We start from the raw sequence: 144,179 nt of genomic DNA on the forward strand, positions 1-144,179 counted from the left end.
ACAGCCCAGGAAGGCCAGGCTCACCCAGCAGCCCTGCAGGGCCAACAACACACCAGCCCAGCGAGGGCACAGCCAACACACCAGAACAGACATTTGTACCGAGGCAGTCCACCAGGGAAAGAAAGGCTCCCGACCGCCTCACCTTGTAAATAGTTTTCACTTTGACCTTGTGGGTGTAGTGATGTTGTGTATCTGTAAAGCATGCACTCCCATATTCCGCCACCAGGGAGCTCATCCCCTGAAGTCCCAAGGGATCCCAGCATCCCTTGGGAACACTGCATATAAACCAGCCCCTAAGGCCTGTTCCTCACTCTGGAGTGTCTTATTAAAGACTGAGGTCGCTCTTGCTTTAACCTCCCTGTGTGCAGTCTCGTCTGTGTTAGGAATGCAATACATGGTATTGGGGTCAATGTACTGACCGTGGATAGAGAACTGGTTGGCAGACAGGAAGCAGAGAGTAGGAATAAATGGGTCCTTTTCAGAATGGCAGGCAGTGACTAGTGGGGTGCCGCAGGGCTCAGTGCTGGGACCCCAGCTATTTACAATATACATTAATGATGTAGATGAAGGAATTGAGTGTAATATCTCCAAGTTTACAGATGACACTAAGCTGGGTGGCGGGGTGAGCTGTGAGGAGGACGCCACGAGGCTGCAGGGTGACTTGGACAGGTTAGGTGAGTGGGCAAACGCATGGCAGGCACAGTGTAATGTGGATAAATGTGAGGTTATCCACTTTGGGGGCAAAAACACGAAGGCAGAATATTATCTGAATGGCAACAGATTAGGAAAAGGGGAGGTGCAACGAGACCTGGATGTCATGGTACACCAGTCATTGAAAGTTGGCATGCAGGTACAGCAGGCAGTGAAGAAGGCAAATGGTATTTTGGCCTTCATAGCTAGGGGATTTGAGTATAGGAGCAGGGAGGTCTTACTGCAGTTGTACAGGGCCTTGGTGAGGCCTCACCTGGAATATTGTGTTCAGTTTTGATCTGCTAATCTGAAGAAGGACATTCTTGCTATTGAGGGAGTGCAGCGAAGGTTCACCAGACTGATTCCCGGGATGGCAGGACCGACATATGAGGAGAGACTGGATCAACTGCACCTGTATTCACTGGAGTTTAGAAGGATGAAAGGGGATCTCATAGAAACATATAAAATTCTGATGGGACTGGACAGGTTAGATGCAGGAAGAATGTTCCAGATGTTGGGGAAGTCGAGAACCAGGGGACATAGTCTAAGGATAAGGGGTAAGCCATTTAGAACTGAGATGAGGAGAAACTTCTTCACTCAGAGAGTTGTTAACCTGTGGAATTCCCTACCGCAGAGAGTTGTTGATGCCAGTTCATTAGATATATTCAAGAGAGAGTTAAATATGGCCCTTACGGCTAAAGGGATCAAGGGGAGAAAGCAGGAAAGGGGTACTGAGGTGAATGATCAGCCATGATCTTATTGAATGGTGGTGCAGGCTCAAAGGGCCGAATAACCTATTTCTGCACCTATTTTCTATGTTTCTATGCTCTTCCGGCTGGAAGTGCACGTGCGGCTGCTGCCTGCCATTTTGAGACCTTAGGTGTCCGCGCAGCTCCTGAAAAACTGGCACTGCACGATGCGATTTCTAGACCAATGTGTCCAAACTGGGGCAGATTTTACACTGAGCAATTGTATTTCATTTTCAAAACTTTAAATTTTCTAAAGTCAATTTATAGACAAAAATGGGTCGGTCTTGGTCAGGCACAGAAGGGTAGGTGAATGTATTGCCCTGCTGAAAGTCCACCTTAAGAGGAACAACAATACTAGTATCTCAACAAAAAAATGACAGTGACACCCCCTCCCCGCCCGCACAACACAGAGCTGAGAAGTAAAGTGATAATAAGGGAATAAAAAAGGAAATACTACTACAAAATAACATTATATTAAACAATGTTCCTTCATCGCAAAGAGATGGAGAAAGAAAGTAGTTGAAAAACTGGGACCTCAGCACCAGACTTATTATAGACTGACCCTAGTACAGCTTGTTCTTGTGCTCAGAAGGACAGTAGACTGCAGAATACACATGCAGATATTTCAGTGTAAATTCTTCCATAGTAACATCTCCTAAAAAGAACAAAAACATTTGTTTGAAAGATTGCTCATGAAACACTCAGAGTAATGACTTTCTGAAATAATACAGATGAAGTATGTATCTAATGTTACAATATTAATTTTTTATGTCTGGATTTATTAAATTATTAATATAAAAAAATTCAGAATTTAAGGGGAAGCTGAATAGAAGGTTAAGCTGATAGGGTGAGATGAAATAGGATGTTGGGGCCTCATGTGGAGCATTAACACTGGCATAGACCAGTTGGATGGAATGGCCTGTTCTGTGCTGTAAAAATCTATGTAATTCTATGTGATTTAATACTTTTGGAAGTCATTAAAAATCTGTTGTGTATGAGAACAGCATGAGTGCAAGGAGGTTTAATTTGTGGATACAATTTACACTGTATCTGACCAGCAGGTTGTTTTTAATTTAAAATGTATTATTGTTGTATATATTGGTACAGTGTACGGTATATTTGGATGCTTATGCCTGATGGGGTTATATACTGGACGGCTGGGATGTTGTGCTGCACTGGTAGCTTTGGAGAAGGAGGGTAGTAATTGGGTGGGAGTGTTCAGTGTTCACCCTATCATTTTTCGGGGTGATGTTTGATTGGATTATGGATTATAGCATCTGTGCCCCATTATGAAATCGCTGTTAACCGCTGTTACCATCTTCTCATTTTCAAGGTTAAAGGCAAAAATGCGTTGTTTTTTATGGATTTGTTCTACACTTCTTCTTCTTTCGTATGGTAGTAGCAAAGCAAATCAAACGTCAATATCCAAGTTGGATATCCAGGCCAAAGCTTCCGGTGTAACAGCGTGGATACCTTGTAGGCTGCCTGCAACTATGGAGAAGGTGGCAGCATCTACCATGACCAGTTCTGAGGCGGTTGATGGTTGTCCACTGTTTGCGAGGAAGGTTTGATCCTTCAGGTTGTACTGTGGGGTCTTCTATAAGGAATCCATTCCGTATGTTGCAGTTCTTCCAAGCATTTCACCGTTGGTCATCAAGGCCGTATGTGGTGGTGCGATGTTTGCATGCACGGGGAGCCAAGGTGTGGTGTCGATAAAAGCGTACCGGTGATAATTTTCATAGTAGAGTTCAGCAGGACATCAACAGATTTGACATGTGGACTTGATAGCCATGCCGGAGAGCAGTACTCCGCTGTAGAGTACACCAGGGCGAGTGCTACTGTATGGAGGGTTTGAGTTTCTGTCCTCCATGTGGATCCGGCGAGTTTCTGGATCAAGTTGACCCTACTCTTTGGTTTCTTCCCAAGGTTCTGGCGATGTTGTCTATATGACAGAGTGCGATCAAGCGCCACTCTTAAATAGGAGGGGTTTATGGCATGATTCTACACTGATTAGTGCCATGCAGCAAATGAATGCACAGTTTAACATAGATTTGTATTTTCTGTCATAGGTTTAAAATGCAGATAGTTCAAACTAGAAGTTAAGACAATTGTCAGGGAGGGGAGCAAGCCAGCCCAGTACGCTGCTGCCAATTATGTGTCATATGGATGGACAATTATATGCTGCACGCAAACATCTGCTAATTGTTATGGCACTGTTGGAAAGTCAAGGCAATGAAATGGTTGAGGTACTTATATACTGATACATGTGTGGGAATCAGATACCAGGATAAATGTGGAGCAAATATATAGTGAAGCATAACATTTTTCCAGAGAAACGAGTGGCAAATCTGATTGAAGGTTGTCGTTGCTTCCCATGAAGGTGAGGAGCCACCATTCTAAAGGGTCCACAATGCAAGATCAGCGCATTTAGATATTTTAGTGGCACTCCCAGCTCTCAGTGCATGATGCACCAGGGATGAAAGACTGAAATGTCAGATGCTAGTAACCAGCGGCTGCTGCTGTCCATGGAATGCAAGTTTTATTTTAAAACTGGTACAATTTTAAAGGGGGTGCAGAAACAGAAAGATCTGGGGATGTACGTACACAAATCTTTGAAGGTGGCAGGACAAGGTGGGAGTGTTGTTAAAAAAGCACACGGGATCCATGTATTTATAAACAGATGCATCGAGTACAAAAGCAAGAAAGTTATGCTAAATTTTTATAAGTCACTGTTTAGGCCCCAACTAGAGTATTGTGACCAATTCTGGGCACCACGCTTTAGGAAGGCTATAAAGATTTACTAGAATGGTACCAGGAATATGGGACTTCAGTTACATGGAGACACTAGAGAAGCTGGGTTTGTTCTTCTTAGAACAAGGAAGGGTAAGAGGAGATTTGATAGAATGTTCAAAATCATGAATGGTTTTGACAGAGTAAATAAGGAGAAACTGTTTCCAGTGGTAGAAGGGTCAGAAACCAAAGAATGCACATTTAAAGTAATTGGCAAAAGAGACGACATGAGCCAGCTGTTTTGGGCCTGGAGTTTCCACTTGGCTGCGCTGTCTTTTTCAGTGCAATTCACCTGAAATTGGCGTAACCTGTGCAAAAGATTGTGAAATTTTAAACACAAATTATGCTCAGCACAACTCGAGTTTCTATGAACTTTTGCACTAGTTTAAAAAAACATTGTGCTAGAAGCCAAACCCTCCCACTAAACTATCACGCCCCCAGGATGAATTAATCACCACTGGGAATTTCCTTTAATTATGTTCATTTGCAGGCCTTCGAGGTGGCTCTAAAAATTAAGCTGGTTCTTTTGGGTGCAGGGACACTAATAGCCGTGTTTTAAAAGCTATTGGGGTTGAAATTCGATTGCGCCTCTGTTGCGCATTAACCTGGGCGGAGCAGTAAATTTTGCGCCGGGAAATGGTTTGCGTCTCCAGTTGCAACATTCACCAGCTGGGTCCTGAGTGTGGAGCGGAGCGCTAAGGGAGGCATCCCACACCTTTTTTAGGGCACTAGGCCAGCTGAGCAAATGAAAATCCAGAGGTAAACAGCCGGCCTCCGAGTGTCCAAAGTGAGGCTTCCGTGAAAAAAAAATCCTGACGCCTCATCCACCTGAAAATTAAAAACAATCATACTTACATTCGACATTCTTTCCCTCACTGTGGCCGCTGCAGCTGGAACCGCCAGCTTTCACAGGCGGTCCCACTAGGGCACGCTGCAGGGCGCTACGAATTAGGCGAGTATCGCAACCAGAGGTGTTGCATACCGGCTCGCCTCTCCCGGGCGGTACTACTCCCCGCCCCCGCAAACCCAGCACCGAATGTCCCTGCAGGGCACTGGAAGCTGGCTGCCCGCTCGGAAATGTTCTCTGTCGCGATTACCGCCCCTCCGCCGTGAAAACAGAGGCGGCAACAGACCGAAAATCCAGCTCTTTAAATTTAATTTACTCAGAAACTGACTACTGTACCCCAATTTCACTCGGAAATGGTTCTGTATTTTTCTTTAATATAATTTTCAGTCATTGAAAATTCGATTACTCACAGATGCTGGATTGACACGGTGATTAAAATGCTTTTTTTGTGATTAATCCCATTTTCAGCTGTATTAATCAAAATGCAACCAGTTACCACACTTAAATGTATCAGGGAAGATTTCTTAAAGCAAAATTTTTGAACGCTTCCCAATTGCGCTGGTTCATGGCAGATTTTGCATTTGACGATATGCAGATGTGTTTGAGCGGAAACTCAACAAAAGCTGACTACATCGAGACATGTGCAATTTTGGGCACAATTTGTGCCCAGACCACCAATTACACCAAAGCAGACTCTACCCCAGGATTTGGTTTGCACTACCTGAAATAGTGGTGGAAATAGATTCAGTAATAATTTTCAAAAGGGAATAGGATAGATATTTGAGAAAAGTTTTGCAGGGCTGTGGTGAAAGGACAGGGGGAATGGGACTAATTGGCTCGATCTTTCAAAGGGACACAATGGGCTGAATGGCCTCCTTCTGTGTTGTATCATTCTACGATTCTGTGATTCTACGGTGAGGCTCAAAATCCCTGTTAAGAATAGGCTGGTGGAGGCCAGACAAAAGTGTGAGCAATGTAAGAGTGGCTCTATATAAAGGAAGGGTCTCCCTGGATGTAAACATTTCCTTTCCCCCATTGATATCCCTGAACAGCTCATTCCAAATAGCTGCTTAGCGGCTAGGGTGCTATATAATAGAAAGGCTCCCTAATTTGAAAATTTTCTAGCGTTCTTGTGTGCGGGCTCCTAGCACTCCAGTCACAAGCCAGCTGCACTGGAGCTAGCCAAGTGTATCAGTCATCCTGCTGGGACCAGGCCTCCACACCTGGTATGAAATGCATCAGGCATCAAAATATCATCCATATGGTTTCCCTTTTATTAAGGCACTTACATTACATTTCTCCTAAAGGATATACTTGCATTGGAAGCAGTTGAGGGAAGGTTCATTAGGTTGATTCCTGAGATGAAGGGGTTGACTTATGAGGTTAGGTTGAGCAGGTTGGGCCTATAAACATTGGTGTTGAGAAGAATGAGAGGTGATCTTATTGAAACATGTAAGATAATGAGGGGGCTCGACAAGGTGGATGCAGAGAGGATGTTTCCACTGATAGGGGAACCTAAAACTAGGGGACATAGTCTTAGAATAAGGGGCCGCCCATTTAAAACTGAGATGAGGAGAAATTTCTTCTCTCAGAGGGTGTTAAATAACCCCAGAGAGCTGTGGAGGCTGCATAATTGAATATATTTAAGGCGGAGGTGGACAGATTTTTGAGCGATAAGGGAGTAAAGGGTTATGGGGAGCGGGCAGGGAAGTGGAGCCGAGTCCATGATCAGATCAGCCATGATCTTATTGAATGGCAGAGCAGGTTCGAGGGGCCAAAGGGCCTACTCCTGCTCCTATTTCTTATGTTCTTATGTAAATGTCTCAAAGTACTTCACATAATGAATTACCTTGAAGGCAGTAATTGTTGTTATGTAGCCAAAAATGACAGCGACTTTGTGCACAGCTATATCCCACAGATAGAAATGAGTAACCATTTTGGTGGTGGTTAAGGGGGGGAATGTTGGATAGGCCACCAGCAGAACTCCCTGTTCTCCCTTGAAATAGTGCCACACCATCTTTAACGACCACCTAAGCCATCGGAAGAGGCAGACAAGGCTTCTGTTTATTATCCCATCTGAAGAATGGCATCTCCGACAGTTCAACATTCTCTCAGTATTGCACTGGAGCATCAGCCTAGCTATATAGGCAAACCCTGACGTGGAACCTGAACTCATGGCCTTCAATCATTGAAGACTGGGTTCCCTGGCACTTTGTAATGCTCTGGAGAAGGAAAACACATGCAAGTTGCCGCCAGTTGAATAAGCAGGATTGGGCATAGGAGGCACAACATGGGACAACTCTGCCATGCTGGCCTGCATTCAGTGAAGACATATCCGTTTGAAGTGTGATTTGGAGTGCAATGGTGCTAGGTAGAGAGCAAGGAGGATGGGATGGTTAAGCATGATGCTACATGGCCACGCGTGCTTTGGAGCACTGCAGTATGCTCTGGAAACAATGTTGCTACAGGGACACAACTGAGATGGAAACAAATAGGCGAACTTCAAGTGTAGGGACCACAAGTGAGGATGGCACATTTACAACCATGGGAGCAGCACTCCTAGAGAAGAACTCATTCAAGGGTGAGGGTGCCCCACAACAAACACATGGCTAAATAATCTGTGGGATATATCCCGATCAGTACAAGTGATGGTTGGCTCCCACCTGGAACTGTGAAAGTTTGTGTTTCAAAACACTTCCTGGACACTCAGTGTACATAATTCCTTCCCCGCAAAGATAAAGAAAGAACTTGCATTGATACAGTGCCTTATATCTTCACATCCAAATAATTACTTTCAAAATGTAGGAACTATTATGTTCCTGTGGTCATTTAAGTCATTGCTGTTATGCGCAAATTGGCTGCTGTGTTTCTACGTTACAGCAGTAACTATACTTCATTGGCTGTAAAGCGCTTTGGAACATCCTGAGGTTGTGAAAGGCACTATAGAAATGCAAATTCTTTCTTTCATGTAAGCAAACGAGGAAACTAAGTTGCGCACAGCAAGATCCCACAAACAGCAAATTAGATAAATGCTCTTTCTATGGTTTTGATTGAGGGAGGAATGTTGAAGAGGACACTGCGACAACTCCCTGCTGTTCCTCAAATAGTGCCATAGATTCTTTTATGACCACCTGAGCAAGCAAATGGAGCCTAGTCCTTCATCCAAAAGGCAGAAGTTCTGACAATGGAGCACTCCCTTGGTACTGAACTGAAGCGTCAAGATTATGGGCTCAATGTTCACCAGTGATTTGCGCCATTTTTTTGGCACACGCCGCTTTTTTTGGCCTAAATTTCAAAATCCAAGTTTCCCCAAAGATTGTGCGCCAGCGTAAGTCAGTTAGTTACGATATTTTTAGGTTAGTTTTTTTTTGCATCAGAAGGAGTGTAACCTGATGTCTGCGCCAGTTTTTCACAATTATGCAAGATTGGCCAACTTACATTTCTCCAAGGATGGTGTATGTGACTACTCCCAAAAAACCTTCTGGGCACTTAAGAAAAACCAGCGCACATCAAAAAATCAGCGCAGAAAGACGCCATTGTTTTTAGTCGAAGTTTTGGAGGGAGTCAAGAACACATAAAAATGCATCATCAAGCTTAAATTTTTAAACTTAAAATGCAGAAAATGGAAGTTTCATGGAATTCTTTAAGTTTTGATTTTTTTAAAGTGCCACGCCACCACCGAACGTCTCCAAACCGGACTCGAGAGTCGGAGTGTCGGCCGGCAGAATCGATCCCTCGCCCGGACATAGCGACTTGGGGCTCAGCTTGAAAAGAAGCCCAGGGGGGCTGTGGGAAGGTGTAGAAGGCAAAGTGAAGGCATGAGAAGCCTTATGCATCAAATTACATTACAGCAAAATTCTAAAGGGGCAAAGAGTGTTAGAAAGACAAGCCTGAAGGCTCTGTGCCTCAATGCGAGGAGTATTCAGAATAAGGTGGACGAATTAACTGCGCAGATAGCAGTTAATGGGTATGATGTAATTGGCATCACGGAGACATGGCTCCAGGGTGACCAAGGCTGGGAACTCAACATCCAGGGGTATTCAACATTTAGGAAGGATAGACAGAAAGGAAAAGGAGGCGGGGTGGCGTTGCTGGTTAAAGAGGACATTAATGCAATAATAAGGAAGGACATTGGCTTGGATGATGTGGAATCTGTATGGGTGGAGCTACGGAATACCAAAGGGCAGAAAACGCTGGTGGGAGTTGTGTACAGGTCACCAAACAGTAGTAGTGAGGTTGGGGACAGCAGCAAACAAGAAATAAGGAATGTGTGCAATAAAGGTACGGCAGTTATCATGGGCAACTTTAATTTACATATAGATTGGGCTAACCAAACTGGTAGCAATGCGGTGGAGGAGGATTCCTGGAGTGCATTAGGGATGGTTTTCTTGACCAATATGTCGAGGAACCAACTAGAGAGCTGGCCATCCTAGACTGGGTGATGTGTAATGAGAAGGGACTAATTAGCAATCTTGTTGTGCGAGGCCACTTGGGGAAGAGTGACCATAATATGGTAGAATTCTTTATTAAGATGGAGAGTGACACAGTTAAATCAGAAACTAGAGTCCTGAACTTAAGGAAAGCTAACTTCGACAGCATGAGGCGTGAATTGGCTAGAATAGACTGGCGAGTGATACTTAAAGGGTTGACGGTAGATAGGCAATGGCAAACATTTATAGATCACATGGATGAACTTCAACAATTGTACATCCCTGTCTGGAGTAAAAATAAAACAGGGAAGATGGCTCAACCGTGGCTAACAAGGGAAATTAAGGATAGTGTTAGATCCAAGGAAGAGGCATATAAATTGGCCAGAAAAAGCAGCAAACCAGAGGACTGGGAGAAATTTAGAATTCAGCAGAGGAGGACAAAGGGTTTAATTAAGAGGGGGAAAATAGAGTACAAGAGGAAGCTTGCTGGGAACATAAAAACTGACAGCAAAAGCTTTTATAGATATGTGAAGAGAAAAAGAGTAATGAAGACAAACATAGGTCCCTTGCAGTCAGACTCGGGTGAATTTATAATGGGGAACAAAGAAATGGCAGACCAATTTAACAAATACTTTGGTTCTGTCTTCACGAAGGAAGACACAAATAACCTTCCGGATATACTAGGGGACCGAGGGTCTCATGGGAAGGAGGAATTGAAGGATATCCAAATTAGGCGGGAAATTGTGTTGGGGAAATTGATGGGATTGAAGGCCGATAAATCCCCGGGGCCTGATTGTCTGCATCCCAGAGTACTTAAGGAAGTGGCCCTAGGAATAGTGGATGCATTGGTGATCATTTTCCAACAGTGTATCGACTCTGGATCAGTTCCTATGGACTGGAGGGTAGCTAATGTAACACCATTTTTTAAAAAAGGAGGGAGAGAGAAAACGGGTAATTACAGACCGGTTAGCCTGACATCAGTAGTGGGGAAAATGTTGGAATCAATCATTAAGGATGAAATAGCAGCGCATTTGGAAAGCAGTGACAGGATCGGTCCAAGTCAGCATGGGTTTATGAAAGGGAAATCATGCTTGACGAGTCTTCTGGAATTTTTTGAGGATGTAACTAGCAGAGTGGACAAGGGAGAATCAGTGGATGTGGTGTATTTGCACTTTCAAAGGGCTTTTGACAAGGTCCCGCACAAGAGATTGGTGTGCAAAATCAAAGCGCATGGTACTGGGGGTAATGTACTGACGTGGATAGAGAACTGGTTGGCAGATAGTAAGCAGAGAGTCGGGATAAACGGGTCCTTTTCAGAATGGCAGATAGTGACTAGTGGAGTGCCGCAGGGTTCAGTGCTGGGATCCCAGCTCTTTACAATATACATTAACGATTTAGATGAAGGAATTGAGTGTAATATCTCCAAGTTTGCAGACGGCACTACACTGGGTGGCGGTGTGAGCGGTGAGGAGGACGCTAAGAGGCTTCAGGGTGACTTGGACAGGTTAGGTGAGTGGGCAAATGCATGGCAGATGCAGTATAATGTGGATAAAGGTTATCCATTTTGGGGGCAAAAACACGAAGGCAGAATATTATCTGAATGGCGGCAGATTAGGAAAAGGGGAGGTGCAATGAGACCTGGGTATCATGGTTCATCAGTCATTGAATGTTGGCATGCAGGTGCAGCAGGCGGTGAAGAAGGCAAATGGTATGTTGGCCTTCATAGCTAGGGGATTTGAGTATAGGAGCAGGGAGGTCTTACTGCAGTTGTACAGGGCCTTAGTGAGGCCTCACCTGGAATATTGTGTTCAGGTTTGGTCTCCTAATCTGAGGAAGGACGTTCTTGCTATTGAGGGAGTGCAGCGAAGGTTCACCAGACTGATTCCAGGGATGGCTGGACTGACATATGAGGAGAGACTGGATTAACTGGGCCTTTATTCACTGGAGTTTAGAAGGATGAGAGGGATCTCATAGAAACATATAAGATTCTGACAGGACTGGACAGGTTAGATGCGGGAAGAATGTTCCCGATGTTGGGGAAGTCCAGAACCAGAGGACATAGCCTTAGGATAAGAGGTAGGCCATTTAGGACTGAGATGAGGAGAAACTTCTTCACTCAGAGAGTTGTTAAGCTGGGGAATTCCCTGCCACAGAGTGTTGTTGATACCAGTTCATTGGATATATTCAAGATGGAGTTAGATATGGCCCTTACGGCTAAGGAGATCAAGGGGTATGGAGAGAAAGCAGGAACGGGGTACTGTGGGACTGATCAGCCATGATCTTATTGAATGGCGATGCAGGCTCGAGGGACCAAATGGCCTACAACTGCACCTATTTTCTATGTTTCTATGTTGCAGCTCCGATTTTTCTAATGAGAATTAAAGTTCTCACATGCACAACTGGATCTTTAAAAATGGCCGAATGCAGACCGGGAGCTGTACTGGGCATGCGCGTCCATAGCAGTCACGTCAAAAACCTCCATTTTTTTTTACATACTTGCGCAGAAGGGGTTGGCATTGTTTTTTCAGAGCAGACATTAGGCTCCACCCTCCTGAAGCTACAGAACAGGCTGCGCAGTGCCAAATTCAAAAAATAGAACGGGAAATTTGCTACTTATTTTTTTGGAGTAGTTGCGGTCAAAACAAACGGGCATAACTCTGGCAATACGCCAAAAAACGGCACTGGAGAAAATTGAGCCCAAATTATTTAAGTCTTAGGCTGAGGCTTAAACTCACTTCGTTCTGACTCAGAGTCAAGAGTGCTACCACCTGAGCCAATAACCCAAATCACCTAAATGACCTACGAGGAAGAGAAAGTACAACAATAGAGCAGGGGAATTAAGTCAAAAACAATTGAAGCCAGGCAAAGATATCTTGAGGCTTTTTGGTTTTGTACTTGTATATTCTAGTTATAAGATTGTATTCCAAATTAAATAGCCTGCTTCCACCTGCAGGGCAGTAGTGATACCCGCCCTCCTATATGGCTCAGAAAGGTGGACCATATACAGCAGGCATCTCAAAGCACTGGAGAAGTACCACCAATGCTGCCTCCGCAAAATCTTGCAAGTCTACTGGGAAGATAGACGCACCAACGTCAGTGTTTTCATTCAGGCCAACAGCCCCAGCACTGAAGCACTGACCACGCTTGACCAGCTCCGTTGGACAGGCCATATTGTCCGCATGCCCAACATGAGACTCCCTAAGCAGGCGCTCTACTCAGAACTCCGACACGGCAAGCGAGCACCAGGTGGGCAGAGGAATCGTTTCAAGGACACCCTCAAAGCCTCCTTGATAAAGTGCAACATCCCGTCTGACACCTGGGAATCCCTAGCCCAAGACCGCCCAAATTGGAGGAAGAGCATTCGGGAGGGCGCTAAGCACCTCGAGTCTCGTTGCCAAGAGCATGCAGAAATCAAGCGCAGACAGTGGAAGGTGTGTCCGTCAAACCAGACTCCCCACCCACCCTTTCCTTCAACGACTGTCTGTTCCACCTGTGACAGAGACTGTAATTCCTGCATTGGACTGTTCAGTCACCTGAGAACTCACTTTTAGAGTGGAAGCAAGTCTTCCTCGATTCCAAGGGACTGCCTATGATGACGATGATGATGATATTATCTAGGCCTCTCAGCCCTGAGTCCTGTTCCCTCTCACTCTTTTCTCCAGTGAAAACTAGTTCAGCTCTTGGCAGTATTGATCTCAGTGTCAGTATTTACAAAGCCAGCATTGCTGCCAGTACTTAGTGCAGTTCTTTATAAGTCTGTATTTACCAGCATTGAACTCATTGACATTTACAGTGTTTGTATTTACCAGCAGTATTGATCTCAGACCATGTATTCACTATAGATACATGCAATAAAAGATATTGGCAATTTGTTGCATTACATCAATAACAACCCTTCTCAGTGCAGTGGTAAGTGTTTGTGACGAGTAACTCCAGACACTACCTAGTAAAACCAATTGCGTAAAAAAAAAAGACTTTGCTGTGTGAAATTATAGCAAGATCACACTTTTCTCGTGTGATTTGCCACAGAAGTTTCAAATCTCAGCCAGGTTGTCAGCAAAAGAGTTTTCCACATGAAAGCAGAGAGGGCTGAAGGCCACCGTAAACCTGGGGCACTTTTCTGCATTTGCTGACCAGTCTCATGTTCACACAGGTTCGGAAGCAAGTCACCTGTTGGGAGTACCTAATCTGTAAGTGGCATTTCCTTTTTCCTCATCCGAGGATTCCCCTCTGCCGTAGTTAACATGGCCCTCGACTGTGTCTGTTCTGTTTCCCGCACTTCTGCTCTCACCCCTTCCCCCCCCCCCTCTCAGAACCATGACAGGGTTCCCCTTGTCCCCATCTTTCACCCCACCAGCCTGCATGTTCAATGGATCATCCTCTGCCATTTCCGTCACCTCCAGCGTGATCCCAGGACCAATCACATCTTCCCCTCCCCTCCCCTCTCAGCATTCCGAAAGGATCGCTCCCTCTGCGGCACCCTGGTCCATTCTGCAGTCACCCCCAGCAGCACCTCCCCTTCCCACGGCACCTTTCCATGCAAGCGCAGGAGATGCAACACCTGCTTTTTTACCTCCTCCCTTCCCACTATCATTCCAGGCAAACAGTGATTTACTTGTACTTCTTTCAATTAATTACACTGTATTCGCTGCTCACTATGTGATCTCCTCTACACTGGGGAGACCAAACGCAGATTGGGTGACCACTTTGCAGAACACCTTCGTTCAATCCGCAAATGTGTCCCTGAGCTTCCGGTAGCCTGTCACGTTCATTCTCCACTCCACTCCCACTCTGACCTCTCTGTCCTTGGTCTCCTACACTGTTCCAATGAAGCTCAACGCAAGCTCAAGGAACACCACCTCATCTTTCATTTAGGCACTCTACAGCCTTCCGGACTCAACATCGAGTTCAACAATTTCAGACCATAACCTCTGCCTATATTTTGTGACCTTTCCTCCCATTTTTTTTACAAACCCCCACCCCCCCTTTTTTATTTTTATTTTTTTCTGTTTTTCATGGCAGCTGGTAATTATTCTACCATTCACACCCTATCTAGACTCATCTTTTGTTCCTAATTTGTGTCATTACCATCTCAATTTGGCTCATCGTCCCTTTTGTATCTCAAATCTCTCCTGCCATCCACCTTACCACAGACCTTCCATTTTGTTCTTCCTCCCCTCTCCCTTTCAGTGTTCCAGCACTTCCTTAAGAATCTGTTCAAAATTTGCCAGTTCTGACGAAGGGTCATTGACCTGAAACGTTAACTCTGTTTCTCTCCACGGATGCTGCCTGACACACTGAGTGTTCCAGCTTTTTCTGTTTTATTTCAGATTCCAGCATCCACAGTATTTTGCTTTTATGTCAATTTTATTGGCAGCTTCTGCTTTTTCCAACGACAGCACCACTGAGCTAACGGTGGCAGCGGGAGGGAGAGGGAAAATGAACTGAAAAATAAAGAAATGCTCAAATACAAATTTCAAGATTCAATATCCAAAGCATTGTGATTCCTGCAACTCCCCAAGTATGTTGTGTATGCAATAACTCAATAGACTGAATACTGTAAACTCCAAACAGGTACAAACCTGGCTCTACTTTATTAGGGCCCAAAGTGATTACATTACAAGATGGTTGGCCTTTTATATTTGGGCCGCACACATGTGCAACAGCCCAATGACCTCTGACAGTGGCGCCACCTGGTGGCTAATAAACTCAAGCATACATACATGACAATATCCCCCTTTAAGATATTAGTAACGGTCTTTTTACAAATTGAGATGGTCTGGGGTTTTCCACTCCCGAGTTGAATGACTCAGTTCAACTCCAGCCTTGGGCAAGTATTCTGAATCTGTTATGACTGGGGGCTGGGTAGCCGATCTGATGGGAGTAGCAATGACCACGTCAGGGATTGAAAGTCCAGATTCATTGACCATGTTAGTGATTGAAAGTCCAGATTCATTGATGACAGCGGAGTCCTCTGATGACTGAGGGTAGGTTGGTTGGTCACTGATTGTGTCTTCCTCAGACTGTTCTGGTTCATCCGTGTGACGCAGCTTTATCTGATTGATATGTTTCCTGCATGTCTGCCCACTCTTGAGCTTAACGATAAACATTCTGTTACCCTCCTTGGCCGTAACAGTACCGGCAATCCATTTGGGTTCTTGACCATAATTCAGTACATACACAGGATCGTTGATAGAAATGTCGCATGACACAGTAGTGTGATCATGATACCACTGCTGACTTTGACGTCTGTATTCGACATGATTATTCAAGTCAGGGTGGACAAGAGAGAGCCTGGTCTTGAGACCTTTCTTCATCAATAGTTCAGCAGGGGCAATCACGGTAAGCATACGGGGTCTTATCCTGTAACTAAGCAATATGCATGACAAGCGAGTTTGCAGTGAACCTTGAGTTACTCATTTCATACTCTGCTTGATGGTTTGGACCGCACGCTCTGCTTGTCCATTGGATGCAGGTTTGAATGTTGCTGACCTCACATGTTTGATACCACTGAGTTTGAACTCTTGAAACTCCATACTGGCAAAGCAGGATCCGTTGTCGCTTACAATGATGTCAGGCAGACCATGGGTAGCAAACGTGACACGAAGGCTCTCAATGGTAGCTGTCGATGTGCTGGATGACATGATTGTACACTCTATCTGCTTGGAATAAGCATCCACCACAACTAAGAGCATCTTTCCCAGGAAGGGACCTGCAAAGTCGATGTGGATCCTGGACCATGGTTTAGATGGCCACGACCACAGACTCAGCGACGATTCCGCTGGTGCTTTACTAAGCTGCATGCAAGTGTTGCACTGATGCACACATGATTCCAGATCAGAGTCAATGCCAGGCCACCATACATGAGACCTGGCAATGGCTTTCATCATGACAATACCGGGTTGCGTGCTATGTAGATCATGCACAAATTTCTCTCTGCCTTTCTTGGCCATAACAACATGATTACCCCATAGTATATAATCTGATTGAATGGATAGCTCGCCTTTGCGAAGGATGTAAGGTTTGGTCTCCTCGCACATTTGCTTGGGTATGGCAGACCAATTACCACTAAGGATACAACGTTTCACAACCGATAATATTGGGTCCTGGCTGATCCAGGTCTTAACTTGTTGGGGTTCAGGGGTTCCTTCACTTTCAAAAGTATCCATGTCGAACAGTAGGTCTTCAGGTTGTAGTGTTTCCACCTCCGGTGTAGGCAACGGCAGATGGCTCAATGCATCGGCACAATTCTCAGTGCCAGGTCTATGGCGAATGACATAATCATAGGCAGATAATATCAGTGCCCATCTCTGGATGTGGGACGATGCATTGGTATTGATAATTTTGTTTTCCGAAAACAATGAAATGAGTGGCATTTGATCTGTTTCCAGTTCAAACCGAAGACCAAACAGGTACTAATGCATCTTTTTAACCCCATACACACAGGCTAGTGCTTCTTTCTCTACCATGCTGTCGGCTCTTTCCGCCTTTGACAAACTTTTTGAAGCATATGCAACAGGTTGTAATTTGCCCGACTCATTTGCTTGTTGGAACACGCAACCAACACCATATGACGAAGTATCACAGGCCAATACTCGACGCTTACACGGATCATGATGTACCAGCAGCTTGTTAGAGCAAAGCAGATTAGTAGCTTTCTCAAAAGCTCTATCTTGAGACGCACCCCAAACCCAGTTGTCACCTTTTCTTAGCAGCATGTGCAGTGGCTCTAATCGGGTGCTCAATCTAGGTAAGAAATTTCCTAAGTAGTTGAGTAGACCAAGGAACGAACGCAGCTCCGTCACATTCTGAGGCTTGGATGCATTTTTGATGGCCTTGGTTTTCGAGTCCGTAGGTCTGATACCGTCAGCAGCAATTTTTCTCCCCAGGAATTCAACTTCCGATGCCATGAAGACGTACTTTGAGCGTTTCAGTCTGAGTCCCACTTTGTCCAAAAGATGTAGAACCTCTTCCAGGTTGTTCAGATGTTCGGCGGAGTCATGACTTGTGGCCAGTATGTCATCTTGTAACATGACGGTTCTGGGGACGGACTTTAGTCGACTCTCCATGTTCCTCTGAAATATGGCTGCAGCCGAGTGAATTCCAAAAGGGCATCTGTTATAGATAAACAGTCTTTTATGAGTGTTGATGCATGTAAGTTTCTTCGATGTGTCATGTGGGCTGATGTCAGATCCAGTTTTGTGAACAACTTCCCCCCCGGCTAGCGTTGCAAACAGGCCATCAGCCTTCGATAACGGGTATTGATCCTGTTTCGAAACTCGGTTGATCATAACCTTGTAGTCTCCACAAATCCTGACAGTGCCATCACTTTTCAACACGGGAACAATGGGGCTAGCCCATTTGTTAAATTCGACCGGTGATATGATCCCTTCACGCTGGAGTCTGTCCAGTTCGATTCCGACCTTCTCCCTCATCATGTACGGAACTGCCCGAGCTTTATGATGGACGTGTCTTGCATCCGAGTCCATGTGGATCTGCACCTTGGCTCCCGTGAAATTGCCGATGACTAGTTCAAACAGCGAGGGGAACTTGCTCAGCAATTGAGCACATGGAGTATCCTCCTCCGACGGCATCGCTTTGATCTCGTTCTAATTCCATTTGATTTTTTCTAACCAGTTCCTGTCGAACAGCGTTGGATCATTGCCTAGAACAATCCATAACGGTAAATTGCACCATCATACGACACCTTGATTACTGCACTGCCAATCACCATTATGAGTTCTTTAGTGTACATACATAACTTGGCATTGACTGGACTCAGATTAGGCCTCACAGCCTTAGTATCCCACAAGCTGTCGAATGTCCTCTGGCTCATTATTGATTGACTCGCACCCGTGTCCAATTCCATCGATACTGGCATACCATTAAGTTTTACATTAATCATTATCAGTTGGCTCTTTGTTAGGAACGAATACAGTCCATACACTTCCTCCTCTGGTATCTTGGATTGCATATCCGGATCCACGCTAGACTGGTCACCATCCGCCAAGTGGTGTGTCGCAGCACGCTTGCTCAGTTGCGGACACGTGTGCTGGAGATGCCCCACTCTCGAACAGCCTTTACAAATATATTGTTTAAACCAACACTGATGATGCCGATGATTTCCCCCACAACGCCAACATGGTGATATCAGATTCATTCCCGTTGGCGGACTTTAAGCAGCCACAGGTTTCGCGTATGCAGTCGGGTAGGCCCTTCCATATGCAACTCTGCCATGATACTATCTTGTTTACAGTACTTGCCGAGTTCAGATTTTTCAATGATATCTGCTTTAAGCTTTTGTCCATCATCATGCATATTTGGGCAATCGTGATGGCCTTGCTCAAATCCAGCGTCTCTGCCGCCAGTAGCTTATGCAGGATCACCTCGTGGTTGATGCCGATTACAAAGAAGTCCCGCAGCATGTCTGCCAACGCAGTTTTGAACTTACACGGTCCAGCTAGACGTCTTAGGTCGGCAACGAATTCCGGTACATCCTGGCTCTCAGAATGAATGTGCATATAGAATCGATATCTTGAGATGATGATGCCTTCATCTGGTTTGAGATGGTCACGTACCAGAGCACACAATGTTTCATAGTCCTTGTCGATTGGACTTAAGGGCGAGAGGAGATTCTATAGGAGTCATAGAAACATAGAAACATAGAAAATAGGTGCAGGAGTAGGCCATTCAGCCCTTCGAGCCTGCACCGCCATTCAATGAGTTCATGGCTGAACATGCAACTTCAGTTTCCCATTCCTGCTTTCTCACCATATCCCTTGATCCCCCTAGTAGTAAGGACTACATCTAACTCCTTTTTGAATATATTTAGTGAATTGGCCTCAACAACTTTCTGTGGTAGAGAATTCCACAGGTTCACCACTCTCTGGGTGAAGATGTTTCTCCTCATCTCGGTCCTAAATGGCTTACCCCTTATCCTTAGACTGTGACCCCTGGTTCTGGACTTCCCCAACATTGGGAACATTCTTCCTGCATCTAACCTGTCTAAACCCATCAGAATTTTAAATGTATCTATGAGATCCCCTCTCATTCTTCTGAACTCCAGTGAATACAAGCCCAGTTGATCCAGTCTTTCTTGATATGTCAGTCCTGCCATCCCAGGAATCAGTCTGGTGAACCTTTGCTGCACTCCCTCAATAGCAAGAATGTCCTTCCTCAAGTTAGGAGACCAAAACTGTACACAATACTCCAGGTGTGGCCTCACCAAGGCCCTGTACAACTGTAGTAACACCTCCCTGCCCCTGTACTCAAATCCCCTTGCTATGAAGGCCAACATGCCATTTGCTTTCTTAACCACCTGCTGTACCTGCATGCTAACCTTCAATGACTGATGTACCATGACACCCAGGTCTCATTGCACCTCCCCTTTTCCTAATCTGTCACCATTCAGATAATAGTCTGTCTCTCTGTTTTTACCACCAAAGTGGATAACCTCACATTTATCCACATTATACTTCATCTGCCATGCATTTGCCCACTCACCTAACGTATCCAAGTCACTCTGCAGCCTCATAGCATCCTCCTCGCAGCTCACACTGCCACCCAACTTTGTGTCATCCGCAAATTTGGAGATACTACATTTAATCCCCTCGTCTAAATCATTAATGTACAATGCAAACAGCTGGGGCCCCAACACAGAACCTTGTGGTACCCCACTAGTCACTGCCTGCCATTCTGAAAAGTACCCATTTACTCCTACTCTTTGCTTCCTGTCTGCCAACCAGTTCTCAATCCATGTCAGCACACTACCCCCAATCCCATGTGCTTTAACTTTGCACATTAATCTCTTGTGTGGGACCTTGTCGAAAGCCTTCTGAAAGACTTTCGGACCGCAATGGATGATTTTAACCTCCATATTGATTGGACAAATCAAATTGGTCAGGGTAGCCTTGAGGAGGAGTTCATAAAGTGCATAAGGGATGGGTTCCCAGCATGTAACAGAACCAACCGGGTGATAGGCTTTCTTAGATCTGGTCCTGTGTAATGAGACAGGATTAATAAACAATCTCCTAGTAAAGGATCCCCTTAGAATGAGTGATCATAGCATGATTAAATTTCAAATTCAGATGGAAGGTGAGAAAGTTGGATCTCTAAACAGCGTACTAAGCTTAAATAAAGGAGACTATGAAGGTATGAGGACAGATTGGGTAAAGTGGACTGGGAAAATAGATTAAAGTGTGGGACAGTTGATGAACAGTGGTGTACAATTAAGGAGATATTTCACAACTCTCAAGAAGAAATATATTCCAGTGAGGAGGAAATGGTGTAAGAGAAAAAATAGCAATCCGTGACTAACTAAAGAAATAAAGGACGGTATCCAATTAAAAACAAGTGCATACAAAGTGGCCAAAACTAGTGGGAGGACAGAAGACTGGGAAGCTTTTAAAAGCCAGCAAGGAACGAGTAAAAAAATGATTAAGAAAGGGAAGATAGACTATGAAAGTAAACTAGCATGAAATATAAAAACAGATAGCAAGAGTTTCTATAGGTATATAAAAAGGAAAAGAGTGGCTAAAGTAAATATTGGTCCCTTAGAGGACGAGACCGGGGAATTAGTAATGGGGAACATGGAGATGGCAGAATCTCTGAACAAATATTTTGTATCAGTCTTTACAGTAGAGGACACTAACAATATTTCAACAGTGGATAGTCAAGGGGCTATAGGGGGGGAGGAACTTAACACAATCATAATCACTAAGAAGGTGGTACTCAGTAAGATAATGGGACTAAAGGCAGATAAATCCCCTGGACCTGATGGCTTGCATCCTCGGGTCATAAGAGAAGTAGCAGCAGGGACAGTGGATGCATTGGTTGTAATTTACCAAAATTCCCTGGATTCTGGGGAGGTCGTAGCAGATTGGAAAATTGCAAATGTGACGCCCCTATTTAAAAAAGGAGACAGACAAAAAACAGGAATCTATAGACTAGTTCGCCTAAAATCTGTGGTTGGGAAAATGTTGGAGTCCATTATTAAAGAAGCAGTAGCAGGACATTTGGATAAGCAAAATTCGGTCAGGCAGAGTCAGCATGGATTTATGAAGGGGAAGTCATGTTTGACAAATTTGCTGGAGTTCTTTGAGGGTGTAACGAACAGGGTGGATAAAGGGGAACCAGTGGATATGGTATATTTGGACTTCCAGAAGGCATTTCACAAGGTGCCACATAAAAGGTTACTGCACAAGATAAAAGTTCATGGGGTTGGGGGTAATATATTAGCATGGATAGAGGATTGGCTAACTAACAAAGTACAGAGAGTTGGGATAAATGGTTCATTCTCTGGTTGGCAACCAGTAACTAGTGGGGTGTCGCAGAGATTAGTGCTGGGACCCCAACTAGTTACTATCTATATTAACGACTTGGAAGAAGGGACTGAGTGTAACATAGCCAAGTTTGCTGACGATACAAAGATGGGAGGAAAAGCAATGTGTGAGGAGGACACAAAAAATCTTCAAAAGGACATAGACAGGCTAAGTGAGTGGGCAAATTTTTGCAGATGGAGTATAATGTCAGAAAGTGTGAGGTCATGCACTTGGGCAGAAAAAAATCAAAGAGCAAGTTATTATTTAAATGGAGAAAGATTGCAAAGTAGTACAGCGGGACCTGGGGGTACATGTGCATGAAATGCAAAAGGATAGTATGCAGGTACAGCAAGTGATTAGGAAGGCCAATGGAATCTTGGCTTTTATTGCAAAGGGGATGGAGTATAAAAGCAGGGAAGTCTTGCTACAGCTATACAAGGTATTGGTGAGGCCACACCTGGAATACTGCGTGCAGTTTTGGTTTTCATATTTACGAAAGGATATACTTACTTTGTAAGTTCAAAGAAGGTTCACTAGGTTGATTCCAGGGATGAGGGGGTTGACTTATGAGGAAAGATTGAGTAGATTGAGCCTCTACTCATTGAAATTCAGAAGAATGAGAGGCGATCTTAACAAAATGTATAAGATTATGAGGGGGCTTGACAAGATGGATGCAGAGAGGATGTTTCCACTGATGGGGGAGACTAGAACTAGAGGGCATGATCTTAGACTAAGGGGCCACCCATTTAAAACTGAGATGAGGAGGAATTTCTTCTCTCAGAGGGTTGTAAATCTGTGGAATTTGCTGCCTCAGAGAGCTGTGGAAGCTGGGACATTGAATAAATTTAAGACAGAAATTGACAGTTTCTTGAACGATAGGGGGATAAGAGGTTATGGGGAGCGGGCAGGGAAGTGTAGCTGAATCCATGATCAGATCAGCCATGATCTTATTGAATGGCGGAGCAGGCTCGAGGGGCCGTATGGACTACTCCTGATCCTATTTCTTATGTTCTTAAACCGTGAGGATGACCACCCGGTACCGAACTGCATCTGCTTCTTCCTCCATTTTGTTGGCCACGAAGTACTGGTTCAAGCGGGCTACAAAGTCTGCCCAATGTTCTCCCTCCACGAATCGCTCCAATATTCCAATTGTGCTCATTTTTGCATGCAAAGGTTCTTGTTAACTCGTCGCAAAATGTTGTGTATGCAATAACTCAATAGACTGAATACTGTAAACTCCGAACAGGTACAAACCAGGCTCTACTTTATTCGAGCCCAAAGTGATTACATTACAAGATGGCTGGCCTTTTATACCTAGGCTGCACACACATGCGCACAGCCCAATGATCTCCGACAGTGGCGCCACCTGGTGTCTAGTAAACCCAAGCATACATACATGACACTATAAATAAAGGGAATGTAATCGATGTGGTAAATATGGATTTTCAGAAGATGTTTAATACGGTGCCACTTGCATTTAACTCACATCTTATGTTCTTCTCGGGCATTCCAAAGCAATCCACAACAAAAGAATTGCTTTTGAAGTGCAGTTCCTGTTGTTATGCAGGTAAACATAGCTTCCACTTTGCACACAGCAAAGTCCCATAAACAGCAAATTAGATGAATAACCAGTCAATCTGCTTTTGGTGGAGTTGATCAAATGAAGAACGTTGACCAGGACACTGGGAGAACTCTCTGCTCTCCCTTAAAAAAAATGCAATGGAATCTTTTACACTCATTGGCAGGGCCTTGGCTTAACGTCTCATCCAAAAGAGTTCATGTCCAACAATGCAGCACTCCATATCATATGAAAATTAACGTTCATGATATCAAGGGGATTGTAGCCGGATAGATAGAGAGATAAGAGTGAATGGATGTTTTTATTGGAATGGCAGGATGTGGATAGTGATATACCCTAGGCTTGTATGTTGGGTCCTCTTTTGCTTATCATTTACATAAATGAATTTGGAATGATATTGAAGTTTGCTACTGAAATCAAATTAGTGGGCATAGCAAACTGTGAGGAAAAATGCAGTACATTGAAAGGTTCGCAGAATGGGCAGACCAGTAGCAGATGCAGTTCATATTAAGTACAAGTTGGGGGGGTGGGTGAGATACTAAAAGGAAGCAAACCCCAAATAACTCTTCCACTGAAGTTACAATGGAGAAGTGAGAGAATTCCTGTGAAAATTCACCCCATAAGACTCTTAAAGGTAGAAAAGCAGAGAGAAAAGTCCAGTAAAAAGCAAATGGAATTTGGGGGTTTATGTGTGGAGGCATTGAGGGCGAAATTGCCCTGCGCCCCGTTTGGAGGGGGTAATCTTCCGGGGCCAGGACATTTATCACCTAGCCCAGAAGTTCCGCCCCGGCATTCAGCCCTTCAACGGAGGCAGAGCGCTATCGGAGGCACTCCGTGTCCGTGGATGGGAGTGTCAGTGCGGTAGAGCGGTGCTGAAACCAGAGCCCAGAGCCCCGGCAATACCAACACTATGCGGATGCTCCGCTCCCTTCAATTAAAGGGGAGGGCTGCTGTGCGCTCAGCATTCACTTTGGCGGCCACCACTGGGCCATCAGGGATGCCCTCGACCAGGTCAATAGCCCGGTACCCATAATGGAGTGTCGGGCTGCAGGATGGCGGCCCGGTCGATGTGTGGGCCACCATTGTCAGGCCGACAGAAGAGTCGGCCGACAGAAGAGTCGGCCGACAGAAAAATATGGCGGCCCACCGCGCAAACATCTTCCCCTTTAAGGGGCGCCCTGGCGGTGGATGTCCACCAGCTTCACGACCCGTGATGATAGCGGTGGCATTGGGTGGCGCCATCCTTGACGACGGCGGGGCAATTTCCCCAGTGGGGTGCAAAGGCATCAGCGCGGGGCGGTGAGGGGTCAGTGCGGGGTCAGAGGTCGGCGTGGGGAGGTGAGGGGTCGGCGCGGGGAGGTGAGGGGTCGGTGAGGGGTTGGCGTGGGGTGGTGAGGGATCGGTGGGGGTCGGCGCGGGACAGTGAGGGGTTGGTGAGGGGTCACCGTGGGGCAGTGAGGGGTCGGCGCGGGTCGGTGGGGTCGGCGCGGGGCGGTGAGGGGTCGTCGCGGGGCGGTGAGGGGTCGGCGTAGGGTGGTGAGGGGTCGGTGAGGGGTCGGTGGGGGTCGGCGCAGGGCGGTGAGGGGTCGGTGAGTGGTCGTCGCGGGGCGGTGAGGGGTCGGCGCGGGGCCGGTGAGGGGTCGGCGCGGGGTGGTGAGGGGTCGGTGAGGGGTCGGTGGGTGGGGTCGGCGCGGGGTGGTGAGGGGTCAGCGCGGGGCGGTGAGGGGTCGGTGAGGGGTCGGCGCGGGGTGGTGAGGGGGCGGCGAGGGGTTGGCGCGGGGTGGTGAGGGGTCGGTGAGGGGGTGGTGAGGGGGCGGTGAGGGGTCGGTGAGGGGGCGGTGAGGGGTCGGCGCAGGGTGGTGAGGGGGCGGTGAGGGGTCGGTGAGGGGTCGGTGAGGGGTCAGCGTGGGGTGGTGAGGGGTCGGTGAGGGGCGGCGAGGGATCGGTGAGGGGCGGCGAGAGGTCGGTGAGGGGTTGGCGCGGGGCGGTGAGGGCCGGTGAGGGGTCGGTGAGGGGTTGGCGCGGGGCAGTGAGGGTTCGGCACGCACCAGCCTGGGGTGCAAATCGTGGGGCGCGCCGCTAATAACACAATGCCCGCCAAACCTCCAGGGCAATTTGCCCCTTCCCCTGGGTGATAACCTCGTTGCTTCCCCCAGAGGCGCTAATGGGGCTATTAAAAAAGGAAATTTTGTCCCCATTGAATACAGAATCAAGAAAATGATGTTGAATTTTTCGGTTACAGTTGGAGAATTGCATGCTGTTCTGGGCACCACATTATAAGAAGACATTTAGATCTATGGAAGTGGCACAGCGAAGATTCACTAAAATGACACCAGGAATGAAAGGCTACACTTATGGTGAAAGGCTCAAAAAAAACTGGGCAAAAGAAAGTTATAGGAAGAACCTAATAAAGAGTTTTAAAATTCTATTAAGATTTTAAGGAGGTAAACAATGAAAGGTTGTTTCCATCTCACAAATCAGTAACAAGAGAGTTTAAATTCAGGATCAAATTAGAAGAATGAAAAGGGAAATTGGAAGGAATCTTTTCATACGGAGGGTTATTAGAACATGGGATGCTTTACCACAAGTAGCTATTGAGGCAGAGACTATGGGTAGAAGTTTAATCTGCAGGCACACGTCGGTTTGGGTGCGGGTTAAAACCAACGAAATTGACAACGTGTTGGGAAGCCGGCTTCAACCCGCCAACTTCTGCATTTTACTCGAGCGCGTTAGGCTGCGGCACGCAATCCCCTCGGGAGAGGCGGATTGCCAATTTACATATGTTGATTGCTCAATTAAAGTGATATCAACACACATGTTTGTGTTTAATGTCGGGTCCATTAGTTTCTCGGCTTCCAGAAACTTGCCAGTGAGTACACAGCAGTATTTGAGGGGCTGAAGCAATCTCAGGGAAATATATCTATAAATACTCAGTGCTCACAACTGCTTTCTTACATGCTGTGGGAATGGGTTTGTTCACAGTACTTTTGCTGAGAGGTTGCTTTCTACCTTTTGGAGGTTTGCTCTATCACATCAGGCTGGGTGCCGATAATGCTGTCTTAGATTAGACCTCCGATGAGGATCAACATGAGCAGCAACAGTGCCAGAGAGAGTGCACAGGAGAGAGGCGACCACAGAGAGGGGACCAGCAGAGAGGAGACCGGCAGAGAGGGGACCGGCAGAGAGGGGACCGGCAGAAAGGGGAACAACAGAGAGAGGACCAGCCGAGAGGGGACCAACAGAGAGGGGACCGGCAGAGAGGGGACCAGCCGAGAGGTGCAGCTCGCAGGAGGCACTACCCAAACAACAGGTTTATAGGCAGAGGCTGACTTTCCTTGACATGTCTGATCATCAGTGTCTCAGGAGGCTCAAGAAGTCACACCAGGTGGTGGCAGACATCTGCAGCCCCCTTGAAGAAGACTTGCTGCCAGCTGGATCTGGTGGTCACACGTTACCACTGGCTGTCAAAGTTACCACCACCCTCAACTTCTTTTGTCTCCGGGTCCTTCCAGGGCTCTGCCGCAAATATAGCCAGTCGGCTGTCCACAAATGCATTAGGCAGTCACTGATGGCTTGTTTACCAGGGCCAGCAGTTATGGCAGCTTTGCCTGCGATGTGGCCAGTCAGAATAAGTGGGCGGTCAGCTTTGCAGCTCTGGCTGACATCTTTCAGGTGTAGGGCACCATCAACTGCACACACATGGCAATCCGGGCACCCCCCCGAATAACCAGAGTATTCGTCAACTGCAAGGACTTCCACTCCGTCGATGTGCAGCTGGTGTGCAACCACAAAAAGATGTTTATGCAGGTGTGCGCAAGATTCCTGGGCAGCTGCCATGATGCTTCCATCCTGGGGCAGTCCAAACTCCCTGAACTCTTTGGACCGGGAAGCAGATTGAAGGGATGTCTGCCAGGTGACAAGCGATACCCACTGCAAACGTGGCTCGTGACACCATCAGAAATCCCAACAGGTCCCCATCAATTCATATCTTTACATTCATCATCAAACAAGTTAAAAGGCTACTTACCACCCACCACCCAAGAATGGACAAGAAGGGAAAATGGTGAAAAAGAATAACATTTATGTGAGCTAAAAAAAAATAGGAACTTGTCAAAATAAAATTTCTCAGACACCCATGAGCATACCCTTGTGCAATTAAAAGCCTTACTGTTCCTTTTTCTGCTACTCCTACGAGGTACAACCCCTGTGGCTTCAGCAGAGGCAGGCTGCTCACATCCCTGCTCCGACAGTTGAGATGCTCGTGACCAACATCCTCTGGGATTTTGAGGCCTGTAATGACCCCGCAATAGACTGCTCCACCTGCATTTATTCAGGGGCAGACTTGGCCATTGGGAGATGAGGCAACATGTGGGCCACTGACTTAGAGCTGGGCAGTGGGTGAGAAGTGGAAGCGCTTTTAGTGGAGTCCCCACTTCCATGACCCCTTTCACTATCATCCCTCTCATAGCCCTGCCGAACTTCACTGCTACCACTGTGCTGGTGAACACTTTGGTGCAGATCAGTGTGGCCCTGTAAGGCCAAGGCTAAGGTATCTGTCAACCTATTTAAGGTAGGAGACATATTGGTATGTGGAGTTTGCATGGTGGTTTTGAAGGCATGCATAGTTTCATTTGATTGGAGCGTTTGATGGTCCATGGCACTGGCCACTCTATTCATGGAAGATGACATCATCTCAATGGCCTGTGACTTCAGCCCTCATGCTTGAGGTGGACTCCTCCAATCTCTCTGCAATCGTGATGAGTATAATTTGAAGGGCTGTCAGTGCATCACACATTGTCTGCTGCTGCTCAATGGTTCTTCCCTTCATCGATGGCCCCTGGGGTACAGCAACCGTGTCCAGCTGATCAGAGCTTTGAGAGGGCTGAGCACTTTGATACAGACTCTCCACAGTTGGCCCTATCTCTACCATCTGCTCTTGCTCACTTGTGAAGTGTGAGTGACCAGGTGAACTATCTGTCTTCCTGGTCCCACTGAAGTACGAGTGTTTGAGCTAGCACATGATCTGTATGAGTCCTGTGAGGGTCGCCCATCATGTCCACCGACTCCCTTGGGGGATCAAGGGGTATGGCGAGAAAGCAGGAAGTGGGTACTGAAGTTGCATGTTCAGCCATGAACTCATTGAATGGCGGTGCAGGCTAGAAGGGCCGAATGGCCTACTCCTGCACCTATTTTCTATGTTTCTATGTTTCTATGCTGCACATGTGAAGGCCCTGTGGGAGATAAAAGACATGAATTAGTCATGGCAAGGTAAGAATGTTGTAAGTTATCATTACGAAAATCATCATATTTCGCTCACTGTTGAAACCAAGTCAACAGTGGCGTATGACATGTTGGTGGCTTTTATTTAATTATGTCATCAGGTAGCTGGGAGTTCCCCTCTCCCCATTTCCCTCAGCTAGGGATGCCAAAACTCCACTGATTTCCAGCACTTCCTCCTCTTCAGTTGTGAGCTGCGTGAACTGTGGAGGGCCACCTCTGGTTCTCTTTCACTCCCTGTTGTTCTAAGATCTCTTCCCCTTGAAGGAGGGAAAGAATAGATTTATGAGTGACTGTAATGGCATGTGCCCACCCAATGGATGGTGTGCATTTGGTGAGGGCGACTATGAGGGAGAGGCATGACATTGCATAAGGATGAGGGTGAGTGGCAGTGATGGATAGATAGGTGGGGATGTGAGGAAGTGCATTGAAACATATCCTGGTAGTGTGAAACAAAAAAAACACAGCACAGCACACAACACTGGCCTGTCTGAACAGGCCCCTATCGCAAAGTACCCACGACTAAACCACCCCTGCTTGGCTCAACAGGGCACCGCCAAATCTGTCCAACAGAATGTGTGTACGCCTATGATCTGCGCAGAAACCTCCCCACTAAACCCCTAAGGCTTGGTTGGGACACACGACACCCCTTCACACTATGCGGTGGTCTTAAGGATATGTGGGCTGGGATAATGCTCACCCGTTACCTCTCTGGGTTACTCACTGCTTCTCCCGATGAGCGAGGCTCTCTTTGCTCGTAGATGGTTGTTTCTTCTTTCCATCCGAGACGGAGTGCTCAGTCCTTGAGTGCATTGAACGAAGCAAGCAAGCGTAGAAGAGGAGAGAGAGGGAGATGGCTGCAACTGCCATTCTCTTATATCTGAAAAATGCTTCAAGTCTTCGTGCCAAAAGCCAGCCCTTTGCCTGAGGCAGTCCAACTAAAGAGCAATGACACATCTTCGGCCTGTGCCTTTGTTACTGGGCTGTTCCTGGGGATAAAGGCTCCGAGTCTGGGTGGTCAATAGCTTTCTTTGTCCTGAGGTTCCTGTGCTCCAGGGCTCTCAGTCATTTCGATGGCTTGAGCACTGACCAATTTACCTGATCTCTCATTGATGGGTTCCCATTACATGACAAAGGGTCTTCCAACAGCCATCTTCCTGCGATTTCAGCCATTGACCCATCCCCGCCCACCCGATGTGTATTCCTGTGGAATATATCTGGATCTGTCCCAAATCATGCTGTTTGCTCTTCTGCAGTAACAGAAAATATGGAAAAGCAATAGTCCAAAACTTAAAGTCCAAAAAGTTTACGCTGGTGCTGTTGATGTTTTCGCTGATTCTTACATCCAGGAGCATGGCACCCAACGTTCCCGCTCTGTGTAGCAACCTGGAAGTGCTCCGCAGACCATTTACCAGTTTGTGAATAGGAGATTTCACACATGCACAAAATTTTGAATGGGGCGCGCAATCCACTAAAAAAAATTAGGGGGAACATTGGTGGCACCAGGCTCTTGCTGCTGACTTCCTCTGCAACCTCCAACCGTTCCTTTTTGGTCTCAGCTACAGGCTTCTTCCTCCCATTGCCAGGGAAGAGTTTCTCTCTATAACTCCTCACAGCCCCTAGCAGCACATCGAGGGAGGCATCAGTGAAATGGGGTTCAGCCTTTGCCATCTGGACTCTATTCTAACACATGCTTCTCTCTTCTTTTCAACTCCAAACTCCTTCATCGTGCATTTTTGGATTGTCCCTTTAAATTCTGGAGCTAAGATTGCGTCATGCAGGTCCACGTCATGCCCGCTGCTGCTGATTGGATGGGAAACCTGGAAGTAAAATGATAATGAGGTGGCTGAGTTAAAAAGCCACTGAAAGACGCGCTGAACTTACTTCCGGGTTTCCCGCACGTGATCGGACCCCGCCCTCCCCCCACCCCGCTTCCAGAGCTTCACAAACCTCTCGGGTCAACATCATTTGAAATTGAGTATCGCGAAAAGGAAGAATATAAAAAGACAGGAGGTAAGGGCAGGGAAATAGAATTAGAGTGGGCAGTATAACAATTCCACCTGCCGCTTTGAACTTGCCATGGCCCTATGCCATATCCCGGGGATGGGGTTATTTAAATAATAGTCATAGGCACCCACATCTGTAGTGGCACAATGGGGACACCTGATCCATGAAGTCAGCGAAATCTTGGAAGGTTACCCTGCTTCTTCTTCCCTCCCCCACCCGCACATGCGTTCCAACTGCAGTTTGAGTCTTGCTGTCGGACGCACGTGCGGGTGGGAAGAAGAAACAAAATCCCACCCTGACTGGAATTTATTGTCCAGGGCCATGAAACTCTTCAGAGCCGCCCCTGCTCCTATACTTCCCGGACGTGTGGCGGAAACCCAATGAATTTCCCTGCCAAGGTCAAAAAGGTGTGGAAATAAAGCAGGCGGCCCATTTTTCTGCCCTCTGGTGGAATTCTGCCAGAATTCTGTGATATACATTGCACAATATCTGTAGCTCCAGTTGAACAGTTTGCACTTCTGTGATTTCTAAGATATCTAGCGGAATTTACCCAGTTAGGATCAGTTGGATGTAAATACAGGACAGGTACTGTGATAAGTAATTCTTGAAACCTTGCCAATCCAATATAACTGATTACTTGGGACATTTTACTATGTTGAAGCAGCTATATAAATGCTAATTGTTGTTGTTGATGAAATATAAATTTAGGTAAAACTAATTTCATTGGAAGTATCTGTAGTTGCTTTTGTAGAATAGCTTTCATGGCAACCATCAGTGTGTTGCATTAATAGTGACATTATACAGGGCACATCCTGTTAGTGCCAACTCATATTACTGCATGCAGAAAAAGGTTCTGTATTTGAAGATTAGCACTGTAACACTATTAAACTAACGCACTGTTGTGACAAAAAAACTCTTGAACTCCTGCACAATGTCTTGTTCTGGCAGGACTTTTGCACGGAGCCATGTGGAAAACAATCTCCAGAGGATCGTCATAACAGTATGTGGTGTAGGCATGTAAACATCAGACATTAGTACCAGGAAATCTCAGCATATTAATAACAGCTATATAAAAACACACACACATTTGCTTCATTTCAAATCTAAAAGGACAGCTATCTAAATATGAACGATGGCCTTCATTCCTATTAATTATATCACAGACTATTTCTTTTCTTGACTGACCAAAACTGAAAACTCTGTTTTGAAATAAGCAGTCCATTTTATCAATAGGATTGGGGCTCACTGTAACAACACTTTACTGTTCATATTTATAAAAGAGCATTATTAAAGGGATGCTATCACTTCAGTGGGATGCTCTCAGATACAGTCAATTCCAAGATATGCCTAAATTGAAAGTAAAACTAACATCAACAGATGACTAGAGAGGGACTTTGTTCTCCTTGTGTGCACTATGATCATAAATCCAAATGACAATGGCATGAAATCGGTTTGCAATTTGTACCCATTTTGATGGTTATTCTGGAAAGTATTTATAGGAGGAATAGTTGCAGGGAATGCCCAAGTTGCAAAGTGGCACTTCCTTCAGCCTTGTCACTTTTCAGCCTCGAACACAGAGTGTTCTGCTTTTTTAAAATAGAAACTATATATGTGTGTTTCTAAACTCGGTGTCTCAATAGGGATTGGAGTTCTTTTATGAAATTCAGAAAAAAAAGCTTTCCTTTTTAAAAATAAAATGTCAGCATTAGTGGAAAGACTTGCACAGATAAGACCTATTTTTGTGTGCCTTATCTGCACTTCCTTTTTTGTGGGTTTGCATCAAACTTGCACTTGTACCATTCTCCCAGCCTAAATGTGACTGATATGCCCTTTCTCATGCTGCAATATGGCATTGGAGTGTGGGGCTCAGGCAGAAAGCCATTTTTAGTGTTTATGTTGTATTGCAGGTTCTGGAAATATTAAGGGAGGGAGCCAGGCTTTGTTAATATTGAGAGGCGTCGACTGTATATGGTCCACGGCTCTGAGCCATACAGGAGGGTGGATATCACTACAGCCCTGACACCCTCAAAGCCTCCTTGATAAAATGCAACATCCCCACCGACACCTGGGAGTTCCTGGCCAAAGTCCGCCCTAAGTGGAGGAAGAGCATCTGCGAGGGCGCTGAGCACCTTGAGTCTCGTCGCTCAGAGAATGCAGAAAGCAAGCGCAGGCAGCGGAAGGTGTGTGCGGCAAACCAGTCTTCCCACCCACCTCTTCCTTCAACCACTGTCTGTCCCACCTGTGACAGAGACTGTAATTCCCGTATTGGACTGTTCAAGAACCCAAGAACTCACTTTTAGAGTAAAAGCAAGTCTTCCTCGATTTCGAGGGACTGCCTATGATGAGTATTGAGAGGAAGGTGACACATGAAAACATAAGAACATAAACATAAGAACATAAGAATTAGGAACAGGAGTAGGCCATCTAGCCCCTCGAGCCTGCTCCGCCATTCAACAAGATCATGGCTGATCTGGCCGTGGACTCAGCTCCACTTACCCGCCCGCTCCCCGTAACCCTTAATTCCCTTATTGGTTAAAAATCTATCTATCTGTGACTTGAATACATTCAATGAGCTAGCCTCAACTGCTTCCTTGGGCAGAGAATTCCACAGATTCACAACCCTCTGGGAGAAGAAATTCCTTCTCAACTCGGTTTTAAATTGGCTCCCCCGTATTTTGAGGCTATGCTCCCTAGTTCTAGTCTCCCCGACCAGTGGAAACAACCTCTCTGCCTCTATCTTGTCTATCCCTTTCATTATTTTAAATGTTTCTATAAGATCACCCCTCATCCTTCTGAACTCCTACGAGTAAAGAACCAGTCGACTCAATCTATCATCATAAGGTAACCCCCTCATCTCCGGAATCAGCCTAGTGAATCGTCTCTGTACCCCCTCCAAAGCTAGTATATCCTTCCTTAAGTAAGGTGACCAAAACTGCATGCAGTACTCCAGGTGCGGCCTCACCAATACCCTATACAATTGCGGAAGGACCTCCCTGCTTTTGTACTCCATCCCTCTCGTAATGAAGGCCAACATTCCATTCGCCTTCCTGATTACCTGCTGCACCTGCAAACTAACTTTTTTTGGGATTCATGCACAAGGACCCCCAGGTCTCTCTGCCAAAAAGAGTTTCATGCACAAGGACCCCCAGGTCTCTCTGCACCACAGCATGTTGTAATTTCTCCCCATTCAAATAATATTCCCTGTTACTGTTTTTTTTTCCCCAAGGTGGATGACCTCACACTTTCTGACATTATATTCCATCTGCCAAACCTTAGCCCATTCGCTTAACCTATCTAAATCTTTGCAGCCTCTCTGTGTCCTCTACACAACCTGCTTTCCCACTAATCTTTGTGTCATCTGCAAATTTTGTTACACTACAGTCTGTCCCCTCTTCCAGGTCATCTATGTATATTGTAAACAGTTGTGGTCCCAGCACCGATCCCTGTGGCACACCACTAACCACCGATTTCCAACCCGAAAAGGACCCATTTATCCCGACTCTCTGTTTTCTGTTAGCCAGCCAATTCTCTATCCATGCTAATACATTTCCTCTGACTCCGCATACCTTTATCTTCTGCAGTAACCTTTTGTGTGGCATCTTATTGAATGCCTTTTGGAAATCTAAATACACCACATCCATCGGTACACCTCTATTCACCATGCTCGTTATATCCTCAAAGAATTCCAGTAAATTAGTTAAACATGATTTCCCCTTCATGAATCCATGCTGCGTCTGCTTGATTGCACTATTCCTATCTAGATGTCCCGCTATTTCTTCCTTAATGATAGTTTCAAGCATTTTCCCCACTACAGATGTTAAACTAACCGGCCTATAGTTACCTGCCTTTTGTCTGCCCCCTTTTTTAAACAGAGGCGTTACATTTGCTGCTTTCCAATCCGCTGGTACCTCCCCAGAGTCCAGAGAATTTTGGTAGATTATAACGAATGCATCTGCTATAACTTCCGCCATCTCTTTTAATACCCTGGGATGCATTTCATCAGGACCAGGGGACTTGTCTACCTTGAGTCCCATTAGCCTGTCCAGCACTACCCCCCTAGTGATAGTGATTGTCTCAAGGTCCTCCCTTCCCACATTCCTGTGACCAGCAATTTTTGGCATGGTTTTTGTGTCTTCCACTGTGAAGACCAAAGCAAAATAATTGTTTAAGGTCTCAGCCATTTCCACATTTCCCATTATTAAATCTCCCTTCTCATCTTCTAAGGGACCAACATTTACTTTAGTCACTCTTTTCCATTTTATATATCTGTAAAAGCTTTTACTATCTGTTTTTATGTTTTGCGCAAGTTTACCTTCGTAATCTATCTTTCCTTTCTTTATTGCTTTCTTAGTCATTCTTTGCTGTCGTTTAAAATTTTCCCAATCTTCTATTTTCCCACTAACCTTGGCCACCTTATACGCATTGGTTTTTAATTTGATACTCTCCTTTATTTCCTTGGTTATCCACGGCAGGTTGTCCCTTCTCTTACCGCCCTTCTTTTTCACTGGAATATATTTTTGTTGAGCACTATGAAAGAGCTCCTTAAAAGTCCTCCACTGTTCCTCAATTGTGCCACTGTTTAGTCTGTGTTTCCAGTCTACTTTAGCCAACTCTGCCCTCATCCCACTATAGTCCCCTTTGTTTAAGCATAGTACGTTCGCTTGAGATACTACTTCCTCACCCTCAATCTGTAGTACAAATTCAACCATACTGTGATCACTCATTCCGAGAGGATCTTTTACTCGGAGATCGTTTGTTATTCCTGTCTCATTACACAGGACAGGGATTCAACCTCCCCCTGGTCTCTTTAGCATTGCCTCCCTAAACCGTGGTGTTTGGGAATCAACAATCTCCCTCTTGTCAATTTCCCAGCCCCTGCATCCCTGACCATCCCATAGACTGAGAAGTGGACCCCTCTCTTTGTTCCTGACCATCAGTCCAGAAGCCGCTTTAAGTGACTTGAAATTGCTCACCTCAGCCTTTTGTGTTTTTGTTGATTGTATACAGTAGCTGGCCAGCAACTCAGCAGTGATTTTGGGCCATGGAAGGTTGGAAGAACCTTGACAATTGGCAACATGAGAAAGGGTGACTGGGAATTTGCTGATGGTTGTACAGGGGAATGCCCAAAGGGGATAGGGACCGAGGGATGGCTGAAATCTTGGTGGCAGCAAGGGCTAGGAACTCTGCAGGGGCAGAAAATGGTGATTCTCAGGCAGTGTTTTAATTAACTTACTGGCCAGGATGTGGCAGGAGACCAGCTGGGTAGCAGGGAAAAGCAGCAGCAGATTGTGTCAGGTGAGAGACCTGATGTTCAAAGACTCAAATTGGCAGCCAGGTGGTGCACAGGTGGAGTAAATTATGCAGAAAGAATGACCACAGGTAAGTGCAAGAGATAAGATTATATACAGCAAGCTTAAATGTGTCAGTAAAGCATTATGGACAAGCGTGATAGAAATAGCATGACAGAAATTGTTGACAGGAAAAGCGTAAAAGGTATGAGTTACAGGCGGACCGCTGATAGGAAATAAGTCTTTGCAATTATGCTAATATATATTATAATAGCAACAACATCAGCTTGCATTTATATAGCATGTTTAATGAGGTAAAATATCCCAAGGTGCTTCGCAGGAGTGTAATCATATAAAGATTGACACTGAGCCATAGAAGGACACTGAGACAAATATTAGGACAAGTGACCAAAAGCTTGGTCAAAGAGGCCATTAAGGAGCATCTTAATGGAGGAGACAAAGGTAGAGAGGCAGAGAGGTTTAGACAGAGAATTCCAGAGCTTAGAGCCTTGGCAGCTGAAGGCACAGCCACCAATAGTGGGGTGAAGAATTCGATAGATAGTCAGATAAATAAATCGTTCCTACTTGCTCTATATATTAATTCTTAGATTGAACTAAAACAGCCAGCCATGTCTGACTGTGTGGTCAAAGAGCCTTATTCCAAGTCCTTCCAATAACACAGCAACCATTTGGTTAAAGGTGTGTTTAAGCTATCTAATCCCTGGAGTTCTAGTTGAGATTTGGAACTTGCTAAGTGCGGAATCTCATCTGAATCCAAGCTGCCGGTCTTGAGAGAATCTTTGACTTTAGAATGAAATAAAGATAATTCTGGCCATCTAGAATAAGATATTAACCTTGCACACAAAATCAGACAGTCTTTCTGTTCAAGACACATCTGCAACTACCTATATATATATATATATATATATATATATACTGTAGCAATTCCAGAAACTACTGCAGCTGGGCTCTTGCGGTTAGATGATCTAGGCACTGATAGTACTGCACAGTGTCAACACATAAATATGTGACTATTGATAAAGTATAATAATGCTTTACTTCAGTTCCATCAGTAACAATGCAATCACAAAGTGATAGCTTAGTAATTATTAATGCAGTAGAATACAGAGATCAATTTGGCCAACAGCTCGCATGATCATTATAACCAGCTGATTCCCATGTGTATTACATTGTTCAGTGGTGCTGGACACTTTTTAAATAGCGGATCAATCAATTGTTTTCCTGCTCCTCCCATTTAGAACCACTCATTTAATCCCAGAGTGACACTCTTAAGCACGACTCAGGTGTTTAAATTGCTGGAAAAGCAGCATTACGTTTAATGTGCTGGTTGTGGGACTAAATGAATTTGACTGGATGAGGTGAGGCGGGAAACAGCTGAATAATAAACTGTTTAAAGCGCCGGGCAGCACTGAGCCACAGTGAAGATCACTGCAGAGGCCCAGCACGACCAACAGATCAATACCACCGAAGGAAAGCTTGTACGTAAGGCTCAAGTTGAATGTGGCAATCAGGATTGGAGCCATATATCTGCACGATCACTACAAGGAGTGAAGACTACAAGCTAATTCTATTTTATTTGATAATGGGGCAGAACTTCCTCTGGGGGTCTTCCCGCAGGCAATTGCCTCCTCGCTGGATATTTTTTACGAAAGTACCTGGTGGTCTAGGAGGCGCCCTGAATTATTTTTACACTGTTACACTAGAACTCCATTGATAAGCAGCGTGATTACTTGTGAATAATTTCTAATGACAATTTAATATGTGCAGGATGCTCCAACTCAATGGGTTCAATTTTCCCCAGTTATCTGTGCCGTTATTTTTGGCGCACGCGCTTTTTTTGGCCTAAATTAAAATATCCAAGTTTCCCCAAAGTTTCTGCGCCAGCGTAACTCAATTAGTTATAATTTTTTTAAGCTAGTTTTTTTTTTGCGTTATGGGGGTGTAACCTGATGTCTACACCATTTTTTCAGATTTATGCAAGTTTGGTCAACTTACATTAAGAAAAACCAACACACATTAAAAAATCGGCGCAGAAAGACACCATTGTTTTTATGTGAAGTTTTGGAGGGAATCAAAGAGACATAGAAACATAGGAAAACATAGAAAAATAGGTGCAGGAGTAGGCCATTCGGCCCTTCGAGCATGCATCACCATTCATGGCCGATCATGGCCGATCATTCCCTCAGTACCCCTTTCCTGCTTTCTCTCCATACCCCTTGATCCCTTTAGCCGTAAGGGCCATATCTAACTCCCTCTTGAATATATCCAATGAACTGGCATCAACAACTCTCTGCGGCAGGGAATTCCACAGGTTAACAACTCTGAGTGAAGAAGTTTCTCCTCATCTCAGTCGTAAATGGCCTACCCCTTTTCCTAAGACTGTGTCCCCTGGTTCTGGACTTCCCCGACATCGGGAACATTCTTCCTGCATCTAACCTGTCCAGTCCCATCAGAATCTTGTATGTTTCTATGAGATTCCCTCTCATCCTTCTAAACTCCAATGTATAAAGGCCCAGTTGATCCAGTCTCTCCTCATATGTCAGTCCAGCCATCCCGGGAATCAGTCTGGTGAACCTTCGCTGCACTCACTCAATAGCAAGAACGTCCTTCCTCAGATTAGGAGACCAAAACTGAACACAATATTCCAGGTCCTGTACAACTGCAGTAAGACCTCCCTGCTCCTATACTCAAATGCCCTAGCTATGAAGGCCAACATACCATTTGCCTTCTTTACCGCCTGCTTAACCTGTATGCTTTCAATGACTGATGAACCATGACACCCAGGTCTCATTGCACCTCCCCTTTTCCTAATCTGCCACCATTCAGATAATATTCTGTCTTCGCGTTTTTGCCCCCAAAGTGGATACCTCACATTTATCCACATTATACTGCATCTGCCATGCATTTGCCTACTCACCTAACCTGTCTAAGGCACCCTACAGCTCACACCGCCACCCAGTTTAGTGTCATCTGCAAACTTGAAGATATTACACTCAATTCCTTCATCCAAATCATTGATGTATATTGTAAAGAGCTGGGGTCCCAGCACTGAGCCCTGCGGCACTCCACTAGTCACTGCCTGCCATTCTGTAAAGGACCCATTTATCCCGACTCTCTGCTTCCTGTCTGCCAACCAGTTCTCTATCCACGTCAGTATATTACACCCAATACCATGTGCTTCGATTTTGCGCATCAATCTCTTGTGCGGGACCTTGTCCAAAGCCCTTTGAAAGTGCAAATACACCACATCCATTGATTCTCCCTTGTCCACTCTGCTAGTTACATCCTCAAAAAATTCCAGAAGACTCGTCAAGCATGATTTCCCTTTCATAAACCCATGCTGACTTGGACCGATCCTGTCACTGCTTTCCAAATGCACTGCTATTTTATCCTTAATGATTGATTCCAACATTTTCACCACTACTGATGTCAGGCTAACCGGTCTATAATTACCCGTTTTCTCTCTCCCTCCTTTTTTAAAAAGTGGTGTTACATTAGCTACCCTCCAGTCGATAGGAACTGATCCAGAGTCGATAGACTGTTGGAAAATGATCACCAATGCATCCACTATTTCTAGGGCCACTTCCTTAAGTACTCTGGGATGCAGACTATCAGGCCCCGGGGATTTATCGGCCTTCAATCCCATCAATCTCCCTAACACAATTTTGTGCCTAATAAGGATATCCTTCAGTTCCTCCTTCTCACTAGACCCTCGGTCCCCTAGTACATCCGGAAGGTTATTTGTGTCTTCCTTCGTGAAGACAGAACCAAAGTATTTGTTCAATTGGCCTGCCATTTCTTTGATCCCCATTATAAATGCACCAGAATCTGACTGCAAGGGACCTACGTTTGTCTTCACTAATCTTTTTCTCTTTACATATGTATAGAAGCTTTGGCAGTCAGTTTTTATGTTCCCGGCAAGCTTCTTCTCGTACTCTATTTTCCCCCTCTTAATTAAACGCTTTGTGCTCCTCTGCTGAATTCTACATTTCTCCCAGTCCTCAGGTTTGCTGCTTTTTCTGGCCAATTTATATGCCTCTTCCTTGAATCTAACACTATCCCTAATTTCCCTTGTTCGCCACGGTTGAGCTACAATCCCTGTTTTATTTTTACTCCAGACAGGGATGTACAATTGCTGAAGTTCATCCATGTGATCTTTAAATGTTTGCCATTTCCTATCCACCGTTAACCCTTTAAGTGTCATTTGCCAGTCTATTCTAGCCAATTCACGCCTCAAACCAGTGAAGTTACCTTTCCTTAAGTTCAGGACCCTAGTTTCTGAATTAACTGTGTCACTCCATCTTAATAAAGAATTCTACCATGTTATGGTCACTCTTCCCCAAGGGGCTTCGCACAACAAGATTGCTAATTAGTCCTTTCTCATTACACATCACCCAGTCTAGGATGACCAGCTTTCTAGTTGGTTCCTCGACATATTGGTCTAGAAAACCAACACTAATACACTCCAGGAAGTCCTCCTCCACCGCATTGCTACCAGTTTGGTTAGCCCAATCAATATGTAGATTAAAGTCACCCATGATAACTGCTGTACCTTTATTGCATGCATCCCTAATTTCTTGTTTGATGTTGTCCCCAACCTTACTACTACTGTTTGGTGGCCTGTACACAACTCCCACTAGTGTTTTCTGCCCCTTGGTATTCTGCAGCTCCACTCATACCGATTCCACATCATCCAAGCTAATGTCCTTTCCTACTATTAAATATGCATCATGAAACTTCATTTTTGCAAACTTAAAATGGAGAAAATGGAAGTCTAATGCTATTCTTTAATTTTGGAATGTTTTCAAAGTACCACATCACCACCAAATGTCTCCTCACCGGGCTCAAGAGTCGCAGCGTCAGCCGGCAGAATTGCTCCCTTGCCCAGACACAGGGGCTCGGGGCTCGGCTTCAAAGGAAGCCTGGGTGGGTTGGGGGGCCAGAGGAGGTGGAAGCCTAACTGAAGGCATAAGAAGCCTTACACTATGTAACAGCTTCAAAAGAATCCCGGGGAAGAGGGGGTGGGAGGGTGATGGGTGTTTGCAAAGCCCGTGTCTGGGTGAGGGAGCGATTCTGCCGACCGACTCGAGCCCGGTGAGGAGATGTTCGGTCGGTCGTGGGGTGGTACTTTGAAAAATATCTAAAATTAAAGAATTGCATTCGACTTCGTTGCCCCAAATGTCCTTATTATATGCCTAGCTTCCTGTTCTAAGAAAGCCTATTGCATATGCGCTTGCGCATGTGGTCAATGCTAGGGCATCGACCTTGGGGGAAGAGAGAGGAGAGAAGTTTTAACTTTGTCCTGCTGTTTTGAGCTTCTTGCAATGGTACAATTTGATTATGGGGTCAATATTGACATTGCCAAATCTCGTGCAAGCATTCTGCATGATGATGCTGCGGAGGAGATGATTGATTCAATGTCATTGCATGAGGAACCTCAGAGCACGTAGGATGATGGGCAGGAGGCCTTACCCATGTCGGGTATATTGAGACAGGCACCTGAGTGATGCAGACTGCGTCAGAAGGCTGCATTTCCGCAAAGTAGTTGCAACTGAGATCTGTGACTTAGTAAAAGCAGATTTGCAACCTAGAAGTGTCAGCAGGACTGCTTTGTCAGTTGAAGTGAAGGTTACAGCTGCACTTGCATTTTATTCATCTGGATCATTCCAGGCCACAACTGGGGATGTGTGCACCATTTCTCAACATGCAACACATATCTGCATTCGGCAGGTGACTGCTGCACTGCATGCCCCGAGGAATGGCTACATAAAGTTCCTCATGACTGCCCAGGCAATGCAGAAAGGGCTGTGGGCTTCTCCAGGATTGCTGGCTTCCCAAAGGTACAGGGCTGCATTGATTGTACCCACATCGCCTTGCGAGCACCTTTGGAGGATTCCGAGATATACAGGAACAGAAAAGGCTTCCACTTCGTTAATGTGCAACTCGTGTGTGCCGACATGCATTGCATCATGTCAGTTGATGCGAGATACCCTGGGAGCACCCATGATGCATTCATCCTATGCGAGAGCGCTGTATCTGCCATGTTTCAGCAGCAGCCAGAAGGGGAGAGCTGATTGCTGGGAGACAAAAGGTACGGCCTTGCCACAATGTTCATGATGCCCATACGCATAACCCAGACGGTAGCTGATCGGGAATATAACATGTCGCACATTGCGACTCGCAGTATAATAGAGTGGACCATTGGCATCTTGAAACAGCATTTCCGATGCCTGGACCATTCCGGAGGCTACTTGCAATACTCCCCTGAGATTGTCGGTCAGTTCACTGTTGTGTGCTGCATGCTGCATAACTTGGCCATCATGACGCAGCAGTAGCTGGTAGTAGGATACCCACCTGAGGTGATAGTGGCTGATAGAAACATAGAAATTTACAGCGCAGAAGGAGGCCATTTCAGCCGATCGTGTCCATGCCAGCTGACAAAGACGGAAAGGCAAAGAGCACCCAGCCCAAAACAGTCCACCCCACACAACTGCAACACCCCTTATACTGAAACATTCTACACTCCACCCCAACCGGAGCCATGTGATCTCCTGGGAGAGAAAAAAAAACAGATAAAATCCCAGGCCAATTTAGGGAGAAAAAAATTTGGGAAAATTCCTCTCCGACCCATCCAGGCGATTGAAACTAGTCCAGGAGATCACCCCGTATTCTATTCCCTGCAGTACTTACCATTATATCTGCGCTGTCCAACAAAAGGACATCGAGTCGAATCCCAATTACCAGTTCTAGGTCTGTAACCCTGCAGGTTACTGCACTTTAAGTGCCCATTCAACCATCTCTCAAAAATGGTGAGGGTTTCTGCATCCACCACTCTTCCAGGCAGCGAATTCCAGGTCCTCACAACTCTCTGCGTAAAGAAGATCCCCTCAAATCCCCTCTAAATCTTCCACCAACCACCTTAAAATTATGTCCCCTCATAATAGACCCCTCCACCAATGGAAATAGGCCTTTACTATCCACTATGTCCAGGCCCCTCAATATTTTGTACACCTCAATAAGGTCTCCTCTCAACCTCCTCTCTTCCCATAAGAACAAACCCAGCCTATCCAATCTGTCCTCATAACTAAGGTTCTCCATTCCAGGCAGCATCTTAGTAAATCTCCTCTGCACCCTCTCTAGTGCAATCATGTCCTTCCTATAATACGGCGACCAGAACTGCATGCAGTACTCTAGCTGTGACCTAAGCAAAGTATTATACCATTTAAGCATAACCTCCCTGCTCTTATATTCTATGCATTGATCAATAAAGGCAAGCATTCTGTATGCCTTCTTAACCACCTTATCTACCTGGCCTGCTACTTTCAGGGATCTGTGGACAAGCACTCCAAGGTCCCTTTGTTCATCTACACTATCAAGTGGCTGCCTGCTTAATGTATATACCCTTTCCTTATTAGCCCTCCCAAAGTGCATCACCTCACACTTCTCTGAATTAAATTCCATTTGCCACTGCTCGGCCCACCTGACCAGTAGATTGATATCCTCCTGCAGCCCATGACTTTCCTCTTCATTATCAACCACACAGCCAAGTTTAGTGTCATCTGCAAACTTTTTAATCATACCCCCTATACTCAAATTTAAATCATTGATATATACCGCCCAGTACTGAGCCCTGCGGAACCCCACTGGAAACATCCTTCCGGTCACAAAAACATCCATCAATCATTACCCTTTCCTTCCTCCCTCCAAGCCAATTTTGGATCCAACTTGCCACTTTTCCCTGGACCCCATGGGCTTTAACCTTCATAACCAGTCGACCATGTGAGACCTTATCAAAAGCCTTGCTAAAGTCCATATATATTACATTGTACACACTACCCTCATCGACCTTCTTGGTTACCTCCTCAAAAAATTCAATTAGGTTACTCAAACACGATCTTCCATTATCAAATCCATGCTGACTGTCCCTAAATAATCCTTGCCTTTCCAAATGTAGATTTATCCTATCTTTCAGGATTTTTTCCAATAATTTTCCCACCACTGAGGTTAGGCTGACAGGCCTGTAATTACTCGGCCTATCCCTTTCTCCCTTTTTAAACAAGGGTACTACATTAGCAGTCCTCCAATCCTCCAGCAACATGTCCAGATCCAAAAAGGACTGGAAAATAATGGTCAAGGCCTGTACCATTTCCTCTTTTACTTTGCTCATTTCATCTGGGCCTGGGGACTTATCTACTTTCAAAGCTGCTAAACCCCTTAATACTTCCTCTCTCACGATATTTATTTCATCCAGAATATCACACTCCTTCTCGATAGCAGTATTTGCATTGCCCCTTTCCTTGTTGATGAGGAGGAAGATGCAGATGACGAGGGGAGGAGGAGGAGGACGAGGAAGCCATGCAACTACCTGAACCCAGAGCACGATGGCAGAGGAGGGTGGGCTTTCGTGCCACTTTAATGATTGCTTGAGCCTTGCGCCAGCAGCTCATCCGTGAATGCTTTGCTGCCTGAGGGCTCAGCGGCAACTATTCCACATGGATCATGTTTACTGTTTGGACCTGTTCCATAATGTTGTGTTGTATTAATGGAACAAATAATGGAAATGATTCTTCTTTAGTTCAAAAAGTTGTGTTAATAATGGAACAAATAATAGAAATGATTCAGTTATAATTTAAAATATATTTTATTCAAAAGTTTGTTTGTACTTAGCTTAACTTTAATAGAAATATTCTTGTCTCAAACTTTAAAGTTTCCAGTTAAGATCACTTACAAACTTTAAGATCACTTACAAACTTTTAAATTTGTAAATTTACATAACTTACAAAAAACTTTTAATTTGAGAATAGGTACAACAGTAACAACAATAATAATAACAACAACAGCAGCAAAGAAAGGCTGCACCCATCTCTCCTCCACCTTATTCTAAGACCGCCTGCTAAGCTTGGTCTTGTTGATGCCACCCCTGCCCACAGATGGTGGTGCAGCATTTTTCGGATTGGGAGCAAGCTTATTCTTTCGAACATCTCGGGTAATGTGCACTTCTTGATGGGGGGTGTGGGCAGGTGGTAATGTGGAAGGCCCGGCTTGGGCCTCTTCAGAGGCTGATCTGGAGATTGGAGTGGGAGTGGCAGTTGATTCTGTCATTGGCCACGGGATCTGGGCGTGTTCCCTTATACAGCAGCTAACTCCGACATTCCCTCCCTCATGTGCCCTGACAGTGTCTCAACTACCTGCAACGTTCCCTCCCTCATGTTCGCCGACAGTGTATTAGCTACCTGCGACATTCCCTCCCTCATGTTCACCAACAGTGTGTCAACTATCTGCAGCATTCCCTCCCTCATGTGCACCGATATTGTATCAGCTGCCTGCGACATTCCCTCCCTCTTGTGCCCGGACAGTCTTCCCATTTCTCGTGAGAATGTTGTTACTTCTCCTGACAGTCCCAATACCTCATCACCCACCCCACTGATGGTGTCCAGGAGTGATCGCGTTAGGTCAGTGCTCTCTGCACTCATTGCCATCATCTGAACCACATCTGTTAGATCCTGCACCTCAGGAGAGCGCTGTCTAGCTCTCCTTCCCCTCCTCACCCTGAGTGTGGCTCACTGCATCCCAATGGGACCCGCAGCCTCGGACGGTGGGGCCCTGGTTGTGCCTCGCTGCATCCCACTGGGACCCGCAGCCTTGGATGTTGGGCCCTGGATGTGCCTCGCTGCAGCTCACTGGAATCTCCAGAGTCGGACTGTGAGAAATCATGGAATGTCCCAACACTCGTACCACTCGGGGAAGGGCCTGGCACCTCAATGGGCGGCATCTTCACCTCCTCCAGAGTAAGTACGAGAGTGGGGGCTTCATCCATTCCCTCCCCCTGCTCCTCCCCCAGCACTCCCATGCTCTTAGAAACATAGAAACATAGAAAATAGGTGCAGGAGCAGGTCATTCGGCCCTTCGAGCCTGCACCACCATTCAATTTGATCATGGCTGATCATGCAACCTCAGTACTCCACCCCTGCCTTCTCTCCATACCCCCTGATCCCTTTAGCCATAAGAACCACATCTAACTCCCTTTTGAATATGTCCAATGAACTGGACTCAACAACTTTCTGTGGCAGAGAATTCCACAGGTTCACAATTCTCTGGGTGAAGAAGTTTCTCCTCATCTAGGTCCTATATGGCTTACCCCTTATCCTGAGACTGTGTCCCCTGGTTCTGGACTTCCCTAGTATCAGGAACATTCTACCTGCATCAAACCTGTCCAGTGCCGTCAGAATTTTAAAAGTTTCTATGAGATCCCCTCTCATTCTTCTAAATTCCAGTGCGTATAAGCCTAGCTGATCCATATGTCAGTCCTGCCATCCCTGGAATCAGTCTGGTGAACCTTCGCTGCACTCCCTCAATAGTAAGCACGTCCTTCCTCAGATTAGGAGAACAAAACTGCACACAATACTCAAGGTGTGGGCTCACCTAGGCCCTGTACAACTGCAGTAAGACCTCCCTGCTCCTATACTCAAATCCCCTCGCTATGAAGGCCAGCATGCCATTTGCTTTCTTTACTGCCGGCTGTACCTGCATGCCTACCTTCAATGATTAATATACCATGACACCCAGGTCTCTTTGCACCTCCCCTTTTATTAATCTGTCACCATTCAGATAATAATCTGCTTTCTGTTTTTGCTACCAAAGTGGATAACCTCACATTTATCCACATTATATTGCATCTGCCAGGTATTTGCCCATTCACCTAACCTGTCCAAGTCCCCCTGCAGCCTCTTAGCATCCTCCTTGCAGCTCGTACTGCAACTCAGCTTAGTGTCATCTGCAAACTTGGAGATATTACCTTCAATTCCTTCGTCTAAATCATTGTAAATAGCTGGGGTCCCGGCACTGAACCCTGCGGCACCCCACAAGGCACTGCCTGCCATTCTGAAAAGGACCCGTTTATTCCTACTCCTTGCTTCCTGTCTGTCAACCAGTTCTCTATCCACGTCAATACATTACCCCCAATCCCATGTGCCTTAATTTTGCACACTAATCTCTTGTGTGGGACCTTGTCAAAAGCCTTTTGAAAGTCCAAATACACCACATCCACTGGTTCTCCCTTATCCACTCTACTAGTTACATCCTCAAAAAACTCTAGAAGATTTGTCAAGCATGATTTCCCTTTCATAAATCCATGCTGACTTGGACCTATTTTGTCACTGCTTTCCATATGCGCTGCTATTACATCTTTAATAATTGATTCCAGCATTTTCTCCACAACTGATGTCTGGCTAACTGGTCTATAATTCCCTGTTTCTTCTCTCCATCCTTTTTTAAAAAGTGGGGTTACATTAGCTGCTCTCCAATCCATAGGAACTGATCCAGAGTCCATGGAATGTTGGAAAATGATCACCAATGCATCTACTATTTCTAGGGCCACTTCCTTAAGTACTCTGGGATGCAGACTATCAAGCCCTGGGGATTTATCGGCCTTCAGTCCCTTCAATTTCCCTAACACCATTTCCTGACTGATAAGGATTTCTCTCAGTTCCCCCTTCTCGTTAGACCCGCGGTCCCTTAGTATTTTCGGGAGGTTATTTGTGTCTTCCTTCGTGAAGACAGAACCAAAGTATTTGTTCAATTTGTCTGCCATTTTCTTGTACCCCATTATGAATTCACCTGATTCAGGATGGTGTGTGACTTGGAGGGGAACTTGGAGGTGATGGTATTCCCATGCACCTGCTGTTCTTCTAGGTTGTAGAGATTTGGGGTATGCTGTCGAAGAAGCCTTGGCAAGTTGCTACAGTGCATCTTGTAGATGGTGCGCACTGCAACCATGTTGCTTCTGTGATGAAGGGAGTGAATGTTTAAGGTGGTGGATGAGGTGCCAATCAAACGGGCTGCTTTGTCCTGGATGGTGTCGAGCTTCTTTAGTGTTGTTGGAGTGGCACTCATCCAGGCAAGTGGAGAGTATTCCATCACACTCCTGACTTGTGCCTTATAGGTGGTGGAAAGGCTTCAGGGAGTCAGGAGGTAAGTTGTTCACAGCAGAATACCCAATCTCCAACCTGCTATTGCAGCCACAGTATTTATGTGGCTGGTCTAGTTAAGTTTCTGGTCAATTGTGACCCCCAGGATGTTGATGGTGGGAGATTCGGCGATGATAATTATTGTATATGTAGGCACTCTGTTAATGACTCCATGAGGCAGGGGTATGGTATTTAAACTGTGAAGACTGTAGTCCTTTATTGCAGCTCCTAGAGTGAGGACACCAAGAGGTGAGCTCCCTTTTATATTGGGTTACTTGCATTGTGACCCTTAGGTCTCCAGTAGCAACACCCTCTGGTGTGCAGGTAAAGTGTGTACAGGGTGAAGGTACATTCAGTATTATAGTACATCATAACATTGTAGGCATGCATACATAACAACACTCCCCCCCCCCCCCCCTAAACATTTTTCAAGTCCTTATTGCCATGACCTGGGGAGGTGATCAGTAGTGGGCTGTGGGAGGTTGTGGTGAGAGTTGCGTGGGTGCCAGGTGTGATCCCTGTGCTTGAGGCTGGCCTCATACATTTCCACCCCCCCTGCCTCACACACAGACCATGTGGGTGTCACGGTTCTGGGATCCCTCAGGGGGAGAGCTAGTGCAGTGGGTAGGGTACATACACTGTAGAGTGGGTAAGTGGTGGTGTGTGGTGGTGGGCAGGGCCACAGGACTGTGTGGGCTCCTTGTCCTCCATTTGTGATGAAAGTCTGGTCATTCCAGGTTCTGCCAGGAAAGCTGGAGGGTACTGGCCTCTCGCTCCCGGTGCTGGCCCTAGTGGCCAGGGGGTGTAAGGCCGATCTGGGGCAGGTTGTCAGTAGTGGTGGCTGTGCTGCCCATTGACCGCTGTTCCTGCAGTGGGTCTGCTCCCACTTGGTGTGTGTATGGGCCCTTCCTGGGGCATCACATTTGTCCCACAAGTCCAGGCTACATGGTCAGGTAGCCCGCTGGACCTGGGGGTCTCCCACGGGGGGGATTCCTCTGGCATTTACATTGTCCCTGTTGAACCCAGTGTCCTTTGTCTACTTCCTGCATATATGACACATTGGCTCCGATCATACATAATTGAATCTACACTGTTATCTCTCTTTACATTGTTACTTACAGCATTTACATCACTTTCTTATATGTCGGTCTCTCCATACATGGTTACATTTGTCGTTTTAAAATTTCTATCATCATCATCATTACACATTACAAACTTGTTCTTAACATCACTTACACAAGCATTCATTACATTTTTTATCATCAGTTACTCTGGCATCACAATTCAACATTACATTATCATACCTGCATTCGCTAACTACATTTTTAACTTTAAAGTCTTTGTCATCTTTAGAGTGAAACTGTCCCTTTAAATTCTTTGGGTTCCCCGTCTCCTTTAAGGGGGCCTTCCAATCCGATTCGCCGCTCGGTGCCACGTGTCGCTCCTCCAACGCTGCCCCTCGTGGTCTGGTCGCGGCCATTTTGATTTTAGGTTCTTCGTCTCGTGGTGCGGCCGCCATCTTCTGGCTCTCCTCCAGGTAGGCTGTGGTGATATTTTCCTTCTCGGGTTCAACCACAAACGTTGGGAATCCACTTTTTTCGCCGATATCCTTCCCTTGGAGTCCTGCCATGGCCCGGAAGGTGAAGTCTGGACGTTTGGTTTTGGTGATCTCGCCACAGTGTTGTGAAGTTGTCGCCGCGCAGTCGAGCTGGACAGTAGAATTTCTAGGTGCCACGATGGATCCAAGTTTGGGACTGTGTGGGATGTCGATTGCTGGAGCCCCGAGGCCATCGTCACTTCGACCGACTTGGACCTGCTTCATCCAACTTCTTCCCAGCAGTGTTGGACCATCACCGGCAACAATCCATAGGGGGAGTTTGTTCATCACGCTGCCCTGGGAGAGCTGGACGTCCGCGCTGCCAATGACTGGGATTTTGCCTTTGGTGTAGGTGAGCAGCTTCGCCTGGACAAGAGACAGTTTTGGTCGTTTGGCAGGATTGATCCAAAGTTTTTCAAAGGTCGTCTGGCTTATCAAAGACTGGCTCGCCCTGTGTCAATCTCCATCGAAACTGGAACTCTGTTGATGTCTACTTCCATCTTCCACAGGAAACTCTCAGTGGAGCAGGTATATTCTTCTTCCAGGGGTTGAGCAGCTTCGTCTTCATCTGTGTCGGAGCCCAGGTGATCAGCCAACTCTTCAGCGACGCGATGAGTAAAGCTTTTTCTGCACATTCTCTGAAGGTGACCTTTCGCATTGCAGCCTTTGCAGGTATAGTCTTTGTAGTGGCACTGGTGGACCCTGTGGTTTCCTCCACAGCGTCAGCACAGGGCTAGCCAGTTGGCCCCACGTGGCGGACTCAGGGTTGTGGGACTCGGGGCAGCATTTCTGCCTTTAGAAGTCGGCATTCGTTTCTCTGCGTTCGTTAGTTTAGAGTCCTGGGTGTGGGTTATCATTCGCTTGGAGTCGCTGACCGAAATCATGTAGACCTGGCTCACTTTAATTGCCTTCTGCAGGGTGACTGTGATGTCTGCAGAGAGCAGTTTGTGGAATTGGCCCTCGTGGCCGATTCCGATAACAAATATGTCCCTTAGTGCTTCGGTAAGGTGGTCACCAAAATCACACGGTGAAGCCAATCTTCTTAAATCTGCAGCGTACTTCGCAATTTCTTGGCCTTCGGGTCGCCGGTGAGTGTAAAACCGGTGCCTGGCTGTGAGGATGCTTTCTTTGGGTTTTAGTTGCTCTTGTATTAAGGTTACAAGTTCCCCATAGCTCTTGGTTGTGGTCTTCGCTGGGGCTAGCAAGTCCCTGATGAGGCCATGGATAGTGGGCCCACAATTACTAAGCAGGATGGCCCTGCACTTGTTCGGTATGTCCCCATCCAGGTCGTTGGCTATGAAGAAGTGTTCCAACCTTTCCATGAAAGCGTCCCAATCTTCCCCATTGGTGAATTGTTGGAAGTTGCTGAGACTCGACATGTTGTGCGTGTTGTTCGTGACCTTGTCGCCAGTTATTGTATATGTAGGCACTCTGTTAATGACTCTAAGAGGCAGGGGTATGGTATTTAAACTGTGAAGACTGTAGTCTTTTATTGCAGCTCCTAGAGTGAGGACACCAAGAGGTGAGCTCCCTTTTCTTCTGGGTTACCTGCAGTGTGCAGGTGACCCTTGGGTCTCCAGCAGTAGCACCCTCTGGTGTACAGGTAAGGTGTGTACAGGGTGAAGGTACATTCAGTGTTACAGTACATCATAACATTGTAGGCTTGCATACATAACAGTAATGCCATTTCAATACCAAGGGGCGGTGGTTAGACTCTCACTTGTTGGAGATATTCATTGCCTGGCATTTGTGTGGCGCGAATGTTACTTGCCATTATTCAGCCCAAGCCTGAATGTCGTCCAGGTCTTGCTGCATGTGGCACGGCTGCTCCATTATCTGTGGAGTTGCGAATGGAACTAAGCACTGTGCAATCATCAGTGAACATCCCCACTTCTGATGAAGTAGCTGAAGATGGTTGGGCCTAGGACACTGCCCTGAGGAACTCTTGCAGCAATGTCCTGGGCCTGGAATGATTGACCTCCAACAACCACAATCATCTTCCTTTGTGTTTGGTATGACTCCAGCCAGTGAAGAGTTTTACCCCCGATCTCCATTGACTTCAATTTTACTGGGGCTCCTTGTTGCCACACTCAGTCAAATGTTGCCTTGATGTTAAGGGCAGTCATTCTCACCTCACCCTCTGGCCCCAGAATGTCTGCTACCAGGGTTCCACAGTAGATGACACTGGAGTTGCCACATGCTCCATTTCAGCTTGTGAACTCCTCCATGCTTCTAGCCAGATTATGGATTTCTGAGGCTGGATTTTTCTCTGCCATCCCATCTGAAATGGGAAAACAGGGCAAAAATTGGGAGGTGAATCCTACCCCTACCGCTGCCTCCCCATCCCAACCTTAATCTCCCTCAACTCCCCACTTCTCCCCATCCACTGCTGGGACTGCATCTGGCTGCCCATCCTTGTCTGCCACATGCCAATATTGGAGTGTAGGCAGGGCTCGGGATCCAGAGGAAGCTCTGGAGGAAATGGATGTGCCGTAATAGTTGGGTGTAAGTCCTACAGTTTTCCTTTCTGTCCCATTATCTCCACCAAAGCAACCATTACCTACAATCTTGAGGCACAAAACTCCTCTCGTGTCACAGCTATGAAATCAGTGGTAAAGCTTTGTAATTCTAATGGCTAACAATAATATAAAAAGTGGTGCTGGTAACAGAAGGCAGGATTTCAAACACCAAATTAGAAACATGAAAATTCAGAAATTGATTTTTTTTTCTTGGAAGTGTATATAGACTATGCAAAATAAGAAATGACTACCAGAATTTTATAGGCTGCAACACAATCTTAGTGTTCAGATAACTATAAACTGCACGAGCTTGGCACTTACCATTTATAGAGTTACCTAAACTCCTTGAGGGTATTGAAGCCACTTAATACAATCACAGACATAGAAACATAGAAATATAGAAATTTACAGAGCAGAAGGAGGCCATTTTGGCCCATTGTGTCCGCGTCGGCCAACAAAGAGCCACACACACGGCTCTTGGTCATCAGCTCTAAAGGTTACATATAAACCTATGAACAATGACGGAAAGGCAAAGTGCACCCTGCCCAACCAATCCGCCTCACCACAACTGCGACACCCCTTATACTGAAACATTCTACACTCCACCCCAACCGGAGCCATGTGATCTCCTGGGAGAGACAAAAACCAGATTAAAAACCCAGGCCAATTTAGGGAGAAAAAAATCTGGGAAAATTCCTCTCCAACCCATCCAGGCCTTCGAAACTAGTCCAGGAGATCACCCTGGCCGTATTCTATTCCCTGCAGTACTTACCATTATATCTGCTCTGTCCATCAAAAGGTCATTCAGTCTAATCCCAATTACCAGCTCTCGGTCCGTAACCCTGCAGGTTACTGCACTTTAAGTGCCGATCCAACCATCTCTTAAAAATGGTGAGCGTTTCTGCATCCACCACTCTTCCAGGCAACGAGTTCCAGATCCCCAGAACCCTCTGCGTAATGAAGCCACCCATCAAATCCCCTCTAAACCTTCCAGTAACCACCTTAAAACTATGACCCTCGTAATAGACCCCTCCACCAATGGAAGTAGACCGTTGCTATCCACTATGTCCAGGCCCTCAATATTTTGTACACCTTAATGAGGTCTCCTCTCAACCTCCTCTGTTCCAATGAGAACAAACCCAACCGATCCAATCTGTCCTCATAACTAAGATTCTCCATTCCAGGCAGCATCCTAGTAAATCTCCTCTGCACCCTCTCTAGTGCAATCACATCCTTCCTATGACACGGCAACCAGAACTGCACGCAATACTCGAGCTGTGGCCTGTCTGCAGTTCTCTTGTGTTTTTGCAGATAGCTGGAAAACAGCACTACAATAAAGGTGGACGTAGACACCCTGAATGCAGTTTTCTGATTGACTACTCATCAATAATCCAGTAAATGACTTCCAAATCCTTCCTCTCTCCAGCTCCGTGTAGAATACAGCTGCAAATTTGCATTTTAGTGATTTACGCAGAGAATGTTCAGGTGTAACCAGTGCAGAGTTATTTGCTGTGATTGTAGTTCAGGATTAGATCTCCCAGTGCTTGTTACTGGATTTGAACTCAGCTGTGAAACAGAAATGCCACTGCTATCATTTGATGAACTGTTTGTAATGATGCACACCTGATGCAAATCTCCTACCATTTTCTTCAAAGAGGAAAATCACTGAGGGTGTTTATTTTGTTAGCACAATGAGAGCGTGTTAAATGAGAGTTTATTTTCACTCCGTTTTTTACGTACTAGTAGGTCTGTGCAACTTTACTTGTGCACTTTCTGCCAGGTTGAATGGGTTACAATGAACGCACAACTCAGAAGTCAGTCAGAACACATCTGCAGTAATGCCACTGAGCCAATTGTTAAACTGCTAACCATGCACTTAATGAGCTCAAGCTGCAAAAGCTGGCTAATTCTCCTGTGTTGTGAACATTCCTTTAATACTTTCGTATCAGTGTCAGCCCGCTTTATTTGGAAGCACTCTTCTCTCTGAATTAGAGGGTTGTATGTTTAAGGCTCACTCCATGACATGAGCATATAATCCAGGTGGAGACTCCAGCGCAGTACTGAGGGAGTGTTGCACTGTCAAAGGATGAGATGTTAATCCGAGATTTTGTTTAGTTGGATGTAGATTCCATGGCACCATTTTGCAAAACCTCTGTAGATCAAGACTCGCAAAGACATATTAACCGAACATTCATCTTATTGCTGTTTGTGGATCCTGCTGTGTACATTTGCCTGCATCACAACAGTAAATGCACTTTAGAAGTGATTTATTGTATGTGAAGTGCCCTGGGATATTCCTGATTGATATGATGAGGTGCTTGTCATGTATCTTACATTATTATATATAACTGTATCCTAACATGATATACATGACTGTAATAAGATATGACCTGTAACCACCAGCATACCTTACCACCAGGGGTGCACTTGCAAGAGACATGTATATAAGGACCAGTCTCAGGCAAGTGCAGCATTCCAGAGCTGTGAAATAAAGGTGCAGGTCCAGAGTGACCTTGACTTCACTACATGCCTCGTGTGAATCTGTACTGAGGGGACAGGACTTTACAGTGCTATATAAATGCAAGTCTTTTTTTTTCTTCAGACGAGTTCAAATAAAAGTATGAAAGCCTATATAACCAGAACATTCTGCACTTGAAGCTGTTATAGCAACCAGACTGTTGCCATGTTTCAAATAGTTTTTTGACCATTTTCTAAAGAGAGAATTTGGAAAAAAGTGTTACTTTTAATGTTAAAGTAAAGTGTATTCTCATTTTTAAAAAAAACACCTCAAACCCATTGTGTTGAAAAGTCCTGTGATCCCTCTCTGTCTGTGAACAGATGGGGAATAAAAAGAGAAACAGGATTTTTTTTTCTTGAGATGGAAGGCTGCAAAGGCAGCCAGGTATAATAAAGAAAAATGTGTGAGGGCTTTCGCTTGAGTAAAGGGTCTGAATTTGCAGTCTGAGGCATATCTCTGGACTACCCCTCCGACTCGCAAGACACCTCCAGGCTGCGGAGAGTTGGGGTCTCTGGCCTCCAGCCACTGTGTAAAGGCCCACGGATCCCAGCGACGCAGGCAGTTCAGAAGTGTCCCGGGATCACGTGGACCCGGTCCTCCAATGAGAAAAGAGGATTCCATTGCAGTCATTTCTGAACAGAATTCCCTAATGACATGCAATGGAATCCCCAAATAATTAAACAATTTAGTCAACTCTAATAAATATAAATGTTCCGATTTTCAAATTTAATTAAAAGTCCCTTCATTACACCAAACACAATAAAAATGTAATTTTAATTTTTTTTTAAACATTTTAATCTAAGCCATATTTGCATAAACTAATGTTAAGTGTTTGTGGATCATTTTTTATTTAAAATTTTAATTTAAGATTCATAATAGCTACCAACCGTAAGAGTTCCGTGGGCAATTTCTGGGCAGTAGTTATAGGAACAGAACAAGAGTAGGCTTTTCAGCCGCTTGAGCCTGCTCCTCCATTCAATCAGATCAATCTCCATTTACAGAAAGCTATCAATCTCCGATTTAAAATTAACAATTGATCTCTCATCAATTGCCATTTGCGGAAGAGAGTTCTAAATGTCTACCACTCTTTGGGCCCAAGTTTCCACAAGAAAAAAAACGGCGCCTAAAAAAATCCTCGGTATTCTCCACCTACTTACAGGTCCTGTGGCACTCGGCGCAGCCGGCACGAGCTGTGGGGGGGGCGGAGCCAGGTCCCGGCGCTGAAAACCATGCCGGGACCTCTGCACATGCGCGCTACAGTCGGCACGCAAGTGCAGTAGCTCCAGGCGCTGAACTGTGTGGGAGGGGCCCGAAGCACGCAGCCCCTAGCCCTGGCTGAATGGCCTCGCTGGGGCTGCGTGAATGAGGCTCCTCTCACGGCCAGCTCCTGCTCCCCCCCCACCCCCGACCAAACCCGACACTCGTTCCCCGCCCCGCTGACCAGACCCGACCCGACACCCGCTTCCCCCCCTCCCCCCGCCCCGACCCGACACCCCCCTCCCCCCGCCCCGACCCGAGGCCCGCTTCCCCCCCCCGACCCGAGACCCTACCTGAGACCCGAGACCCGCTCCCCGACCCGAGACCCTACCCGAGATCCGAGACCCGCTCCCCCCCCCCGACCCGAGACCCGCTCCCCCCCCCCCCCGACCCGAGACCCGCTCCCCCCCCCGACCCGAGACCCGCTCCCCCCCCCCCCGACCCGAGACCCGCTCCCCCCCACCGACCCGAGACCCGCGCCCCCCCCCCGACCCGAGACCCGCTCCCGACCCGACCCGAGACCCGCTCCCCCCCGACCCGAGGCCCGCTCCCCCCGCCCCGACCCGACACTAACTCCTGTTCCCCGACCCCCCCCTCTCTCTTCCCCCCCCCTTTCCCCCCCCCTCTCCCCCTCTCTCCTCTCCCCCCACCCCTCTCTCTTCCCCCCCTCTCTCTCTCTCTCTCTTCCCCCCCCTCTCTCTCTCTCTCTCCCCCCCTCTCTCTCTCTCCCCCCTCCCCTCCCCTCCCCTCTCTCCCCCTCCCCTCCCTCTCCCGCCTTCTCTCCCTCTCTCTCTCTTCCCCCTCCCGCTCAGCGGCACGAACGGCTGCAGAATTCTCCCTGGTTGAAGCACTTTCACACAGGTAGGAAGATGGTTTATTTAATCTTTTCTTGGCTTATAAATGTTTATTCAGGTTGGATTTATTTGTATAATATTTGTAGAAGTATAAATAAGGATTTATTGTCGAATTTAATGAAATCCCTTCCCCCCCACCTCGTTCTGGACGCCTAATTTGTAACCTGCGCCTGATTTTTTAATGTGTAGAACAGGTTTTTTTAGTTCTACAAAAATCTTCACTGGCTCCATTCTACTTTAGTTTGGAGTACATTTTCACTGTGGAAACTTTCAAATCAGGCGTCAGTGGCCGGACACGCCCCCTTTTGAAGAAAAAATTCTGTTCTAAACTAGAACTGTTCTACCTGACTAGAACTGCAGAAAAAAAAATGTGGAGAATTGCGATTTCTAAAATAGTCCGTTCTCCACCAGTTGCTCCTAAAAAATCAGGCGCAAATCATGTGGAAACTTGGGCCCAACGTGTGCAGAAGTGTTTCCTAATTTCACTCTGGAAAGGTCTGGCTCTAATTTTTGGACTATACCCACGAGTTCGAGAATCGCCAACCAGTGGAAATAGTTTCTCTCCATCTACCCTATCTGTTCCCCTTAATTAATGAAAGCAAATAGCCCAACTCTGCGCCAGCGAAAGTGATTTTCCAGTCAGTTCGTATGATCTGTCACAGCGTATCTTGACAGATTGCAAGTTCCTGGTTTTCACACATGCGCAGTGCATGCGGAAACCATGAACTTGTGGGCCTTTCTGAAGGATTAGGACGGCATATGCTAAGCGTACGCTATTGAAGACACTGTAAATTCTGGCCCATTTTAAACGCTGGAGGGAAATTAGAAGCCAACTTCTTTAGGTCAAGTAAGATAACCCGTTGATGTGGTACAGTGTGACATGCGCTTTATTTTGTATAATTACATAGAGATCAGCTGTATGGGTTGAATTAACTGAGTCCGTTCATAACAGCTGTTCTGTATATTCAGTAGCTTAGCAAGTTTTATCTGGCCTCGTTTCACCATATTTTTGCTTGGCCTGCCTTCAGAGAGATTGAAGACGTACACGTGTAAAAGAATATTTGGTTCAGGTCACAAGGGGGTACTATTGTTGCACCTAAGGGTCAAGCTATTGTACAGGCAGATATTGGGCAGTGTGAGTCCCACAAAAGACACTCGGACCACTTACGGGAGCAACTGAATCCACTGTACCCGAGAAGGTATCTACAGAAGGCCTGAATTTGTAGCATTTGCATTAAAATAATTATTTTTGGGAGTGCATCTTGCTGTCCTTTTTATATGGCTTATCACCAGCTAAACAATACCTTTGCACCAATTCATTCATTTAAATCAAAACTCTAAGCAATGACATCATACAAAGCTCCCTCAACATCAGGCAGGTGTTAGGAGTGGAAAACAACTTGCATGATTATATGCAGGAATTACAATGAGGCAAAAGGAAAAAGTCTGTTACGCAGGTTACTGAAGATCGAGATCTTTGCTAGTTTTGGCAGGAGGTGGGAACTTGCACAGATCCCTTTGAAGGGCCTGAAGTGTTACAGGCAGGAATTTCTGCTCACTGTTATGCATTGTCAGTGACCCCCATCCTGAGTCCTGACGACAGGGTGGGCACCTGCGCCAGTCATGGTACAGCAGAGGTACCCACTCCGCTCAGTAGGTGAATATGGAGTGGTAGCCTGCAACTCTGAAAGAGAGCGCCAGAAGCCTGAGGGGCTGAAGAGGAGAGGAGCACATTTAAAAAAAAAAAAAATCTTCTTGCCCGATCTTTTGGCTGTCTCTTAGACGGTAATCCACGCCTGTGCTCTCAGCAGACGTAAGTGCAACTGGGTCTATCTGGGGATAACCAGACATGTGCTTTATTTTGTATAGTTAACGTATGGGTTGCATCATCTGTATGGGTTGAATTAAGTGAGTTTGTTCATAACAGCTGTTCTGTATATTCATCTTACTGTGAAATAAAGTAGCAAAAATATGGTGAAAAGGGGCCAGATACAACTTGCTGAAACACCCGAACAATTGATATACTGTGGACAGGCCTAAGAAGCGAATGCCGTCCTGAAGTGCAATTTAGAAGAGAAGATGTGAGGGACAGGACTCTGGTGGTTCTGGCGTCCACCCCAAATTGCAGGTCCCCTGCTGAGATTGTGCCACAGTGCCTCCCTTCACCCTAGTACTCAGCCCAACTGTTCTGTGCTGGTGTTTATGCTCTACACAAGCCTGCTCCCACCCTACTTCATCTAACACTATCTGCATAACCTTCTATTTCTTTTTCCCTCATCTAGCTTCCCCTTAAATGCATCTATACTATTTGCCTCAACAAGAGTTCGCAATTTTGGTGAGACCGATCTGCAAACCCTTCTTGTCGAGATTGACCAGAAGAGAAGGAGAGTTCCGGCTCTCCATGAAAGGAAATGACAAAATGCTTCCAGTACCATGTGGAGGGAGGTAGCACTGGCACTAAATGTCCACTCTCTCAGCCCAGAACACACAGCAGTGCCACCACAAGTTCAATCATCTGACCAGGACAGGCAAGTTAGCACACCAGCCAATCTCCCTATTCTGCCTTGGGCATCAGCACACAGCACATTCTTCACCCTATAAAGAGCTGTACAACTAACACTACACTGCACTCTGGTTAAGGAGGGGCACCAATTCAGGATTCTATAGTAGGGCTACCCATCTCCCCTGGTAGCACTTAATTGCATGCAGATCCTGAAAACTCCTTCCTTCACTTCAAAGTGAAATTACCAAATCTCTGACATCACCTGCCCAACGCCACTGTGGAGACAGCCCTCAATTACTATCCTTCACTTAATTCACTCAGTCTTGTTTCAAGAGAAACTTCTGCACAATGTCCACGAGATGCGTGGGATTGGATGGGGCATCCTTGACATTAAGAAGCTCAGCCCCTATGAACAGCATGCCTTGGAGCTTCTGGGGAAGCTCTCTACCAGGGTAGTGGATGCATATCGATTCAGTCACCATGGGATTCCTATGATGAAGCACAAAATCACAAGCTTCTACACCCTTCTCTGTCTCCTTAATCCCAAAGGGGGAATGGGATTAACTGGATTGCTCTTTGAAAGAGCCGGCGCAGACTCGATGGCTGAACGACCTCCTTCTGTACTATACATTTGATGATTCTATGATTCAATCTTTTCTCTTTGACATGCTGATTCTGTATTTCTAACTTTTTTTGGTCTTTCTTTCAAATTTCTGCCAATTGCACTTTTTCTTTTTATTTCTACCTTGATGGAAGAACAGTAGACGTAAAAACATAGAAATTAATTTCAACTTCTTACTGACATTCCCTCAATATCACAGTGGGTTTTTCCAGTGAATAGCTGAACTGTACAGACCAGAAAGATCACTGACTCAATCCCCAGTCAGTATTGAGTTAGTTGGTTTAAGCTGGGTTATTGCTGGAGGGATGTTGGGTTGCACTGTGGTGAACTGATGCATTTCTTGCTGTTAAAAGTGAGAATCAATGAATCAAAGATTTACAGCACAAAAGGAGGCCATTCAGCCCCTCGTGTCTGTGCCGTAAATAATAAGCGCTGCAATTCGAACCCAGGCCCCCGAATAAACTGGAGCCTTAATCCGGTGCCTGAGACCACTCAACCACGATATTCCAAACCGTACAAACTGTTTTCACAATAGGCCGAGGGCAAATAAAACATGCAAGTGAAGCACTTTTACCACGAAACCTCCACTGCCTAAATGTCTGCAAAAGGTGCTAATGCACCAGGATAATTAGATGCCAGATATCATCATCATAGGCAGTCCCTCGGAATCGAGGAAGTCTTGTTTCTACTCTTAGCAAGAGTTCTTAGGTGGTTGTACAGTCCAATATGAGAACCACAGTCTCTGTCACAGGTGGGACAGAGAGTGGCTGAAGGAAAGGGTGGGTGGGGAGTCTAGTTTGCCGCACGCTCCTTCTGCTGCCTGCGCTTGATTTCTGCATGCTCTCGGCGACGAGACACGAGGTGCTCAACGGCCTCCCGGATGCACTTCCACCACTTAGGGTGGTCTTTGGCCAGGGACTCCCAGGTGTCAGTGGGGATGTCGCACTTTATCAGGGCGTCTTTGAGGGTGTCCTTGTAACGTTTCCGCTGCCCACCTTTGGCTCGTTTGCCATGGACGAGTTCTGAGTAGAGCGCTTGCTTTGGGAGTCTTGTGTCTGGCATGCGAACTATGTGGCCTGGCCAGCGGAGCTGATCAAGTGTGGTCAGTGCTTCAATGCTGGGGATGTTGGCCTGGATGAGGACACTAATGTTGGTGCGTCTGTTCTCCCAGGGGATTTGTTGGACCTTGTGGAGACATCGTTGGTGGCGTTTCTCCAGCGACTTGAGGTGTCTACTGTACATGGTCCATGTCTCTGAGCCATACAGGAGGGTGGAATTACTACGGCCCTGTAGACCATGAGCTTGGTGACAGCTTTGAGGGCTTGGTCTTCAAACACTCTTTTCCTCAGCGGCCGAAGATTGCACTGGCGCACTGGAGGCAGTGTTGGATCTCGTCGTCAATGCCTGCTCTTGTTGATAGGAGACTCCCGAGATAAGGGAAGTGGTCCACGTTGTCCAGGGCCGCGCCTTGGATCTTGATACCTGGGGGGCAGTGCTGTGCGACGGGGACAGGCTGGTGGAGGACCTTTGTCTTCCTGGTGTTTAGTGCCAGATATACAGTCAAATGATACAACAGATCTGTACGAAGTTATCTTTCACAATGTAATTACTGAGATTATGTTAAATTGCTGGAGTATATTTAAAGATGCACTGTAAATATTTTCAAGCCACTTCAAATATAGCATAAACAAGATGCAATGAAACATGGGGGCTGAAATTGGACCTCGTTGCAGCCATTTTCCAGGCAGAAAATGGGGGGAAAGAGGTTCAATTTAGCAGGCGAACCTTTAACGCCATTCCAGAATTTGCTGTCAATTTAACTGCTAATGGCGCTCACCGTTATTTATGGATAAATGGTACAGCAACTTCAGGCGAGGAACAGATGTGCGGTTAAATGTGAATATCCAAAAGTTGCTGGCTAAGTTGAGCCACTCCCTTAGCATCGTGGAAATGGCATTTTGCCCTTAGTTTCACTTTTTTTAGGAACTTGCTGGATTTGCTCATTAATTGCCCATTAAACGCGCCACAGAAATTTAAGTCCTGTCACAAGCATAAGTACCCTTATAACGATGTGATAAGTGTTAATGACTGCCAATAAACCTCTCTGGCACCGACAATTAACTACTACTGAGGCTGGATTTTCGGTTGGAGGACTCTTAGGGCGCTAATGGCGGCTGGTCGGTAAATTTTGCACCGAGAAATGGTTTGCGACTTCAGTCAACAAATTCGGTTGCTGTGACCTGGGAGTGGAGTGGAGCGGAGCGCTAAGGGAGGCGTTCCACACCTCTCTTAGGGCACTAGGCCGGGTGAGCAACTGAAAATCCGTTGCGAAAGTGCCAGCTTCGCAGCGCCCTATGGGAGGCCTGACTGGGGAAAAAAAATCAACACAAAAAACATTGCTTATCCCAAATAAAGATAAATCGCAAAAATAAAACAAAAAAAACCAATCACGCTTATCTCATGCAGTCATTCCTTCCCTCACCGCCGCTGGTATAGCTCTGACCGCCAGCTACCTCTGACAGGTTGGCTACGGGGCGCTACTGGGTCAGCCTGAAACAAATTTTGAGAAATGGATGATAATGGGGTTGTTGCACACCGGCGCGATCGCCCCGGGTGGTACTGCCCAGTGCCACCGCAAAACCAGCACCAAATTTCCCGTCGGGGTGCTGGAAGCTGACTACCCGGGTGGTAATTATTTCCAGACCTATTACCACCCCTCCGGGGTGCTAACAGAAGCGCAATACAAATGAAAATCCAGCCCCAAGTGTTTTGAATTTTTTTGGATAGATTAAAAAAATTCCAAATTTTACATTTATTTTTTTCTTCTTACTTTTCCTTTGTCTTTTTTTCTCTCTCTTTATCTGATTTTCCATTCCCTCTCTTTTATTTCTCTTTCTGTACCTGATTTGAAATTGAATTCATCCACTCTAATTGACACTTCCTACTCAGGCCTTCCACTTTTTATTTCCCAATCCTTAAATCTCATTGGTTAAAGAGATACACAGTTGCTTTCCCTGTTCACTCAGGTCCCAGATGCCTTGTTTTGCTCTCTGCACCGTTATCAGCTTGCACTTTCAGCAACTTTGTGGACAAAATGTTTTCGAGCTGAAGGGGCAGAGGCAAGTCTAACTAACGGCAGATTCCATTAGGTGCCCTGCTCCAGCAAATTCTGGCCGATTGGTTCGGGTTGTCAAGAGACAACCTTAGCATGAGTTTAAGACAGGCGTCAGGCCACTTGATTATGCTAATAAGGGGCCTAATGCCTATTTTAGTACATCTTTACAAAATTGGTCAAAAACTAGGTGGAGCTAGCCCTATACATGGAGTTGAATCTGGATAAAGTTAGCCAGGGCCTACAAATATCCAGGGTCTCTAACTAAAAGCATAAGGGATGGGGGAACAACTGGAATGTGTCCAATATTTTGTTCTTTTGGTCACTGCCCCGATACTATTTGTCTGCTGGGCTGCGGTAGACTTTGGCAAGTTTCATCTGTGGTGCTACTCAAATATATTAAAGTATCTAAGAACCACAATGCAAGTATCTTGACCCAATAAAGTACGTAAAATCTGTTCAACTCACTGACTTAAAATATACAAACAAATGCAGGGTATGCAAATGTTAGTTCTATATCATAGGCAGTCCTTCGAAATTGAGGAAGATTTGCTTCCACTCCAAAAATGAGTTCTCAGGTGACTGTACAGTCCAATACGGGAATTACTGTCTGTGTCACAGGTGGGACAGACAGTGGTTGAAGGAAAGGGTGGGTGGGGAGTCTGGTTTGCCATACGCTCCTTCCGCTGTCTGCGCTTGTTCTCCGCATGCTCTTGGCGACGAGACTCGAGGTGCTCAGCGCCCTCCCGGATGCTCTTCCTCCACTTAGGGTGGTCTTGGGCCAGGGATTCCCAGGTGCCGGTGGGGATGTTGCATGTTATCAAGGAGGTTTTGAAGGTGTCCTTGAAATATTTCCTCTGTCGACCTGGGGCTCGCCTGCCGTGTAGGAGTTCTGAATAGAGCGCTTGCTTTGGGGGTCTCGTGTCGGGCATGTGGACGATGTGGCCCGCCCAATGGAATGAGTCGAGTGTGGTCAGTTCTTCGTTGCTGGGGATGTTGGCCTGATCGAGAACACTGACGTTAGTGCGTCTATTCTCCCAATGGATTTGCAGGATCTTGCGGAGGCAGCGTAGACTTTGAGGTGTCTACTGTATATGGTCCACGTCTCTGAGCCATATAGGAGGGCAGGTATCACTACAGCCCTGTAGACCATAAGCTTGGTGTCAGATTTGAGGTCCTGGTCTTCGAACACTCTCTTTCTCAAGCGACCGAAGAGAAGGCTGCGCTGGCGCAGTGGAGGCGGTGTTGGATCTCGTCGTCTATGTCTGCTTTTGCTGATAGTAGGCTCCCGAGGTATGGAAAATGGTCCACGCTGTCCAAGGCCACGCCATGGATTTTGATGACTGGGGGGGGTGGGGGGCAGTACTGTGTGGTGGGGTCAGGTTGATGGAGAACCTTTGTATTACGGATGTTTAGCATAAGGCCCATGCTTTTGTACGCCTCAGTGAAGGTGTTGACGATGGCTTTGAGTTCAACCTCTGTGCGCAGACGCAAGCGCATCCGCGTACTGTAGTTCGATGACAGAGGATAGGACGACCTTGGATCTAGCCTGGAGGCAACGAAGGTTGAACAGGTTCCCATTGGTTTTATAGTTTAATTCCACTCCAGCGGGGAGCATCTTGAGTGTGAGATGGAGCATTGCAGCAAGGAAGATTGAGAAGTGCGTTGGCGTGATGACGCGCCCCTGCTTGACCAGGTCCAGACGTGGACCTTTTTCCTCAACATAGCATTCCTCTCTGCCATGGTTAACATGGCCCTCGACCGTGTCTGTTCTATTTTCTGGAACTCTGCTCTCACCCCTTCCCCTCCCTCTCAGAACCATGACAGGGTTCCCCTTGTCCTCACCTTTCACCCACCAGCCTCCACATTCAATGCATCCTCCGCCACATCCAGTGTGATCCCATCACCAATCGCATCTTTCCCCCCCCCCCCTCTCTCAGCATTCCGAAGGAACCACTCCCTCCACGGCACCCTGGTCCATTTCGCAGTCACCCCCAGCATCCCCTCCCCTTGCCAAGGCACCTTCCCGTGCAAGCGTAGGAAATGCAACACCTGCCCTTTTACTCCTCCCTTCCCACTATCCAGGGCCCCAAATACTCCTTCCAGGTGAAACAGTGATTTACTTGTACTTCTTTCAATGTAGTATACTGTATTCGCTGCTCACGATGTGGTCTCCTCTACATTGGGGAGACCAAGCGTAAATTGGATGACCGCTTTGCTGAACACCTCCGTTCAGTCTGCAAGTGTGACCCTGAGCTTCTGGTCGCCTGTCACTTTAATTCTCCATTCCATTCCCACTCTGACCTCTCTGTCCTCCGCCTCCTACACTGTTCCAATGAAGCTCAATGTAAGCTTGAGGAACAGCACCTCATCTTTCGTTTAAGCACTTTACAGCCTTCTGGACTCAACATCGAGTTCAACAATTTCAGAGCGTAACTGCTACCAATCTTTAGCTCCCTTTCCCCCCACTCCTCCGCCCCCCTCAGAGCCTGTTTCTTTCTTTTTTTCTCCCTGACTCTAATGGCAATTGGCCATTATCCCATCATTCATACCCTAGCTTGACTAATGTTTTTCTAACTCCTGGCATTACCATTTGAATTTGGGCCATCATCCCTTTTGTCCCTCTAATCTCTCCTGTATTCCACCCTATCACAGACCTTCTCTTTTGTTCTTTCTTCCCCTCCCCCTTTCAGTGCTTGTTAAGAATCTGTTCTTTTTGAACACTCTCCAGTTCTGACGAAGGGTCATCGACCCTAAACGTTAACTCTGCTTCCTCTCCACAGATGCTGCCTGACCTGCTGAGGTTTCCAGCATTTTCTGCTTTTATTCCAGATTCCAGCATCCGCAGTATTTTGCTTTTGTAAGGGTTGGTGCTGTTCCCTGCACTTCTCCTGTAGTTGTTGCACAGTGAAGATCATGTCCGCTGTACCTCTCAGTGGACGGAATCCATATTGTGACTCTGGGAGGAGCTCTTCAGACACAGGGAGGAGACGGTTGAGGAGGATTCTTGCGATGACTTTTCTAGAGGCCGACAGCAGGGAGATTCTTCTGTAGTTGCTGCAGTGGGACATGTCTCCTTTTTTAAAGATGGCCATGCTTATGATATCTCTGAGATCTACTGGCATGTTCTCCTCCCTCCAGATAAGAGAGATGAGGTCATGCATTCGTGCCAATAATGCTTCTCCGCCATACTTTAGTGCCTCAGCGGGGATTCCATTTGCTCCCAAGACCTTGTTGTTCTTGAGCTGACGGATGGCCTTTTCTACCTCGTGCAGGGCTGGGGTTTTGCTGAGATGGTGGCGGGTAGCATGCTGCAGGATAGAGCTGAGGACACTCGTGTCAAAGGCAGAGTATCGATTAAGGAGATCTTAGAAGTGCTCCTTCCAGCGGGCCCTGACTGCCTCAGTGTCCTTGATGAGTGTCTCCCCATTTTTTGCCAGCAGTGGGGTGGAGCCAAGGGTGCTTGGGCCATAGGTGGATTTGACTGCGGTGAAGAATCCTCGCACGTCATGGCTGTTGGCCAGCTGCTGGATCTCCATTGCTTTCTCCACCCACCATCTATTCTTTAGGTCGTGGTTTTTTTGTTCGATCTCAGTCTTCAGCCATCTGTAGAGCTGCTTTGCTGCTCTTGAGTTGGGTTGCTGCTTCAAATTCAGAAATACCCTGCTTTTGCGGTTTATTAGCGCCTGGATCTCCTGGTCATTCTCATCAAACCAGTCCTGGTGTTTCCTGGTTGAGTGACTGAGCGTCCCTTCGCAGGCACTGGTTATGGTGGCCATGAGAGCAGACCAGGCACTGTGGGCACTCTGCATCACGGGGTCATCGAGGGTCGCCAGATTGACAGTGAGGCGCTGACTGTATAGGGCTTTCTTAACTGGGTCTTTGAATGCCCCGGCATTGAGTGGAATGTCGCCGGAGGGATGAAGGCCAGGACGTCATCGAAGGAGGAAGTCCCGTGCATGAGGGCGGAGAGACAGGTAGAGCCCAAACTTGGGGTCGGAGCTGGTCGGAGGCTCACTGGATGCCGTCGAGTGCAGCAGCTGAGTTGGCCACGTCCAGTGGGGAGCGAAAAGCAAAGATCCAGTTGGAAGATCTTGGCAGCAGGGAGGTCGATCTGGAAGGTAAGTCTTGATTGGGGGATGGGCAGTGGGCCCAGATAGCTGCCTGTGCAGCATGTGTTTTAGGGGTAAGGGATATACTTTGGTTGGGAGGGAGATTGAGGAAGGATGGCAGCAGATGGCTGGGGGAAGCTTGTTCGGGAAGAGCTCCCTAGGGATCTGCCATCCCTTCCGCCATCTTGGACTCCTATATCTTTCTCTGTGACAGTATGACATCAACCGTTGAGGTTGAAGTTCTCAGTATTTAATATTTGAGAATTCTAATACATACAAGAGCAGCAAGCAAAGATTGATACTTGAAACGCGCACCAAGGATTTCCAGGGGATTAAGCAATTTCTAAACAATGTGTTGAGAACTGTTGTTAAAATCTGTGAAACAACAATGAGGCCCCTGCTTTACTGGTTTCGTTCCAGTTGTAATCTTTTTGTATAATACACTAGTAATTGGCACATTATGAAGCGTATGTTAATTTAGTAACCGTCACTTGTTCTACAGATTTTGTTTTAAATACAGATTTCATTGTACTAGATGGAAAATGTTCAGTATTGACTCAGGAACTGGTTTTGTAGCAGCGAATGCTGTTAAGCATATTTATATTGAGACCTGTGTTTATTATGGCAGCTTTTGGGAAAAACCATAGAATCATGGAATCTTAGAATTACAGCACAGAAGGCGGCCATTTAGGCGGCCGAGCCCTTGCCAACTCTCAGCTAATCCCACTCCCCTGCCCTTTCCCCGTAGCCCTGCAATTTTTTTTCCTTCAGATACTTATCCAACTCTCTTTTGAAAGATAAGATTGAGTCTGCCTCCACCACCCTTTCAGGCAGTGCATTCCAGATCATAATCACTCACTGCGTTAACAAGTTTTTTCTTAAATCACCTTTGGTTCTTTTGCCAATCACCTTAAATCTGTGCCCTTTGGTTCTCGACCCTCGGCCAATGGGAACAGTTTCTCTCTCTCTACTCTGTCCAGACCCCTCATGATTTTGAACACTTCTATCAAATCTGCTCTCAATCTTCTCTGCTCCAAGGAGAACAACCCCAGCTTCTCCAGTCTATCAATATAACTGAAGTCCCTCATTCCTGGAATCATTCTCGTAAATGTTTTCTACACCTTCTCTAAGTCCTTCATATCCTTCCTAAAGTGTGGTGCCCAGAATTGGACACAGTACTCCAGTTGGGGCCGAACCAGTGTTTTATACAGGTTCATCATAATTTCCACACTTTCGTACTCTATATCTTTATTTATGAAGCCCAGGATCCCGTAAGCCTTTTTAACTGCTTTCTCAACCTGTCCTGCCACCTTCAATGATTTGTGCACATATACCCCCAGATCTCTGTTTGTGCACCCCCTTTAGGATTGTACCATTTAGTTTATATATCCTCTCCTCATTCTTTCCACCAAAATGTATCACTTCACACTTTACTGCGTTAAATCTCATCTACCACGTACCCATGCATTTCACCAGCCTGTCTATGTCTTCCTGAAGTCGATCACTCTCCTCCTCACTGTTCGCTATACTTCCAAGTTTTGTGTCATCTGCAAATGTTGAAATTGTGCCCTGTACACCCACACCCAAGTCATTAATATATATCAAAAAAACCAGTGGTCCTAGAACTGACCCCTGGGGAACACCACCTCCCTCCAGTCCGAAAAACAACCGTTCACCACTACTCCCTGTTTCCTGTCACTTAGCCAATTTTGTATCCATGCTGCCACTGTCCCTTTTATTCCATGGGCTTCAATTTTGCTGGAAAGCCTATTATGTGGCACTTTGTTGAACACCATTTAGAAATCCATGCACACTACGTCAACCGCATTGCCCTCATCAACCCTTTCTATTACCTCATCAAAAAACTCACTCAAGTTAGTTAAACATAATTTGCCTTCAACAAATCCATGCTGGCTTTCCTTAATTAATCCACATCTATCCAAGTGACTGTTAATTTTGTCCCTGATTACTGTTTCTAAAAGCTTCCCCACCACCGAGGTTGATCTGACTGGTCTGTAGTTGCTGGGTTTATCTTTACACCTTTTTTTGAACAAGGGTGTAACACTTGCAATTTTTCAATCCTCTGGCACCAGCCTCTTATCTATGGAGGATTGGAATATTATTGACATAACCTCCGCGATTTCCGCCTTCAATTCCCTAAGCATCCCAGGATGCATCCCATCCACTCCTGGTGGTTTATTTACTTTAAGTACAGTCAGCCTTTCTAATATCTCTTCTTTATCAATTTTTATCCTATCAAGTGTCTCCACTACCTCTTCCTTCATTATGTCTATGGCAGCATCCTCTTCCTTGGTGAAGACAGATGCAAAGTTCTCGTTTAGTACCTCAGCCATACCCTCTGCCTCCATGCATAGGTCTTTTTGGTCCCAAATTGCTACCCCCCTCCTCTTACTACCCTTTTACTATTTATATGCTATAGAAGACTTTTGGATTATCTTTTATGTTGGCTGCCATTCTATTCTCATACCCTCTCTTTACCCCTCTTATTTTCTTTTTCACTTCTCCTCTAAACTTTCTACAGATAGCATGATTCTCAGATATATTTGCAATCTGTCATACGCGCTCTTATTCTGCTTCATCATATTCTCTCTCTGTTTCTTTAGCCAGGGAGCCCTGACTTCAGTTGTTGCCCTGCCGTTCCCCTTAGTGGGAATGTACCTCAACTGTACCTGAAATATTTCCTCTTTAAAGGCAGCCTATTGTTCCACTATGGTTTAGCCTGCCAATCTTTGATTCCAGTTTACCCGAGCCAGATCCGTTTTCATCCCACTGAAATTGGCAGTCCCCCAGTTAAACATTTTTACTCTAAGATTGCTCTTTGTCCTTTTCCATAGCTAATCTAAAGCTTATGATACTATGATCACTGCTCTCTAAAAGTTCACCTCCTGAGACTTGCTCCATTTGACCTATCTCATTCCCTACAACCAGATCCAGCAAGGCCTCCTCCCATGTCGGGCCGGAAACATACTGATCAAGAAAGTTCTCCTGATCACACTTCAGAAATGATTTCCCTTCTCTGCCCTTTACACTATTACAATCCCAGTCTATGGGCTCAATTTTGGCCGAGCCCGCATTTCAGCGCACTTATCAGAATTGCGGCACTTATGTCCGTTCGGAGATGCGCTGGAAAAAAATGTTGCAACTTTGGCCGCTGTCTGGCCTCTTCACTGCAGTCGCGCAGCATGGCCAATTGACTCAGGGGTGGAGCCTGCGTTCTGCGCTGAAAAATGTGTCGGGACTTCTGCGCATGCGCAGTGGAGAATGGTGATGGCTGCACATGCGCACCCACAAGTGTCAGGTGGTCAAATAATGGAGGAGGCAAGATTTTGAGATGAGTGCTGGGCCTCAAAGAATCAAGGAAGCTGGAATGGACACATGGGAACTAGACCTTGATCAAAGTAGGTTTCAACCGTGGGATTGTGTGTGTGCGTGTGTGCACGTGTGTGTGCGTGTGTGCGTGTGTGCGTGGGTAGATTGGAGAAAGACGATAAATGAACATCATACAAACCATACACTCCCAGTACCTCTGTCTGCTTTCACCTTTGGAAAGCAGAATCAGGTCTAATGTGTTTTTGTTGTTACTTTGTTTCCTGGAGAGTTTTGTAAAAACCTGGGATTTTTTTTTTAATGCACTGCATTACTCAGCTCAGCTGAGACTGCTTGTTGGCTGGATTTTGAAGAAGACTGTTTTCTTATACAAGACAGTTTGTGGCATCATTCTCCCAGACTAATTCTAACCTCCTAACTGAACAGTTGTTGAGTGATTCACTCTGTGCGTTAAATGTTCCTTTGTCAGCCTCTCCGTTGATTGGCTTGCAGCCTCTCCGTTGAATCCCGATGGTGGCCAGTTCGCTCCCTCCCGCCCCTAGCCCAGGCCGAGTGGCCTCCCGGTACATTGTCCTGCCCCTGGCCCAGGCCGAGTGGCCTCCCGTTGCGTTGTCCTGCCCCTAGCCCAGGCCGAGTGGCCTCCCGGTGCGTTGTCCTGCCTCTGGGCCAGGCCAAGTGGCCTCCCGGTGCGTTGTCCTGCCCCTAGCCCAGGCCGAGTGGCCTCCAGGTACGTTGTCCTGCCCCTAGCCCAGGCCGAGTGGCCTCCCGGTGCATTGTCCTGCCCCTGGCCCAGGCCAAGTGGCCTCCCGGTGCGTTGTCCTTCCCCTAGCCCAGGCCGAGTGGCCTCCCGGTACGTTGTCCTGGCCCAGGCCAAGTGGCCTCCCGGTGCATTGTCCTGCCCCTAGTCCAGGCCAAGTGACCTCCCGGTGCGTTGTCCCGCCCCAGCCCAAGCCGAGTGGCCTCCCGGTGCATTGTCCCGCCCCTAGCCCAGGCCAAGTGGCCTCCCGGTGCGTTGTCCTTCCTCTAGCCCAGGTCGCGTGGCCTCCCGGTGCATTGTCCCGCCCCTAGCCCAGGTCGAGTGGCCTCCCGGTGCATTGTCCCGCCCCTAGCCCAGGTCGAGTGACCTCCCGGTGCGTTGTCCTTCCCCTAGCCCAGGCCGAGTGGCCTCCCGGTACGTTGTCCTGGCCCAGGCCAAGTGGCCTCCCGGTGCGTTGTCCCGCCCCTAGCCCAGGCCAAGTGGCCTCCCGGTGCGTTGTCCTTCCCCTAGCCCAGGCCGAGTGGCCTCCCGGTACGTTGTCCTGGCCCAGGCCAAGTGGCCTCCCGGTGCATTGTCCTGCCCCTAGTCCAGGCCAAGTGACCTCCCGGTGCGTTGTCCCGCCCCAGCCCAAGCCGAGTGGCCTCCCGGTGCATTGTCCCGCCCCTAGCCCAGGCCAAGTGGCCTCCCGGTGCATTGTCCCGCCCCTAGCCCAGGTCGAGTGGCCTCCCGGTGCGTTGTCCTTTCCCGAGCCCAGGCCGAGTGGCCTCCCGGTACGTTGTCCTGGCCCAGGCCAAGTGGCCTCCCGGTGCATTGTCCTGCCCCTAGTCCAGGCCAAGTGACCTCCCGGTGCGTTGTCCCGCCCCAGCCCAAGCCGAGTGGCCTCCCGGTGCGTTGTCCTTCCTCTAGCCCAGGTCGAGTGGCCTCCCGGTGCATTGTCCCGCTCCTAGCCCAGGCCAAGTGGCCTCCCGGTGCGTTGTCCTTCCCCTAGCCCAGGCCGAGTGGCCTCCCGGTACGTTGTCCTGGCCCAGGCCAAGTGGCCTCCCGGTGCGTTGTCCCGCCCCTAGCCCAGGCCAAGTGGCCTCCCGGTGCGTTGTCCTTCCCCTAGCCCAGGCCGAGTGGCCTCCCGGTACGTTGTCCTGGCCCAGGCCAAGTGGCCTCCCAGTGCGTTGTCCCGCCCCTAGCCCAGGCCAAGTGGCCTCCCGGTGCGTTGTCCTTCCCCTAGCCCAGGCCGAGTGGCCTCCCGGTACGTTGTCCTGGCCCAGGCCAAGTGGCCTCCCAGTGCGTTGTCCCGCCCCAGCCCAGGCCGAGTGGCCTCCCGGTGCATTGTCCCGCCCCTGGCCCAGGCCAAGTGGCCTCCCGGTGCGTTGTCCTGCCCCTAGCCCAGGTCGAGTGGCCTCCCGGTGCATTGTCCCGCCCCGAGCCCAGGCCGAGTGACCTCCCGGTGCGTTGTCCTGCCCCTAGCCCAGGCCGAGTGGCCTCCCGGTGCGTTGTCCCGCCCCTAGCCCAGGCCGAGTGACCTCCCGGTGCATTGTCCCGCCCCTAGCCCAGGCCAAGTGGCCTCCCGGTGCGTTGTCCCGCCCCTAGCCCAGGCCAAGTGGCCTCCCGGTACGTTGTCCCGCCCCTAGCCCAGGCCAAGTGGCCTCCCGGTACGTTGTCCCGCCCCTAGCCCAGGCCAAGTGGCCTCCCGGTGCGTTGTCCTTCCCCTAGCCCAGGCCGAGTGGCCTCCCGCACCGGCCCGCTGCCGCTCGAGCTCCTCCAGCTGATGACACCTCCTGCACATGTGGTTGTCCAGGACATGGGAAGCGTCCTGAAGTTCCCACATGGCACAGGATGTGTATTCCATGGGACTGAGCGGTCCTTGCCATGCATCTATTCAATAGACTATGAACTAACTTAGCAGGAATAAATTCAAAACTTAAAAAAACACTCAGCAGCTACTGACCAATCAACTTCTTCCCTTGTACCGATGTCATTTTAGGTTTTTTACTCTGACATCACTCTTTCAAATTCTGCCTGTGTTGAGTTGCTCAGCTCTCACTCTGCTCCTGCTCATACGTGTTTAGAAGTTTACATCTTCTCATAAACAACAGGGTGGAAGTGATCTTAAAAGGTTATTGAAGGAACTGAACTCGCCTGACCAGGGGTTGTGTTTATGCCGGTATAAATCATCAAAATTATAGCACAGAGGATGCCATTTGGTCGGTCGCACCTGGTCAAGTCATAACTCTTGAACTAGAGCTTTCGGGGCCGAAATTCAGGTCACCAAAAAGGCCCAGTGGCGGAGCTCAGCGGCTGCAGACTTACGGTACAATGGCCGCCGCCAGCTAAATTTAGCTTGGCCATTTTTGCAGCGGTGTTCACTTCCGCCCCGCTCTCCCCCCACTTTTGCCGTGGTACGGTGTTTGCAGCCGTAATGACGCAATCCGAGAGCGCACAGCTGCCGCTCCGCCCCGGAACCCATATTCACCATAACAATACCTACCCACTTCCTGACAGTGCCCCCAGCAACTTTTTGTGTCGGAGCACTTTGCTGGGCTGCTCGAGACCGCTAGAGGAGGAGAAAGGAGTTTTGGTGGGATCGGGATATTTGTGCACTATAATTTTGTGGCGTTCTAACAAATTGTTGGGAGTTTCAAAAACTGTTGCAGACTTGTGAGAACTTTTGGCGACTTTTGAAAAGTTTTTTTTACTGGTTGTGGTTACTAGTGGCCTGGGGGCCTCAATCTGTACTCCACAGTGGGCTCCGAGTGAGGGTTGCATCTGGAGACGCAGTGGCCTCAATGTTAGCAGGGTAACACATGGTCCACATCCTGAGAGACAGGGAGGCAGGCAGGAGAAGGCGGCACTGTCAGCAACGGATCCAGAGGCAGCGGGCAAGGGAGGCAGCAGCCATGGCTGCCCAACATGGAGAAGGGCCTGGCGATGACCACAGACCTCAAGGCAAAGAGGTTGGTCAGGGAGGAGCTGACATCAGGAGGAGGGTCTGGTACGCTGACCCCCCGCACCAGATCGTGGGCGATGAGGCAGGTGCTTGCCAGCAGCAGCCTGCAGAAGCTGAGGAACATCAACAGGATGAGGGAGCAGGCAATCAGCCTGCTGCCAATGGAGGGGCCCAGCACAGAACTGGGGAAAGGGTGTACCAACATCAGTTTTCCTTCCTGGGGTTAAGCAATGAGCAATATCTGCGAAGGCTCCGATTCAGGAAGGACATCCTCAGGGAGCTGTGCAATCTCCTATGGCCAGATTTGCAGCCTCAGACAAGACATAGTGCTGAACTTCTACGCAACTGGATCTTTCCAGTCTTCAACTGCAGACATTTCTAAATATCTCACAGTTCTCCGCCCATCGCTCCATCCGTCAAGTGACCGATGCTCTCGATAAGAGAAAAGTCCAATACATATCGGCTATGAAATTCCGGTCGGAGACTTCTTCCGGATGAACGCCTCCGACCGGAGAATTTTTATGAAAGTACCTAATGGTCCCGGAGACGCCTGCGATTGCGGTGGGGAGGCTTTCTCTTCCCGCGTTGCGGAGCGCGCTCCCATCCTCCAGTTTCGGATGCAGAAGGTGCAGTCATGTGTGACTGCACAACCAATCAGGTACAGTATTCCACAGCATTCTTATTGATAGCACTGGGAACTCCGTATCAACGAGTTCTCATTGCTATTAATTAGAAAAAAAACTAACACACTAAACACCATAATAAAAAATAAAAAACACACCTCACATAATTAAAATTAATTGAAAGTAAAGTTAATAAATGCCTTAGAAAAATATTTTTTCACGATTTTTAATAGTGTTTTCAATTATGATTTAAAATAAACTTACTGCAGTGGGCAGGGTTTTTAACAATAAAATGTGTTTTTAAATTTAATTTAATTATGTTTTTGTGTGATTTAAAACTCTTACACCTGTAAAAGTAGGCTATGCAGCTGCTTTTATCAGGCACACGAGTTTTGAGGACATTTGCTAGGCAACATATGGGTAAATCCCGCAATCTTGCCCTTGCAAATGTCCTCGCTCCCGAGATGCGGAGGCTCTGTCAAGCTCCAGTTCAGAAAAGCCGGTTTTCAGCACATGCACATTGTGCGCTGAAAACCGGCTTTTGTGATGACTTCCCAGGTCCGTACACACTCCATACGGATCCGGCGAGGCCAGGATTTCCAGGCCATTATTCCTGATGACCAGGAAGAAGCAGGTGGAGCGGCAGGCCGGATTTGTGTGGATTGTAGGGTTCCCCAGGGTGCAGGGGGCCATCGACTGCACACATGTCGGTCTGAGGGCACCACAAACCCATGCTGAGATTTTTATTTCCACTCCCTGAATGTCCAGCTGGTTTGTGACCACCAGCGCAGGATCATAGCAGTTGATGCCTGATATCTGCGCCAGAGCAGGGTGCCCGCTGTGTTCTTGGGCCCAAACCAAGATTATGGATAGCTGCTTGGGGACAAGGGATATCCCCTGTCCACTTGACTGTTCACTTCCCTTTGGAACCCAAGGACTGCTAGCGAACATGCCTACAATGACTCTCATTCCGTCACCAGGTGCATAATTGAGCACTGCATCGGGATCCTCAAACACAGGCTCTGATGCCTGGATCGCTCTGGAGGTGTGCTGCAGTACTCGCCTGAACATGCCTCCCTATTCATGGTCGTCTGCTGCCTGCTTCGCAACCTGGCAATCATGAGGGGCCAGCTGCTGGAGGTCGATCCAGCAGTAGCACCTCAGGAGGAGGAGGAAGAGGACCAGGATGCACATCGCCAGCCACCCAGGAGGCGTCATCGCCATCCCAAATGTCATGTATCCTACATGGTTCCTGCTTGTACTATTACAAGGTGTGCTACCAGGAGGTACCTCAGTGGGAGACTTGTAGGTTACCTGTACAGGTGTGCCTGGCCTAGTATAAAAGGCAGGCACACCAGGTGTGATCCTCTCTCTGGAGTTATCAATAAAGGACTATGGTCACTTCAGTTCAAGTACAACACATTGCCTCATGGATTCATTATCAGAGCATCCAAAGACATAATAATTGGCGACGAGATTATGGATCTTCACATGAAAATGGCTAACCTTAGTATGTTGCAGCAGTTCACCGATGGTGATGATTGGGATGTCTTTGTGGAGAGGCTCGACCATTTCTTCACAGCAAACGACCTGGCAGGCGACAATCTGGCCATGCTGGCTGATGAGCGCAGAGCTATCCTGCTAACCAGTTGTGGGCCCACTGTCTATGGGCTCATCAGGGACTTGCTGGCACCAGCGAAGACAACGATCAAGACGTACGAGGAGCTTATAACGCTGAACCAAGAACAACTCAAGAGCATCCTCACCCACAGCCAGACACTGGTTTTACACCCACCGACGGCCCGAAGGCCAGGAAATCGCGAAATATGCTGCAGACCTCAGGAGGCTGGCGGCACCGTGTGATTTCGGCAACCACCTCACCGAATCGCTGCAGGATATCTTTGTCATCGGAATCGGCCATGAGGGCCTTTTTCATAAGCTACTGTCTGCAGATATCACAGCCACACTGCAGCAGGCCATCTCCGAGAGCCAGGCATCATGACCTCGACCTGTGGCTCTAGGCAGATGACTCATCCTCAGGACTCAAACCCGGCAAGTACTGTGCACAAAGTAGTGCCTTTTAGAGGCTGGACTGTAGAACGTGAACCTTCTCAGGAAAGAGAGAACAGGCCCCTGAGTCCCTTAACTCAGAGTCCGCTGAGGGGGGCTAACCGAATAGCTCCATGCTGGCATTGCAGAGGGAATCACAGGGCTCACCAGTGCTGCTTTAAAGACAATGTGTGTAAAGGCTGCAGCACAAAGAGCCACCTCCAGTGAATGTGTAAAAGAAATATGACTCACTGTATTGATGAAGAGTCTGCAGGTGGCCATGAATCCAGCGCGGATTATGAAACGATAGTCAGAGAGGCAGCTCAGCCCCACGATGAGGTATATAGCATGTTTACCTGCACCACCGAGTGTTCCCCGTTGAGGATGGAAGTCAAGATAAATGGCGTTCCCGTCTTCATGGAAGTGGACACGGGGGCGAGCCAGTCAGTAATGAATCAAGAAGCCTTTGAGAGGCTATGGGACAATCAAGCTGAACGACCCTAAGTTGGTCCCAGTTCAGGCAAAGCTGCGCACCTACACTGATGAACATATCCCAGTTGTTGGTATTGCCAAAGTAAAGGTACTCCATGATGGCGCAGTGCACAAGTTACCTCTGTGGATTGTTGCAGGTGATGGACCAATGCTACTCGGAAGAAGGTGGATGGAGAAGTTCCATTGGAGTTGGGAAGATTTCATCCATCCAGCGATCAATATCCTCCATGCTCAGAGGCAAAGCAAGCTCTCACCTGAGAGTGGACCCAGCAACAGAGAGCAGACCTGCACAGCACCCGAGGCACAGACCGCTCAGCACGACTCGTGGAGATGATCCAGCTGAGACAACCCGAACGCACCTTCCAGGCTCCAGTGGCAGGACTCCGGAGGAAGAAAATCAGATCCAAAGGCAACTTCCCAGCTTCAGTGGCAGAACCCGGGGAGAAGAGGATCACCGCAGTCAACAGCATGGATGGAGGAAAGATGGCGTTCAAACCACGAGGTGATGTGCTGAAGAAAAAGATGGCAGTGGCCAGACCACGAGGTGCAGCGCTGATGGAGCAACACGTGATACCAAACGAAGAAGAGGATTGGGGTAAAGATAGCAAGGCTCTCTTAAAGGAGGCCTGCAACTCGCCACACTTAAAGGGACAGTTCCACACTCTCAATCAATGCAAGAACAACTGTGTTATATGTAAAAATGTGCAATTGATGATCAGAGCTGTGTGCATGCAATAAGCAATGAAAAGTTGCGCAATCACGATCGGAGCTACAGGTTATTTGTAATGAAACGTTGTGCGATGTAGGATTTCAACTGCGTACAGTCAATGCAGCAGGCAGACACCCATTGTAAGCACACAGGTCCAGCGAGCTACCCAGTGTAGTAGCCTGCGTCCCTGGGACCAGAGTTATGCACCATGGCCACAAGCAGCCGATACATACAAGCCGCAGAGCAAGCGATCTCAGGAGGGCAATGGCACCGGTACCGATACGCTGCCCCTGATCGGCTCCACCTCTCAGGCACGCGATGGCACCAACCGCCACGAGTCTGAAAGAGCAAACCGTGCCAAGGCGCAGCCCCAGACCCTATCGCCACCAAGGCTACACCCGGGAATGAAGCGTCACCCACAACGGTTCTCCCAAATGGGACCGGGACCAGCCAGGATCCCAAACCAAATAACGGCCAGGCAAGCACTGCCAGACGACTGCTCCTCAGGGAGGAGGAGAGACCCGGGGCACAAGGAAAGGACAGGGAGGTCACAGGCATCTGTGAACCTGCCCGATGCTAGGAGCAACGGCAAAGGCCCCGAGAGCAGGCAACTTGAACCAACCGGGTTCCCACTGCCAGCACTGGGCACCACGCCACCACCAGACTACCTGGACACCATCCAGTAGTTCTGGTACTAATTTGTCCTCACACACCAGTATTGATTCCAAGTAGATATCAAGTATGTACCTCACCAGTCAAATGTACTTGCCTCACAACTGTATCTCAAATGTAATGATGTAAATGCAAATTTTTTTTTCTGGACTTGAATGTATATGACTGTAATGAGCCACCGGCATAATCTATGGGGTCAAGTTTCGGCCTGAGTTGCTCCAATTTTTTTGGAGCAACTGGCTTAGAATGGAGTATCTTAGAAATTGCAATTCTCAGCATTTAGTTTGCTCCAGTTCTAGTCAGTTAGAACAGTTTCATTTTGGAACAGATTTTATTTTTCAAAAGGGGGCGTGTCCGGCCCCTTACGCCTGTTTTGAAAGTTTAGGCAGTGAAAACTTACTCCAAACTAACTTAGAATGGAGTAAGTGTAGATTTTTGTATGCTCAGAAAAACCTTGCCTACACTTTAGAAATCAGGCGTAGGTTACAAATCAGGTGTAGGGAACGAGGGGGGTGGGAGAGAGAGGGGAAGGGAGTAATTAAATTTTACAAGCATTCAACAGTCTTACTTACACAAATAAAGAGCCATCCTGAATAAAAAATTATAAACAAAGCATATACAAGATATTGAATATTCCTACCTGTGTGAAGCAGCAGCAGCCTTCAAGCTGCAGTGCTTCAGGCAGGCCTTCCATGTTGGAGACAGGGGTGGTGCCAGTGACTTGACAGCAGCCCAACAACAACGGCAGCAAGCAGCCTTCGAGCTTCAGGCAAGACTTCCTTCCATGTAGGAGAGACAGTGGCGGCGTCAGTGGCTCGACGGCAGCCGAAGACACAGCAAGCAGCCTTCGAGCTGCGAGGGAAGCTGAGGCCATTCGGCCACGGGATAGGGGTGGCGGCAGTGGCTGACGGTGACCAAAGCTGCGAGGGAGGCTGAGGCCATTCGGCCAGGGTCAGAGAGAGGCAACCAGATAGCCAGTTTGAAACTTAAATTTGTAATTGCAGAATGGGTGCTGCATTGTCAACACCACGGATTACGCACTGGTTCGTCAGCAATTCACTGCATAGGAGAGAATTGATTAGAGCTCACCGCACCAGGAACGTCATAGTCCGTACGCTGACGGGCAGAAGATCTTACCCACGTCAGCAATATCGAGCCAGGTGCTCGTACCTGGACATGAGCGAGGCTGATTGTGTCAAAAGGCTGCGTTTCCGCAGAGAAGTTGTCGTTGAGATCTGTGATATGCTGAGAGCAGATTTGCAGCCCAGAAGCAGAACGCCAACTGCCTTGTCTGTTGAAGTGAAGGTAACAGCTGCACTTGCCTTCTATGCCTCGGGATCGTTTCAGGCTACAACTGGAGATGTGTGCGCCATCTCTCAATGTGCAATACATGCCTGCATTTACCAGGTCACAGCTGCACTGTATACACGGAGGAATGACTTCATCAAGTTCCCAATGACCGTACAAGCGATCCATGAGAGGGCTGTGAGCTTCTTCAGGATTGCTGGCTTCCCAAAGGTACAGGGCTGCATTGATTGTACCCACATAGCCTTGCGAGCACCTGTGGAGGATTCCGAGCAGTACAGGAATAGAAAAAGTTTCCACTCCATCAATATGCAGCTCGTGTGTGACGACAAGCAGCGCATCATGTCAGTCGATGCGAGATACCCTGGCAGCGCCCATGATGCGTTCATCATACGCGACAGCGTTATATCTGACATGTTTGAGCAGCAGCCAGAAGGGCAGAGCTGGCTACTGGGAGACAAATGGTACAGCCTGACCACCTGGCTCATGACGTCCCTACACGTGACACGGACAGAAGCTGACCGTCAATACAACATGGCGCACATTGCGACGCGCAGCATCATTGAGAGTACCATTGGCATCTTGAAACAGTGTTTCTGATGCCTGGACCATTCCGGAGGCCACTTGCAATACTCTCCTCTGATTGTTGGTCACTTCACTGTTGTGTGCTGCATGCTGCATAACTTAGCCATCATGAGGCAGCAGGAGCTGGTAGTGGAACTAGAAAACCCACATGAGGGTCCAGTGCCTGATGATAGTATTTTGGAAGAGCAGGATGAGGATGATGACGACGATCAGGAAAGCATGCAAGTGCCTGATGCCGGAGCACGAGGTCGGAGAGAGCTGTCCATCGTGCTCCTTTAACGATTGCTCGAGCCCTGCGCCAGCAGCTCATTATTGAACACTTCAATTACTGATGCCTGAGGGCTCTGTGACCACTGTTGCGCATGGACATGTTTATTCTTTGCAGTTGTTCCTACGTTGTGTTGTGTTAATGGAAGATGATTCAGTTTTAATGAAAAAATATTTTATTGAAAAGTTAACGTCACTGTAATAAAATATTTGTTGTATCAAATTTTACTTTTTAATATGACTCTTGAAGATCACTGTAAAACTTTAAGATCACTTATAAACTTGTAAAGTTGCAGAACAATTTCAATGTGAAAAATCTTACACTTTTAAGATCACTTGAACTTCAAGATCACTTTTAGGTGTAAAATTAAATAAGTTACAAAATGTGAGAGCATTTACACTATAAGATCACTTAAAAACCCTAAGATCACTTTATTAGTTAAGTTACAAAATTTACAAAACAATTTCAATTTGAAAAACGCTACTACATCTACATCAAGAACAAGAACAAAAGGCTGCAACCATGTCTCATCCACATCTCAGTGAATGTTCACTTCTTCATGGGGGTGTCATTTGATTGGCTGGGCTGTGTGCCCTTATTGCAGCAGCTATCTCCATGAGGGCCTGTGCTGTCGCTTGCATGCCCTCCCTGACGGTCTGTGCCGTCGATTGCACTCCCTCGGACATTCCCTCCTGAAGTTCCCATGTCATTACTGCTATTTCTCCCATCAGGACTGTCACCTCTTCACCCACTGCACTGACGCTACCTGTCATGTATTCAACCAGCATTGTAACCCATGTATAAACTGACCTAAGTTGTACACCGTGAGAACACTGACCACTAAGTGGGAGACACTCCTAACCTGGACCTTCAGGTATAAAAGGGGAAGCTCCACCCACCTTCATCACTTGAGTGCTAAGGAATAAAGGACAGGTCACAGACTGACCTTCTCTCAAGCATGGGCCTCGTGTGCATTTATACTTTGTAGTAAGGACGTATCAATGGCGACAAGAAACTGGGATTTAAATCACGCGAGCATGGCCACTAGCAGAACAGACGAGAGGTACTGTGTTAAGGAATGGTTGGGACAGAGATTCAACATTGTTAAAGCAGCACACAGTTCTCCAGGCAGACAAGGGCAGTCAGGCATGCCCCAACATGTAGTCGAACCCAGAGGGGGAGTTCGACAGAGACAATGGCAAGCTGAACAGCGATTCACGCCATTGCAAGGGACAATGCGGCCAGTAATGGGGCCATCAACACCTGTTAATGGTGCACTCAAGGACAATAACAGGGGCAGTCAGGGACGATCGACTGGCAAGGGACCTTTTGTTTCAAACTGCAACTCATGCTGGAGGCGTGGAGGCATACATTCAGCCGGAGTTTGCAGAGATGAGCAAAATACCTGCAGAAATTGCAGAAATGGACACTGGGGGAAATCGCTGGAAGCTAAAGTTCAGCGAGTTCATGTGGAGCACGTATACAGTTCATACACCAGGACGCCACCTCAATGGCATCCCAGTATCAATGGAGTTGGACACAGGGGCCAGCCAGTCCCTGATGGGTATCAAACAGTTCGACAAGTTGTGGGCATCCAAGGCCAGGAGGCCAAAATTATCGGCGATTGACGCACAGCTACGGACTTACACAAAGCAGATCATTCCGGTGCTAGGCAGCGCCACGGAAGTCGTGACCCACAAAGATTCGGAGAACAGGTTGCCACTCTGGATTGTCCCAGGGGACGGTCCCGCACTACTGGGGAGGAGTTGGCTTGCTGTCATGAACTGGAAATGGGACGATGTCAATGCAATTTCCTCTGTGGAGCGAGTATCATGCTCACAGGTCCTGGACAAATTTGACTCATTATTTCAACCCGGCATTGGCACTTTCATGGGGGCCAAGGTAGTGATTCACATAAACCCGGATGCCAGACCAGTACACCACAAGGCCAGAGCGGTGCCGTACGTGATGCGGGAAAAGATAGAAGACGAATTGGACCGCCTGTTGAGGGAAGGCATCATCTCGCCAGTCGAATTCAGTGACTGGGCGAGCCCGATTGTGCCGGTGCTCAAGGCGGATGGGTCGGTCAGGATATGTGGCGATTACAAGGCCACTATCAATCGGGTGTCACTCCAAGACCAGTACCCGCTACCGAGAGCGGAGGACCTCTTTGCGACGCTATCTGGTGGCAAACCTTTTTCAAAATTGGACCTGACCTCAGTTTACCTGACCCAGGAGCTGGCGAGTGAGTCGAAGAAGCTGACCACCATCACGACACACAAGGGGTTGTTTGAGTATAACAGATGTCCGTTCGGGATTCGCTCGGCCGCCGCGATCTTCCAACGAAATATGGAAAGCCTCCTCAAGTTGATTCCAGGGACGGTGGTTTTTCAGGACGACATCCTTATTACGGGTTACGATACTGAAGAACACCTCCACAACCTGGAGGAGGTGCTACACAGACTGCGACTGAAAAAGGCGAAGTGCGTCTTCCTAGCTCCAGAGGTAGAATTCCTGGGGATGAGGGTAGCAGCAGACGGGATCAGCCCTACTGCATCCAAGACAGAAGCGATCCAGAGAGCACCCAGACCCTGTAACACGACGGAGCTTCGTTCGTTTCTGAACTATTTTGGTAACTTCCTTCCCAAATTGAGCACGCTGCTAGAGCCGCTACACGTGCTCCTACGCAAAGGTCGCGAATGGGTCTGTGGGTACAGCCAGTAAAGGGCTTTTAATAGAGCACGCAATTTGTTATGTTCCAACAATCTGTTAACGCTATATGACCCATGTAAGAAACTTGTGTTAACGTGCGATGCGTCGTCCTATGGTGTCGGGTGTGTGTTGCAGCATGTCGATGCCAAGGGTCAGTTACAGCCGGTAGCTTATGCCTCCAGGAGTCTGTCCCAGGCAGAAAGGGGCTACGGGATGGTAGAAAAGGAGGCGCTCGCATGTGTATATGCGGTAAAGAAAATGCACCAGTACCTGTTTGGCAGGAAATTTGAGCTGGAGACAGATCACAAACCCCGAACGTCCCTTTTGGCCGACAACAATGCCATAAATGCAAACGCATCGGCCTGCATACAGAGGTGGGCACTCACGTTAGCTGCCTATAACTACACAATTCGGCACAAACCGGGCACCAAAAACTGCGCCGATGAACTCAGCAGGCTCCCACTAGCCACCACTGAGGGAGCTACCGAGCATGGTGTTGAGATGGTCATGGTTGTTGAAGCTTTCGGAAGCGAAGGCTCACCCGTGACAGCCCGTCAGATTAAAGTCTGGACAAATAGAGACCCACTATTGTCTCTAGTCAAGAAATGTGTCCTGAATGGCGACTGGGCAGCCACGTACAGGGCATGCCCTGAGAAATTTAAACCATTTCACAGGCGCAAGGATGAACTCTCGATTCAGGCCGATTGCCTACTGTGGGGAAACCGCGTAGTCATGCCCCAGATGGGCAGAGAGGTGTTCATCAGAGAACTCCACAATGGGCACCCGGGCATTGTCACGATGAAGGCAATTGCTAGGTCACACGTTTGGTGGCCAGGGATAGACGCAGATCTGGAACTTTGTGTTCGCAGGTGCAACACGTGTGCCCAGCTGGGCCATGCGCCCAGGGAAGCCCCCCTTAGCCCCTGGCCATGGCCCGCCAAGCCTTGGTCACGCATCCATGTGGACTACGCAGGTCCTTTCATGTGGAAAATGTTTTTGGTTGTAGTGGACGCCTACTCCAAATGGATCGAGTGTGACATTTTAAATTCAAGCACATCCTCTGCCACGGTAGAAAGTCGACGGGCAATGTTCGCCGCCCATGGTCTACCGGACATCTTGGTCAGCGACAATGGCAGGCAATGGAATTAACCATGTTAGAACAGCACCGTTCAAGCCGGCCTCAAACGGCCAGGCAGAACGAGCAGTGCAGATAATCAAACAGGGGATGCTCAGATTCCAAGGGGGTTCCCTACAAACCCGCTTATCATGCCTCCTGTTGGCCTACAGATCCCGACCACACTCGCTCACAGGGGTTCCACCCGCAGAGCTACTAATGAAAAGGACACTCAAAACCCGATTATCCCTTATACACCCCACCATGAAAGAAATTGTCGAGAGCAGGCGCCAGTCACAATATCACTATCATGACAGGAATGCGAGGGCACGATGTATTGATGTAAATGATCCTGTTTTTGTCCTCAACTACGCTGCAGGGCCCAAATGGTTCGCAGGCACTGTGGTTGCCAAAGAGGGAAATAGGATTCTGGTAGTTAAACTTACCAATGGACAAATCTGCCGCAAACATGTGGATCAAACAAAAAGGAGGTTCAGCAACCCCATAGAAGAAGCAGAGGAAGAACACGATATAGAGTTCACTCCACCACAGGTGGCCGAACACCGGAACCAAAGGGAGGAGAGCCCAGTCACTGTGGGCAATCCGGACAGGCCTGAGGCACTGCAAACAGCAGACACTCAGGCCAGCGCCCAACAACCGGAGCCCCAACTCAGGCGCTCTACAAGGGAGCGTAAACCACCAGAGAGACTCAACCTGTGATCTCAATAAGACTTTGGGGGGGGAGGTGATGTCATATATTCAACCAGCATTGTAACCCATGTATAAACTGACCTAAGTTGTACACCGTGAGAACACTGACCACTAGGTGGGAGACACTTCTAACCTGGACCTTCAGGTATAAAAGGGGAAGCTCCACCCACCTTCATCACTTGAGTGCTAAGGAATAAAGGACAGGTCACAGACTGACCTTCTCTCAAGCATGGGCCTCGTGTGCATTTATACTGTGTAGTAAGGACGTATCAATGGCGACAAGAAACTGGGATTTAAATCACGCGAGCATGGCGACTAGCAGAACAGACGAGAGGTACTGTGTTAAGGAATGGTTGGGACAGAGGTTCAACATTGTTAAAGCAGCACACAGTTCTCCAGGCAGACAAGGGCAGTCAGGCATGCCCCAACATGTAGTCGAACCCAGAGGGGGAGTTCGACAGAGACAATGGCAAGCTGAACAGCGATTCACGCCATTGCAAGGGACAATGCGGCCAGTAATGGGGCCATCAACACCTGTTAATGGTGCACTCAAGGACAATAACAGGGGCAGTCAGGGATGATCGACTGGCAAGGGACCTTTTGTTTCAAACCGCAACTCATGCTGGAGGCGTGGAGGCATACATTCAGCCGGAGTTTGCAGAGATGAGCAAAATACCTGCAGAAATTGCAGAAATGGACACTGGGGGAAATCACTGGAAGCTAAAGTTCAGCGAGTTCATGTGGAGCACGTATACAGTTCATACACCAGGACGCCACCTCAATGGCATCCCAGTATCAATGGAGTTGGACACAGGGGCCAGCCAGTCCCTGATGGGTATCAAACAGTTCGACAAGTTGTGGGCATCCAAGGCCAGGAGGCCAAAATTATCGGCGATTGACGCACAGCTACGGACTTACACAAAGCAGATCAAGCATAGGCCTCGTGTGCATTTATACTGTATAGTAAGGACGTATCACTACCGATGAGTGATCGGGTAAGCTCATTGGTCTCCATACCCAATGCCACAACCTGAGCCGCATCTGTTGCACGCTGCATCTCAGGAGAACGTGTCTCCAATCTCCTCCTCCTATGCCTGGGTCTGCCTCGCGGCACCACTGCACTGGGAAGCGCAGGCAGGGACGGTGGGACGCTTGGTGTTCCAAATGGCACCACTACACAGGGAGGCATGGGCTGGGATGGTGGGACGCTTGGTGTTCCAAACGGCACCACTACACAGTGAGGCGTGGGCTGGGATGGTGGGACGCTTGGTGTTCCAAACGGCACCACTACACAGTGAGGCGTGGGCTGGGATGGTGGGACGCTTGGTGTTCCAAACGGCACCACTACACAGTGAGGCGTGGGCTGGGATGGTGGGACGCTTGGTGTTCCAAACGGCACCACTACACAGGGAGGCATGGGCTGGGATGGTGGGACGCTTGGTGTTCCAAACGGCACCACTACACAGGGAGGCGCGGGCTGGGATGGCGGGACGCTCAGTGTTGCAGACGGCAGTACTTGAGAGAGAGGCACGGGCTGGGATGGTGGGGCGCTCGATGTTCCAGACGACAGCACTCAAGTGCGAGCCATGGGCTGGGATGGTGGGTGAATGGGTGTAAACTGCTCCATTATATCACCAGCACCACTGGGACCCGCAACGTCGGAATCAAAACCGTGGAAGGTGGAACCACAACCTATGCGAGTGGGAGGCGCAGGCTCGGACGGTGGTGCACTGGCTGTAAACTGCTGCATTACACCAGCATCACCACTTGGAACCGCAACATCGGAATCAAAACCATGGAAGGTGGAACCAGAGCCTATGCAAGGGGTTGAAACTCTGATGCCCCTTAATGGAGGCTCATAAACATTAATTTGGAAGCTCTCCCCTGTAGACATTTCAGTCATCGCCGCCATCATCCAGTCTGGATCGTCCACATCTGGTTGTACTGGTTCTTGTTCTGTATCTTCAGGATCCTCAGGGTTGGCTGCATCATCATTATCATGTTCTGCAAAATACATCAGAACAGTCAAATGTTTAACAGCAAGGGAGGGGGCAGGATGGGTGGCATGAGTACTCACACATAGCAGGCCAGGCAGCAGGTTGATTTGAAGGGCCACGATGCATTTTCAGGACTTGCCCTCTTCCTCGCATGCGGGCCCAGCTTGTGCTGTACTGATTGCTTTTCTCCATGTACGACTCATCATAGCAGCTATCCTCTGTTCCAAGGGTGTCAGTGGATGCAGATTGGGCATGCCTCCTCCTGTTCAAGTTGCTTCCCTTTTGTTGTGGGCCAATTTCTTCTGCAAAGAGTAAAATATAACTTTTTACAGAGTGCGTCTTTCTGCAGGGTGGGACATACAGATAGTCACATGACCATTACGATTACATTAAAAAATGAAAATATTACTTACACTAACTACTTGACCAAGGTCGTGCCATTTCTTTTTACACTGGTTTCCAGATCTCATGGTATGCACCACTGCGCAGTAATCTTCTGCAACTTGGTTCCAACTTGGTTTCTTAATTTCTTTAGGTGGCACTTTTATGCAATCTCTGTTGCTGGTATCTAGCTCCTGCCATCTCTGCTCAATGACATTGACATATCTCCACTTCCTCATGCAAGAAATTCTTTGTTCTTGGTGCACGTTGTTCCATTGCTGTATTGAGTTAACACTCTTATTTTTCAAAACACAGTCCTTATTTTGCATGCACCTATGCAGCACCTGTTCTGGAAGTTTAGCAGTGAAAAGCTGCACTCACTGATTTCAGCAGGTGATTTATTCAACAGTGCTGCTAAAAGCACTCCTTCAGACACCAAAAAATCAACAAAATTCAATCCCAAGCCTTTCCAGAGGTCCACAAGACAAATCAGCACTTTTCTTTAAGTTCCTTTAAAAATGGCCGAGTGCCAATGTTTCTGGGCAACTGTGCGTGCACGGTGCTCCAACCGTGCTGATTTGTCTCGTGGACCTCTGGAAAGGCTTGGGATTTAATTTTGGTGATTTTTTTGGTAACTGAAGGAGTGCTTTTAGCAGCACTGTTGAATAAATCACCTGCTGAAATCAGTGAGTGCAGCTTTTCACTGCTAAACTTCCAGAACAGGTGCTGCATAGGTGGATGCAAATTAAGGACTGTGTGTTTTGAAAAATAAGAGTGTCAATTCAATACAGCAATGGAACAACGTCCATCAAGAACAAAGAATCGGCGCGACTCTGTGGCTCCGCCCCCCGCTGCTGTCTGCGCGCCGCATCGAGCTCCCAGGACCAGCAAGGAGCCCGAGAATTACGTGGTAGATTTTTGTCGCACTTTTAGGCATGAAAAATGGGCGTCCATGTCGGGCCTGCGCTGTTCTAGGTGCAGCCCGAAACTTGACCCCTATATGTGGTCATGGACGCACAAACAGAAACCACCAGCACCTCCACTGCCAACGAAACACCACCTACTCACCCAAGATGAAAACTGTTATGTATGTAAACTTGTATATACCTTGTACAGCCACCAGAGGGCTCATCCCCTGGAGTCCCAAGGAATCCCACAATCCCATGGGAGCACACGTACTTAAGGAGTCCTCACAGGCTGGAGAGGCACTCTGGAGACCTTCAATAAAAGACAAAGTCACACTTTACTTTGAGCTCACAGTATCCAATCTGACTCTCTATTCACATACAACAACTGGCGATGAGATACAGATGACGAACCCAATGATGCTGAGAACAGTGGGCATCTTGGAGAAATTTTCAGAGGGAGATGATTGGGAAACCTTCGTGGAGTGACTCGACCAATACTTCGTGGCCAACGAGCTGGAAGGAGAAGCGAACGCTGCCAAACGAAGGGCAATTCTCCTCACCGTCTGCAGGGCACCAACGTATGGCCTCATGAAAAATCTGCTTGCTCCAGCAAAACCCACAGAGAAATCATACGATGATTCGTGCACACTGGTCGGGGAGCATCTGAACTTGAGGGAAAGCGTTCTGATGGCGAGGTACCGATTCTACACCTACAAAAGGTCTGAAGGCCAGAAAGTGGTGAGTTATGTCGCCGAGCTAAGACGCCTTGCAGGAGATTGCGAATTTGAAGGACATTTGGAGCACATGCTCAGAAACATTTTCGTACTTGGCATTGGCCATGAAGTGATACTTTGCAAACTTTTGACTGTAGAGACCCCAACTTTGAGTAAGGCCGTAGCGATAGCCCAGGCGCTCATTGCCACCAGTGACAATACTAAGCAAATCTCTCAGCACACGAGTGCTGCTACAAGTACCGTGAACAAAGTGATGTTGTTTTCAAATCACAACGTACAGGGCAGGCCCCACATGCCTGCAGCTGCAAGTCTGCAGATGTCTCAGAGTCCACCATCAAGGGTGATGAATGCAAGGCCATTAACACCTTGTTGGCGCTGCGGGGGTGATCATCGTTTCCATTCATGCCGCTTTAAAGGGTACATTTGGAAGGGCAGTGGAACAATGGGACACCTCCAACGTATGTGCAGGTGAGCTGCAAACCACCATGTTGCAGAGGAGGACAGATCCACGGCGGGTCACGACGAACCAGAACCTCAGACCGAGGAGGCAGAGGTATATGGGGTGCACACATTTACCACAAAGTGTCCCGCTATAATGCTGAAGGTTGAAATAAATGGACCCTCGGTGTCAATGGAGCTGGACACGGGCGCGAGCCAGTCCATTATGAGCAAAAAGACTTTCGATGAGTTGTGGTGCAGCAAGGCCTCAAGGCCAGTCTCGACTCCCATTCGCAAGAAACATAGAAACATAGAAAATAGGTGCAGGAGTAGGCCATTCGGCCCTTCTAGCCTGCACCACCATTCAATGAGTTCATGGCTGAACATGCAACTTCAGTACCCCATTCCTGCTTTCTCGCCATACCCCTTGATCCCCCTAGTAGTAAGGACTTCATCTAACTCCTTTTTGAATATATTTAGTGAATTGGCCTCAACAACTTTCTGTGGTAGAGAATTCCACAGGTTCACCACTCTCTGGGTGAAGAAGTTTCTCCTCATCTCGGTCCTAAATGGCTTACCCCTTATCCTTAGACTGTGACCTCTGGTTCTGGACTTCCCCAACATTGGGAACATTCTTCCTGCATCTAACCTGTCTGAACCCATCAGAATTTTGAACGTTTCTATGAGGTCCCCTCTCATTCTTCTGAACTCCAGTGAATACAAGCCCAGTTGATCCAGTCTTTCTTGATATGTCAATCCCGCCATCCCGGGAATCAATCTGGTGAACCTTCGCTGCACTCCCTCAATAGCAAGAATGTCCTTCCTCAAGTTAGGAGACCAAAACTGTACATAATACCCCAGGTGTGGCATCACCAAGGCCCTGTACAAATGTAGCAACACCTCCCTGCCCCTGTACTCAAATCCCCTCGCTATGAAGGCCAACATGCCATTTGCTTTCTTAACCGCCTGCTGTACCTGCATGCCAACCTTCAATGACTGATGTACCATGACACCCAGGTCTCGTTGCACCTCCCCTTTTCCTAATCTGTCACCATTCAGATAATAGTCTGTCTCTCTGTTTTTACCACCAAAGTGGATAACCTCACATTTATCCACATTATACTTCATCTGCCATGCATTTGCCCACTCACCTAACCTATCCAAGTCACTCTGCAGCCTCATAGCATCCTTCTCGCAGCTCACACTGCCACCCAACTTAGTGTCATCTGCAAATTTGGAGATACTACATTTAATCCCCTCGTCTAAATCATTAATGTACAGTGTAATCAGCTGGGGCCCCAGCACAGAACCTTGCGGCACCCCACTAGTCACTGCCTGCCATTCTGAAAAGTACCCATTTACTCCTACTCTTTGCTTCCTGTCTGACAACCAATTCTCAATCCATGTCAGCACACTACCCCCAATCCCATGTGCTTTAACTTTGCACATTAATCTCTTGTGTGGGACCTTGTTGAAAGCCTTCTGAAAGTCCAAATATACCACATCAACTGGTTCTCCCTTGTCCACTCTACTGGAAACATCCTCAAAAAACTGAGAACTTACACAAAGAAACTGATTCCCATAATCGGCAGTGCTACTGTAAAGGTCTCATACGATGGAGCGGTGCACGAGTTACCACTCTGGGTAGTACTGGGCAATGGTCCCAAGCTGCTCAGCAGGAGTTGGCTGGGAAAGATACGCTGGAAGTGCTCTCGTCCGTCGACGACACTTCATGTACCCAGGTCCTAAACAAGTTCCCTTCGCTGTTCGAACCAGGCATCGGGAAGTTCCAAGGAGCAAAAGTGCAGATCTACCTGATTCTGGGGGCGCGACCCATCCATCACAAGGCGAGAGCAGTACTGTACATGATGAGAGAAAGGGTGGAGATCGAGCTGGACAGGCTGCAACGAAAGGACATCATTTCGCCGATGGAATTCAATGAGTGGGCCAGTCCGATTGTTCCAGTCCTCAAGGGAGATGGCACCGTCAGAATCTGCGGTGATTACAAAGTAACTATCAATCGTTTCTCCCTGCAGGATCAATACCCACTACCAAAACCTGACGACCTTTTTGCTACGCTAGCGGGAGGAAAGATATTCACAAAGCTGGACTTGTCCTCGGTCTACCTGACGCAGGAGCTGGAGGAATCATCGAAGGGCCTCACCTGAATCAACACGCACAAAGGTTTCTTCATTTCTAACAGATGCCCATTTAGAATTCGATCAGCTGCGGCGATATTCCACAAAAACATTGAAACCTGACTGAAGTCGGTCTCGCGCACGGTGGACTTCCAGTACGACATCTTGGTTATAGGTCGGGACACAGTCGAGCATCTGCAGAACCTGGAGGAGGTTCTTAGTTGACTCAACCGCGTGGACTCAGGTTGAAACGCTTGAAGTGCGCTTTCCTGGCACCTGAAGTGGAGTTCCTGGGGAGAAGAATCATGGTGGACGGCATCAGGCCCACTGATTCAAAGACGGAGGCAATCGAGAATGCACCCAGGCCACAGAACGTGACGGAGCTGCGGTTGTTTCTAGGATTCCTGAACTACTTTGGTAACTTCTTACCGGGTCTCAGCACACTGTTAGAACCACTGCATGACTTACTGCGTAAAGAAGATGAATGGGTATGGGGTAAAAGCCAAGAAAATGCCTTTGTAATAGCTCAAAAATTGTTATGCTCAAACAAATTGCTTGTGTTGTATGATCCATGTAAGCGTTTGGTACTAGCATGTGATGCGTCATCGTATGGCGTTGGGTGTGTCTTGCAACAAGCTAATGAATCTGGGAAATTGCAACCGGTTGCTTATGCATCCAGAAGTCTGTCTAATGCTGAGAGAGCCTACACCATGATTGAAAAAGAAGCATTAGCGTATGTCTATGAGGTAAAGAAAATACATCAATATCTGTTTGGGCTAAAATTTGAATTGGAAACGGACCATAAGGCATTAATATCCCTGTTTTCCGAGAGTAAGGGGATAAATATGAATGCATCATCCCGCATCCAGAGATGGGCGTTCACGTTGTCCACATATAACTACGCCATCCGCCACAGGCCAGGCACAGAATACTGTGCTGATGCTCTCAATAGGCTGCCATTGCCCACCACGGGGGTGGAAATGGCGCAGCCCGCAGATTTAGTCATGGTTATGGAAGCATTTGAGAGTGAGCAATCACCCGTCACAGCCTGACAGATTAAAACCTGGATGAGCCAGGACCCCCTACTGTCCTTAGTAAAAAAGTTGTGTGCTTCATGGGAGCTGGTCCAGTGTTCCAGTGGAAATGCAGGAAGAGATAAAGCCGTACCAGTGGCGCAAAGACGAAATGTGTATACAGGCAGACTGCCTTCTGTGGGGCAATCAGGTAGTGGTCCCCAAGAAGGGTCGAGACACTTTCATCAGTGACCTCCACAGTACTCATCCAAGCATTGTAATGATGAAAGCGCTAGCCAGATCCCACGTGTGGTGGCCCGCTATCGATGCGGACTTAGAGTCCTGCGTGCACAGATGTAACACATGCTCGCAGTTAAGCAATGCACCCAGGGAGAAACCACCAAGTTTATGGTCTTGGCCCTCCAAACCGTGGTCCAGGATCCATGTCGACTATGCAGGCCCGTTTTTGGGTAAAATGTTCCTGGTGGTTGTAGATGTGTAATCCAAATGGATTGAATGTGAGATAATGTCGGCAAGCACGTCCGCTGCCATCACTGAAAGCCTGCGAGCCATGTTTGCCATGCACGGACTACCTGATGTCCTTGTGAGTGACAACGAACCATGTTTTACCATTGCCAAGTTCAAAGAGGTCATGACCCGTAATGGGATCAAACATGTTACATCTGCCCCGTTCAAACCAGCATCCAATGGTCAGGCAGAGAGAGCAGTGCAAACTATCAAGCAGGGCTTGAAGAGGGTAACTGAAGGCTCACTGCAGACTCGCCTATCCTGAGTTCTGCTTAGCTACCGCACGAGACCCCACTCGCTCACTGGGATTCCACCTGCGGAACTACTCATGAAAAGGGCACTTAAGACAAGGCTCTCGTTAGATCACTCTGATCTACATGAACAGGTGGCTTCAACAAAGTACATATCATGATAGCACTAATGTGTCACGCGAAATTGAAATCAATAATCCTGTATTTGTATTGAATTATTGTCAAGGTCCCAAGTGGCTTCCTGGCACTATTGTGGCCAAAGAGGGAAGCAGGGTGTTTTGGGTCAAACGTTCAAATGGACTCACTCACAGGAAACACTTGGACCAAATCAAACTCAGCTTCACGGACTATCCTGAGCAACCCACTTTGGACCCTACCTTCTTTGACCCCCAACACACACACCAGTGGCAACCGACACTGCGGTTGGCCACGAAGCAGAACCCATCACTCGCAGCAGCCCAGCAGGACTCAACAGACGAGGCAGCCCAGCAAGGCCAGCTGTACAGCAGCCCAGCGAGGGCCCAACAAACGATTCACCAAAACCAGCATTTGCACCGAGACAATCAACCAGGGAAAGAAAGGCCCCAGATCGACTCACCTTGTAAATAGTTACACTGTTGACTTTGGGGGGAGTGTTGTTATATATGTAAACTTGTATATACCTTGTACAGCCACCAGAGAGCTCATCCACTGGAATCCCAAGGGATCCCACAATCCCTTGGGAGCACCTGTACTTAAGAAGGCCTCACAGGCTAGAGAGGCACTTTGGAGACCTGCAATAAAAGACTAAGGTTGCACTTTACTTTGAGTTCACAGTGTCCAGTCAGACTCTTTATTCATATACAACAGAAACGACCCTCCAAGGGTCAACCAGATAGAGTTAAGCCCAGAGCACAGTCAATGCATGAAGGCGATTTGCACTAAAGACTTGGGGGAGATTGATGTCATGTATCCTACATGGTTACTGCTTGTACTATTACAAGGTGTGCCACCAGGTGGCACCTCAGTGGGAGACTTGTTGGTTACCTGTACAGGTGTGCCAGGCCTAGTATAAAAGGCAGGCCACCAGATGTGATCCTCACTCTGGAGTTATCAATAAAGGACTAAGGTCACTGCAGTTCAAGTACAACACATTCCCTCTTGGAGTCAATATCAGAGCATCCAAAGATATAACACCAACCCTGCAAGGGAAGTACAAACCCGCCTCATCAATGCTCATTTCCGCTGAGTTAAAGCCCACATCACCCTTCAGCTTCGCTTTTCCATGGCCATCCCAATGAGTCCTGTCATACATCATTGCCCACCGTCAAATGATACACCTGCCCAGATATAGGAACACAAAATGAAGATTTATTACATCATAAAAAATGGTGCAAAAAGCTAACACAGCATCATTTCTCACCCTTGTGCATTTCCTTATAACCCCTCTTACGCGTGCCTATCTTGCTACTACTACGCGACTGTGTCTCCCCTGTGGCTGCCTCATGGGACTGGGAAGGCTGCAGTGTTTCCTGTGTGGAATCTACAGATGTCCTTCTAGGACGCCCTCGACCAGCTCTGGCCCTGGAAAGGCCGGCTGGAGACTGGTGAGCACCCTCCTTGCAGGGTTCAGTTGGCCTTGGCCCGGGTGAGACCATGGTTGGATGCAATGGCGGAGTGTCAGGTCTGGGGTCAGGGATGTTGTGATCCGGAGAGAGCACATCATCAGGATCCTGGTTCGAGGAGCCTGCGTCACTCCCCGGGGGCGACACATGACGACCACCACTAATCTGAGGGAGGTCAGGTCGGTGCTGCGGTGCCACACCAGAAGGTGCCCCGTGGCCTGTGGTGGACCCAGCCGCGATGGCAACACTGAGGTGTCGGGTGGTATCGAGCTGAGACTGCATGAGAGCAGCCAGAGTCTCAAAGTCACCAAAGATAACAGCAATAAAGCGCTCTGTGGCCTGTTACCCAGAGTGTATAAGAGCATTCTGAGCTTCCAGGGCCATGGCCATCCTTTCCAAAGCAGCACCGATACGCTCATTCACTTGCGCCTGTGCTGTAATGGCAGCTGCCACATCACCAACTAGTCGCAAAATCACAGCTGGATCCGCACGGTTTCTCTGGGAGTCCACCATTGCCTGAACACTGGCAATGATAGGCTCCATGGAGTGCGCAAAGCTGTCCACAATGCGGGAGGCGGACTCCTCCATGCTCCTGGCCACTTCCGACAGCCTGTCTGGTACCCTTGCTACTGCCCCCAACACCTGGGAATGCAAGGCCTCCACCCTTCTTTCATAAGCCCCAACATCCTCTTCAGCAGAACTCTCGTGCACACCCGCACCACTGGAGAGATGGCACCCGAGGTTCCCTCTGCCCCTCACCATGCTGCAGCCCACTAGACCCCAGTGCAACACTCAATGCAGGCCCCTCTGCTATCTCTACTAGATCCGACCGCATACTCCCAGTATCTGAGCTGGCGCGTGTGACTGTAGGAAGCAGTGACACGCTGCTGCCAGCACTGTGACCCTCTTCCTCTTCCTCATCAATGGATGGAGGGGGCTCCAGCATGTCATCTAGGCTCGAGACCCCAATGTTCTCTCGGGTGTCAGGATCCCCCTGGCTTTCATTGCCCTCAAGGCTGTCGTCCTGTCTTGTGCTCCCACCAGCACTAGGACCCTCACCTTGGCTCTCTCTCGACCTCTCATCTACAAGCATAAATGGCACAAGGACTGCCGTGAGGGGAGGTAAGGGATTGACACATGAAGGCTGCAACTAGCACACTTTCAGAAGGAAAGGCACAGTAGGTGCTGCCGCTTTCAGGGAGAGATAGCATTAAAGGAGAGCCTCACTTACCCGTGCTGCCCGCAGGGGGATCGTCATTGCCAGTACCGGTGGCCACAAGGAAGGAAGTATGTCCGCCCACTAGCACCTCTACCCTCTCCTACAAGGGTGTGAGGATTTGAAGCTGGGGCTCACCATCACCAGTCCTCCTCTGTTCTAAGCAGTTATGCACAACCTTGGCCTGCAAAACAAAGAATGGTTGCTGAGTAGTAGTGAGGCCTCAGAAATGAGTGCACAAGTGTGTGTCCCTGACATGCAGCTGGAACCGTGACATGAAAGGGAGCCTCCATTGCGAGAACACACACATATAAATACAGGCCTCAACAATGAAATGCTGCTTCAGGGGTTATATAGTGAAGGTGAGAAATGAGAGAAGGATGGCTCACAAATGGAAGGTCAGCAGTTGGTGGAACAGGTACTCACTTTCATCAGACGGATTATGTCGTTCATCCTTTTTCTGCACTGGGTGGCAGTCCGGCCATGGATGGATGTCCCTGAGACCTCCACAGCGATCTCTCTCCAGGCATTGGTAAAAACCTCCCGAGTCGGTCTGCTTGCATAGGGGTACAGCACTTGCCTCCTTCCCTCCACAGCCTGCATCGGCGTCTCCAGCTCAGCATCTTAGAAACGGGTTGCCCTCCTTGTCCGGCAGGTCCAGCAGGTCCAGCAGCCATGTCCTCCAGTTAAACCCCTTCCCTCCTCAAGGCCTAGCTGCAACCTCTTACCTTTACGGAGGCCAGGGAGCAGCTGGCTCGTTAAGAGCTCATCATCAGAAGATAAATTTCCCCGTGGAAACTCCGCTCCCCGCTCCCCACTACCGCTGAAAAATCCCGATTCCTGCCAGCCAATACTGCTGGGCGCCATTTTTTTCCAAAAATCCCTGAACTTAGGTCGTTTCCCGACTCAAACATTGCGGTGGTAATGGACGCCAAACAGCGGTAGGTGCGCTCCGTTTCAGGTGAACATGAATTCCGGCCCCAACTACTCTAATTCTGTTACCTTGCCCTTTAATTCTGTTCCCCTGCCCTTTTCTCCGTGCTGTTTCACATTCTTCCTTATCCAATTCCCTTCTAAATGAGATGATAATCTCTGCCTTGACAGTCACTTGTGGTTCATGTTCTAATAGTCCCCTGTGTGAAAAAATTGCTCCTGATTTTGTTTTTTTCTATCCCATCCCCCACCTGCTGTCCTTGTCCGCTGAGCTTCAGGACTGTACCGCAGAACACTGCTGGCTGCTCAGCTGTACTCTGTTGCTGTGTTGGGGCCGGGACAGAAATCTGCTTTCTCCTCAGGCAAACTCCACTTCTTCATTGGCACCTGGGCTTTACTGTGACCTCCACCTTTCTACTGAGTCTGCGTTCGCTGCTGGATAGCTTCTGTGGTCTCGACTCTCTGCTCCTCTGCTGGGACATACCATTCTATGCTGAGTTCACTATGATCTCCCCTCCTGCCCTGGACTCTGCTCTCAAACTGCAGAACGATCTCTGCTTTGCTGTAATTTACTTTCTCCCCATGGCCACTGACTCCACTCATCCATCAAAACTCCTCCAACACGCTTAGCTGGACTGGGTTTGACCCGCTTCTCAAGCACATGCTGCTGCTCCCAATCTTACGTGCTCCTCGCCTTCCAAAATCTGTCCCTTAGCAGCACTCCCATGGATTAACCTACCTTCTCCTGGATTAACCTTTCACCCTCTCTTAGATTAACTTTTCACCCTTTTCTGGATCTACCTTGCACCCTCTCCTGGATTAACCTTTCATCCTCTCCAGGATTAACCTTTCACCCTCTCCTGGTTCCCTGGACTTCACTGCTCTTGGTCATCGGGTTTCATTCCTCCCGCTCCTCTGCTGGTATAACGGAACTGCTGGGGCACACTGCTGACACCTGAAGCCACTACACACCTCTGTTGGACACTTGTAACAACCTTTGCTGGCTCATGGTCTTCTCTCCACTCCATCTCGGCCCTCTAATTCCACTGGACAACCTCCAGCATCATAGGTAGTCCCTCGGAATCGAGGAAGACTTGCTTCCACTCCTGAAGTGAGTTCTTTGGTGGCTGAACAGTCCAATACGAGAGCCACAGACTCTGTCACAGGTGGGACAGACATTCGCCGAGGGAAGGGTTGGGTGGGACTGATTTGCCGCATGCTCTTTCCGCTGCCTGCGCTTGACCTCTTCACGCTCTCGGCATTGAGATTTGAAGAGCTCAACACCCACCCGGATGCCCTTTCTCCACCTAGGGCGGTCTTCGACCAGCGACCCCCACGTGTCAGTGGTGATGTTGCACTTTACCAGGGAGGCTTTGAGGGTGTCCTTGTAATGTTTCTGCTGTCCACCTTTGGCTCGTTTGTCATGAAGGAGCTCCGCATAGAGCATTTGCTTATGGAGTCTCGTGTCTGGCATGCGAACCATGTGGCCTGCCCAGCGAAGCTGATCGAGTGTGGTCAGTGCTTCAAGGCTGGGGATGTTAGCCTAGTCGAGGACACTGATGTTGGTGCATCTGTCCTCTTAGGGGATTTGCAGGATCTTGTGGAGACATCGTTGGTGATATATCTCCAGCGATTTGAGGTGTCTTCTATACATCGTCCATGCCTCTGATCCATTTAGGAGGGCGGGTATTACTACAGCCCTGTAGACCATGAGCTTGGTAGTAGATTTGAGGGTATGGTCTTCGAACATTCTTTTCCTCAGGCGGCCGAAGGCTGCACTGGCACACTGGTGCACTGGAGGCGGTGTTGAACCTCCGCATCAATGTCTGCTTTTGTTGACAAGAAGCCCCCGAGGTATGGGAAATGGTCCACGTTGTCGAGGGCCGCGCCGTGAATCTTAATGACTTGTGGGGCAGTGCTGTGCGGCGGTGACAGGCTGGTGAAGGACCTTTGTCTTACGGATGTTAAGCATAAGGCCCATGCTTTCATATGCGTCGGTGAATACATCGACTATGTCTGGAGTGCGGCCTCTGAATGTGCGCAGACGCAGGCGTCGTCCGTGTACTGCAGCTCAACAACAGAGGTTGGGGTGATCTTGGACCTGGCCTGGAGATGCCGAAGGTTAAACAGCTTCCCACTGGTTCTGCAGTTTAGTTCCACTCTAGCGGGGAGCTTGTTGACTGTGAGGTGGAGCATGGCAGCGAGGAAGATTGAGAAGAGGGTTGGAGCTATGATGTAGCCCTGTTTGACCCCGGTCAGGACGTGAATTGGGTCTGTGATGGATCCATTGGTAAGGATCACGGCCTGCATGTCATCGTGGAGCAGGTGAAGGATGTTGACAAATTTTTGAGGGCATCTGAAACGGAGGAGGACGCTCCATAAGCCCTCATGGTTGGCAGTGTCAAAGGCCTTAATAAGATCGAAAAAGGCCATGTATAAGGGCTGGTGCTGCTCCCTGCATTTTTCCTGCAGCTGCCGCGCTGCAAAGATCATGTCTGTTGTGTCCCATAGGGGACGAAATCCGCACTGTGACTCCGGGAGGAACTCCTCAGCCACAGAGAGAAGACGGTTGAGGATAACTCTAGCGACAACTTTCCCAGTGGCTGATAGCAGGGAGATTCCCCTGTAGTTGCCGCAGTCGGACTTGTCCCCTTTTTTAAAGATGGTCACGATCACTGCATCTCTCAGATCTCCCAGCATGCTCTCCGCCCTCCAGATGAGAGAGATGAGGTCATGTATCTGCGCCAACAGCGCCTCTCCACCATACTTTAGCACCTCAACAGGGATTCCATCCGCACCCGTAGCCTTGTTATTCTTGAACTGTTTTATGGCTTTGTCTACCTCATGCAACGTTGGGGTTTCACTGAGCTGGTGGCGGGCCGCAAGCTGCGCGATGGAGTCGAGAACACTCGAGTCAAAGGCAGAATCTCGATTGAGGAGATCTTCAAAGTGCTCCTTCCAGCGGGCCCTGACAGCCTCGGTGTCCTTGATGAGTGTTTCCCCGTTCTTGGCCAAGAGTGGGGTGGGGCCTTGGGAGTTTGGACCGTAGGTGGCCTTGACTGCAATGAAGAATCCTCGCATATCGTGGCTGTCGGCTAGTTGTTGTATCTCCTGTGCTTTCTCCATCCACCACCTGTTCTTTAGGTCCCGAGTTTTTTGTTGGACCTCAGCCTTGAGCCATCTGTAACGTTGCTTTGCTGCTCCCGAATTGGGTTTTTGCTTGAGGCTCAGAAATGCTCTGCGCTTGGATCTCCTGATCATTTTCATCCTGGTGTTTTCTGGTTGAGTGACCAAGTGTCTCTTCACAGGCACTGGTTATAGAGGCCTGGATGGCAGACCAAGCACTGTGGGCATTCTGCGTCTCAGGGTCATCAAGGTAAGCCAGATTAGCTGTGAGGCTCTGGCTGTACAGGGCTCTCTTAGCTGGGTCTTTAAGTGCCCCGACATTGACTTTTTTGCGGCACTGCTTCTGCTGCCCCCTCCGCTTTGGGGCTATGTTAATGTTGATGACGGATCGGATTAGGTGGTGGTCCGTCCACCAGTCGTCAGCTCCTGTCATGGCGCGGGTGATGCGCACATCCTTGCGATCCCTGGCTCGGACGATGACATAGTCGAGCAGGTGCCAGTGTTTGGAGCGAGGGTGTTGCCACAATGCCTTGTATTTGTCCCTCTGGCGGAACAGGGTGTTGGTGATGAGGAGTTCATGTTCTAGACATTTTTTCAGGTGTAGGATACCGCTGGAGTTGGCTTTCCCTACCCCCTCTCTGCCAATCATGCCTGCCCAGAGGGCTGTGTCTTTGCCGACCGTGGCATTAAAGTTACCTAGGGAAAATCAATTTGTTGCCCGTGGGGACGCAGGACAGGGATGGCTCGAGGTTGGAATAAAAACCCTCTTTATCTTCATCCACTGCATCAAGTGTTGGGGCATACGCACTGATGACTGTGGTGCATTGGTTCCAGAATAAGGTAAAACAAAGAGTCATGAGGCATTCGTTAATCCCACAGGGGGAGTCTTTGAAGCGGTCGACCAGCTCATTTTTGACGGCGAAGCCGACTCCATGAAGGCGATGTTCTTCCTCTGGTTTCCCTTTCTAGAACAAGGTATAACCTCCACTTTGTTCCTTGAGCTGGCCTTCCCCTACCCACCGGGTCTCGCTTAGGGCGGCGATGTCGATGTCAAAACATCTAAGTTCCCGGTCAACTATGGCGGTGCGGTGTTCCGGCCTGTTGCTGTTGGAGTTGTCCATGAGGGTCCTGACGTTCCAGGTCCCAAACTTCATATTAATGAAGTGGAAGATGCCTGTGTGTGAGTTCTTTTAACATGGGGTGGCCGCTGCACACCGGCAACCACACGGGCTTAGCTGAGCAAGGTCTTGGTCCAGTGGCAAGGGAGTCCAAGATGACTGGAGACCAAGCACTGCTGCATAAGCCTAATTGCCTACAGCGAGGTGTTGGCCGCAGGCTTGGCGCCGAGTAACGCCATTGATGGTAGGTGGCCTGAGGCTTGGTTGGGGGCAGGCATTAGGAAGATCTGGTATTCCGAGGGATGTTTTAAAAAATTTCTTCCGAAGTTTCCAAAGTTATTAAAAGTTTCTCCAAACGTTTCCAAATTGTTAAAAAATTTTAAAGATTAAAAGTTTTTCCAAATTGTTTAAAAAGTTACTCAGGTTGATTAAACGTTTAAAAAAAATAGATTAAGAGTTGATTAATCAACCAATAGACTGCGCCCTGAACAGTTCCTAGATCCACACCCTCTCCAAAATCAATTCCCACCTCTCAACTGGCTTGCGATTATTCCAACCTGACTCAACCTTGTCTCCATCACATCCACAGGACCTCAAGACTTTAACCTTGGATGCTTTCACATCGTCCTCTCCCTATCCTCTGTTTACAATCAGAAAATGTCTCTCCTCATTTCTGCCACGCCTTTGCAACCTGAAACCTGTGTCTATTTACGTGTTCATTGCAGTTGCTACTCCGTCCTGAGCCTATCATTTTTATTTCCCATTTTTCTCTTTTTCTTTTTTTCCCCCTTTTGGCCCCTACTAGGCTCTTCTCTCCTATCACCTAGTCATGCCATCTTTCATTTCTCCCTTTTCATGTACTTCGCCCCACCAATTCCTACCCAACCCATCACTACTCCTCTGTCTTCCAGTTCTCATTGTTCCAGGCTTCAATTCCTGTTGAATAAGTCTGCAGCTACCCTTGTAAGTGGTTTCCCTTAGGTGCTTTCGAAGCACCCCCACTTTACAATAGTTCTAGAGCTGGGAGTGATTACTGTACTGAACAGATAAATGAGTCACGAATGAATACCTTGGTCTCAAACGGCAATGCTTTTATTAAAGTTAAAGCACATACACATGCACCCAATAAAACCACACACACCCTGGTGTGTAAAACAAACAAATGCAGTACAATACACAGTTTGGACCATCTAAACGGGCCCCTAACGCGAAGTACCCACCTCTAACACCTCCCCTGAAAATCCCTAAGAATTTGGTTGGGAGAACGCACGATACCCCCTCACACCGTGGTTGTGATCTTAAAAGATGTGCGTGCAGAGATGATGCTTGCTGATTCGCTGGCTTACTCGCTGTTTCTTCTGATGAAAAGGTGTCTCTTCTGGTTTCTTCTCTCCGTTCCATACGGAGGGTTGGATTCTTGTAGAGGCGAAGCAGCAAGGCAAGAGAGAGAGCTGTGTCCACATGGCCTTCTTTTATTCCCCCATACTGTCCACTCCTTTCAGCCCAAATAAAGTTTCGAGGCTTCCTGTGGGTTTGTCTTCTTTTTGGCTCAATAAAGTTTTCTTCTTTTGTTTCGAGGTTTCCTGTTTTTCCAGTGATGGATTTCACTTCCAAGTGGCCTGGGCTTAATGGCTTTCTATTGTTCTAATATCTCATCCAAGTAATGGCTCGATCACTGATCAGTTCACTTGACGAGTTCACATTGCTTAACAAATGGACTCTCCATTTGCTCATCACCTGCAATGAATTGCCTTATCTTGGCCATTGTCTTCCCAGACTCCCTGCCCATCATTCCAAGTCCAACATGGAAGAAGTTTCTGGGTCCCTCCCACAAACAGCTTACAGCTTTTTTCTGCAGTGAGAAATTAAAACACAAGGTCCAGATAACCAAAAAATCCTTGGGGATTAAAACACAATGTCCAGATCCTTGGGGAGTCGATCCTCAGACCCTCTACATCTTGCTTGACATTCTCCAGTAGCCCCGTCGAGACACCAGCTTTTTATGGGCACTAAATCCAAATGGCCTTTCTTCCTCTCTTGCAAGCTTCCCACCCAATGCACTTGCTCTGGACTAACTTTCTTAATCTCTTCCCTGTCCGGATTATGCCACCTACTACTGTCCCTTTGGATTCTGGCAGTGGACAATAATCACTGTGCCCTCCCTCTAGAATGTCCTTTCACTTGACAACAAAGCCCTTGTCATCTCAGGCCTTAGCGTGGCCCATAATACCAAATCACACTTTACTCCCTCCCCTACTCCTCATACCTTAACCCACCCCACATTTCTCCCAAAGATATCCTCCCACCTTTCATTCTCAGTGATTTCCATTATCATCTCAGCTCCTCTTGGCCTCTCTCCTCTGAATTCATTGCCTTCCTGTTTTCCCTAAATCTTTCCCTCCAATAGCCTTTAATTCCTGGTATTATTCTAATGCATTATTTAATGGACCATTTTCATATCACTAATTTGCTTTCAATAATGTAGTGCCAAGAATTATAACTAATACATTAACTGTGGCCTAACCAATATCTTATACAAAGTTAATATAATTCTGTTGCATTTATACTTAATGGCCCTATATTTAAAGCCCAGGATCCGATTTTCCTTTCTTGTGGCTTTTTTTACCTGCACTTCCACCGTTACAAATTTCTGTGCCCCTCGATCTCTCCTTTTCTCCCTCTCTGTGAGGCTCTTACCATTTAGAATATACCCTGCTTTCACTGTTCTTTTCCCAAAAAAATGTAAAATGAGATGGAATTTATTTGCCCTTTTTGAATATAGTTTGATTCCCTGATTTACGATGACGATAAGTAAACCAAGTTGTCTGGGCCTCTGTGCTTTTGTTTGGCAGTTTTGCAGGAGTACCAGTTTTTGACGTCCCTAGATCTCATCGGTGCCTTCACATTTAATTATTGCTGCCTTTGCCCTCAGGGTTGTTTGCAAAATTACATTAGGATGGTCCAAGTCCCAGAGGAGCTCCTTTACTTATTTCCACATTGCCAGTGATTCAGGTACTGTCTCAACCGCAAACACGTTCCACTAATACACTGTTCAAGAAAATCTTTAGGCAGTTTTCCTCTTCGGCTCGGTTTTACAATTTTAATCTGGAAGCTATTGCTTCAACACTCCCAGTTTCCAGATATGTGTGAGTCTCAAGTCATGTGTATCGTTATATCTGGTGTTTGATGTGGTCAAAGATGTCTCAAACCTATGATTTGTACGACTTTCTCTTTGGCCCAACTGGAATGCCTTCTGCATTACTGTTTGTGGGATATTCCTGACACTTTTTCAAGCTCTCTGGATCGGGTCCTATTGCACACTTGTTTTGTCTGCTTGGTCCTTAGCATTCTCTTACATTGGAATTTTTTTTATCCAGAAAGATCTCCAAATGACAGGAGAAGTCTAAGCATAAAGTGAAGTTTGGAGAAAAAGACAATGATATTTTTGATTTTGGGAGATAGTGTAAAATGGGTGATATTGATTCAGCCTCCCGTTATACATCTCTCCGGAAATGTTGTGTCTTGCAATGGATAAAATGAAAACATTGGATATTTGTATAGTATTAAACAGGAAAAGTGCTCATAGTCATAATTTGTAAAACCACATTCATCATTATAAATATTCTAATTAAAAAATCTTGCCCACTAAAAATTGAATTATATATTTAAAGGTGAGTTTTTCTGGAGCAGGGAGTCACATTGGGAACTAAGCATCTTTTATTTTTATGCTGTTGGGCTTTGAGCTGTGCACTTGGTCCTGAGTGCAGTGGTCCTCACTATTTGTCTACAAATCAAGGGGGTGAAATTCCCCTGCTGTGCGCCTCCCATTAGCGCCTCCGAGGGGCCGCATAGCGCTCCGACATTCACCCAGGTAGCTCCCCCGAACCATCTCCTCTCAGGGGCAGTGACCCCAATTTAGGTCGCAGGGCGGGACTTCTGCACCAGGATCAGGCAGTCCCGCTTCGCGAGGGTTACCTTCCCTCAAAATGGGGCGCTCCCGAATTTCACCCCCAAGTCTTTCCTGGTTCTCATCCCTGCTGATCCCTGCTAGGAAAATAACCCAAAGATGTTTTATAAATACATTAAGAGCAAGAGGATAACTAAATAAAGAGTAGGGCCTATTCGAGACCATAAAGGTAACCTGTGTGTGGAGGTGGAAAACGTGGATATGGTTCTTAATGAATATTTTGCGTCTGTTTTCACAAAAGAGATGGACGATGCAGACATTGCAATCAGGGAGGAGGACTGTGAAATATTAGATGAAATAAACATAGTGAGAGAGGAAGTATTAAGGGGGTTAGCATTTTTGAAAGTGGATAAATCCCCAGGCCCGGTTGAAATGTATCCCAAGCTGTTAAGAGAAACAAGAGAGGAAATAGCAGAGGCTCTGACTATCATTTTCCAATCTTCTCTGGCTACAGGTCTGCTGCCTGAGGACTGTTGGACTGGTAACATTGTACCTTTGTTTAAAAAGTAAGGAAGGGATAGACTGAGTAATTACAGGTCAGTCAGCCTGACCTCGGTGGTGGGAAAATTATTGGAAAAAATTGTGAGGGACAGGATAAATCTTCATTTAGAAAGGCACAGATTAATCAAGGACAATCAACATGGATTTGTGAAGAGAAGGTCATAACTGACTAACTTGATTCAATTTTTTGAGGAGGTAACAAGGAGGGTCGATGAGGGTAGTGCATTTGATGTAGTGTATGTGGATTTTAGCAAGGCTTTTGATAAGGTCCCACATGGCAGACTGGTCACGAAAGTAAAAGCCCATGGGATCCAAGGCAAAATGGCAAGTTGGATCCAAAATTGATTCAGAGGCAGGAAGCAAAGGGTAATGGACGATGGCTGTTTTTGTGACTGGAAAGCTGTCTTCAGTGGGGTTCCACAGGGCTCTTTAATAGATCTCTTGCTTTTTGTCGTAAATATCAAAGATTTAGACATGAATGTAGTGAGTATGATTAAGAAGTTTGCAAATGATACAAAAATATGCCGTGTGGTTGATAATGAAGAAGAAAGCTGCAGACTGCAGGAAGATATCAATGGACTGGTCAGGTGGGCAGAACATTGGCAAATGGAATTCAATCCAGAGAAATGTGCGGTAATGCATTTGGGGAGGGCTAACAAGGAAAGGGAATACACAGTAAATGGTAGGACACTGAGAAGTGTAGAGGAACAGATGGGCCTTGGAATGCTTGTCCACAGATCCCTGAAGGTAGCAGGACAGGTAGATAAGGTGGTTAAGAAGGCATACGGGATACTTGCCTTTACTAGCCGATGCATAGAATATAAAAACATAGAAACATAGAAAATAGGTGCAGGAGTAGGCCATTCGGCCCTTCGAGCCTGCACCACCATTCAATAAGATCATGGCTGATCATTCACCTCAGTATCCCTTTCCTGCTTTCTCTCCATACCCCTTGATCCCTTTAGCCATCAGGGCCATATCTAACTCCCTCTTGAATACATCTAACGAACTGGCATCAACAACTCTCTGCAGTAGAGAATTCCACAGGTTTACAACTCTCTGAGTGAAGAAGTTTCTCCTTATCTCGGTCCTAAATTGTTCATCCCTTATCCTTAGACTGTGACCCCTGGTTCTGGATTTCCCCAACATCGGGAACATTCTTCCTGTATCTAACCTGTCCAGTCCTGTCAGAATGTTATATGTTTCTCTGAGATCCCCTCTCATTCTTCTAAACTCCAGTGAATACAGGCCCAGTCGATCCAGTCTCTCCTCATATGTCAGTCCAGCCATCCCGGGAATCAGTCTGGTGAACCTTCACTGCACTCCCTCAATAGCAAGAACGTCCTTCCTCAGATTAGGAGACCAAAACTGAACACAATATTCCAGATGAGGCCTCACCAAGGCCCTGTACAACTGCATTAAGACCTCCCTGCTCCTATATTCAAATCCCCTAGCTATGAAGGCCAACATGCCATTTGCCTTCTTCACCGCCTGCTGTACCTGCATGCCAACTTTCAATGACTGATGTACCACGACACCCAGGTCTCATTGCACCTCCCCTTTTCCTAATCTGCCGCCATTCAGATAATATTCTGCCTTCATGTTTTTGCCACCAAAGTGGATAACCTCATATTTATCCACATTATACTGCATCTGCCATGCATTTGCCCACTCACCTAACCTGCCCAAGTTACCCTGCAGCCTCTTAGCATCCTCCTCACAGCTCACACCACCACCTAGCTTAGTGTAATCTGCAAACTTGAAGATATTACACTCAATTCCTACATCTAAATCATTGCTGTATATTGTAAATAGCTGGGGTCCCAGCACTGAGCCCTGCGGCACTTGACTAGTCACTGCCTGTCATTCTGAGAAGGACCTGTTTATCCCTACTCTCTGCTTCCTGTCTGCCAACTAGTTCTCTATCCACATCAATGCATTACCCCCAATACCATGTGCTTTGATTTTGCACACCAATCTCTTGTGTGGGACCTTGTCAAAAGCCTTTTTAAAGTCCAAATGCACCACATCCACTGCTTCTCCCTTGTCCACTCTACTAGTTACATCCTCAAAAATTCTAGAAGATTTGTCAAGCAGGATTTCCCTTTCATAAATCCATGCTGACTTGGACCAGTCCTGTCACTGCTTTCCAAATGCGCTGCTATTTCATCTTTAATAATTGATTCCAACATTTTCCCCACTACTGATGTCAAGCTAACCGGTCTATAATTACCCGTTTTCTCTCTCCCTATTTTTTTATAAAGTGGTGTTACATTAGCTACCCTCAAGTCCATAGGAACTGATCCAGAGTCGATATACTGTTGGAAAATGATCAGCAATGCATCCACTATCTCTAGGGCCACTTCCTTAAGTACTCTGGGATGCAGACTATCAGGCCTTGGGGATTTATTGGCCTTGAATCCCATCAATTTCCCTAACACAATTTCCTGACTAATAAGCATTTCCTTCAGTTCCTTCTTCTCGCTAGATCCTCGGTCCCCTAGTATTTCCGGAAGGTTATTTCTGTCTTCCTTCGTGAAGACAGAACCAAAGTATTTGTTCAATTGGTCTGCCATTTCTTTGTTCCCCATTATGAATTCACCTGATTGTGACTGCAATGGACCTACGGTTGTCTTCACTAATCTTTTTCTCTTCACATATCTATAGAAGCTTTTGCAGTCAGTTTTTATATTCCCGGCAAGCTTCCTCTCATACTCTATTTTCCCCCTCCTAATTAAACCCTTTGTCCTCCTCTGCTGAATTCTAAATTTCTCCCAGTCCTCTGGTTAACTGCTTTTTCTGGCCAATTTATATGCCTCTTCCTTGGATCTAACACTATCCTTAATTTCCCTTGTTAGCCACGATTGAGCCACCTTCCCTGTTTTATTTTTACTCCAGACAGGGATGTACAATTGTTGAAGTTCATCCATGTGATCTAAAAATGTTTGCCATTGCCTATCCACCGTCAACCCTTTAAGTATCACTCGCCAGTCTATTCTAGCCAATTCATGTCTCATGCCGTCGAAGTTAGCTTTCCTTAAGTTTCGGACCCCAGTTTCTGATTTAACTGTGTCACTCTCCATCTTAATAAAGAATTCTACCATATTATGGTCACTCTTCCCCAAGGGGCCTCGCACAACAAGATTGCTAATTAGTCCCTTCTCATTACACATCACCCAGTCTAGGATGGGAATTTGAGGAGAAATATTTTCACCCAGTGGGTGATGGGGTTCTGGAACTCACTGCTTGATAGGGTGGTAGAGGCAGAAACCCTCACCACATTTAAAAAGTATTTGGATTAGCACTTGAACTGCCATAAGCTTCAAGGCTACAGACCAACAGCTGGAAAGTGGGATTCGGCTGGATAGCTCTTTGTCGGCCGGCACGGACACGATGGGCCGAAATGGCCTTTTTCCGTGCTGTAAATTTCTATGATAACATATTTTTAAAATTAATTATTGCATCAAATATTATCTTTAACAATTAAGCTATAGAGGACCTTTACCTTGAAAAAAATGGATGGCTACAGCTTTAAATTGAAAATACAGAGTTTTTTTTGTCTTGACTATTATGTCAAGCTTCTAGTTTCCTTAGTACTTTTCAGATTACCGTCAGGACCTCATAACACAATCTGTAATGTACTGCCTGAAATGGTGGTGGAAGCAGATTCAATAGTCATTTTCAAAAAGGAAACTGGATAAATACTTGAAAAGGAAAATTTTGTAGGGCTATGGGGAAAGAGTAGGGGAGTGGGACAAATTGGATAGCTCTTTCAAAGAGACGGCACAGGTATGATGGGCCAAATGGCCTGTGGTGTATGAACACAAAAACTGGCACTGGTATATGCAGGAATTGCAATTTCTTTTCATGTGAGTATTTATTTATTTGTTACTGCTGAAATGATGAGGTTCAAAACATTGTTGGACTCCATTTTCTTTCTCACTTTGTACCCAAAGAAAGTATAAGCATGTACTACTTAGTCAAGTACCTTAGTGCATAGTAATGATACTGTTTTGCACATCCCCAAAATATATCTTCAGCTCCTATGTTGGAAGAACACCCTTTTTACTCTGCTAGATACTTTCAGCATGAGTCTGACAAGAAGCTGCTAAATCGGGTTGTCATGTGCTGAGGAGAGGGTCAACTGGAAAGCAGACTGCCTGCCAGAAATCATTTCACCTGTTAACCTTATCATCGAGACTATCTTTATATCACCCATCACTGGACGGCACTAGATTCAATGCAGTTCCCCAGAGATGGAGAGCCGTGATGTAGATCGGTGTCAGTGTTAGGAAGCAATGTAATGCCATTTCTGCTGTACTGGAATGTCATTCATTTTCTATCATTTTCAAGAGTACAAAAGGTATATTGCGAGAAACAGGATTCATCTACACAGTTTCTACAGCGGATTAGGATTTTATCAGTGTCATTTTAATGATTTTTACAGTTAGCTTTGTGAGGGGAGACTGGAAACATTGCATTGTTTGCAGTCTGAATAAAATGATTGTAGTGGTAGTTACTTGCAGTCTAATCGACTTTTCAGGGGCGGACATTGAACTTGGTAATTAACCTGTACTGGCTTCTCCAGACCAATCTAATTTGGTACAGTACACTCAGGTAGGTCCGTGCCGACGTCTCTATTCATCATGTACACAGCAATTGTCAACCCCATGGGAGCAGAGATATTGATCTTACTGCAGCCTGGAAACTAGTCTTCCCATCTCTACATTTCTTATGTTACCCTGTTGTCGTGCTACATCTTTATGCACATCAATGTGAAATTAACAGTATAACTTGGGAGTCAGCTGCTAAATCTGACTACTGAGCACACCAAGATGTGTGACACCATCTCTAGTAGGTCGTCTTATGCCACTTCAGGCTTTACACTAGGTGTAATATAACTCCAGCCAAGAAACATGGACCATTGGACCATTGGACCATCGGGACACTTTATAAACGTACTTTTGAACTAGTCTCTCTGAACAGTGAAAATTAGCCACCTGGGAAGCAAAGCTTTATACACATGCTCCCTTGTCACTGAGCTCAGAGCACCCCACAGCAAGGTGCAGTCGACAGTGTCACAACTCAAGTCTCAGGCCAATATTTAGTATGATGCCCTCCATGGCTGTGTCTCAGACAGGGGTCTGAAGGATGGAACCAAACCATTCAATTCAAATACAAACATCTTTTGGAGTTTGTTCAAATACGTGTTTGGTTGTCAGTTTGTTTTGAATGGAACAGGCAGTTATTTAAATCTGTTTGATCTTGGCTGCTTTTTCTCAGTCTGTCTGAAGACTTTAGAGAGTGATAACTAAGCATGCCAGCTCCCAATAAAAAAAGAAAAGGAAAAGAACTGCCACGTAATGCATAGTTTAGCGCAGCACTTACATCTATTTGTTACTTTCTACTTACTCAAGCAGTTTAATAACGTCTATAAAATTGATATTTGTAGAATAGTTATTGCTCAATTGTTGTTTTACTCTTCTTCATCTTCTTTCGTATGATAGTGACAAAGCAAATCAAATGTCAATATCCAAGTTGGATATCCAGGCCAAAGCTTCCGGTGAAACAGCGTAGATATCTTGTAATCTTGTAGGCTGCCTGCAAATTTCCTCTGAGGGCAGTGCTCAGTGATGTGCTCCAGGGTCTGATTAGGAGCTCCACAGTCGCATGATGGAGATGCTTTAATCTTCCGTCTATGGAGAAGGTGGCAGCATCTACCATGGCCAGTTCTGAGGTGGTTGATGGTTGTTGTTATGTATGTAAACCTGTAAATACCATGTCTAACCACCGGAGGGCTCATCCCCTGGAGTCCCAAGGGATCCCACAATCCCTTGGGAGCACCTGTATATAAGGAGGCCTCACAGGCTGGAGAGGCACTCTGAGATCTGTAATAAAGGACTACGGTCACAGCTGACTCTTTATTCAAGACATAACTACTGGCGACGAGATACAGATGACGAACCCCACCGCAACAATGCAGAGAACTGTGGGCATCCTGAAGAAATTTTTGGAGGGAGATGATTGGGAAACCTTCATGGAGTGACTCGAGCAATACTTCGTGGCCAACGAGCTGGAAGGAGAAGCGAACACTGACAAATGAAGAGCGATTCTCCTCACCGTTTGCAGGGCACCAACGTATGGCCTCATGAAAAATCTGCTCGCTCCAGCGAAACCCACAGACAAGTCGTACGATGAGTTGTGCACACTGGTCCAGGAGCATCTAAACCCGAAGGAAAGCATTCTGATGGTGAGGTATCGGTTCTACACATACAAGAGGTCTGAAGGCCAGGAAGTGGCGAGCTACATCGCCGAGCTAAGGCGCCTTGCAGGACATTGCGAGTTTGAAGGACACTTGGAGCTCATGCTCAGGGACTTCTTTGTACTTGGCATTGACCAGGAAGTAATACTTCGCAAACTTTTGACTGTCGAGACCCCAACCTTAAGTAAAGCCATAGCGATAGCCCAGGCATTCATCGCCACCAGTAACAATACCAAACAACTTTCTCAGCACACTAGTGCTGCTGCAAGTACTGTGAACAAAGTAACGTTGTTTTCGATTCGAAATGTACAGGGCAGGGCTTACACGCCTGCAGCTGCATGTCCGCATATGTCTCAGAGTCCACCATCAAGGGTGATGAACACAAGGCCATTAACACCTTGTTAGTGCTGCGGGGGTGATCATCGTTTCTATTCATGCCACTTCAAAGGATACGTTTGCAAGGGCTGTGGAATAATGGGACACCTCCAGCGCATTTGCAGGTGAGCTGCAAACGCTGCTAATCCTGCAAACCACCATGTTGCAGAGGAGGACAGATCCACGGTGGATCACGACAAACCAGAGCCTCAGACCGAGGAGGCAGAGGTATATGGGATGCACACATTTATCACAATGTCCCCCGATAATGCTGAAGGTTGAATTAAATGGACTCCCAGTGTCCATGGAGCTGGACACGGGCACAAGCCAGTACATAATGAGCAAAAAGACTTGCGATAAATTGTGGTGCAGCAAGGCCTCACGGCCAGTCCTGACTCCCATTCATACTAAACTGAGAATGTATACAAAGGCACTGATTGGCAGTGCTACCGTAAAGGCCTCTTACGATGCAGCGGTGCACGAGTTACCACTCTGGGTGGCACCAGCTGATAGCCCCACGCTGTTCGGCAGGAGCTGGCTGGGAAAGATACGCTGAAACTGGGACGACGTCTGAGCACTTTCGTCTGTCGACGACACCTCATGTGCCCATGTCCTAAACAAGTTCCCCTCGCTGTTCGAACCAGACATCAGGAAGTTCCAAGGAGCAAAAGTACAGATCCATTTGATTCTGGGGGCGCGACCCATCCATCACAAGTTGAGAGCGGTACCTTACATGATGAGAGAGAGGGTGCAAATCGAGCTGGACAGGCTGCAACGAGAGGGCATCATTTCGCCAATCGAATTCAATGAGTGGGTCAGTCTGATTGTTCCAGTCCTCAAGGGAGACAGCACCATCAGAATCTGTACCTGCTACTAAAGGCTGACTACCTTTTTGCGACGCTGGCGGGAGGGAAAACGTTCACAAAGCTGGACTTGACCTCGGCCTACATGACGCAGGAGCTGGAGGAATCATCGAAAGGCCTCACCTGCATCCACTCGCACAAAGGTCTTTTCATTTACAACAGATGCCCGTTTGGGATTCAATCGGCCGCGGCGATATTCCAAAGGAACATGGAAAACTTGCTGAAGTCGGTCCCGCGCACCGTGGTCTTCCAGGATGACATCTTGGTTACAGGTCGGGACACCGTCGAGCACCTGCAGAACCTGGAGGAGGTTCTTAGTCGGCTTAATCGTGTGGGGCTCAGGCTAAAATGCTCGAAGTGCATTTTCCTGTCGCCTGAAGTGGAGTTCTTGGAGAGAAGAATCGCGGCAGACGGCATCAGGCCCACCGATTCGAAGACGGAGGCAATCAAGAACGCACCGAGACCACAGAACGTGACAGAGCTGCGGTCGTTTCTAGGACTCCTGAAATATTTTGGTAACTTCTTACCGGGGCTTAGCACATTTTTAGAACCCCTGCACTCTTTACTGCGTAAAGGAGATGAATGAGTATGGGGTAAAAGCCAAGAAAATGCCTTTGAGAAAGCTCGGAAGCTGTTATGTTCAAACAAATTGCTTGTGTTGTACGATCCATGTAAACGTTTGGTACTAGCATGTGATGTGTCGTCATACGGGGTCGGATGTGTATTGCAACAAGCTACTGAATTTGGGAAACTGCAACCGGTTGCTTATGCATCCAGAAGTCTGTCTAAGACTGAGAGGGCCTACAGTATGATCGAAAAAGAAGCGTTAGCGTGTGTTTACGGGGTAAAGAAAATGCATCAATATCTGTTCGGGCTCAAATTTGAATTGAAAACCCACCATAATCCGCTTCTATCCCTCTTTTCTGAAAGCAAGGGGTTAAATACGAATGCATCGGCCCGCATCCAGAGATGGACACTCACGTTGTCTACATACAACTATGCCATCCACCACAGGCCAGGCACAGAAAACTGTGCAGATGCTCTCAGTAGGCTGCCATTGCCCACCACAGGGGTGGAGATGGCACAGCCCGCAGATTTAGTTATGGTAATGGAAGCATTCGAGAGTGAGCAATCACCTGTTACCGCCCGACAGATTAGAACCTGGACGAGCCAGGACTCCTTACTGTCCTTAGTAAAAAACTGTGTGCTCCATGGGAGTTGGTCTAGTGTCCCGTTAAAGATACAGGAAGAAATAAAGCCGTACCAACGACGCAGAGATGAAATGTCTATACAGGCAGACTGTCTCCTATGGGGTAATCAGGTAGTGGTGCCAAAAAAGGACAGGGACACCTTCATTAGTGATCTTCACAGCACCCACCCAGGCATCGTAATGATGAAAGCGATAGCCAGATCCCACGTGTGGTGGCCCGGTATCGATGCAGACTTAGAGTCCTGAGTGCATAAATGTAATACATGTTTACAGTTAAGCAATGCACCCAGGGAGGTGCCACGAAGTTTATGGTCCTGGCCTTCCAAACCGTGTCCAGGGTCCATGTCGACTATGCAGGCCCATTCTTGGGAACAATGTTCTTAGTGGTTGTAGATGCATACTTCAAATGGATTGAATGTGTGATAATGTCGGCAAGCACGTCCGCTGCCACCATTGAAAGCCTACGGGCCATGTTTGCCACGTACGGTCTGCCTGATGTCCTTGTAAGTGACAATGGGCCGTGCTTTACCAGTGCCAGGTTCAAGGAGTTCATGACCCGCAGTGGGATCAAACATGTCACATCTGCTCTGTTTAAACCATCGTCCAACAGTCAGGTGGAACGAGCAGTTGAAATAATCAAACAGAGATTGAAAAGGGCAGCTGAAGGCTCACTGCAGACTCGCTTATACCGAGTCCTGCTTAGTTACCGCACAAAACCCCACTCGCTCACAGGGGTCCCTCCCGCTGAACTGCTCATGAAAAGGGCGCTTAAGACAAGGCTCTCGTTAGTCCACCCTGATCTACACGAACAGGTAGCGAGCAGGCGGTTTCAACAGAATACATATCATGATCGCGCAAATGTGTCACGCGAAATTGAGATAAATGATCCTGTATTTGTGTTGAACTATGGATTTGAACTATGAAAAAGTGACTTCCTGGCACTGTTTTGGCCAAAGAGGGGAGTAGGGGAAACGGACTCACCTGCAGGAAACACTTGGACCAAACCAAACTCAGATTTACGGACTATCCAGAGCAACCCACAAGAGACTCTACCCTTTTCGACCCTCCAACACACACACAAGTGGCAACCGACCCAGTGGTTGACCACGAAGCAGAACCCATCACCCGCAGCAGCCCAGCAAGGCCAGCTACGCAGCAGCCCAGCGAGGGCCGAACAAACGACTCACCAAAACCAGCATTTGTACCGAGACGATCAACCAGGGAAAGGAAGACCCCAGATCGACTCACATTGTAAATAGTTACACTATTGACTTTGAGGGGGAGTGTTGTTATGTATGCAAACCTGTAAATACCATGTCTAACCACCAGAGGGCTCATCCCTGGAGTCCCAAGGGATCGCACAATCACTTGGGAGCACCTGTAGATAAGGAGGCCTCACAGGCTGGAGAGGCACTCTGGGATCTGTAATAAATGACAACGGTCACATTTACTTTGAGCTTGCAGTATCTAGTCTGATTCTTTATTCAAGATATAACAGTTGTCCACTGTTTGCGAGGAAGGTTTGATCCTACAGATTGTACTGTGGGATCCTCTATAAGGAATCCATTCTGTAGGTTGCAGTTCTTCCAAGCATTTCGCCATCGGTCATCAAGGCTGAGGGGAGATCGCTGAAGGGCTTCAGCGATGGTCAAAAATGGCCTTCAAAATTTGAGACAGGTTGGTGGTAGGTTGTTTTACTAGTCGAGTGTATTGTTATTCTGCTACCTTCTTAGCTGAAGGAAGATCATAAAATGTGAAAAAACAGTAAGCTGAAACAAAGTGAAGAGGCTTCTCCGTTCGATCTCTGGACATGCTTATAATTTATAGATATCTGGGCACTCTCTGTGACATAGGGAGCAAAGGATCGCCTATGGAAGTAGTTTGAGATGCTGAACTGCCTCAAAAATTCTAAAGTTAAAAAAAACTTAATACAACCATCATTAAAAAAAAGTAGCATTTGGCATTTTCTATGCTCAGTCAGCTCAGCATATTTTACTTGAAGATCAGCAAAGCTGTGGTTCTATTCAGGCAGTCTGCACTCTGCAGAGTCACCCGACACGCATCACTCAGCATGCACACATGCACCACCCGGGCAGGGCAGGAAGGTGATGGGTGCTAATTGGATCATTGACGTAAGACCATGAAATGGTGTCACTGTTGGCGTAGCCAGGCATTAGTCACCAACACCTGGGCTGGCACGGCTTCATTGTGATTCTCACTTCAATGAGATCTGGACCAGACTGTGGACAGAGCTACGTTTGGATGGGGGGAAGGGCAAGTGCTTCATGCGAATCTCTTTCATTTCCAGATAGCAGCACCTGCCCTTCCCCCCCATCCATTGGACTGGAACTCACAAGGCAAGTTGGGATGAGAAGTCTTTTCAGCCCACTTGATCTCACTGTTTCAAGATACTAACCCACAAGACTCAATCATGCTTTAAGGAAATATCTTTGGAGACCCGAGCTATAGTTCATGCACAAATAGCAGTTCATGGCCTTTCTTTGTGAAGTTAATTGCATGATTCTTTTGAATGGAATACACTCCAGGAAACTGCTGGAAAGGACAGTAATCTCTAACTCAGTGCACTGATGATCCCTCCTTCTGATTTTATAATTGAATCTTGCAGACTGGGACTGCCTATTGTTCAATTCTGTATGTCTGAGCTGTCGGATTTAATGTTCCACTTCTTTTGGCAAGCGGGAGTGAACTTTCCAACTGGTGGTATGGCCTCAGCTGAAGGGATTCAAGTGAGTGGGGACCAGGAAATTGTGCATCTAGCAGTCCTGCCCACTCGAAACACGTCCTTGTACCTTTCCATTGGGGGAGGGGAGTGCATGCTATGCCAATCATTCTTGCTTCCTTCGAGTGGGTGCCTTATTAAACACGTATGCAGCATTCTGTTGAAAGCATTTAGCAGGCTTGTTTCACTTTCCAATGTTTGGGCAGACATCCTGCTCAGCAATGCTTCAGTCTATTATAATCATGTGTCAAAGGGAAGCTGTTTAAAGTCCTCAGTTAAAGGGACAGAAGGTAAAGGGATGGAACTTTGATCACGCCGCTTTTGTGGCGTTAATCCAGGCGGAACTGTAAATTATGTGCTGGGAAATGGCTTACGCCTGCAGCTGGGCCCTGAGTGTGGAGTGGAGCACTAAGGGAGGCGTTCCACAACTCTTTTAGGGCACTAGGCCGGCTGAGCAAATGAAAAACCCGAGCTAAACAGCCGGCCTCAGAGCACCCAAAGAGAGACTTCACTGAGGAAAAAAAATCGGCAAAAAAACCCAGCAAAAATATTCACAATACCTTACTGACACCACATCGACATAAATCACACAAATAAAGAATTAGAAATAATCACACGTACCTCAGGTAGACATTCCTTCCCTCACTGCGGCCGGTACTGCTCGGACAGCCAGCCTTCCCAGGCGGTCCCACTAGGGCACTACAGGGCCCCGTGGATCGCGCGCGAAACAAGTTTCGAAATGGTGTCGCAACCAGGGGCGTAGCACACCGGCTCGCCTCTCCCAGGCGGTACTGCTCCGCGCCCCGCAAACCCCGCACCAAATGTCCCGGCGGTGCGCTGGAAGCTGGTCGCCTACCCGCAATTGATTTCTGCCTCCATTACCGCCCCTCTGGGGCGCAAACAGAGGCGGCAACAGATCAAAAATCCAGCCCAAATATTTTTAAAGTCTTTTTAAAAAATAGTTTACCTTTCGGGTATGGTTTGTAGTTTGAAATACTGATTTTTTTTTCCCGGTAATGTTTGCACTTATGAATAATTTAACAACATTTTTTACACATTCAGCCATTGTTTAATGTATTTTTCCTTTGTTTTGTGGATCCAACCACGGAAGAAATGGTTATGTAATGAGATAAGTAGCTGAATCATTGCTACCAATATCCTAGAGACACTAACTGCACAGAAAATCTTTCTAAGGATTCATGCAGAACAGAAGACACTTAAGACAGTAAAAGCATCACTTTAGGACACCGATGGTCCTTTTGGCAATTACTCTTGTAGAGGCACATGCCTCATTGCAGCAGTCCTCTGCTGCTGATCGAACCATTCTGAGTGGGGCTATTATCTGTTTCTCTCTTTCTGACTTCTGCCTCGTGCACTGTGAGTAAAACCAGGTTTGTGAGAAGGTCTGAAAAGCACAATGGAATTCAGAGAGGTCTATTTTGGGGTAGTTAAACCAAGGGAAAATGGCTTTTGCTCCATTTATTTGGCCAAATAAAAAGGTGATGCCCTGATTCCAAGCCAAATGTTTGCCATCAACGGTTTGGAAATTGGGAGCCATATATCGTAAATATGGTGTTTTAAAAAGTTGTGAATTCTCAAATCAATTGAGTTTTATTTCTGTTTAAGGGCAGATTTGGCAAAATTGAGAATTGTACCATTTTGCATCCAGTGACATCGGGGACTTTCAAGTCTGGTGCAGCACAGAGCAGATGCTACCAGCATCTACTTTTGAGGTCCTATTTTTTAATTTAGTTCCTTGCTCCCTAAATTCGTCTCATAGGATCTCATCCCGCTTTTTACCTATATCGTTTGTACCTATGTGCACCATGACAACTGGCTGTTCACCCTCCCTTTTCAGAATGTCTTGCACCCGCTCCGAGACATCCTTGTCCCTTGCACCAGGGAGGCAACATACCATCCTGGAGTCTCGGCTGCGGCTGCAGAAACACCTATCTATTCCCCTTACAATCGAATCCCCTATCACTATAGCTCTCCCACTCTTATTCCTGCCCTCTTGTGCAGCAGAGCCACTCACAGTGCCATGGACTTGGCTGCTAGGGAGTCCGGGGATGTCGAAGGCCTACAAAAGGCCCAATGCGTCGGTAAGTAGTTTTTCTTTTTCTTTTCTTTATCAGTAAGTAACATTTAGCATTGTTGTTGCCAATTTAAGTTAATCTAAGGGTTAAGTCATTGCAGGAAAGCTCGGACACGTGATATGCTCCTCCTGTACTATGTGGGAAGCCAGGGACGCTTCCGGTGTCCCTGACGACTACATTTGCGTGAAGTATATCCGCCTCCAGCTCCTGACGGACCGCATTGCAGCACTGGAGCTGCGGGTGGATTCACTCTGGAGCATGCACGATGCTGAGAATGACGTGAATAGCACGTTTAGCGAGTTGGTCTCACCGCAGGTAAAGGGTACACAGCCAGATAGTAAATGGGTGACCAACAGGAAGAGCAGTGGAAGAAAGGTAGTGCAAGGGTCCCCTGCGGTCATCCCCCTGCAAAACAGATACACCGTTTTGGGTATTGTTGAGGGGGATGAATCATCAGGGGAGGGCACTAGCAGCCAAGTCCATGGCACTGTGAGTGGCTCTGCTGCACAAGAGGGCAGGAATAAGAGTGGGAGAGCTATAGTGATAGGGGATTCGATTGTAAGGGGAATAGATAGGTGTTTCTGCAGCCGCAGCCGAGACTCCAGGATGGTATGTTGCCTCCCTGGTGCAAGGGACAAGGATGTCTCGGAGCGGGTGCAAGACATTCTGAAAAGGGAGGGTGAACAGCCAGTTGTCATGGTGCACATAGGTACAAACGATATAGGTAAAAAGCGGGATGAGATCCTATGAGACGAATTTAGGGAGCAAGGAACTAAATTAAAAAATAGGACCTCAAAAGTAGTCATCTCAGGATTGCTACCAATGCCACGTGCTAGTCAGAGCAGGAATCGCAGGATAGCTCAGATGAATACGTGGCTTGACGAGTGGTGCAAAAGGGAGGGATTCAAATTCCTGGGACATTGGAACCGGTTCTGGGGGAGGTGGGACCAGCACAAACCAGACGGTCTGCACCTGGGCAGGACCGGAACCAATGTCCTAGGGGGAGTGTTTGCTAGTGCTGTAGCGGAGGAGTTAAACTAATATGCCAGGGGGGATGGGAACCTATGCAGGGAGACAGAGGGAAATAAAATGGGGGCAGAAGCAAAAGGTAGAAAGGAGAATAGTAAAAGTGAAGGGCAGAGAAACCCAAGGCAAAAAACAAAAAGGGCCACATTACATCAAAATTCTAAAGGGACAAAGTGTGTTAAAAAGACAAGCTTAAAGGCTCTGTGCCTCAATGCGAGGAGTATTCGGAATAAGGTGGATGAATTAACTGCGCAAACAGCAGTTAACGGGTATAATGTAATTGGCATTAAGGAGACATGGCTCCAGGGTGACCAAGGCTGGGAACTCAACATCCAGGGGTATTCAACATTTAGGAAGGATAGACAGAAAGGAAAAGGAGGCGGGGTGGCGTTGCTGGTTAAAGAGGACATTAATGCAATAATAAGGAAGGACATTGGCTTGGATGATGTGGAATCGGTATGGGTGGAGCTACGGAATACCACAGGGCAGAAAACGCTAGTGAGAGTTGTGTACAGACTACCAAACAGTAGTAGTGGGGTTGGGGACAGCATCAAACAAGAAATAAGGGATGTGTGCAAAAAGGTACAGCATCATATTGATTGGGCTAACCAAACTGGTAGAAATGCAGTGGAGGAGAATTTCCTGGAGTGTATTGGGGATGGTTTTCTAGACCAATATGTCGAGGAACCAACTAGAGAGCTGGCCATCCTAGACTGGGTGATGTGTAATGAGAAGGGACTAATTAGCAATCTTGTTGTGCAAGGCCCCTTGGGGAAGAGTGACCATAATATGGTAGAATTCTTTATTAAGATGGATAGTGACACAGTTAAGTCGGAAACTAGGGTCCTGAACTTAAGGAATGGTAACTTTGATGGTATGAGCCGTGAATTGGCTAGAATAGGCTGGCAAAGGATACTTAAAGGGTTGATGGTGGATAAGCAATGGCAAACATTTAAAGATCACATGGATGAACTTCAGCAATTGTACCCTGTCAGGCATAAAAATAAACCTGGGAAGGTGGCTCAACTGTGGCTAACAAGGGAAATTAAGGCTAAGAGGCATATAAATTGGCTAGAAAAAGTAACAAACCTGAGGACTGGGACAAATTTAGAATTCAACCGAGGAGGACTAAGGGTTTAATTAAGAGGGGGAAAATAGAGTACGAAAGGAAGCTTGCAGGGAACATAAAAACTGACTGCAAAAGCTTCTATAAATATGTGAAGAGAAAAAGATTAGTGAAGACAAATGTAGGCCCCTTGCAATCGGATTCAGGTCAATTTATAATGGGGACAAAGAAATGGCAGACCAATTGAACAAATACTTTGGTTCTGTCTTCATGAAGGAAGACACGAATAACCTTCCGAATGTACTAGGGGACAGTGGGTCTAGTAAGAAGGAGGAACTGAAGGATATCCTTATTAGGCTGGAAATTGTGTTAGGGAAATTGATGGGATTGAAGGCTGATAAATCCCCGTGGTCTGATAGTCTGCATCCCAGAGTACTTAAGGAAGTGGCCCGAGAAATAGTGGATGCATTGGTGATCATTTTCCAACAGTCTATCAACTCTGGATCAGTTCCTATGGACTGGAGGGTAGCTAATGTAACACCACTTTTAAAAAAAAGGAGGGAGAGAGAGAAAACGGGTAATTATAGACCGGTTAGCCTGACATCAGTAGTGGGGAAAATGTTGGAATCAATCATTAAGGATGAAATAGCAGTGCATTTGGAAAGCAGTGACAGGATCGGTCCAAGTCAGCATGGATTTATGAAAGGGAAATCATGCTTGACATATCTTCTAGAATTTTTTAAGGATGTAACTAGCAGAGTGGACAAGGCAGAACCAGTGGATGTGGTGTATTTGGACTTTCAAAAGGCTTTTGACAGGGTCCCGCACAAGAGATTGGTGTGCAAAATCAAAGCACATAGTATTGGGGGTAATGTACTGACGTGGATAGAGAACTGGTTGGCAGACAGGAAGCAGAGAGTCGGGATAAATGGCTCCTTTTCAGAATGGCAGGCTGTGACCAGTGGAGTGCCGCAGGGCTCAGTGCTGGGACCCCAGCTCTTTACAATATATATAAATGATTTGGATGAAGGAATTGAGTGTAATATCTCCAAGTTTGCAGATGACACTAAACTGGGTGGCAGTGTGAGCTGTGAGGGGGACGCTAAGAGGTTGCAGGGTGACTTGGACAGGTTATGTGAATGGGCAAATGCATGGCCTATGCAGTATAATGTGGATAAATGTGAGGTTATCCATTTTGGGGGCAAAAACACGAAGGCAGAATACCTGCTGAATGGCGACAGATTAGGAAAAGGGGAGGTGCAACGAGACCTGGGTGTCATGGTTCATCAGTCATTGAAGGTTGGCATGCAGGTACAGCAGGCAGTGAAGAAGGCAAATAGTATGTTGGCCTTCATAGCTAGGGGATTTGAGTATAGGAGCAGGGAGGTCTTACTGCAGTTGTACAGGGCCTTAGTGAGGCCTCACCTGGAATATTGTGTTCAGTTTTGGTCTCCTAATCTGAGGAAGGACGTTCTTGCTATTGAGTGAGTGCAGCGAAGGTTCACCAGACTAATTCCAGGGATGACTGGACTGTCATATGAGGAGAGACTGAATCAACTGGGCCTTTGTTCACTAGAGTTTAGAAGGATGAGAGGGGATCTCATAGAAACGCATAAGATTCTGACGGGACTGGACAGGTTAGATGAGGGAAGAATGTTCCTGATGTTAGGGAAGTCCAGAACCAGGGGACATAGTCTTAGGATAAGGGGTAGGCCATTTAGGACTGAGATGAGGAGAAACTTCTTCACTCAGAGAGTTGTTAACCTGTAGAATTCCCTGCCGCAGAGAGTTGTTGATGCTAGTTCATTGGATATATTCAAGAGGGAGTTAGATATGGCCCTTATGGCTAAGGGGATCAAGGGGTATGGAGAGAAAGCAGGAAAGGGGTACTGAGGGAATGATCAGCCATGATCTTATTGAATGGCAGTGCAGGCTCGAAGGGCCGAATGGCCTACTCCTGCACCTATTTTCTATGTTTCTATGTTTCTACTAGAATCCTTTCTACATTGAGAACACTCCTGATCCAATGTAACATTTTGATTACTATCTCCTCTCAGCCTCTGTGTGAACAGTAGATAATCAGTGCCAGTTAGTGCCCATTTTGAGGGTATGTCATCTAGACACTGAATTGAGAGTCTTCCTCGATTTCGAGGGACAGCCTATGATGCTGGATTGAGAGTCCGACAGCTTGGCTCTGTACAATTGGGCACTCTTAATTCCAAATATTGAGGCTCGATTCGAACTTGGATTGCAGAGGTGAGGGGACAGTGCTCCAACAAGAACTCTAAAGCCAGCATGACTCTATAAATATATGGCCAAACATTTGTTATAGCCTGTTTTGAGGCGGTGACACCGCCTGGTCGCTAACTTTAGCGTCAGGCGATGTTTACCGCCTGCAATCGGGATATTGGTTTTTAGCGCCCCAAGTTGGGAGTGAAGCGCTAAGGGAAATGTTGCGCACTCCTCTTAGAGTACTAACCCTGATTCTTGGGGCGCTATCGCGGGAGCGCTGCTGAAGTTCTGGTGCTAGTTAAACTGGCATCCTAGCGCCTAAAGGGGAGGTGAGCTGGACCACTCAAAAACTGAAAGAAATTGCAAGGGAGATTAGCAACAGTGTCGAACAACTAAGAGAGATACATTAGTACAAATAAATTCCATTTTAACCCCCCCCCCCCGCTCACCCGTGGAAATATCGCCCCGGCAGCTACTTCAGGATGCCTGCTTTCCCTTTCGGAATTAATGGCAGGTGCTACAGCAGGTGAAAGCATTCAATTTCGCGACCGCGACACCAAGGGGGCGTTGCACACTCATTGACGTCACTAAGTGGGCGGCTCTCGAGTTCACAGCGCTATCTCTTAGCGCCGCCGGCATACCTCTACCGAAGGTCGCGGGAGGCGCTCGGTCAGTAAGAGCTTAGCAGCCTGTCCTCCCTCTCGGGCGCTGATGGGTGCCACTAAGCAAACGAACTTTTAGCCCCAAAGTTCCTAAAATAGTTAAACAGTCGGTGTTTTTAATGACTGTCCCCTCCCCAGTGCTCTTCACTGTCATGGCAGTGCATTTAGCCAATATGGTTTTAATCTTTCTGAATAATTTCATAATAATACATTGGACAACATGACATGAGCAAAAGAGAATGTTTGATGGATTCCTATAAATTTTAACATCTAGCCTACACAAGCAAACAAAGGGATGGCTGCATTTAGCCTTTTTATAAAATCAGTTACATATGTAGTCAACTAAAAGCTTAATTTTACAGCATCTGTTTCCAGTTTAAAAAAAAATCCTTCACAACTCCAAAATGTCATTTATGTCAAAAGGTTTCATGCGATTACATCACTTGCATCATATAAACCACCAAAATCCAACAGCATTGTCTCATATGGCGCACAGCAGCTGATAATCATAAACATCTTTTCAACAAGCATTTGCTCAGTCATCAGTCAAGGCTCCTGATGAATTCAGTATGGGAATATATATGGTGGGTCTCTGTAAAGAATGTTCTGAAGTCAGAACTTGCATTACATGAATATTCACTTAAAAAAAAACATAGGTTGCAGCCAACCTATTTAACATTTTGTGATCTTATAATGCATGGACGTCAAATAAAGAAAAAAGTGAACTGTTCTGTTTTATATAAGGATAATGTAAATGGCCAATACATGTTATACAACTGCTTAATGGCAATAGCTGCTCTTTATGGACCGTGCCAGATGGTAATCACAAAGGTAAAATGAAACGTGCATTGACTAAAGTGATGATAAATGTCCGCCCATCTATCAGGATTCTGCCCATCTGCAGTGTTCAGCTCAATGAAGGTGCAAAATCTACATAGAGCTGAATATATTCATAGTCAACTTCCCAAAATAAATTCAAAAATACGAAAACATTTATTCACAGTACATGGAGGTATCCGTTAAGTACAAAATACGTAAATTGGATTATGTTTTGTGTTATATATTACATTTTTGCTTATATTCTAATGACAGTTATAGTGCACTCACTCGTAACATGCTCGCTGTACTTTAGTATGGATTGTTTACAACTGTTTGCTTAACAGAATAACCATTAAATTACCTGCTATCTGCTATAATATACTTTGTGCAAGGCTTGCAAGTTTAGCATCATTGCATGCTCATTAACAATAATACTAGAAAGATGTTTATAATACTCACGTGGGGAGGGGGAGAGTTTGTTGAAGATATTTTTGTTTTTCGGTGATCTGTTATTTGTAGCATTTATTCAAGAGTGTGGACTGGGATTAATGTCCTACTGCATTTAGGCCTCACAACTGGCTCAATTAGTCCTCCAAAAATAATGGCCTAGAAATTGGTTTGTGGCCGACTTGGGGGCAAACCCAGCTGCGAACACCAATCGCCATATCAAAACTGATGAGCAAGAGTGAAATTGGTTACTTGCGTCATCAGGATGTGACTGGAGTTTCAACATACAAGAAAGCCTGGACTTGGATGTTCCTGGGGAGCTGGCTGTAGCAGTTTTGGAAGCAGAAGTACATGGAGGAGAGCATCATGATGATCGCCACTTAGAGGACTCCTTGGTGACTAGCTGCAAGGGGCATCAGGGCACAACTGATCACTGAAGTCTTCTGTTTAACAGCATTGCTCAAAACCCTTCTCCCCCAATCTTCAAATAAAAGGGCCAATCCTTCAATCCAGCATGCATTGTAGAACGTGACCTCTTTACCGCAACGTGACCATGCCAATGATTAGCATGTGATTAAATAAGTCAGCACAAAATAAATGCACACTTTTCTGTACGACTGCTAAAAAGAAAGAAAGACTTGCATTTATATAGCGCCTTTCATGACCACCGGATGTCTCAAAGTGCTTTACAGCCAATGAATTACTTTTGAAGTGTAGTCACTGTTGTAATGTAGCAAACACGGCAGCCAATTTGAGCACAGCAAGCTCCCACAAACAGCAACGTGATAATGACCAGATCATCTGTTCTTTTAATGTTGGTTGAGAGATAAATATTGGCCAGGACAGTATTATCTCCGTTAATAATAAAGCACAACATAAGTGCACATTCTCTTTTAATGCAACAAACTCCAATCCAATCCTTTCTAACACCGTGCTCCCCCTGTCTGGCTGACTGTTGCTTTCTTCCTCCTATTCTATTGCTTCTCCTAGGAGCAACCTGAAGGCCAGTATTGTGAGGCTGCTCATGTTTTACAAAAGAGTCATGGGACTGAGGTAGATCTCCTCGCTCTGCAGCTTGCCCCTGGCAGGGAGCTGCACCTCTGGAGCTTGTGCCTGGGCAGCCTGGTGTGTGCTCTGAGTGAGAAGGTCAAAGGCCTGGTGTGTGCTGTTTTCCTGAAAGATGGCAGCCTCAGGTGGGTCGGCATTTCACTGGGCTCTAGATCTGCGTCCTCAATGACCACTTGAATGGCTGCTTTAGTGACACCTGAAAGTCATGAGAGAAAGCAGTCTGTATCCCAGCCTTCATAGTCTGTAAGTTCATACTCTGGGGCCTGTCTATTCTCTCCCTTACTGCCACAGAGTTGCAATCTCTGTTTCCGTGGTGACACCGACCGTGGCTGATTCTTAGCTGGGGTAGGGTTGGCGGAGGAGGGATCTGTTGCAGATTCCAGTGAAGCTGCCACGTGCTCCATTGATGTCTGCAAAGAAGATAAGCCATAAACATCTCGAGTATTGCCGGAAACACACCTTTAAAATGGCATAAAGGTGCGTGTGCAGTGTGGGTCTGGTGCATAGGACACTGTTCCAATTTTAACTCCTGTGCAGGTTTGGCCCGGGGGAGGGGGTTAAAATCCAGGCTACAGTCTCATTATAAATTTGTATAATTCCCATTATTAAATGTTGTTACTGCCGTTAATTTTATGTGGAAAAATACTTAGATTTCAAGCTCTATTGAAATGTATCATAAATTATTAATATAATAAAATAATTATTTAATGCCATATTTTAATAAATTCTATCCCAGAATAAAGATAGAAAAAACACGCGCAGACAAGGATAGAGAAAGAATGATGCCTGCATCTCGCAAATGGAATAAATTAGCAGGCAAGGATGCAGTTTGTACTTTGGTTGAATTGGGCCTGCACAGCTGGGATTTTAGGGCCTGTTTGATCTTCCCTTACAAGCTCTGATGATCCTATGAAATTACATTTAATGGACATGGGCTGCAGTGAGGAAATGTAAAGGGCTTGTTGCAAAACAATAGGGACAGTCGATCTCATGTACACACCTGTTCTTTGTAGTTCACAGAGGCTAATTTGAACAGTTAATATTCCTTGAATTAATTTGACTGAAGTTGTACCTTTGTAAATATTTTAAATAATTGGTTCGGTTACCAGATGCCTGCTTCTGAACGCCTGAACGCTATCAAATGCAAAGTTTATATGGTGAATAGTTTATACTTGACCAGCTACTCTATTGTTAGAGATTATGCATCTGCATATTCTACCGTTATAAGGTTTTATCAGGAGTGCGTTTGCGACAGAATTGGGGCTATGTAAAAGCGTTAAGGGCTGTACAATGAAAACGAAAACTTAAAAATGGAAATTTCTATCAACAATTTTCCACATCACAATCACCAAGAACAAAGAGTGGTAATCTTGCTTTTGTTCTCATTTCTGTGTTCTAAAGAAGCAGTAGCATAGCAACTAATTTACTTAAATCACAATATAACAGCTACAAATTTGACCCACAGCACCACAGAAAAATATATCTTATATTAAAAATGATAGCTGTGAGATCAGTCTTGTTGGTTTTCAGCAAGACCATTGGAGAGCATGGGCCTGAAAATCTGTGATTATTTTTGGGGGTGGGGGAAGTGAGGTATGAGTGGAGGAGGGGGTATGGGAGCTTACCTCCCTCTAGCTATAACTCTGCCCGCCCCTTCCTCCTGCTGTCGCACCGCCTCCCCCTCCTGTTGCCAGAGTGCGATTCCTAGAAAGACCCCCATGAAGAAATAAGTACATTTCCAGAAGTCCTTAAAAAGTTCAAAAGGTCCAGCAGCAAATACAAGCACTTTGAAATCAGACTATTTAATGCAATCAAAATGTCTCAAAACCTTCTATAGTTTTATCTGAGAGCAGCTGAGGAGTCCTTTAAGCATCACTGAAAATGGCCACCTCACAACTTGTACTATCCATGGTTTGTGGGTGGGAGCAGGAAGTCAGGTGGGCAGAGATGAAAATCATATCGGGGTCCGAACTGCTTCATTTGATCCTGATTTGTATTTATTAATGAGGCGGCTGCCTAATTTTGGCAGGAGCTCTGGCCATCTGGATCGAGGTCTGCCCGGAAATCGGCATGAGTGGCCTCATCGGTAAGTTGGTGCTTCACTTGTGCATGCTATCTCCCATACTCCCAGGAAATGCTGAATGAGCGGTTAAATGGGCAGCGGCATCAAGATGTGAAAGCTTGTTCGGCGTGTCACCCACTCGAATCTGTGCAGAATCTGAATGATGCTTTTCTCAGTTTTGATGTGTAAACGATCTGCTGTGTTTCCATTCCCACTGCATTCACTAACTCTCTTCCAGCATAGACACTGCAGAATGTAACTTCCTCAAACCATCCACTGGCAATCTATCAAAATGGGATCATGCTCTAGGAAATGCCTGTAAACCACCTGTAACCTCGACTGATAACTGATCTGTTACAGTGTTCTATGCTTAATATGTTGATTGAAAATCAGTCAATCATATGTTGATAGAAGGTTTGTGTGAAATATGTCCATTTGTATGATTATAACAGAGCATATAAATGCTGTTGTTTGTAATATTAACAATGCTAATAGAGCATCATTTTGTGATGGGTTATTCATTTTCATAGGTTTAAAAAGAAAATGTGATCCAGATAATAAATTATAACATATGGGGGCCCAACTTCAGGGTCCGAATAAGGCCCGTTACCGCTGTTTTGCGGCGGCCATGCGGCAGAATCGAGTGGCCACTGCATTGCAGCCCATTAGCTGCCACGATCCAAATTCAGCACGGGGATTTTTAGGGCGGTCTCCACTTCCACCCCGCTGCTGCCGACTGCCCCAAGCGTGTCATCAAAGCGTGTACCGCCGCTCTCCCGCACCTCCAGCACACTCCGCGCAAAATTTACCTGAAAACATTCACAATCTGCCGCATGGTGCCCCCGACAGCTTTTTCTGTCGGTGCACCTGGTTTCTTGTATGTTAGTCATGGCAGCGTGGCGGCCCTTCAAGGGGAGGGCGCATTGCCTCAGCCGCCATGTTTTTTTGCCGGCCGACTTCCCGATCAGCCGGACAATTATGGCCCTGGAATTGGCCTCTTGGGTGCCCGGCCGCTGGCCCGGCCGAAACCTTCCCTGGTGGCCCAGTAGCCGAGGCTAAAGAAATGCTGCTTCCCTCCCGTTTAAATGAGGGGAGAGATGCGGTGACACACACGCGCACTGACGTAACCACCGCCCCGCCTGAGTGACAGTGGCGGAGACTCTGTCCCGCCCCCACTTCCGCCCCTCACCAGCACTTACCACTGTATTTCCACCCCCATTATGACCGGCTGCCGGTCCGATCCGAAAAAAACGGCAAAGAGGAGAAAATCGATCGAAAGCCCACCTCATCGTACCCGATGGTAAAAACATTAAAAAAAGGTTGGTGGTCGTGGGCTTTCTGGCAGGCCTGAATTTTGCCCCCATGACCTTTGGGCTCCGATATTTACGGGGCTGCGTGTTCGGAGGTGGGGGGGGGGGGGTGCGGGGGGGAAGCGGGAGGGGCTATGGACGGGATACCTGGAAGTACAATTTTCCCGAACATCCTGCACATTTTACATTTTTTTCTGTAGGTTTCCTGCCCAACAGTCAGCCTGACTGACAGGATGGAAATCATGGGGTGAGTGAGATGGTGGTTGGGGGGGAGGGAGATGGTGGTCGGGGGGGATCGGGATGGTGGTCTGGGAGGGGGAGGTATGGTGGTTGGGGGTGAGGGAGATAGTGGTCGGGGGGAATGGGATGGTGGTCTGGGGGGGGGAGGTATGGTGGTCTGGGGGGGGGGGAGGGAGATGGTGGTCGGGGGGGAGGGAGATAGTGGTCGGGGGCGAGGGAGATGGTGGTCGGGGGGGATCGGGATGGTGGTCGGGGGGGAGGGAGATAGTGGTTAGGGGTGAGGGAGATAGTGGTCGGGGGGAATGGGATGGTGGTCTGGGGGGGGAGGTATGGTGGTCTGGGGGGGGGAGGGAGATGGTGGTCGGGGGGGGAGGGAGATAGTGGTCGGGGGCGAGGGAGATGGTGGTCGGGGGGGATCGGGATGGTGGTTGGGGGTGAGGGAGATGGTGGTTGGGGGTGAGGGAGATAGTGGTCGGGGGGAATGGGATGGTGGTCTGGGGGGGGGAGGTATGGTGGTCTGGGGGGGGAGGGAGATGGTGGTCGGGGGGGAGGGAGATAGTGGTCGGGGGCGAGGGAGATGGTGGTTGGGGGGGGAGGGATGATATGTCCTTACTAAACAGTACAAATGCACACGAGGCCCATACTTGAGAGAAGGTCACTCTGTGACCAGTAACCTTTATTAGCCAGCACTGAAGTGAAGAAGGTGGGTGGAGCTTCCCCTTTTATACCATCTGCTGCTACCCTCATCCCCAGGAATTCTACCTCTGGAGCTAGGAAGACGCAGACCTACCCGGTCCAGTCTGCGTAGCACCTCCACCAGGTTGTGGAGGTGTTCTTCAGTATCGCAACCCGTGATGAGGATGTTGTCTTGAAAAACCACCTTCCTTGGAATCGACTTGAGGAGGCTTTCCATGTTTCATTGAAAGATCACGGTGGCCGAGCGAATCCCGAACGGACATCTGTTGTACTCAAACAGCCCCTTGTGTGCCGTGATGGTGGTCAGCTTCTTCGACTCACTCGCCAGCTCCTGGGTCATGTAAGCTGAGGTCAGGTCCAATTTTGAAAAAAGTTTGCCACCGAAAATCGTCGCAAAGAGGTCCTCCGCTCTCGGTAGCGGGTACTGGTCTTGGAATGACACCCGATTGATGGTGGTGTTGTAATCACCACATATCCTGACCGAACTATCCGCCTTGAGCACCGTCACAATCGGGCTCGCCCAGTCACTGAATTCGACTGGCGAGTTGATGCCTTCCCTCAGCAGGCGGTCCAATTCGCCTTCTATCTTTTCCTGCATCACGTACGGCACTGTTCTGGCCTTGTGGTGTACTGGCCTGGCGTCCGGGTTTATGTGAATCACTACCTTACCAGATTGAAATTGTGAGTCAAATTTGTCCAGGACCTGTGGGCATGATATTTGCTCCACAGAAGAAATTGCATTGACATTGCCCCATTTCCAGTTCATGATAGCAAGCCAACTCCTCCCCAGCAGTGCGGGACCATCCCTCGGGACAATCCAGAGTGGCAACCTGTTCTCCGAATCTTTGTGGGTCACGACTACCGTGGCACTGCCCAGCACCGGAATGAAATCCTTTCTATATGTCCGTAGCTGTGCGTCAATCGCCAATAATTTTGGCCTCCTGGCCTTGGACACCCACAAGCTTTCGAACTGTTTGATACTCATCAGGGACTGGCTGGCCCCTATATCTAGCTTCATTGATACTGGGATGCCATTGAGGAGCACTTACATCATTATCGGTGCCGTCCTGGTGTATGAACTGTATATGTGCTCCACATGAACTCACTGAACTTCAGCTTCCAGCGATTTCCCCCAGTGTCCATTTGGCCTCATAGGGCTTACATTGGGCCCGTCCCCCTCGTACATCAACCTGGCTGCAGGCTTCCTGCACATACGCGCTAAGTGACCGCTGACGTTACAGTTTCTACAGGTATATTGCTGATACCTGCAAGCTCTGGCTGTGTGTTTGCCTCCACACCTCTAAGATGAGCCGTTGTTGGAAAGAAAAGGTCCATTACCAGTCGATCATCTCTGACTGTCTCTGTAACTGTCCTTAAGCGCACCATTGACAGGTTTTGATGGCCCCATTACTGGCCGCCGCATTGTCCCTTGCGATGGCATGAATTGCCGTTCAGCTAGCCATTGTCTCTGTTGAATTCCCCCTTTGGGTTCGACTACATGCTCGAGCATGTCCGATTGCCCCTGTCTGCCTGGAGAACTGTGTGCCGCGTTAATAATGTTGACTCCCTGTCCATTTGCTGCATTTAAACCAAGATTTTTGTCAAACGTCATTCTGGTCTCTTCCTCCCCTGAGATAAATGTCTGGGCCAGCAAAGCTGCCGTTCCCAGGGTCAAGTCATTGGTCTCAATCGGTTTCCTGAAAACCCCAGCGTGCCCGATGCCCTCAATAAAAAAGTCTCACAGCATCTCCGCTCTGCGTGCATCTGGGAACTTACATAGGCTCTCCAGTCGCTGGAGGTCTGCCACAAGGTCTGGAACGCTTTGCCCTTCTCGCCGCCAGTGCGTGTAAAACTGGTGTCTCGCCATGTGCATGCTGCTCGCCAGTTTAAAGTGTTCCCCGATCAACTTACTGAGCTCTTCAAAAGTCTTGTCCACCGGCTTCTCTGCCGCTAGAAGGTCCTTCATCAGGGAGTACATCCTGGATCCACAAACCGTCAGGAGATGAACCCTGCGTTTGTCGGCCGAATCCTGTCCCAGCCATTCCTTAGTGACGAAGTTTTGCTGTAGTCTCTCAATAAAATCGTCCTAATCATCACCAACGCAGTACCTCTCGTCTGTGCTGCTAGTGGTCATGCTCGCGTGGTTTAAATCCCAGTTTCACGTTGCCAATGATATGTCCTTACTATACAGTACAAGTGCACATACAGCCCATACTTGAGAGAAGGTCACTCTGTGACCAGTAACCTTTATTAGCCAACACTGAAGTGAAGTAGGTGGGTGGACCTTCCCCTTTTATATCTGAAAGTCCAGGTTAGGAGTGTCTCCCACAAGTTCACCACCTAGTGGTCAGTGTTCTCACGGTGTACAACTTAAGTCAGTTTATACATGGGTTACAATGACAGTTGAATACATGACAAGGGAGATGGTGGTCAGGGGGAATGGGATGGTGGTCAGGGGAGAGGGATGGTGGTCGGGGGGAGGGAGATGGTGGTCGGGGGAGGGGGATGGTGGTCGGGGGGGAGGGAGATGGTGGTCGGGGGAGGGGGATGGTGGTCGGGGGGATCGGGATGGTGGGCGGGGGGGAGGAAGATGGTGGTCGAGGGAGCGGGATGGTGGTCGGGGGAGGTGGATGGTGGTCGGGGGGAATGGGATGGTGGTCAGGGGAGAGGGATGGTGGTCGGGGGGAAGGGAGATGGTGGTCGGGGGGGAGGGAGGTGGTGGTCGGGGGAGGGGGATGGTGGTCGGGGGGAGGGAGATGGTGGTCGGGGGAGGGGGATGGTGGTCGGGGGGAGGGAGATGGTGGTCGGGGGAGGGGGATGGTGGTCGGGGGGATCGGGATGGTGGGCGGGGGGGAGGGAGATGGTGGTCGAGGGAGCGGGATGGTGGGCGGGGGAGGTGGATGGTGGGTGGGGGGAGTGGGATGGTGGTCGAGGGGAGAGGGATGGTGGTCGGGGGCAGTAGGAAGGTGGTCGGGGGGAGGGAGATGGTGGTAGCGGGGAGTGGAATGGTGGTCGGGGGGAGTGGGATGGTGGACGGGGGGGAGGGAGATGGTGGTAGCGGGGAGTGGAATGGTGGTCGGGGGAGGGGGATGGTGGTCGGGGGGGAGTGGGATGGTGGACGGGGGGGAGGGAGATGGTGGTAGCGGGGAGTGGAATGGTGGTCGGGGGAGGGGGATGGTGGTCGGGGGGAGGGAGATGGTGGTCGGGGGAGGGGGATGGTGGTCGGGGGGAGGGAGATAGTGGTCGGGGGAGGGGGATGGTGGTCGGGGGAGGGGGATGGTGGGCGGCGGGGAGGGAGATGGTGGTCGAGGGAGCGGGATGGTGGGCGGGGGAGGTGGATGGTGGGTGGGGGGAGTGGGATGGTGGTCGAGGGGAGAGGGATGGTGGTCGGGGGCAGTAGGAAGGTGGTCGGGGGGAGGGAGATGGTGGTAGCGGGGAGTGGAATGGTGGTCGGGGGGAGTGGGATGGTGGACGGGGGGAGGGATGGTGGTTGGAGGGAGAGAGATGGCGGTCGGGGAATGGGATGGTGGTCGTGGCTGAGAGGGGGAGGGGAGGAGTGATCACTGGGGGTGGGGTTAGTGGTCCAAGGGTCCGATCGCAGGGGGAGGGAGCAGACTGATCGCGAGGGGATTTACAGGGGTTCAGCCGAGAGGCCCTCAAGCAGTACTTGCCTTATGGGTCCAGCCCTTCTCGCCTCCTTTTACCTGCCGGGTTTCCTGAGGGCAGTATGAATTAAAAATAGAAACACTGTTAAAATGGAGGCACGCAGCCTCCTTAAAGGGTTTCAATGATCTCCTGGGAGAAGATTGGTTACTTGTATCACCACTTTGTTAAAATTACCCCCTTGGTGTCTGACTTAATCTCTCGACAGAGCACACATACTGCAGACTTCCATAGACATGGATAGAAAAACTAAAATCATAATAGGTATTAAGGAAGGTGCATTGACTCTAAAGGAGTAATCCAGATAGAGACAACATTTGGTAACTGAATTACTTTGGAAGGATCTGAACTTGGCCCTGAGATCAGTTTGTATTCAAATGCACTTCGGATGACCTGTGACATCCGATAATGACATGGCAACATTACTGCTGATTTTACCTTATGCAAGCTCCCATGTTTGCTGCGCTATCAGCACCCTCTCTCCCGACGAAAGGAGAGAATGGGTGAAAAATGATACAAAGACACCTTTCATGCACCTGAAAAAGATAACAGCATTTCTGTGCTGACTCCAGTCAATGTTCATCTCGTGCATTTTTTCTTTTAAATGATTGTAGCCAGCCAATGACCAGTTCTGAGTGCTTCAGGCAGGTGCTAGTATTCAGTGAGCTGTGTACAGTCATGTGAACATAAGTCCCATTACCCTTTGCTATGTATTGATTCCCCCTGTGGGATCTTTCCTTTCTGACTGTCCTCATTTGCAGTGTGCATTTGCATCACTCAGCATTCAGATCGATAACCAGCATAGCTTTGCGGGAGAATTAATGGCTTTTTTCCAATCCAGTGAGATGGTGCATAATGGAATGGCTGTTTCCTCTAATTAGAGAAAAACTTTAATGGCTATGTTGCAGCGAAAGTTCTTCACTGTCAGTAATGTAATCATTCCTGAAGCTGGAGGAAGAATAATCACTGAATACAAATCACCCAATGGATTAAGCGCAGACGTCAAATGCACTTGAATATTTAATAAATAATCAATTAGAACAGTGGTGGTGAAAGTTAGTACGTGATAGTTTGCATGCTTGAGGGATAAGGAAACAAGGAATTTTTGTGCTGCTGTGTGACATTGGATTAATTTCACCGTTATTAAGGACCCATAATTCACTGTGAGAAAGACACATGATTCATTCCTGGAGCTCCTGAGAATGCATTTTAAGCTCTTTTTCACAAGGGAAGAAAACCAGTAATAAGCCGATACTAAAAAGATAACGGAAAGCTGTAAATCCGAAATCAAATACATATCATCATCTGAGAAAGGAGAGCAGGGAAACCTTCTACTGTTCTGACAAAAGGTTACACCTGAAGCGTTAATCTTTTTGTCTTTCGATGTTAATTGCCCTGCTGTGTATCTCAAGCAATTTATCTTTTTATTTCAGTAATATACTAAATCTTGTGCAATATTCTATTTGTTATAAAGCAATTGAAATGAGAAGGAAACCGATCAAAATCAATAGCCTAGATTTTGCAATGGGGCAGACGCCCAACTGGAAATAGGATGTCGTGTGATGTGCGTCCACTCGACAAGCTTATCACTGATTACACAATAATCTACAGGATCGACCTCATCATAATATTGTGGCTGAGATCTAGGCATCAGTACCGCCTCTGATTGGGAACTCAGCACTTGGTGCTGATGGGAAATCACATGCAGGATTTTAATTTTGGCAGCAGCTTAAAGGAACTGGTACTTCTGCTTGTATTTCTTCTTATGTACTGTACCTCTCATTTACTGTCAGCAAACATATGACGTCCGATAACATATTACTTCTTCTACTGCAAGTTAAATGTAAAGTCTACTCATTAGGATACTGTTGTAACTTGTCTTCCCCTTTCCTAGTTCTGCTTGAGGAAGAAGAGCTTGTTTCCTGCAAAGGTTTTCCACGAAATACCATTGCGCACTTTATCCCTCACTTTCTCTCTCATGTACCAGCTCAGAGGCACCACCCAAGGGATTTAGAGACTGAGCTAGAGGAGATCGTGCACTGGGTGAGATGTGCACCAGGAGTGAGCAGGAGTAAGTGGTGGTGACACTCCACTGCAGCTTAGCTAATGAGTCAAAAGATCTGCATCTCACAATTACTGCTTTTAAAAGAACGATGCTTTCTGAGCAACAAGCCTTGATGCCAGCTTTGGGATCTTGTGTCAAACAGTGTGCTGCAGATGGTGGCCAGGGTGCAGAAGTCCAGGACCCAAAGCTCGATGGTTTTGCAATCATGGAGAGTGTGACAACTCTAACGACATTTGCAGTGGTGCCCCTCACGAGATGCCTTAAGGATAGTTAGGCCTCTCCCACATGACTGCTGCCACAGAGACTTGGAGTGCCAGAGTGAAATGGGCTTTCCCTTCAAGCCTTCACAGGATTGTGGATTGGCTGGAAAGAACCATGAGACAAGTACACACTGATGTCATTAGTGTCAATAGGACTGTGGTCAGTGGCCATGATAAGGCATAGGCCAGTAGCAGGAGCATGGCTGGAACTGGCCCAGATGAAGCTGCTGTCTTTCAGAATATTAGCATATCGAGAACCTCTGACTAGCTCCTTTGATGCCTGCAGAATTACCAGAAAGCATGCAGGCCAGTTCACCCATGTGGAAGCAGAGGTGGCATAGCCTACAGCCGGTCCGCCTCAAGACGCAGCTGTCGTGCTGTGAAGACCACTTCAGTCCTGAGATCTGACAGCTGCCAGCCACCTGGCACTTAGGTAGCATCTAGACAAAACACCAGATTAGTGTTAAAGTGACATACTTCATGTACTGTCACCAAGGAGAAACACTAAGGTAAAAAACATGGGGCACGTACACACACAATGCTGTTTGTGCAGCGAGTGTTCTTGCCAAGATTTGGGATATTAAAGGGTATGGAGAACCTTCATCGGATGGCATGATTGGCAGATTTGTGAGTTGTACTGAAAAGGGAAGGGACTGCTGAGGAAGGCACATGCATGAGGCCATCGGGATGATGTAGATAGGACTGTTAATGCAGTGGACTACCTTTTCAAGTTGGGAAAGTTTCTCTCCTGTGTGAGAGTTCTGTAAATCTACTTTGCAGCCAGCAAAGGGTTTTCGTCCATGGCCTATATGATAATGCAGTGTATATTTGTGCAGTACGGAGCAGAAAGCGACAATTCTAAAAACTCTCAACTCACTGTGTTGCAAGGTGCTTCCAGACTGATCCAGGCGTCTGAAACGTTACATCAGCATGTAAATGATGTGCTTGATGCCAACTTTGGTGGAGGCCTGCACCTTATTATATCCAGATTCAGCTGGTCACTTGAGATCCCGCAAAGGTGTCATGAGTCATGGCTCCAGAGGATAACCTTGCTCCCGGAGGAGCTGCTCTATGACTTGCTTTTCAGATCAAATATTGGTATTGTTGACAGCCTTAAAAGAAAGGCGTAATGACATCTTCTGGGAAAGCAAACATTTACTTGCATGACCCAGTGCTTATGGTTGCAGATGAGCTGAATGTTGAAAGACTGAAAGTGTTTTTGCTTTGTGCAGGCAGTGGTATTGTGTTAAGGAGCATGTGGATCCAACCTATAACCCCCTGCACCTTGAGGAATCCCACCACTCTGTAATATTGCAGGCCACCTCTCACGGGGAAGGAGATGAACTGTGATGATGGTCGAGCAAACAATGCACCTGTGACCTGCTTTGCACATTTTTACACTGCTCGTTGGCTGACATTCGTGATTTCCCCAGTGGCAGCTTGAACCGGCCCTCTTGCAGTGACGCTGAGTGCAGCTGTGACTTTGGCAAACACGAGCAGTTGTGAAGTTGGCTGCAGTATATTCAGCAACTCTATGACGACTCCTTGGGTGAATTGAAACCTCTTCAGGCTGTGCCTCAGACAAATGGTGGCAGGCGAGCCTTTGCTTGTATATAAATTGCAGTTTAATTGAAAGAAAAAACTTACCTTCGGTTACTCTTCGGAGGTCTAAACCACAGGTGCATGCTGGTACATTTGGTCTCAGCAGGTGTACTGGCCGCAAATCCTGCCTCTGCAAACTGTATGGCTGGGGACTCTAGAACACAGACATTCAGAGTCACTGTGTCCGGCCTGCTGCCTTACAACAGTGGTCTTGTAAAGGTCAGGCGGAGGCTTCACCCCTTGCAAGGTCAAGCAACAATTTCCACACACGGTTGGGACCCTGTATGCTTTGTACGCCATTGTCATGTATGTACTTTTGGGATCACTAGCCACTAGATGGCGTCACTGTTGGAGGCCATTGGGCTGCACGCACATGTGCGCAGCCCAAGTATATTTGCCACTTTGGGCCTTAATAAAGCAGAGCCAAGGTCATATCCCTTGGAGTTAAACAGTACTCAGTCTAACAGTTATTGCATACACATCATTTGGCGACGAGGCAACAAGAATCTTTTGCATGCAAAAATTAGCACAATTGGATTGTTGGAGCAATTCGTGAAAGGAAAAGATTGGGCAGACTTCGTGACCCATTTGAGCCAGTTCTTCGTGGCCAACAAAATGGAGGAGGTCGGCGACGCAGATCGCTGCCGGGTGGTGTTCCTCACAGTTTGCGGTCCAAAAATTTACGGTCTGATAAAGAATCGACTCCTGCCTATGAGTCCAACAGACAAGACGTATGAAGAATTGTGTACACTGGTACAGGACCACCTTAAGCCAGATGAAGGCATCATCATCCCGAGATACAGATTTTACACACACGTTCGCTCAGAGGGCCAGAATGCGGCGGAATTCGTTGCCGACCTGAGACGTCTAGTGGGACCGTGTAAGTTCAGGGCTGTGTTGGCATTCATGCTGCGGAACACCGTTGTAATCGACATCAACCATGAGCTGATTCTGCGTAAACTACTGGCGGTGGAGATGTTGGACTTGAACAGGGCCATCGCGATCGCTCAGTCATGCATGATGACGGATAGAAATCTAAAGCAGATATCAGTGAAAAATCAAAACTCGGCAAGTACTGTAAATATGATTGATTCGGCATTCAGCAGAGTGGCACATGGCAAGACCGACCTGACTGCGTACGCGAAACCTGTGGCTGCCCAAAGTCCGCCAGCGGGAATCATCCGATTTCTCCGTGTTGGCGTTGTGGGGGAAATCACCAGCACCAGTAGTGCCGATTTAAGCAATATAGTTGCAAAGGCTGTCTGAGAATGGGACATCTCCAGCACAAGTGTCCGCAGATGAGCAAGCGTGCTGCGACACACCACGTGGAGTATGATGGTCAGACTAGCGCGGATCTAGATACGCAATCTGAAATACCAGAGGAGGAAGTGTATGGACTGTACTCATTCCTAACTAAGAGCAAACTGATAATTATAAATTTCATGATAATGATCAACATGAAATTTAATGAGGTGCCGGTATCGATGGAATTGGACATGGGGGCGAGTCAATCGATAATGAACCAGAGGGCATTCGACAAACTGGGATACTAAGGCTGTGAGGCCCAGGCTAGTCAATGCCAAGTTGTGCACATTCACCAAAGAACTCATAACAGTGATTGGCAGTGCCACAATTAAAGTGTCGTATGACGGTGCAGTTCACGAGTTACCGCTGTGGATTGTCCCAGGCAATGGCCCAACGCTGTTCGGCAGGAACTGGCTTGAAAAAAATCAGATGTGATTGGAACGACATCAAGGCATTGTCGTCAGAGAAATATACATGTGCCCAAGTACTGAGCAAGTTCCCCTCACTGATCGAACCAGGCATCGGCAACTTCACAGGAGCCAAGATGTAGATCCACGTGGACTCGGATGCAAGACCCATCCATCATAACTGCTTGGGCAGTTCCATATATGATGAGGGAGAAGGTCGAAATCGAACTGGGCAGACTCCAGCGTGAAGGGATCATATCACCGGTTGAATTTAATGAATGGGCCAGCCCCATTGTTCCTGTGCTGAAAAGTGATGACACCGTCAGAATCTGTGGAGACTACGAGGCTACGATCAACAGGATTTCGAAACAGGATCAATACCCGTTACCGAAGGCTGATGACTTGTTTGCAACACTATCCGGGGGGAAGTCATTCACCAAACTGGACATGACGTCGGCCTACATGACACAGGAGCTGGTCGAGACGTCGAAGAGATTTACGTGCATTAACACGCATAAAGGACTGTTTATTTATCACAGGTGCCCTTTTGGAATTCGCTCGGCTGCAGCAATATTTCAGAGGAACATGGAGAGTCTACTGAAGTCCGTTCCCAGAACCGCCGTGTTCCAAGATGACATCCTGATCACAGGTCTTGACTCTGAGGAACATCTGAACAACCTGGAAGAGGTTCTACATCGTCTGGACAAAGTGGGACTCAGACTGAAACGCTCGAAGTGCGTTTTCATGGCACCAGAGGTCGAATTCCTGGGGAGGAAAATTGCTGCTGACGGCATCAGGCCCACGGACACAAGAGCCAAGGCCATCAAGAATGCACCCAAGCTGCAGAATGTGTCGGAGCTACGTTCGTTCCTGGGTCAACTCAACTACTTTGGTAACTTCCTACCTAAATTGAGCACCTTATTAGAACCACTGCACATGCTGTGAAGAAAAAGTGACAACTGGGTGTGGGATGCATCTCAAGACAGAGCTTTGCTCTAACAAGCTGTTGGTACATTATGATCCATGTAAACGTTTAGTATTGGTCTGTGATGCTTCGTCATAGGAATTGGTTGCGTACTCCAACAAGCTAATGAGTTGGGTAAACTTCAACCAGTTGCGTATGCTTCAAAAAGTTTGTCTAAAGCGGAAAGAGCCTACAGCATGGTAGAGAAAGAAGCACTAGCCTGTGTGTATAGGGTTAAAAAGATGCATCAGTACCTGTTTGGTCTTCGGATTGAACTGGAGACAGATCACAAGCCGCTCATTTCACTGTTCTCTGAAAACAAAGGTATCAATACCAATGCTTCATCCAGCATCCAGACGTGGGCGCTGACATTATCCACTTATAATTATGTCATTCGTCATAGACCTGGCATGGAGAATTGTGCCGATGCTTAGAGCCGTCTGCCGTTGCCCACACCGGAGGTGGAAACACCACAATCGGCGGATCTATTGTTAGTATTGGATGCGTTTGAGAGTGAAGGAACCCCTGTCACGGCTCAACAAGTTAAGACCTGGACCAGCCAGGACCCGATTTTATCGGCGGTGAAGAGTTGCATCCTCAAAGGTGATTGGTTTGCCATACCCAAGCAAATGTGCGAGGAGACCAAACCTTACATTTGTTGCGAAGACGAACTGTCTATTCAGTTGGATTGTATACTGTGGGGCAATCGTGTTGTTATGCCCAAAAAAGGGAGAGAAAAATTTGTACGTAAGCTATATAGCACACATCCTGGCATTGTAATGATGAAAGCCATCACCAGGTCTCATGTATGATGGCCGGGAATTGACTCCGATCTGGAATCATGTGTGCATCAGTGCAACACTTGAATGCAGCTCAGCAAAGCACCAGCGGAATCACCGCTGAGTCTGTGGTCATGGCCGTCGAAGTCATGGTCCAGGATCCACATAGACTTTGCAGGTCCCTTCCTGGGGAAGATGCTATTAGTTGTGGTGGATGTATATTCAAAGTGGATAGAGTGTATAATCATGTCATCCAGTACATCCACAGCTACCATTCACGACACATGGTCTGCCTTTTTTTTTTAGAATTAGGAACAGGAGTAGGCCATCTAGCGATCCTCCATTCAAAAAGATCATGACTGATCTGGCCATGGACTCAGCTCCACTTACCCGCCTGCTCCCCATAACCCTTAATTCCCTTATTGGTTAAAAATCTATCTATCTGTGATTTGAATACATTCAATGAGCTAGCCTCAACTGCTTCCTTGGGCAGAGAATTCCACAGATTCACAACCCTCTGGGAGAAGAAATTCCTTCTCAACTTGGTTTTAAATTGGCTCCCGCGTATTTTGAGGCTGTGTCCCCTAGTTCTAGTCTCCCCGACCAGTGGAAACAACCTCTCTGCCTCTATCTTGTCTATCCCTTTCATTATTTTAAATATTTCTACAAGATCACCCCTCATCCTTCTGAATTCCAATGAGTAAAGACCCAGTCTACTCAATCTATCATCATAAAATAACCCCCTCATCTCCGGAATCAGCCTAGTGAATCGTCTCTGTACCCCCTCCAAAGCTAGTATATCCTTCCTTAAGCAAGGTGACCAAAACTGCACGCAGTACTCCAGGTGCGGCCTCACCAATACCCTGTATAGTTGCAGCAGGACCTCCCTGCTTTTGTACTCCATCCCTCTCGCAATGAATGCCAAAATTCCATTCGCCTTCCTAATTACCTGCTGCACCTGCAAACTAACTTTTTGAGAGTTTCATGTACACCCCCAGGTCCCTCTGCATCGCAGCATGTTGTAATTTCTCCCCATTCAAATAATATTCCCTTTTACTGTTTTTTTTTCCAAGGTGGATGACCTCACATTTTCCGACATTGTATTCCATCTGCCAAACCTTAGCCCATTCGCTTATCCTGTCTAAATCTCTTTGCAGCCTCTCTGTGTCCTCTACACAACCCGCTTTCCCACTAACCTTTGTGTCATCTGCAAATTTTGTTACACTACACTCTATCCCCTCTTCCAGGTCATCTATGTATATTGTAAACAGTTGTGCTCCCAGCACCGATCCCTGTGGCACACCACTAACCGCCGGTTTCCAACCCGAAAAGAACCCATTTATCCCGACTCTCTGCTTTCTGTTAGCCAGCCAATTCTCGATCCATGCTAATACATTTCCTCTGACTCCGCATACCTTTATCTTCTGCAGTAACCTTTTGTGTGGCACCTTATCGAATGCCTTTTGGAAATCTAAATACACCACATCCATCGGTACACCTCTATCCACCATGCTCGTTATATCCTCAAAGAATTCCAGTAAATTAGTTAAACATGATTTCCCCTTCATGAATCCATGTTGCATCTGCTTGATTGCACTATTCCTATCTAGATGTCCCGCTATTTCTTCCTTAATGACAGCTTCAAGCATTTTCCCCACTACAGATGTTAAACTAACCGGCCTATAGTTACCTGCCTTTTGTCTGCCCCCTTTTTTAAACAGAGGCGTTACATTAGCTGCTTTCCAATCCGCTGGTACCTCCCC

This window comes from Pristiophorus japonicus, chromosome 7 (genome assembly GCF_044704955.1).
Source record: "Pristiophorus japonicus isolate sPriJap1 chromosome 7, sPriJap1.hap1, whole genome shotgun sequence".
NCBI lineage: Eukaryota > Metazoa > Chordata > Chondrichthyes > Pristiophoridae > Pristiophorus > Pristiophorus japonicus.